This window comes from Macrotis lagotis, chromosome 4 (genome assembly GCF_037893015.1).
Source record: "Macrotis lagotis isolate mMagLag1 chromosome 4, bilby.v1.9.chrom.fasta, whole genome shotgun sequence".
Lineage (NCBI taxonomy): Eukaryota > Metazoa > Chordata > Mammalia > Peramelemorphia > Peramelidae > Macrotis > Macrotis lagotis.
In genome coordinates this window covers 278,963,936-279,108,114 of record NC_133661.1, presented here as the reverse complement: position 1 = coordinate 279,108,114, position 144,179 = coordinate 278,963,936, and the positions used below count along the sequence as shown (strand labels likewise).

Sequence of the window (144,179 nt, the reverse complement as noted above, 5' to 3'; positions counted from 1 at the left end):
ATCTCAAATGTAGAGAAATCAGTGAAGAGATGTGAAAAAGACTCACTGAAAAACTATACAGACAGATATCTTTGAGTTAAAACTCATTTTTAAATAATGCACACATATATTTATATTATGAATTTTGAATTGTAACAATTAGAACCTGTCAAAAAAATAATTTTAGAATCAATTTCTTGAAGGGGCGGCTAGGAGGTGCAATGGATAGGGAACCAACCCTGGAGTCAGGAGTACCTGAGTTCAAATCTGGCATCAGACACCTAGCTGTGTGGCCTTGGGCAAGGCACTTGAACACACTGCCTTGCAAGGAACTAAAAAAAATCAATTTCTTGAGAAACTTCATATGTAAAAATGGCCAATGACTAGTAAAAATTCTTTAATAAAATTGAATGCATTCTTGAGTTACCTTACACAGATCGAATCCAGTTATTCAACTGCAGAGATCTTAGCTTATTAGCAGAGGGTTCAATTAAAATGGAATCCGGATTTCCCCAATCCCAGAAATGGTCCTCAAGTTAACCATAAGTTAACTTTTGGATTTTCAGTTCCCCTTCTTCCCTTTTTATTTTTAAAGCCTTAAGGGAATGGGGGACTGGAATTCAGTAACCACATGTAGGCCCAGAGAAGAGCCAATTAACCCTGTCCCTTCCAACCACAAACCAGGGAGAAGGCATGAGGGTTCCCTACACTATGGGGCAAGACCATGTTTTGGGAAACTTCCCGAGTTGTGTAGACTACATTACAGCTGGGACACAGATCAAGTTTCTGGGTCCTAGGAGTTAAGAACTTTCCCTCCCCCCTCCCAACAGCCATCCAGAGAGGTGGGGGCTACAGAGAGGGAGAAAGAGATCAGAGAGACAGCGACAGAAGGAGAGAGAGAAGCAGAAACAGAGAGGACTGGAGAGAGAGGGAGAGAGACAGAGAGACAGAGAGGGAGGGAGGGAGAGGGAGAGAAACAGTTAAGTAGAGAGGACTGCCCCAATGAGAGAGGCAGTGAGTGCAGTTTAGGCAAAATTTTTATAGTCCTGCCCATTCTCTGGATACTGAGGGCAAAGGGAAATCCCTCCAGCCTTAAGTGATTGAAACCAGGTAAAAGGTTAGGAATGCAGAGACAATACAAATTTTACATTTTACAGTGGAATAATAGGAGTCGATTTACATACCAGGAGCAGATAATATTTTACATTTTTACAAAATTTAACAGTATAAAAGATTACAAAATTTGTTTCTAATTGCACATTTCCTATGTTCATAATTCTCTGCATCATCTGAGCTTAAAAAAAGAGCCAGGTAGCCACTAGGAGCTCTTAGAGAGCTCATTTATACTCTCTGTGCTGGGCCATGTGGAGATCATGATTGTTGTTGAACTACAATATGAATTACAAATACCTGTGTAGGAAATCTCTAGAAAAGATCTCCTGAATCTGAACAATTACTTTTGCAGTTCTGGATGAATGTGTTCTAATTGGCCAGTCAAACTTAAGTCCTACTAGGAAGTACTGATCAATTCTACATATTCTGTTGGAGAAAATTCAATGGGGTAGGATGAGTCTTAAAACTCTAGATGAAACATTTTCTTTGAGTTTTGGTTAGGATAGAGCATTTTATATATATTTAAGGTATATATATATATAACCCTGAATGTAGATCAGTGCTTCAGTTAACTGAGATATTTTCATTGTAAAAATTATTATAACTCTCTGTGACTGAGTATCTGTTCTCCAGTTTTTATGGCTAAGCAGAGGAAGGTTATTCTAGTGCATAATGTGCTCAAATCTCACCCCAGATAAATATGAACTGTATAGACTTTACCTGTCTTGGTTTCTTCATCTATAAAATTATGAGCCTCTAAGATCCCTCCCAACTCTAAATCTATGACCCCATTGATGCAGGGGGAAAGAAGAGATTTTTGAATATAAAAGAAAGAATTTGGGTGGAGATGTTTTTGACTATCACTGACTCTTGAGATGTAAATTGACTAGAAGTAGAGAATTATAATTGTAACAGAAACAATTGTAATCTTAAAATGCTGCTTGGAGTGGAGACCCCCCCACTCCCAATTCTTAATGTACCATTGATTCATTGTTTAATGTAAAATTTGTATCCTGATCTCCTTGGGCTTTACCCTCTACCTAATTCCAGATTCAGTATAGAGGAAGGGCATTCACTTTTTGCCCTCTGGATGAGTGGCAAGACATAAAAACCCGGGTTGGACCCTGCCTTAGGGCTGGCTCAGTCTTCTCTGACAATGGCTCAGCAGATCCCTTGGCTGTTCTTTTATCTCTCTCTCTTTCCCTCTCCCTGGCCATTTCTATATCTTGTAACCTTTTTAATAAATTTTTGTTTTATTTCCACCAATGCTTTCCTGAGTCTGAATAATGATTAGCAAATGATAATGATAAGCAAAATCGAATTCAAGTAGCCATCAGCTACACTATGATGATGAAATATTGTATAAACTCAGCCTCCTCTTCTAAGAACAGACCACCTTCATATTAGAGGTTCCAAGATCTTTCACAGAACTACTCAAGGCAAAATTACCTCTCAGTCTCCCACCAGGATGATCATCTCACAAATCTGTTAGTATCGTCCTTAGCAAGCATGAGCTGTTCATGTTAATTGTAGCTTATGAGAATCTGAAAGTCTGACCCAGTCACATCCAAGGAGCAGTCTAATGACCAGGGACTCCTGTGGTTTCTTACAGTTCCAGCTACGGTATTTATTTACCACATAATTTGATTATTCATTACACAAGCTACTGAAAAAGTTGTTTATAACATTTTACCATTAGTGGTCTGTCCTAACAGATTTTTGACGGATACTTATCAATTATCTATAAGAATGCACATGATGATCATACCACACAAGCTCTTATGATATTGATAACACTTGATAGGAAAATAATTTATTCAGTACAAGTCTACCCCAAAATGGAGTCAGTTATGCTAAGCTGGTAAACTTATTTCTACTGCCTTTTTTAAAGGTAATAATATTATTCTTTCATTTTTGTTTCAGGATAAGATTGATTTTCTAAGATAAATATGATAAAACATTATATTGTTATATTTTTTGCATTACTCAAATTTATCAGAGAAAATACAGAAGGGAAAAGATCTGGGGTTAGAAGAGTGGGGAAATGAGGGAAAAGGATAAGAGAAAAAAGAGGGAAAAGAGTTAGAGGAGAAGATATCACAACCACTATAATATTAACCAGGGCAATGTCTCCTAGTTGTGCCTTTCCAACAGAACAAAAGAAAATCAGTTCATTTTTTGTTAAATTCCAGAGCAGAGAGAGAGAAAACAAACAAACCATAAACCCAGCTTTTTCTAGACAATCAATTTTATGTTTTTGTTGTTGTGCTTTTTTGGGGGAGAGACAAAAGAATGAAAAGATAATTGAGACAGGTATGGAAAGCATCACCATAATCATTTAAGTCTTCCTTTTATGCCCATTAATTGGGAAATGGCTAAACAAGTTATGGTCCACGAATACTTTGGAATATTATTGTTCTATAAGAAATCATAAATGGTCGGTTTCCAGAGAAGCATGGAATGAGTTACAGGATCTGATGCTGAGCAAAGGAGGCAGAACCAATATACACATTAACAATAACATTGTGAGATGATCAATGTGAGGTATGTAGGGTGTTGGTCTTCACAGGGTGTGGAGGGGAGCCCTTAGGGAATCCATTACAAAGGGGGAATGGCCCAGCCAATCACAAAACTGGGAGAGTTTTCTTAATCCTATTCCAGGGATAGCCAACCCAAAACAGATCTCAAGTGGTCAAGAGTGACCTAGAGGTCTTGACATAATGCAACTGTTTGTGCAATTAGGTAATTGAATATTAACCCACACACCCCCTGTGAAGATTGAGGTCCATTAGCATATCATGCATTGTATGATGCGTGGGGGAGATCATATTAGGGGCATGTCATGGAATGGGTTGGACCTTTTAGATTGTAACTCAAATTCTGAGAGCCTATCAAAATCCAAGAGGGAAGGGAAAGACTTTCTGAAGCCCATAAATTACCTGACATTCCAAGACCAATTCATGCCTCATGCCCAGGTGAGGTACCTGTACCTTGTAAGGTGTATCTTGCAAGATTCATGAATAAAATGTACAATTTTCTCTCATTCTAGCAGGTTTTTCTTTTCATTCATTTATAACAATCAACCCTGATGAAAGCAGCTCTTCTCAGCAATTCAGAGGGCTAGGACAACTGTATTAGATATGCCATGGACAATGTTATTCCCATGCAGAGGAAGAAAATCAAAATGATACAGAAGGGGAAAACACCCCCCTTCAGAATCTGATGAACACCTTTTAAAAATGATCTCTTATGTATCTCTTTCCCTTAAGCCTAATTCCTCATGCTGAAAATGACTAATCTGTAAACATGTTTATAAAAAACTTGAATGTAAAATGCTAACCTGTCACTGAGGGGAGGGGGAGTGGCCTGAGAGCATGGGAGGAAATTTTGTAATTTAAAAAAAAAATATATATATATATATATATATATATATATGCAAATGAAAGAAAAATATTTTTAAAAAATTTTAAAAATGAATTAAACAAAAAAAGTCTTCCTATTATCTCTCATGGCACTTCCAAAGAGTATCAAATATCTGGGTCACCCCCCCTCCAATACATTATTTTATTTTTTTACCAAAGGAGATTTATGTTATGAGGTAAGAGCTCTGTGAAACTGAACATTGTTACCAATGAATAATTTTGAGAGAAATTAGTTGGTGGGAAAAATGAACCTGGAAGGAAAAGTGACCAAAAACTAGAAAGAAGTAGAGAGCAAAATGAAGGTCAATTCTTGGTAAGAGGTGGTGGTTACTGAATTAGTAAAACAACAACAACAGTTTTATCATTACAAATGTGTATTTGTTGGATGTTCAAAATTTGATATTACATGATTCAAAGTTCGAAATTACATGATAAGGACAATCTATTCTTTCCTTCCCTGGTGTCTTTAGCCAGGATTTCACCTTCTAATAGTGTAGGGTGAGAATAGAGCTTCAATCCCTTTCAAAGCATATTTTGAGTCACTTGTAGCTTAATTATATATATTTATTTATATGGTCCCTTTGCAGATGCACTGATTTAATGAATTTATTGGATTGAAACAGTTTTCTCAGTAGGTGGAATTGTTGTCAGGTTGGTGTCATCAATTTAAGACTGAGAGGCCTTAAAGGTGAAAGAATTCACCTGACCTGGAATTTTAAAACTGTTCAGGATTTTATACAAGTTTGCAAAGTCTACAGATTAAAAGCTTTTCCCCTCCTGGAGAAGCAGGAAACAGCTTGTAAATTGTTTAAAGGCAAAACTGAAGAACAAAGACCAGGTGATTGTCTGAGTGAGAGAAAGAAGAAAGTGTAAAGGAAAATCACCAGGAGACCTGGCTAAGAGGGACAGGACAGACAACCATAAGGGCTGGCTTAGTCTGGCCTCATGGCATAGGGCCCCATGGTTCTCCAGTGGGCTAGAGCAGGGACATGTTCCTAGAAAGAAAGAAAGAGGGAGAGAGAGAGAGAGACAGTCTTCCTTGCAAGCCCAAGGTAGGTTGAAGAGGAAGGAGGCTTCTTCTCTGGTCTACTCAATGCACTTCTGTAGTAGGTCAGAAAAGGGTGGCTCTTGGGGAGTGGTCCAGCACATGGCTCCAGGTATTTTTCAATAGGCAAGTTATATGCTGGTTTTTCCTCTCCCAAGGTGGGTGACCATTCAGTCCAACACATCATTTCCTGTTATGTCATCATAAGCTTGACCCATCAATGACCAAGATCTGGTAGATTAGAAATCAGAAGCTAGAGGAAGGGGAACAAGCTGAGGTCGCTCCCATCTTGGGGAATTCACATTGAACAATGAAGAAACTTTGAACAAGAGGGAGTGACAAGATAGATACAGACAATATTTATCCTCATGCAAAATTTGTTTCCAATCACAACATCCCCTATGTCCACAACTCCCTTCATCTGAATGTCCAGGAGGCTACATCCATGGCCCCTCTCAGGCTTCCTTTAGCAAGGCAGGGAGATATTTTCTTTGGGTTAAACTCTCTTCACAAAAAGGAATAATCCAAATGAAGATTTTTCTGTTTCATCCTGGGTTATAAGAAAGTTAAAAGAAAGAAGACTGCTCATAGCAGACTATTCATATAAATGCTATGGCTTATCTTGATGCATTAAGATTATTTCCCTTTCCCTTCAGATGGATTTTAGGCACCTTGTTGGTCTTCTACTTCCTAATTTTAATTTGCATAGTTTCTGAAAATATATTTAACATTTACCTTTTTGCTTATGAGAACAAAATGCTAATAATACTGTTGTATACTATACAAACCCCCAGTATACTTTCATTTAAAAAGGTGTGCTGTATGTACCTTGGAAAGAATTCTGGTTTTGGAGTCCACTGCACATATGGATACATACCCATCTTTGGATATTTTCTGGCCTAGAAAGGGAATTAAAATATATTAAAACAAAAATTAAGCTTTGTTACTTGTGGATATCAGTCTTTTCAAAATTTTCCCCATTCCTTTCCCATAAATAAATCTTCCCTTGTAATATCAAAGAAAAAGTAAATTAAAGTTTCATGGAACCTTTATGGATGGCATATGAACTCTTCTGCATCTATAGTCCCAATCTCTTTAGAGAAAGAAGGGAACTGTGTTTCGTTGACTGGACCAATGGTTATCACAAGCTATTATAACAATAACTCTTCTTTTAACCCTCCAAAATTATTTTTTAATCTAAAATGGTAAAATCAATTCACTTCAACAATAGAAAATTAGTGGGCCTGCCTTTCTATATGAATGTGTTCACCACTGACTTCTCCATCTTTTATTATTTACTGCCAATTTGTAGGATGTGAGGTAAAACCACAGAATTGTTTTCATCTGCATATGCCTTGTGGAGGATGTTGCATTTTTTGTCATTTAGCTTGCAAATCTTCTTATGAGAACTTATTTTCATATCCTTTTGAGAATGACTCATGACTTTATTTGCATTCCTTATAGATCTAGGATATCAGAATTTTTTAGTAGATATCTGATGTTGCCAATGTCATTGACTTGAGTCAAGAAACTTCCTTTCCAAAAGCAGATTTGTACCTTCCCTGCAATTTCTAGTTATAGAGAGTAGCCTGGGGCAGTAAGAAACAAGATGACTTTCAGCTGGGATCAACCACATGACTATTTTTTGTCAGAGGTGAAAGTTAAACCCAGTTCTTTCTGATTGACTTCCTATCCACTTTACCAGACTACCTCTCACCTGTGTGTAAGGGGACATTCTGTCGGCAACTCCTTTTGTTGAAAAGAGATTGTTAAGTTGATTCACTGAGAATGTGGAATGATGTGCCCATGCAGAACCAGCCTGCTGGTCTGTGTCACAGGCAAGACTTGAATCTAATTCTTTTTGGCTTCAAGGATAATTCTAGATCTACTATAGTTCTTTTATCTTTAATGTGAAAATGGTCTTTTGTATTTTATGATAACATCTTTCCCTTTTTTGGTTAAGAATTCTACCTAGAGAATATGGCAGAGTAAAGGCAGAGACTAGCCCAGGTTCTCTACCAAACCACTCCAAATACCTAATGACTCTAAATGACTCTAATAATGATTCTAAACAAAGTGTAGCATGGCAGAGCTCACAAAAAGTCCAGGTGAAACAATGTTCCAGCCCAAGATAATTTGGAAGTTCCTCTGGAAGAACAGGGTGAGAGAGGAATATAGAAGTCCACAGAGCCACTGGGGCCACACAGGAGTGAGCAGACCCCAGCCATTCAGGAACAGGAAGTTTGGTGACTGAGTTCGAGGTAGCAATGGTGGTCTTAGCCCAGGGAATGACATGGACAATTTAGATGGTCAGTTGGAAAACTCTGCCACATGCCAGAGGGAAAGGAGCACAGTTTAGTGCAGGTCCAGGTCTCGGGAGCCAGGGATTCAGCAGCAGCAGCTGCTTCTGGAACTCTAAGTCCACAATAAGGGGGTCAGAAGGGCATTGCAGTGGTCTCTGTTATTCCTGAGACAGGACTCTGTTGCTTTGCCTATACTCAGATCTGGGTTGCAGTCTTGGACCCTAGTCTCAGTCAGAGGACTGCTTCCACAACAGAGCTTACTGTCCTATTAGAGCAGGGACTATCTTCACGGTTCCAGGTCAGAGGTGTGTTTATGGTCACCCACAGATCAGAGTACAGACTAGGAGAGCAGTCACAATCTCTCATAAAATCCTGGAAGAATTGAAAACTTGCAGGGCCCTAGAAGTAGCTCTGAAAACAACTCCAAAAGCCCTCAAAAGCTTGGGATTTTGTGTCTTCTGAGCTGGAAGCAGAGCCTCATCTTAGAGAAGAATTAAATTCAAGTCATAGGTTAGAGAAATGAGCAAACAGCAGAAAGAAAAAAAAATCAACTTTAGACATTTTCTCTGGTCATACGGAAGATCAAAATACACTCTCAGAAGATAACAAAATCAAATTTTCTGCATCTAAAGTCTCCAAGAAAAATATGTATTGGACTCAGGCTATAGAAGAGCTCAAAAAGGAATCTGAAAATTATATAAGAGAGGTAGAAGGAAAAATTTGGAAGAGAAATGAGAGGGAGGCAAGAAAACTGAGTCAACAGCTTAGTAAAGAAGTTGCAAAAAAATGCTAAAGAAAATAACATCTTAAAACCAGTTAGGGGAAAATGAGGTCCAAAAAGACAATGACAAAAAGAATTCTGTAAAAAGCTGAATTGGCCAAATAGAAAAGGAGATAAAAAAAGGCTCACTGAAAAAAATAATTCTTTAAAAGGGAAAGGGAAGTTGATGACTTTGTGACAAATTACGAAACAATAAAACAAAACCAAAAGAATGAAAACTAGAAGAAAATGTGAAAAACCTCATTGGAAAAGCAACTGATCTGGAAAACAGACCCAGGAGAAATACTTTAAAAATTATTGGACTGTCTAAAAGCTATGACACTCCAAAATGAATCTAGATGTCATTTTTCAAGGGATTATTCAGAAAAAAGTGCCCTGATATCCTAGAAGCAGTGTAAAAGAGAAATTGAAAGTATCCACTGATCAATTCCTGATAGAGATCCCAAATGAAAACTGCCAGGAATATTATAGCCAAATTTCAGAGTAAAGGAGAATTATAGTATAGGAAGCCAGAAAGAAGCACTTCGATTATCCTGTAGCCAGTCATGATAACACAAGATTTATCAGCTTCTACATAAAAAAGGATTGTAGAACTTGGAATATGATATTCTCGAAGGCAAAAAAAAATTTGGATTACAACCATTAATCAACTATCCAGTGAAATTACACATTTTCTTTCAGGGGAAAAGATGGACATTCAATGAAATATGGTACTTTCAAACTTTCCTGATGAAACGACTAGAGCTGAACAGAAAATTTGATCTTCAAATACAAGACTCAAGGGTAGCATGCAAAGTGAAGAGGAAAGGCAAATCATAAGGGATTTGATGTTGAATTACTTATATTCCTGCATGGGAAGATGATACTGATAACTCATAGGAATTTTCTCATTTAAGAAAGCAGTTAGAAGGAGATTATATAGATAAGTCACAGGTAGAAGTTGAATTTGAAGGAATGATATATTGAAAAAGATGGAGTTAATGATATTTCACATAAAAGAGACAAGATAAAAGCTTCTGCAGTGGAATGGAAGAGATGGAATAATAATCACCCTAAATGGATATAAAAGTCTATCTTACTCTAGAGGAAGGAAGAAGAGGAAAGGAATGGGAGAAAGGGAGTAGGAGTATGGTAAATAGGAGACAGAAGGTAGGGAAGACTGTGAGAGGGAGTAATCAGATGTAAAAAACTTGAGGAAGTACAGAGTGAATGGAGAGAGAGAGAGAATAAAATAAATGAGGGAGTGGGGGATTGGGATGGAGGGAAATACAGTTTTCAGTTGCAACTATGGAACAAATATTGAAACAAGTTTCTCTGATAAAGACCTCATTTCTCAAACATGGAAAGCTGAGTCAAATTTATAAAAATGGAAGCTATTCATTAATTGATTAATGATCAAGAGATATGAATAAATTTCAAATCAAAATATCAGTGTTCTCTATTTAAATAATTTTTTTTAAAATGTCCTAGCTCACTATTGATAAGAGTGATGCAGGTTGTAGCAATTCTGGGGTATTACCTTATACCTATTGAATTGGCTTGTAGGATGGAAAGGGAAGACAGTTGTTGGAGGGAATGTAGGAAAGATGAGATATTAATGTTCTGTTGGAAGAGTTGTGAATGAGTTCAACAATTCTGTTGTACAATTTGGATCTATACCCAAGGAATTATAAAACGATGCCTACTCTTTGATCTAGCAATGTCACCACCAGGGCTATATTCCAGAAGAGATGAAAAACAAAAGTGAAAAGGACTTGTGTGAATAAGGATGTTTGTAGCAACTCTTTTATGGTGGTAGAGAAATAGAAAATGAGGAGATGCCCATCATGTGGGGAATGGCTTAACACATTGTGGTATGTGATTAAAATGAAATGCTATTTTCTTATAAGATGATGAACAGGATGCTCTCAGTAAAAAACTTGCATAGTCAGAGCAATGGGAAATGTACTGTGTACAAAGATACATCAGTGTTGTAGGATCAGTTGTGAATGGCTTACCTTTCCTAAGCAATACCCAATACCCAAGGGACAATAAAGGACTTAAGATGAAGTCAATCCATCCCAAGATCAGAGCTGATGGTGTCTGAAAACAAACTGAAGGATGCTTTTAAAAATTTTTTCTTGGGTTCTTCTGGGAGGGGTGGGGGGTTATGTTTACTTTTAAATCATGACTATTGTGATTTTTTTTTAATGACTAAACATTTTACCCTTTATCAAATAACTTGAGGTAGGAAGAAGGGAGAGCATCCAAATTCTAAAAGTGAATGTAGAAATTTAAAATAATTAAAATAAGAACCATACCTATAGCTTAGTTGTAATTGTTAATAGCACTTTTCTCATTTTCCTATATGAACCATTTATATTTAGGTCATACATCCTATTACAACTAGTTTGAGGTAAATGGTATAAAATGATAATATAAAGCTTTATTTCAAAAAAATTATTTTATAGCTAAGTGGCTTTTTTTTTTGGTCCATTAGGGCATATTTGAAAACTCAATTTATTTGAGAGTTTTTATTTCTTGGTTTACTGAACACTGGACTACTGTATTTAATTGCTCCTGGTTTCTCTTATTTTCTGAACTACTTTTAAAAACATAACAATACTGAATGCTGTTTCATAATGTAGAGATGTTAATTGTAGATCTCTTTTATCCTTGTTTCAGAAAAAAGAAGTTTCCTTAGATTCTGGGTCTTATGTTTCACCAAGTGAATTTTATTGTGTTTTTCTAGTTTTTCCCTTTGGTTCTTTGCTATAGAACATAGGTTGAAATTACTAGTTCCTCAATTATCTTCCTTAACTTTTTAAACCTTTATATTTGTATTTATGCATGTATGTAAAGTATGTTTGTCTGTATGCAATTGTTTTATAGATATCCAAGGAAGGTGTTGATAGTTTGGATCATAGGTATTTTATATGCTTTGCAATTATTTTGAATAAAATTCTCTCATTATTTCATTTTTTATTGCTGTATAGGAATGCTATTTTTTTTTTGGTTTCCATGCTAAACATTGATCAAAATTGAAAGTGTTGAGAGAAAAACCATATCCTAAAGAAAATATAAGAGATAACAAAATTAGGTAATAAGAGCTTTTTTAAAAAAAATTAAAGGAAATAGTCTTTAGTCTTTGTTTAAACTCCACAATTCTTTGGATACAGATGGTGTTCTCCATCACAGATAGCCTAACATTGTCTCTGATTGTTGCACTGATGAAATGAGCAAGTCCTTTAAGACTCATCAATCCCATGTTGCTATTACAGCATACAATGTCCATCTGGTTCTGCTCATCCCTCTCAGCATCAATTCATGCAAACCCTTCAAGGCTTCTCTGAATTTCCATTCCCCCCAGTTTCTGATAGAACAATAGTATTCCATAACATACAAATACAACAATTGATTCAGTCATTCCCCAATAGATGGACATTCACTCATTTTCAAATTCTTTGCCACCACTAACAGGGCTGCTATGAATATTTTTGTACAAGTGATGTTTTTACCCCTTTTCATAATCTCTTCAGGGTATAGACTCAGTACTGGTAATGCTGGATCAAAGATCCAGAAAGTTTGGATGAATCCAAAGCTCCACCAACAATGTATTAGTGTCCGAGATATCCCACATGCCTTCCAGCAGTGACCATTATCCTTTCTGGTCATATTCACCAGTCTGAGAGGTGTGAGGTGGTACCCCAGTGATGCTTTAATTTGCATTTCTCTAATAAGTAATGATTTGGAGCAATTTTTCATATGACTATGCATCACTTTGATATTCTCATCTATAAATTGCCTTTGCATATTCTTTGACCAATGGGGAATGGCTCTTTTAAAAAATTTGACTCAGTTCTTGGTATTTTTTAGAAATGAGTCTTTTGTCAGAAATATTATTTGTAAAAATTATTTCCCAATTTACTACCTTTCTTTTGATCTTGGTCATAGGGGTTTTGTCTGTATAAAACCTTTCAAATTTAATGTAATTGAAATCATCTAATTTTTAATGATGTTCCCCATGTCTTCCTTGTTCATAAACTATTCCTTGATCTTCAAGTTTGCTTATAATATTTTTTTTATGTCTAAATCCTGCATCCATTTGGGTCTTATTTTGGTATAGGGTTGAGGTGTTGATGCAATCCTTGTTTCTTCCATACTGGCTTCCAATTTTCCCAACAGTTTTTATTGAAGAGAGAGTTTTTTATCCCAACAGTTGAACTCTTTGGTTTTATCAAACAGCAGATTACTATAATCACTTCCTGCTATTGCACCTAGTGTATTCCACTGATCCACCACTCTATTTCTTAGCCAATACCAGATAGTTTTGATGACTGATGCTTTATAATTTTAGTTGTGGTAGTGCTAAGCCACCTTCTTTTGCACTTTTTTTCATTAAATCCCTGGAATTCCTTGACTATTTCTCCATATGAATTTTCCTACAATTTTTAAAAGCTTATTAAAGTAATTTTTTGGAATTTTGATAGGTGGGGCACTAAATAAGTTGTTTAATTTTGGTAGAATTGTCATTTTTATTATATTAGCTCAACTTCTCCATGAGCAGTTGATATTTGCCCAGTTATTTAAATCTTGTTTCATTTGTGTGAGAAGTGTTTTGTAGTTTTTTACATAGAGTTTCTGAGTCTGCTTTGGCAAGTAGACTCCCAACTATTTTATATTGTCTGAAGTTACCTTGAATGGTATTTCTCTTTCTAGCTCTTGCTGCTGCATCTTTCTAGTCATATATAGAAATGTTCAGAACTTAGGCATGCTTATTTTATATCCTGGAACTTTGCTAAAGTTGCTAGTTATTTCTGGTAGTTTTTAAGATGATTTCTTGTGATTCCCTAAGTATACCATCATGTCATCTGCAAATAGAGAGAGTTTTGCCTCTTCCTTCCCAATTCTAATTCCTTCAATTTCTTTTTCTTCTTTTATTACTGAAGCTAACATTTCTAATACAATATTGAATAGTAATGGTGATAATGGTAATCCTTGTTTCACCCCCAATCTTCCTGGGAATGTCTCTAGCCTATCCCCATTGCAAATAATGCTTGTTGATGGTTTCAGATAGATGCTGCTTATTATTCTAAGGAACAAACCATTTATTCCTATGCTCTCCAGTGTTTCTAGTAGGAATGGGTGCTGTATTTTGTCTAAAGTTTTTTCAGCATCTATTGATATAATCATGATTTCTGATAGTATCTAACAGTTTTCCAAATATTGAACCAACCCTGCATTCCTGGGATAAATCCTACTTGGTCATAATGTATTATCCTAGTGATACCTTGTTGTAGTTTTTTTGCTAATATTTTATTTAAGATTTTTGCAACTATATTCATCAGGGAGATAGGTCTATAATTTTCTTTCTCTGTTTTAACTCTTCCTGGTTTAGGTATCAGCACCATCTTGGTGTCATATTAAGAGTTAGGCAGAGGTCTGTCTTCACTTATTTTTTTCAAAGAGTTTATAAAGAATTGGACCTGATTGTTTCCTAAATGTTTGATAGAATTCACTTGAGAATCCATCTGGTCCTGGAGGTTTTTTCCTTAGGGAGTTCAATAATGGCTTGTAGAATTACTTTTTCTGAGATAGAGTAATTTAGGCATTTAATTTTCTCTTCATTTAACCTGGGCAACTTATATTTTTGTAAATACATTCATTTCACTAAGATTATCAAATTTATTGACATAGAGTTGACCAAAACAATTTTGAATTATTACTTTAATTTCCTCCTCATTAGTGGTGAGTTCACCTTTTTTCATTTATGATACTAGCAATTTGGTTTTCTTCTATCTTTTTTTAATCAAATTAACCAGAGGTTGGTGAGTTTTATTGCTTTTTTTTATAAAATTGCTTGATTTTATTTATTAGTTCAATAGTTTTCTTGTTTTTGATTTTATTGATTTCTCCTTCAATTTTTAGAATTTCTAATTTGGCATTTAATTGGGTTTTTTAAAGTTGTTTTTCTCTTTTTTAGCTATATGTTTAGTTCATTTATTTCCTATTTCTCTAATTTATTCATGTAAGCATTTAAAGATGTAATGTGTCCCCTGACAGCTGTCTTCTCTGCTTCCCATAAGCTTTGATATGTTGTTTCATTATTGTCCTTATCTGGGATGAAATAATTCTCTTTTTAATTTGTTGCTTGATCCACCCATTCTTCAAAAAGAGTTTATTTAGTATCCACTTAGTTTTAGATCTATTGTATTAGGATCTGAAATGGATGTATTCACTTTTTCTGCCTTTCTGAATTTTGTGTGAGTGGCATATACTGCAGTAAGAAAGTATATTCGTTTCTCTCCCCATTCACTTTCCTCAAAAGGTCTATCATGTCTGTGTTTTCTAACAATATATTTACATCCTTAAATTCCTCCTTGCTTACTTTATGGTTATATTTATCTAAATCTGAGAGTGGGAGGATGAGGTCTCCCACTATTAAAGTTTTTCCTTGTCTATGTCTTCCTTTTACTCATTCAACTTCTCTTATAATAATTTGGATGCTATACCACTTGGTGCATATCTATTTAGTATTGAAATTGTCTCATTGTCTATGGTACCTTTTAGGAGGTTAGAGTTTCCTCCCTTATCTCTTTTAATGAGATCTATTTTAGATCCTTATCTGAGATAAGGGTAGCTTCCACTGCTTTTTTCACTTCACCTGAATCAAAATATAGTTTGTGCCAACCTTTTACCTTTACTCTATATGTATCTCTTTGCTTCAGATAAATTTCTTGTAAGCAGAATATTGTAGGATTCTGTTTTTAATCCACTCTGCTATTTGCTTACATTTTATGGAAGAGTTCATCCCATTCACATTCAAAGTTATATTCTTTATTGCCCTCCATGCTATCTTCCCTCTGTTCATATTTACCCCTTTTTTCACTTTTATGTTCCCCAGTGTTTTGTTTCTGAATACCACCACCTTCAGTGTGTTTCCCTTCTCATATCCAACTCCCTCCCCTTTCTTTCCCCTTTCCCTTTGCCCCTGCTTCCTTCCCTTCCTTTCATTAGTTTCTCTCCCCCCCTCCCCTTTTAATACTTGAAAGGTAAGATAAGTTTCTTAACTGAGTCCGATGAGAGTAAGATTTAGGTGGTTCTCACCTCCTCCCTCCTTCCCTCTATTGCAAAATAGGTCGTTTGTGTGTGATTTACCCCATTGTAATGTGATTTACCCCATTCAATCTCCCCATCCCACTATCTTTTTACTGTTCCCCTCTCCCCCTTTCTAAGGAGATATTTTAAATCATTCTGTCAGAGTCATGCCAAAATATACTTTGGCTAAGTATATTCTCTCTAATAGAGTTACAAATCTCAAGAGTTATGAGAATCTTTCTCCCAGATGGGGATATAGTCAGTTTCATCTTACTGGATAGCTGTTTTTTTCTCTTTTCCCTTATTTTACCTTTTCATGTGTCTCTCCAGTCTTCTGTTTGAAGTCCAAATTTTCTATTTAGCTCTAGTCTTTTCATCAGGAAAAGGTGGAAGTATCCTATTTCATTAAATGTCCATCTTTTCCCCTGGAAGAGAAGGCTCAGTTATGCTGTATAGAGGATTCCTGGCTGCATTCCAAACTTCCATATATCACATTCCAGGACTTTTGATCCCTTAATGTTGATGCAGCCATATCCTGTGTAATCCTTATTGTGGCTCCTTGGTATCTAAATTGTTTCTTTCCGGCTGTTGGTTGGATTTTCTCTTTTATCTGATGGCTCTGGAATTTGGCCACAGTATTCCTTGAAGTTTTCAGTTTGAGATCCCATTCAGGAGGGGATTGATGTGTTCTTTCAGTTACCATTTTGCCCTCCGGTTCCATGATGTCAGGGCAATTTTCCATTGCTAAATCCTGTAATATTGAATCCAGGCTTTTTTTCTCTTCAGTCTTTTTTGGAAGTCCTTTGATACTTACGTTGTCTCTCCTGGATCTGTTCTCCAGGTCAGTGGTTTTGCTAATGAAGCATTTTACATTTCCTTCTATTTTTTCATTTTTTGGTTTTTGTGTAATATATTGTTGTCTCATTAAGTCATTAGTTTCCACAGATTCCATTTTTTTAAGAGAAGAATTTTCATTTACCTTTTTGCAATTCTTTTCCAATTGATCAATTCTATTTTTGAAGGAATTTTCCATATGCTCAATTGAGGTTTTGAGAGAATATTCTCTGCATTTGCCCACTAGGTTTTGAGATAATTATTTTCTTTTTTCATTTGTCCAACAGTATTTTCTAAGGATTTGTTTTCTTGTTGCAAAGTGTCAATTTTCTCTAGTTTATTTCCCAATTTTTACAATTGATTTTTAAAGTCCTTACTGATCTCTTCTAAGAAGTCTTTGTGCACTGGTGACCAATTCATATTCTCTTCAGAAGTTTGAGCTCTGAGTTAGTAGGGTCTTTGTTTTGAGGCAGCTTCCAATAGACCCCTCCCCTCCTTCACGGACTTTTCTTCATTTTCCTAGTATCTTGTGTTGGGGGAAGGGCTGGTTCACAGATTGAAAACCATCGAGGCTTTGCTCCCTGGGCTTAGTAACACCATGTGTGCTAGTAGGGGGTGCTAGAGGCTTTCTTTTTAGTTTCTTTGCACTTTATTTGCGACCCACTCCCTAGGCCTGTGCGGGGGTGGTGAGGAGAGCAGCAGGGTCTGAATTATCCTTGAACAAAGTGGTCTAGGCCCTTGGGCTATTAAGTTAATTTCATTATTCACTTAGTACTGAGACAGATCTGCTGCCCCTGACCCTGGTGGGCATTGGGGGGGGGTGGAAGTTATTATTGTGTTTGTTCTGGGAAAAGTCCCTTTGTCTCATAGGAATGGTGAGAGCAGTTCAGCTGGAAGCTGGAGCTCTCCTTCCTGCTCTCCTGTCTTCTCACAAAGACAAAGCTTCTGAGAATGTTCTGAGGTTAATCCCAGGACTCACCACATTGCCCCTGTACTGGCTTGCTCTCTGCCCCTGGCTTACCCACGTTCCTCTGAGACATTAGCTCTCCTTTGTTATTTCTGCATTTTGTGGATTTGAATTCTGTTGAGAGGCTTTATTTATATTAATTCTGAGGGAAAGCCACAAGACCTTAGCATAGCCTGACTTCTCTTTGGTTTTGGCCAGAAGTAGGAATACTATTCTTAAAAACTTGTTTTATATACTACTTCTTTAGTGAAACTACTAGTTCTCATTTGTTTCAATACTGATTATCTGGGGAGTTATTTGTAAGCCATCGTTATCTGCAAATTGGGTTATGTCCCTCTCTTACTACCTTGTCACAGATAGCATTTCTAGTAATATTTCCCACTCACAGTAGTTCCCCAAAAAATAGATACAGAGAAGAGATAAATAGTGCCTGCTAACCTAGGTACAACAGAGTAGCAAGAACCCTGATTCACTGAGACACTTTCATACAACCCAGGTTCCCCCCTGATGTCACCGGAACCTGCAATTAAATATATCATGTATTCTAGAGTGAAGTAGATGATCATAATGATCTTCTCCTTCACTTAGATCTTGCTTTAGTATAAATTTAGAAAGTCAGAGTTTATATACACAGTTTATATTCCTGGGGTCAAATACATATAAGGAGTAAGAGTAAGGACATAGAAATACTAAAATACCATAAATGAAGAAAAAAAATCTAAAACTAGGCAAAGAATGAAAATCCAAAGGGCATGGTAAGGAAGTGAATGAAGGACCTTGGTAGGAGGTATCAGTTTAAAACCAAAAACTGACTTTTTATAAGACAACTAACCCTAATACTTGTAAACAGGAGGGCTTTGGTTATATTGAGTTTATTTTCAGTATTAAAGCAGATTTAAGAACACTCCTAAGATCATTGTGGTTAAATGTTTCCAATGTAAATTCTTTTTATTTTTTCTTTTGGACTCTTCACTAAATGTCAGTAAATGCTGACAACTATTTTAGTAAATATTTGGACAGAGCCAGAAATGTGATTACTGGTAATGTGTCTAACAAATATAATTCATAATATTTATAGCTATTACTTTAGTATTGAGATTCTAGCATTGAATTCACAACAAAGCTATAAAAATACTACACTTCATAAACTTTACTTCACTAATATAATTTTCCAGAAAAAATCTACTCAGTAGTTCAAATGTCTTATAGAATGATTTTGATTAAAAATGTCATATTTGTTATATATTCACACTTGTAACAATGTTAATAATATGAATAGATTTCTTCTTATCTAATTCTATTTTCATCAGTCTGCCTACTGATAAATTTCCTGGACTCATCTGCCAAAAAAGAGACTAAGTCTTAGATCCCAGGTAGATTTTTTCTCATTGCAAAGTGTAATTTCTATTGATAATCTGGGCTTACCCTTGAAGTACTCCCTCCCCCAATGCATGTTTCTTCTTTGTAACTTATCATCACAACTTCCCTAATATCTCATAAGTATGTGTTAGAGGTGGGATTTGAGTCTGGGTCTTCTTGATTTCAAAGTTTCTATCAGTCATGCCATGGTACATCTTTCCAGGTATATCATTGATTGTAAATTAGTAAAATGGATGTTTGATTTACATTTTCCCATAAGAATTGGTTGATTGGAACTAATTATGCAGTATCAGATCACTCTATCTAGAAAATAGTTTATCAACCTAGGAGGTTGAACAAAGGATGCTTAGCCTCAGCCAACTTCAGGCAACATTATTTCAGTTCATGGCCAGTGAGTTTGTCCTACTGAGCAAATATGCATGGACTTAAGAAAATATGTGGATAATTTGTTCTCTTTTCAAACAGATCTATTCAAGCAATCTTGCTGAAGGTAATGAAGAAGTGAGACTACAGACAATTAGGAAAATGGACTTTTCCCAAGTCACTTCACAAGTCTATATTGGGGTGGAAAGTTAACTATTAGTCACAGGGTTCTGATAACATACTTGATTACTATGTTTTCTGTAGGGTCACAGAGCTGAAAGGGACCTCAGAGATCCTATGTATTTAGCAAACCGATATCTAATAGCCTCACTAATCCTCAATATACTGTGGGAACAAGAGATATTGCTATTTTATTTACATTGATGAGATATATGTTATTTAGCTCGAGTTTCCAAGCTGCCCTCCTCTCTTTCTCCTGGCAAGCTTCTCAATCACCAATTTCTGTGACTGACTAATAATCATTCTCTTAAGGATTTTTTTCCTTTTTTTTCATCTTGGATTATCTTCTTTCCTGTCTTAGAAGTCTTCTCACATAATGTGAAATGTTCCTTCAGTCCCTGTTTACTTTCTTCCTGAATGGAGGGATCCTAACACATAAAATTGAGGAATGCTAATTACAAGAGAAATATGGCAAATCTTCTTTAGGGGAGAATCTGTATAACCCCCGGAGAATCCATTTTAGCTGCATCTTATCTACAAATGCACTAAGATATTACTGATCTCTAGCAGGCTTTCACTGATATTAGCATAGTCTATTCCAGCAGACAGAAAACTAAGAAAAAAAATCTAAAGGTTAAAGTAAAACCCCCAATTTGTTTAGCAGTTGGCTATAATTAGTAACCTATCTTTTTAAGTCAAAACAATAGGCATTTAAGAATTTACTATATGAAACATTTACTGTATGAACGTTGAGTTAACAAGATGGGCCTGGATTCAAGTCCAGAAAACCTGAATTCAAATCCAACCTATGGTATTTATTGTGTGACCTAGGGAAAGACACATCTCTGTTTGTCCAAGAGGCAGATAGATGCCTTGATGCATGGAATTCTGGGCCTGGAATCAGGAAGACTTGAGGTCAAATTCAGTAGAATTTGAATCCAAATCCTCTGACTGTTGGAGAGAATCAAGAAGATTTCTGAGTGATAAAGCATGCCAACTACATCTTGACAAAAATCTTAAACCTAGAGGAACAGAATGATGGATTTTCAGGTAAGACCAATGTGTAATTTTGTTTTTCTTGATTATATATTTATTACAAAGGAAGGACTTTCACTTATTTATGTGTTTTTGTGGGTGGGAGGGAATAACCTGTGAATAGTGAAAGTGATTTAAAAAAAGATAAAAAGAATATGGAACTTTAAAAATTTGCTTCAAAGTCCTTTCCTTCACTCCTCCTTCAACTTTGAAAGGTGTAATGAACACAATGAATATCCAAAGATTACAAAGAGTCAGTGAAGAGACATATTATCAAACTTCTTGATACAGAGGTGGTAGTTTTAAAGGAGAAGAGTGCTTCAAAACCGAGCTCACTTTTAAGATTTTACAAGTTCAGAAGCAGAAATGCTAAAAAACTTAGAAAACCAATTTGGAAGTTAGTAATTTTATTTGTTTTTGTTGCTTTCTTTTACAAGGCAATGGGGTTAAGTGACTTGCCCAAGGCCACACAGCTAGGTAATTATTAAGTGTCTGAGACCAGATTTGAACTCAGGTACTCCTGACTCCAGGGCCGGTGCTTTATCCACTGTGCCACCTAGCCGCCCCCCTGTCTTGTTAAAATTAAAATTCTTTATTTGAAATTCATATAACTAAATAAGTATAAAAAGTTTAAATAACTAAACTTTCATATAATATTTTTAGTAAGTTTGTAGCATGCACACTTGATGTTATTAAAGCTTTAAATTGCACTAAGAGTTTTGGGACATTGGATATTTTTGTATATGGTCACTGAAAAAATTTGTTTTGATATATTACCTATATTTTTTTTGGTTGGTGCTTGTCCTTCGCTATCAAAGAAGAACAAAACCACATCACTATATTTGAGACAAATTACCCACCATGGCTGATTAGACCAATATGAGCTTGGAATGCTCTACCACAGGATGGGCATAAATAGTACATGTGAACATCTGGAATGGGTACTCTAAACTTAGATATGTCATGTTTTCATTGAGCTACTTCAATTCTCCCTTCCTCAGTGCAGAACCCAGCACACTGATGAGGGTACACCATGTGAGCTCTCTGTAAAATAGTTTATTGGAGCAGGTGTATGTTTGGTATTCTGACAATGTGTTCAGCCCATTGTAGCTGCACACTCAGGAGTAATGTTGGAATACTAGATAGCTTAGGTCAAGAAAGGACTGCAGTGTCTGGTATCTTCTGCCATGTGATCTTCAAAATCTTCCTAAGACAATTTAAATGGAAGCGATGCAGTTTCCTGACATGGTACTGGTAGACTATCCAGGTATATAGCAAAAAATGTCAGCACAATGGCTCAGTAGACCTTCAGTTGGTAATCTAATACCTCTTCTCTCTCACACGTTTTTTTCCCAGAGTATCCCAAATCCAAAGCTAGCTCTGGCAATGCATGTGTCAACTTAATTGTCAAAGTATACCTTCTTGTAAAGGACACTGTCCAGGTAAGTGAACTTGTCCACAGTACTCAAAACTTCTCCATTTGCTGTAATCAATAGTTTCACATATGGATGGTGTGGAACCTGTGTTTTCTTGGTGTTGATTTTACAACCAAATTAGCACAAGCAGTAGAGAATTGATTCATACTTTTTGTGTCCAAGTTTCAGAGGCTGCATTGAGTGCACAATCATCTGCAAACAGAAGAACATGCACCAAAGTCCCTTCAGTTTATCGTGGCTTGTAGCCTTTTCAAGTTGAAGAATTTGCCAACAGTGCCATAGCTGACCCTGATGCCCTGTTCATACTAGGAAAACACATCTGATAACAAGGTTTAAAAACATCATGCTTTAAGTATTCCCGTTGGTGACTGGGATATTTTGAGAGCATCATTCATTATTCAGACCCTGGGCATGCACACCATCCCGAAACTGATGTACAATAGTAATGACTTCTCTGGGCAAGCACATTTTGATAAAATTTTCCATAAGGCCTCATGACTGACATGACCTTGGCATCAAAGGCCTTGGTCAGATCTACAAACCTAAAAACAGACCTCTGTTTTGCTCCTGGCATTTTTCCTGGAGTTATCAGGCAGCAAACACCATATTGACTGTTCCTTTACCCTTTCTGAAGTTACACCGGCTCCCACCGAGGTGACCATCTTCCAGCTGAAGCATCATCCTATTGAGAAGGATTCTGCAAAGAATCTTACCAGCAGTGACTAAAGGAGAAATACTGCTGTGATTGTCACAAGATGATCTATTCCCTTTACCTTTATAGAGATGGACGATAGAGGCATCCTTTAATTCTTGGGGGGATTATCTTTTCATGCCATGTAACCTGGAAACTTTCAATTAGTTTCTGGATGAGCAATGGACCCCCACGTTGTATATCTCAGGACTTAATAGAATCACCACCAGGTGCTTTGCCACTTTAAAGGAGCCTAATGGCATTCAATAACCTCTTCTTCAATTGGAACTTCAGCTAGTGAGTGATTGACTTCAACTTGAGGTAAAATTGTCAATGACTTCTGCCTTAATAGATGACAGTCCATTAAGAACAATATGGAGGTTTTACGTCCATCTCTCTAAGATCATGGTCCTATTGTTAATCAGCACCCTATGTCTTTGGGCCATAAAAGTCTTCAGGGCACTTCGGTTTGTTACAGTCTATTGTGTGTGTAAATTGAATTTAAGTGAGGTAGAGTTCCATGAAGTCAGCCACCTCACTATCTCTTCCAAAGTCATCATGATTCAGCATAGCAAGACAGAATCAAGACAACTGGTGAAGACTCAAGATTCAGAGGATGACTTTGGCATCATCAATGGCTAACTAAACTCTAAGTACTCCACAGCACCTGCTTCAGCTGACTTCATGGCCATAGGAACAAATTGTTCTTCTCTGCCCATTCCACCATTCCATGCTTGTAGTAGACACTCCCATTTCTCACCCATGAGCTTGAGACTCTTTCAATTAACCTCAACCTGGTTTAGCCATCCTGTTGTAGCAGTGATGCAGCTGCTGTGAATGCTATAGTTTCTTGGAGCCCCAGGGGGCAGTTAAGTGGCTCAGGTGGACATCAAAGGTGGAAAGCAGCCCTGAAAAGGGCTTGGCAGTCCTCATATCAAGGTACTAATCTTCCTTGAACACACCCTACACCCCAACTTAACTGCCTATGTGTAATCTAGTGAGGGAGTAGAGAGAGTACTGGGTCTGGATTTAGAAACTCTTATGCATGAAAGTCTAAGATCTATCCAGTATACTTGGAGCCCTATTCAAGTCACTTAACCCTTTTGCTTCAGTTTCTTTATGTGTAACATGAACTGGAAAAGGAAATGGCAAACTATCCCAGAATTTTTGGCAAGAAAATTCCAAATGGAGTCACAAACAGTCAGACCTGACTGAATTGAACAGTTAGTTCAAACAATGGTGTGACTAGCCTTTCATAGACTTAAAGAAAAAATATCTATCTATCCATCTCTTTAGTATTTGAATGAATCTAAGCTTTGTGATTAGAGCCTTCACAAAGACAATCATCATTACCCTAAAAATTGCAAGAAAAATGAGCTATTGGATTTATTTAATTAAAATTTACAAACAAAAAAGTTTAAGTGCATTGTAATTTAAAATGAGTTAACAACTTTAAAAACATTTTATAAATTTTATGTCACCATTACAGATTTATTAACATTAAAATATAGATAACAGAAATAGCAGCAAAATAATTCTACCTAAATTTACTTAATGCTTAGGCTTAGATACAAGGATATTAAACACAAAACAAAGTACAAACTTTAAAGATAGATGATGAAAGGATTACAGTCAAATTAATGATTTCTAGAGTGTTTATATTAGCTAACAATTTGAGGAGTAGTGTTATAAAGAAATAATAGCTTTAATAAATGATTAGACAAATATACATATATGTTATTTATATATACTTCTATATACATAATACATACTAAATATTATGTAAACATAATATACATTTATGAAATGATCTATTTCTTCCTTTAAATTATGAACCTTTTCTTTAAAACCTCTGTATATTCCTGAGCTGCTCTGGAAGCTAGAGCCTCAAAATCTGAGGATTCTTCAAGAGAAAGTAATGGAGAAGGCATACCAGAACTAGATTCAAGTTCAGCTTTAGCTGGCGAAAAAAGAAAGAAGAAAATAAAAACGAATTTACATTATGTATAATATACACATACATATACATTACATATATATTTTTTTTTCTGTTGGGATTCATGATTCATCACATTAAGGAATTCTGGATGTGTAAATCATAAAAAAGGGCCATTATTACAAATTAAGTCTAAGAGTTCCCTGAATACTTTGAATTTTCATGAATTGCCTATGATCTCACATGAGGACTTGAACTCAAGTTTTCTGGAAGTCACATACAGTTGTTTTGAAACTAAAATCAAAATATATCCCCATAATTGACAAACCATCTACAAATATCAGTTTAAGTATCAGAATCATAAGCTATAATTTTGTCCAGTAGTCACCAGTACTGAAAGAACAAAATTTTCATATCATAAATTTAACAAAAAAAGTAAAGTAGATGCAGGTAAATGAAAGTCAGGTTCATACTTTCCTCAAATAGGTAAATAACACAATTAGTATAGCTGACTTCATTTTGAGTCCAAAGGCAATAATAAACACAATTAAATAGGAAGTAGATCTCAACATGTGCATAAGCAAACAGAACACCATGAACATAAATATAACTGCAGCTTACATAGCAACTTCTGCTGCAGAATACATAATAGAAGTAATATGTGAATAATTTAATGAGTTTGCTCTAAAATCAATATGTATATCTTATGTGTTATACCAATGACTGATATTTGTGGTAGGTATTCCAGCATATTAAAAATCAATTAGACAATCAAATTATAACATTTTATTTTTGAACAATTTAGACATACTTTCATTAAGTCCTTTGGTTACATTTTTGTGAAACTCCTGCTGCATCTGAAATAACATTAAAATAATATTTAGAACAATGAAGAAAGTGAGGAATAAGGAACCTGAGATAATACCCAGAATTCCAGAAAATCTTTTGAAAGAGTTGCACACAGAAATAAATTACCAATAAACTCGGAAACTAGCTTGGCTTGATTACTTAGTCATTCAATAAAAATATATTAATCTAATAATATAATACTATTATTAACATAATCAGAACTTTATCAAAATTGATTATATGCAAAGAAACTTGGATTTTGTTAGTGCAGTAGTCATGTCTCAGGTCTTGAATATATTTTTCTTCCATGTTTTTGCCATTTTTTTCAATAAAATATTTTTCTTTAGAAATAAAATGTTATATTCTATACTTTAAGATTATCAATATCAAATTTTAATACTGGATTAACCTACAGATAGTCTAATCACAAAAGAAGCATCAATTTAGAATGAGCAAACCAAAAAATAAAATTCCTGGAAATTGTTAAATAAAAAAATTCGGAATAAATGACAGAATTAAGACATCCTAAGGATAGACTGAAAGTATTAAATGAAAACATGTCATACATTTCATAACAATAGCAATATTTCTTAATCCAGAGGGAAATAAATTTCATTTGTTTTTCTAAAATTTTCTAAAGCCACACTTTGTGGTTATATGGAATATAGTAGAAAAAACTAAAAGAAATTCTACTTACTACTGTAATTTGTAAAGAAAGTGGTGACTGGTGCCAATCTTCAATTTTTATAACAACTTCACAAAAGTGGGAAGAGAAGATGAAATGGGAGAGCACTATTGTTTTCTTTTCAGAAGGCAGAAGAAATAGAATAGCAAACATTGCATGTAAATGTTCAAGTATGCAAAGAAAGTGTGAGGGGTAAAGCATCATCAAAACACACACACACATGTGTGTATATATATATATATATAGTTATATTTAATGGTCCTATTTAAATTTGCACCAAAGAAAAAATATATTTAAGTTCATGGAAACAACATTGGAAATTTCTTTTGTTCTGGTTGTAAACTTGGAGATAAGTGAGGAAGAGAGTTTGAATCTTTTTCTCAAGTTCATTTTCCTTTTAAAGGTTGTGAAGGTCTTAATTTTTTTCTTTTTAAAATTTTCATCTATTTGCATATGTAAATTTTTAAGTTAGAAAATTTCCTTCCACCTTCCCTTCCCACTCTCCTCCCCTTAGCAGCGAACAGCCAGGCCAGCATTGTACATACACATTTTAATTTGTACAAGTTAGTAGATTTTAGTACAAGGAATTAGGATCAAGGAAAAGAGATATATAAGATATAATTTTTAAAACTTGTTCATTAGATTCTGAAGGGTTGTTTTTGTGAGTGTGTGTGTGTGTGTGTGTGTTTTGTTTTGTTTTGTTTCTCTTCCTCTGGATGGGGATAATGTAGTCCATAGCTAGTCTAATACAGCTGTCCTAGCTCTCTGGACTGCTGAGAGGAGCTGCTTCCAACAAGGTTGTTCATTTCACTGTTTTGTTATTGATGTGTACATTATTCTCTTGGTTCTACTCCCTTTGCTCAGCATCAGATCCTCTAAATCATTCCATGCTTCTCTCAAGTCTGACCATTTATGATTTATTTTTTTTTATTTTTGCAAGGCAAATGGGGTTAAATGGCTTGCCCAAGGCCACACAGCTAGGTAATTATTAAATGTCTGAGGCCAGATTTGAACTCAGGTACTCCTGACTCCAGGACTGTTGCTCTACCCACTGTGCCACCTAGCTGTCCTTAAGGAGCATTGTAGTATAATATCAATAGATAGTGGAAAACTACTGAGAACTGTTAGTTATAAATAGTTCAGAAATGATCTTGCCTTACTCTATATTTTAGTTAACAAGGGTTACAGTGGTATGTTTGGAGTGCCAAAGGGACAGAGGGAAGTAGTGTACTCAATTCTTTGACTGAAGAGGCTTGCAAGGCTATAGTTGGAGTACTATAGAGATAAAAGGAAAGTGTGTGCTTAGAAGCACTGAATATTAAAAGATTATGTAGTGATTTTACTTTGCTTGATACTTTGGCTAAAATTGGAAGGAGTGTGCTTGGACAGGGGTGGCATAAATGGTTTAGGAAATGATTTGCATTAGCATGATGCCCTGACTCATGAGGATTTTATGTCCACTGGAAAAGAGGGGGTGGTATAAATCAATTGTAATTTTATATGATTTATGACTCTTGAGAAATATTTTTCAAATGGAACAGAAGAAGTTAAGCTGCTTGGTGAATATGAGGCAATGCTTCTTATCTGTTAATCAAGTAGTCAATTGGTCAGTCTTTGAGAATGGTACTTAAATAAGGACAGATTAAAGGAGTATATAGTTTTTTCTTTTACAGTTTTGCAAGGCAAATGGGGCTAAGTTGCTTGCCCAAGGCCACACAGCTAGGTACTTTATTAAGTGTCTGAGACCGGATTTGAGCCCAGGTACTCTTGACTCCAGGGTCGGTGCTTTATCCACTGTGCCACATCGCCGCCCCTAAAGGAGTATATTTTGACAAAGGTGTTATAGATACAACACAGAGTTAAAACAATGAAGATTTGAAATACCTTATTAGGAGAAGGAAGGGAATTAGGTGATAAATAAAACCAGGTGAAGAGGCCCAAAGACCTATTATAGTAGAGGGAAAGAAGAGAGGGTAGGAACACTGCGTAAATCCTACTCTCAATATAGTTGGCCTAGAGAGAGAAAAACAAAAACTTCCCAATGAATTTAAAAATCGAACCTACCCTACAGGGAAATACGGGGAAAGAAAGGGGAAGAAGGGATTGATAAAAGGGAAGGCAAAGGTAAAATTAAAAGTAAAGTAAGAGTTAAAATTTGAAAGAAAAGTTATAAGGTAAGAAGGAATAAGTGAAAAGGAAAGAGAAAAGTATAAATGGGCAAAGATAATTTGGAGGGGAAATATAGAATTAGTCATTTTAAATGTGAATGGGATGAATTCTCCATAAAATAGAAGTGGATCACAGAATGAAAAACCACAATCCTACAATATGTTGTTTACAAGAAACACCTTTCAAACAGAGAGAAACAAACATTTGTTAAAGGTAAAAGGCTGGAGCAAAATACATTATATTTCATGGGTAACAATCTGGATCTCAGACAAAGCCAAAGCAAAAATAGATCATATTAAAAAAACCACAGGCAATAAAGTTATATTATTATTATTATTATTATTATTATTATTATTATTATTAAACAAATAAGCACCAATTTGTATAGTATCAAAATTCTTAGAGGAGATGAATGAATTACAAAGAGATATATAGCAAAACTCTAATAGTGTGGAATCATCCTCCCTCTCTCAGAATTAGATAAATCTAAACACAATATAAACAAGAAAAGAGATAAGTTTAAAATCTAAGAAAATTTAGATAAATCCCTGGAGAAAACTGAATGGAGATAGAATAGAGTATATATTTTTCTCTGCATGGCACCATGGCACCAAACCAAAATTGATTATGTAACAGGGTATACAAACCTTAGAATCAAATGCAGAAAGGCATAAATAATAAATGCATGTTTTTCAGAGAAAAAGATACAATAAAAATTACATACAATATAAGGTCACAGAAAGAGAAATCAAAAATTAATTGGAAAACCAAATAGCCTAATTTTAAAGAATGAGTAGATCAAACAACAAATCATAGAAATAATTTACTGTTTCATCTAAGAAAATGACAACAGTGAGACAGCAGACCAATTTATGGGATATAGGCAAAGGAATTTTAGGGGAAAATTTATATCTCTCTAAATGCATGTATAAATAAAATAGAGACAGAAGAGATCAGTGAATTGAACATCCAACTACAAAAGCTAGAAAAAGAAGAAATGAATAATCCCTAATTAAGTACCAAATTAGAAATTTTGAAAAGCAAAGAAGAAAGTAATAAAATTGACTGCAAGAACACCACTGACCTAATAAATAAATAGATAGATAGATAGATAGATAGATAGATAGATAGATAAAATAAAACCAGGAGTTTTTTTATGAAAAAATAAATAGAAATTTTTTGGTTAACCTGATTAAAAAAAGAATACCACCAAATCATCAGTTTCAAAAATGAAAACAGTGAACTCATCAATGATGAGGAGGAAATTAGAGTTGTTAGAACTATTTTTCCCAACTGTATGCCAATAAATGATGGATGATTATTTACCAAAATATAAACTACCCATTCACATTTAAAATTAGTATTACTAATTCTGTATTTACCTTTATGCTATCTTTTCCCCTCTATATTTTTCTCTTTCTTTTTCTCTTATTTCTCCTCACCATATTATACCAAAAGTTTCAGTGAAACAAAGGAAATGTAGTGAAGGTGAACTTATTCTCAAAAGCAACAAGTAAACATAATGCTTGTATCTATTCAGGTAAAACAAAAGAGTCAACTGAAAGTCAATAAAGAGACTTTTACATGGAATACTTTCCTCAAAATTGCAAAACAATGCTTTTTAAAATGAACAATTTAAATAAATGCTTCATAGGAAAACATTTATCAACTAACATTCATATCATATCAATATCATATGAGTAGCACTCAGATGCTTACATGATACAGACCCATAAAGGTTAATCCTTTCATCTTTATTGTCTGATTGATTCCACCATATATATTTTAAGGGCATTTTGGAATTGTCTTTAAAAAAACTAAACATTTGCTGAACTTAATGTTGTCTACATTATAATTATTGTGTCAGGCTGTGAGTTTCTGATAAAAGATGTCAGAGTTGTATAGTACCTCAGAAGTCTATATACCGAGTTTAAGAATTCTTTATGCATTATAAACAAAGTTAGGAAATAATTGTTCAAATAACATAAGATTACTTTGCAAAAGATATCTCTGGGATACTCTAAAAAAGGAGGGTGTGTTTATATGTGTGTTGATTTATTTGTGTATTTGTTTTAAGCTATATGTGTGTTTGGTTGAAGAAATTCTGAAAAAGAAACAGAAAGAAAAATATTTTAAGTGTGAAGATGGCATTAGCAAGGGAAAATAAATTTGAGGAAAGAAAGCTTCTAAGTATAGGTTAATGAGAACATAGTATTCACTTTAAAAAATCCTTATATGAATGTCACTTTGTTAAGGTTATAGAAATTGTGTAAAATCTGGTATGACTATATCTGAGAAATTGACAGGCTGGTACATATAATAGTCATGGATCTAAGAAACATTTTTAAAACTTAAAAACTTAACTAACATTTTTAGTAATTATTAGGTAAAAGAGGACCATCTTCACAAAAATCAGATACATTCAAAAATTCATAAGCAGAAAATTAACTTAATATGAATATTATACATTATATCTTAACATGAAGGAAGAAAAAAACATTCTAAATGATTTACCTTTAAAAAAAATAACCCTCCATTCAGCTTTTTGAACATGCTGTCTTTTCAGTAGAACATCCTAAATTTTTCTCTGAAAATGACTCCTATTGAAAGTTACCTCACGATTAAGATTCTCAACATGAAATGGCTCTCGAATCAGACATGTAGTAAAACCAATTGAAGTATGTATTTTTTCATTCTTTGGTATTTCATAGTGGAGTTTGGCATTCTCTGAAGCTAGTCGTTCAATAGTTCTGTGGCTATTTCAAAGCACATAAATGGTGAATATTTTTCTTAAATTGTTGGTATTTTAATTAAAGTTAATTAAATTATTAATGCTATAATAAGTGTGCCTTTTCCCTGAGAAGGTATTTAGTTCTATAAACACATATCATAGGTAAATTTATTTAAGTTTCCCCATGTTAGTTACTTTTATTAAGGCCTTTTCCAAATAAATGATATAAAAATATTGAGTGAAGAGTATTCGGAATGTCCTGGGAAAATTAAAAAAAACCCACAAAAGATACTTATGTAGTTCCTTACCAGTCTAATCTTTAAGAAAGTCATTAAAAGTACTTGTGTTCTATAAATTTATATCAGAAATTACTAGAGATGTTTTAAGGATATCAAATTTGGGTGATAATCCCAAGCAGTGCTTTAACTTTCTTTCCCTTAGGACCTAGGCAATACCCAAATGCCTCATGGAATGCAGTCGACGATTCAGTTTTTGTTCTAAAAAAAATCCTGAGGCTCTAAAATGTATAACTAGATTATTATACCTACTTACCATTGTTACCAACATACACAGCAAAAAAGATGCCATGTTCTTTTTTCATTAAAAATAGCATCTTTTGGCTATCCAAGACTCTAATCTCAACCCTTATGTAATATTTCCTTTCCTCCCCCCCCCCCCCAATAGTTTCCTCAAGGAGCTTTGACCTGTATAGAAAACTGAAGGGCTGGGATTTGAGGGGCATAATTTGAATAACTAGGTAATGGTAATTACTGTAGGATGGCTCTGAGGCCTGCAGTCCCATTGTCACCTTTAGAAGATTATTTAAAATGGGTCATATATTGCTATAATCATGTTACCATTTACCTTTTAAGGACATGTAGACATTTTTCCATTGTCATTTGGTGAAATGATAATAATGTTATTCTAATTTTCCTTTTTTAATTTAAATATTTCATTCATTTGTTTTTCCAGCTACATGCAATAGTAGTTTTCAACCATTTTTGCAAGGTTTGGTAGTTTACATTTTTCTCTTTCACACCCTTGCCCACTCTGCTTGACAGAAAACAATATGATATAGACTCTAGATTTATAACCAGCTTAAAAACAAAGATCCATATTCAACATGTTGTGAAAGAAAAATCAAATCCAAACAGAAGAAAAAAATAGGATATAAGCTAAGTTTTACAAACTGAAGATAGTAAACTTTGGTCTTTATTTAAACTCCACTCTTCTTTCTCTGGATGTGGATGGTATTTTTCATCACACGTCTTTTAGAATTGTCTTTGATTATTGGACTGCTGAAATGAAAAATTCCATCAACGCAGATCATCACTTCATGTTTCTGTTGGTTTGTTTATAAAGTTCTTCTGGTTTTGCTCTGTCACTCAGTATCAATTCATACCAGTCTTTCCAGGTTTCTCCGAAGTTGCATCCTGCATGATTTCTTATAGAGCAGTAATGTTCCACTACATTCGTATAGCACAATTTGTTCATTCTCCAATCAATGGCCCCCTCATTTTCTAAATTTTTGCTACTACAGAGTTGCTATGAATGTTTTTAGACATGTAGAATGTTTACCTTTTTGCATGATCTCTTCAGGAAACAGACCCAATAGAGGCTTTGCTGGATCAAAGGGTATACAGAGTTTTATTGCACTTTGGTCATAATTCAAAATTGCTCTCTAGAAAGGTTGGATCAGTTTACAACTCCACCAACAAGGCATTAGGGTCCCAGTTTTCTCACAGCCCCTGCAATATTGATCTTTTTCCTTTTCATAAATATTGGCCAGCTTTAATTTTCATTTCTCTAATAAATAATGATTTAGAGCAATATTTCATATGACTGTGAGTACACAGGCTATTCTAACAGCCGTGACACAAATCATCTCCAAGTAAACTGCTACCTGGACAATCTCAGGAGCTGGCAAGCTGCCCTTAGAGATAAGGGTGTGCTGGTGTCCTTGGGAGCTGAAGTCCTTGGGAGATGGACATTCCACCCCACTGACCAAGGGCACTAGACAGAGCTGTGCCTTATCACCTCCTCCCTAACATAACCCCTATCCTGTAATGCAAGACGCTGCGTGTACACCCCACTTGTATCCCCCCAATTACCTCATTATTCTTTGTTCTACCCAGGAAGACCTAACAGTATATATGTAATAGCTAAGAAGTAATAAAATTGAGCTGGAGGCATAAGGCAGTAGTGGCTTGACTCCTTATTCTCAGCTCCCCTCTGGGAGGGAGGTCACCACTGTGGGACCCAAGAAAGCAAGCCACAACATATGACTATAGATAACTTTTTTTCCTTCAGTGAGAATTGCCTTTGGATATCCTTTTACCATTTATCAATTGGGGAATGAAGTATTTTCTCATAAATTTGACTCAGTTATCTATATATTTCAGAAATGAGTCCTTTGTCAGAAGTATTAGTTGTATTATTTCCCAACCTACTGCATTCCTTTCAATCTTGGTTGCACTGGTTTAATTTGTGAAAACTCTTCTGAATTTAATGCAATCAAATTTATCCAGTTTGTCTTTTATAATGTTCTCTATCTCTTCCTTGGTCATAAACTGCTACCCTTTCCAAAGATCTGGCACATAAACTATTCCTTGTTCTCCCCAATGGCTTAACATCTGTCACCTTTTATGTCTAAATCTTGTACTCATTTCAAGCTTATCTTGTTATAGGGTGTGAGATGTTGGTCTCTGACTAGTTTCTGTCATACTGTCTTTCAGTTTTCCTAGAAGTTTCTATCAGAGTGAGTTTTTATCCCAGAAGCTGGAATCTTTGGGTTTATCACACAGTTGACTACTAATCATTTACCATTATTTCATCTGCACCTAGTCTACTGCACTAACCCACCATTCAATTTCTTAGTCAGGACTAAAAAAATTTGATGACTGATGTTTTATAGTATAATATTAGATCTGGTATGGCTAGACCAAATTCCATTGCATTTTTCTTCATTAATTACCTTGATATATTTTTGATCTTTTGAGCCTCAATAGGAATTTAATTGCTAGGTTTTCTAGCTCACTAAAACAAGGTTTTGGAAATTTGATTAGAATGGCATTGAGTAAGTAAATTATTCTGGGCAGAATTGTCATTTTCATTATATTAGCTCAGTCGACCCAAGAGTAATTGCACAGTTATGTAGATCTGATTTTATTTGTGTGAAAAATGTTGGTTTCATATAGTTTCCTGAGTCTGCCTTGGCAGGTACACTCCCAAGTGTTACGTTAAATGGGATTTCTCTTTCTATCTCTTGCTGTCTTGTTAGTAATATATAGAAATAGTCAAGGTTTATTTGAGTTTATTTTATATTCTGCAACTCTTTTAAAGATTCTAATGGTTTCAAGTAGTTTTTAGATGATTTTCTAGGGTACTCTAAATATATCAATCATATCATCTGCAAAGAGTAAGAGTGTTGGACATTTGGGGCGGAGTCAAGATGGTGGTGTGAAGCCAGCATGCTCCCTGACCTTTTCCCTACACAGAGTTAAATGAAGCCTCTGCACAGACATTAAAGTTACAGATCCCACCAAAAGAGACAAGATTCAAAGAAGTTTTCAACTGGAGACTACATGGAGAATCTTCAGTGAAGGTTTTGTTTATTTGAAGGAATTGGGGAAGTAAAGCCCAGGTAGTCAGATGGGAGATTTTTAGTCACAGTACAGTCCAGGTTGCGACAGCTTGACAACAGCCTAGGTCCTCATAGCTAGGTAGCAAGCCAATAGGTAGGGTCCCAACCCCAAAGTCTGAACCCTGGGAACCTTAGGCAAAAGACAAGACTGGAGTGAGAACAAACCACTGCATAGGCAGAACCCAGTCATAAAGGGGAAAACAAACCTTTGCAAAGTTAAGGCCTGAACTATATGGGCAACATCTTGGCCGACAGCAAGGCCAAGGGGTCAGATCCTAGCCTCAGCATAATAAAGCTTGGGCTTATATTCCCTATACCCCAGGATTTCAGTTCAGACAATCAATATGAACAAAATAGCTAAAAGAGTGCTCACTTTAGAAAGCTATTATGCAAATAAAGATGATAACAATACCACCTTCAAATAAGACAGAAAAATTACCTATGGGGAAAGTCTCAAAAAAAAAAATCTATGAATTGAAGTCATACCTAAAAGCTCACAGAAAAGTTTAAAATAGTATTTAAAGAACAAAGAAGAGAGGTAGAAGTAAATGGGGGGGAATAAAGAAATGAGAGTCACATGAGAAAATTCTGAAAAAACTAACCAAAGAAATCAATTCCCCTAAAAGTAAAAATAACCAACTGGAAAAACAATGAATTCTTCAAAAATGGAATATACCTCATCAAAAACTCAAATCAAACAACTGAAAAGGAATGCAGTTCAGTAAAGAGTAAATAAACCAAATGGAAAAGGAGACAGAAAAGCAAATTGTAGGAAATTAGAGCTCTAAAAATTAGAATTGGAGAAATAGAAACCAATTAATCTAGGAGACTACCAGATTCAATCAAACAAAATAAAAAGGCTGAAAAAACTGAAGAAAATGTGAAGTACCATTTAGGAAAAACAAACGACTTGGAAAATAGAACCAGGAAAGGTAATTCATGATTTATTGGACTACTACAAAGCCTAGTTGAAAAAGAGAAATTGAAAAATATCTTACAGGAAATTATCAGGGAAATCTTTCCAAACTGCTAGAGCAAGAAGATGAAATAGCCATTGAAAGAATACATAGAACTCCTACCAAAAGAGACACCCCCACACACACACACCCTCCACCAAGATAAAAACTCCAAGGGCTATCAGAGTCAAATTATAGAATTCTCAAATAAAGGGGAAAATACTGCAAGCAGTTCAAAAGGAGCAATTTAAAGACAAAGGAAGCACAATCAGACTTATACAATATTTATGAGCTTCAACACTGAAGGAATGGGGGACTCAGAATATCATATTTAAGAGGGGGAAGACCCATGGATTACAGACAACAATTTACTACCCTGCAAAATTCAGCATATTTTGTCAGGGGAAAAGATGGATTTTCAACAAAATAGAGGATTGCCAAAATTTCCTGATTAAAAAAGCCAAAACTGAACAGAGAATACAAAACTCAAGAGATGCATAAAAGGGTAACCCTTTAGGGTTATTAGGGATAATTAGGGATTAGTTATTAATTATTAATATTTAGGGATAATTAAAGGGGTGAATATAATTGAAGAAACTGAGTTTTGAGGATATGGATATAGTTGGTTCTTGTCATTCCAATGCCATCACTAAGTTTGAGACAAATAGATGCTGAAATTTGTACTAGTAACTTATGTCTCAGTTCCCTTTGATGTATTTTAGAGCTTAGCACTTTCTCTGATGAAGGCATCTTATGCTAGGCTGTCCTAAGCCCTCTCCTGTACCTTACAATCAGTTGTAAAGTTCTCTTAGACCTTGATTTGGCTTTGCATGATGTTTTGGTTCATGAGGGTTGTGTGTCCATGGAGGCCCCATGAAATGGGCCAAAATATAAAGTGATTATAATATGATGTGATTCATGACTAGAGAAATGTATTTCTAAAGAGGCAGAAGATGGGAGGCCTATGTGGCAATTTAAGTGACTGTGAGGCAATGTCCCTTATCAATCTATCAAACAATCAATCAACCAAGCTATGATTGTACTTTGATAGTACTTTGAGCTCATCAAGCAATTAATCAATCTTTGATTGAAGGTACCTGGATTGATAGTACTTGACTGATAATGCTTCTATCAATAAATAACAGCAAATGAAGAGGTACAAAAATGTACTATAGTAGAGGGAAAGAAATGAGGATATGAACAGTGAGTAAAACCTGTTCAATAGATTTGGTCCAGAGAGGGAATAAGATATGATCCCACTTGAGTTGAAAAATTTATCCTACTGTAAAAGGAAGAGGGGGAGAGGGTGAAGGGAAAGAAAATGTAAGGGAAAGGTATAAATGAAAACAAACTGAAAGTTAATCTTCCAAATGGCAGAGTGGCTCACATCCCACCCCAGATACCCAGTCACGTGGTTCCAGGTAGTCCACCCAACCCCCACCCCCCAAACTTGAAAGAAGTAAAAAACAAAACCTGCATTGTATTTGACTACCCTCTCCCACAATCTACCCCCTTCTCTATCCTCCACATTCCCCCTCCTTCCCCAGCCCCTTTCTCCCATTCCTTTCTTTACCCTATTAAGTGTGTATGTTGTTTCCCTTCTGAGCCATTTCTGATGTGAATGAAGGTTCACTCATTTTCCCTCACAACCTCCCTTTCAATCTATTTCAAAATTTTTCCCTAACTCTTTTCCATAAATTATCTTAGCCCATTCTAACTCTCCTTTCCCTTTCTCCCAGTAAATTCCCTTTTTGCCCTTTGACTCCATCATTTACAGTATATTATACCTTCATATTCTGCTCCCTCCTGTGCCTTGTCTAAATAAGCTCCTTCTAATTGCTCTATTAAACGGGGAAGTTTATATGAGTATTATCAGTATCATTTCCACAGTAGGAGTACACACAGTTTTACATCATTAAATATCTCATAATTTGCCCTTCCCATCCACCCTCTCTGCTCCATCCAAGTCCTGCACTTGAAGATCAAACTTTCTGTTCAGCTCCAAACTTTTTAATATGAAGGTTTGAAAGTCCCCCTCTGTGATGAATGTCCATCTCTTTCCCTGGAAATGGATATTCAGTTTTGCTGAGTAGTTGTTTCGCTGTAACATTCCAAGTTCTTTTGTTTTCCAGAATATTATATTCCAAGCCCTACAATCCCTTAATGTGAATGCTGCGAAATCCTCTGTAATACTGATTGCAATTCAATGATATGTGAATTGTTTATTTCTGGCTGCTTGTAATATTTTCTCTTTGACTTGGGAGTTCTGGAATTTGGCTATAATATTCTTGGAAGCTATTCTTTTGCCTCTCTTCAGGAGGAGATTGATGGATTCTCTCTATTCTTTCTATTTTATCTTTTGCCTCTAGGATTATCAGGGGTAGAAATTCTGGTTTTTTAAAGGTTTTTGCAAGGCAAATGGGGTGAAGTGGCTTGCCTAAGGCCACACAGCTAGGTAATTATTAAGCATCTGAGGATTTGAACTCAGGTACTCCTGACGCCCAGGCCAGTGCACTGTGCCACCTAACTGCCCCTAGAAATTCTTTAAAAATGAAGTCAAGGCTCTTTTCCTGATGACTCTCAGGTAGCCCAATAAATTTCAAATTGTCTCTTCTGGACCTGTTCTCCAGGTCAGTTTTTCTTTCAGTGAGGTATTTCTTCTAGTCTTCAATTCTTTTGGTATTGTTTTATTGTTTCTTGATTCCTCACAAAGTCATCAGCTTCTTTTTAACCCCATTCTACATTTGAAGGAGTTGTTTTCTTCAGAGAGCTTTCTTATCTCCTTTTCCATGTGGCTGATTCTGCTATTTAAAGTATTCTTCTCCTCATTAACTTTGTGGACTGCTTTTTCCATTTGACCTAAATTGATTTTTAACATGTTTTTTTCTTTGACTTTTTTTTTTCTGTGTCTCCTTGACTAAGCTGCTGACTTGGTTTTCATGTTTTTCACTTCTTTTCCCAATTTTTCCTCTACCTCCCTTACTTGATTTTCAAAATATTTTTTTGAACTCTGCCATAGCCTGAGCCCACTTCCTACTTTTCTTGAAGGCTTTGGATATAGAAGTTGGACTATGTCATCTTCTTAGTGTGTGTTTTGATTTTTTCTGTTTACTCATTTCCCCAACCTTTTGAGGTTCCTCTTAACCTTCTGAATTGCTATTGGGACACTCCTGCAAAGACCTCCGTTCCTTCAATGTCTTATCAAAGACTCTGACTGTTCTCCTGGCCTGTGCTCTGGTCTGTGGATAACCACAAGCACTCCCCTTCCCTCTGCCTTCAAGCTGTGATGGGTCCCTGCTGTATAGTAATGGGACAGCTCAGTCTGCAACCAGGGTCTGAATATGGTCAAAGTGCAAGAGTCCTATTCTGGGCACAAAGGACAGACCTTGACAGTTTCCCCCCAAACCCTTATCTTCCATAGGCTTACCACTCTGGGAGCAACTGCCAGGTGGCTTCCTGCTGGGTGGCTCCATGGGCCTGCTTCCATTTCCTGGGATCTGGGCTGCACTGAGGGCCATGGTTTTGATGAGGCCTGGGCTCCGTGCTCCTGCTGGTAGTGGTTTTTCTGCTGATCTTCCAAGTCCTGCTTGGTGTTCCCTGAGATGGGATGTCTAGAAACTGCTTCTGCTGCCATGAGCTGCCCCGTCAACTCCCCGAGGACCCAAGCATCCAGCAGATAAGCCAGGAAGGCTGGAACTCCTTTGTTCCACTACCTTTGTGTGGTGATCCTGGCTGCACTGCTGTCCCATCCAATCCTAGGAAACAGAGCCGTCCTGGATCCTTCCAGGTTGCTTTGGGCTGCAGAATTGCCTCCCCAGGTCTTTTTGTGGTTTCTGTCTCTCAAAAGTTTAGTTAAGAGTCAAAATTTTAAGGTTTTTTGGGAATATTTGGGAAGCTCTTGGAAATTCCTCTCCTCATGCCACCATCTTGGATCTTCCTCTTTCCTAATATTTTATTTAACATTTTTGCTTCTGCCCTCTTTAGGCAAACTGGTCTATAGTTTTCTTTCTCTGTTTTGACTCTTCCTGGTCTAGGTATCAGTACCATATTGTTGTCAAAGACAGCATTTGGCACAATTCTTTCTTCACCTACTAAAAAGAATTTATATAGAATTGGAGTTAATTGTTCATTGAATGTTTGATAGAATTCACTTATGAATCCATCTGGTACTGGAGATTTTTTCTTAAGGAGTTCATTGATGGTTTTCCAATTTGTTTTTCAGAGACAGGGGTCCTTAAGTAACTTTATCTTTTTTTTTCCAACTTGGACAGTTTATATTTTTGTAAATATTCATCACTTAAATTGTCAATTTTTGGGCATAAATTGGACAAATTAGCTTTGAATTACTTTATATTATTCTCATTTTCAAAATATCTAACTGCATTTTGGAAGGACTGACCTGTAGCAGCTAGCAAAAATAAAATATTTAACATATATATGTGTGTGTATGTACATGACACATTTAAAAATAAGTATTCTTCATAGGTTCATAAATTGAGAACAGAAAGGGATCTCAGAAATCTCCTAATTAAACATCCTCATTTTAAAGGTAAGGAATTGGATGCTCAGTAGGTTAAGAGATTTGTCCAAGGTTATACAGTAGTACTATCAGAGGAGAAACTTGAAAACAGGTCCTCTTAGTCGACAAATCATAGTATCATCTTTCCACTCTACCATACTGCATCTTTTGTACATAGCTAACATTTTAAAAAATATTTGGTTTATCAATATTTGTAAAGCTATAATCTTGACAGTTAATCTCCATTTCCTAATGAAGTCATAGATTTGTCTATAAGAATTTGTGAAATTCAAAACGGAAAACGTAAAGGCAATCTGATAAGTTTAAGCATTATTTTCTCAATGCCTCTATTTGGGCTTACCTGTTCAATTTGTCTGATATGAGAAACTCTCTGAGTCTCTCTGCTGCTGCCTGATTTTCCTGAAGTGAGTTTTTCAATTCGGAGAGTTCCAGTTTCAGATCTCTAATTTGAAACTCCTGGTTTATCATAAAAGCACTGTGATTTTCTGTTAATTTGTCTAAGTTCTAGTAGTGTGTTGCTTGCCTCTAAATCAGAAGGAAAACAAAGAATGAAGTTAACCAAAAAATGCTCAACATCAAATTATAAGATGTTTATAAACAAGTTTTGTTAGGTTTCATTTTAATTTCAGCCAGTGATTTGGAGAATAATTCTGAATTTCTAAGAACAGATTCTTATTTTGAAAATACTAATTGAAATTAAAAACTATTCTGATTTAATTTTAATTCACTGGTTCTTATTCTACTGCTCGAATTAGATCATTAAAAAAATAATAGGTATAATAATATAAAAATTTTAACTCCAGAATCTTCCAGAATGTTTTATTACAATTAAAATATTTTACAATAAAAACTCAGTCTTAAATTTTTTGAATTATGCCAATTTAAAAGACTCAGTTGTATATATGGTTATTTTAACTTATGTCAAAATCTATTTTTTTATTATGATATCAAGCTTATACAGAATCTTAGAAAAGAACACAGAGTGAGAAAAAAATTTTTAAATGTATTTTGGACTTCTATCAGGGAAACAAAATCCTAAACCTTCATTTACATTGAAATACATTAAAAGCATAGTATTGATAAATAATATAACCTGTTGATTGGTTTTAGATTTTCTAAAATCTTCTGCCTTGTTTGTTCTTTAAGCTCATGTTTAAATTCTTCGAGTTGACCAGGTACTACCTTATACATTTCTATTTGTTGCTTCAGATTAATTACTTCTTCTTTCAATTCTCTTCTTCTCTTTTTCAATTTTTCATATTTCTCTTGTGCATTTTTAATAGAAATCAGCAGTTCTTGATGATTTAGACTTTTTGGTTCTAACTGTTTACATTTTGAAGCTACTGCTTTCAAAGGTAGGTCTTTAATCTGTATAAAATATAAGATTAGCAAATTACACAAATAGAACAAAGGTTTTTCAACTCCAATATTAACTTAAAACTACTAAGACAGAATTGTTTTTAAAACTTCTAATAAAATTCTAATAAATTCTAATAAATCATTATGCTTACTTCCTTTGGTGCAACTACAAAATGCATTTCCTAAAATGCTTTCCTTAGATTAATTTTACAAATCAGAATAAAGTCTGAAAAATACCATGAAATTAAATCACTATCTCAAATAGTCTGTACAACCCACATTTATTACTTGATTTCATAACGTCTGCCATATTCTCTAATTTTTTCAAGTGTCTTTTCTACCCAATTTTTAGAACAGTGAATAGATATATCAATAAAATACATAGTAAATGGATATCACAGATTTTTCTGATATCATGCTAGGTTTAAAGCAATAATAAAACTTTCTTAAAAGGGATATGGAAAGAAATGTGATTCCTGGGGGAGGAGCCAAAAATGGCTGCTTGAAGGCAGGAATTCCCAGAAACTCATTCACCCCAAAACTCCAAAAGCCATGAAATTATGAATCTAGCCAAATCTAGAGGGGGGAGAACCCACATAAAGACTGAGTGATACAATTTCCTGGTCAAAGAAAATTTAGAAGTTCTCTGGAACAGGTCTGTTCCACAAGAACAGGGGGGTTGGAAAATGAAGCAGTGCAGCCATAGCCCAGGCACAGCACAGCTTGGTGGTTGCCTGGGTCCATGACAGAGGGGGTAGTTTAATCATCAGGGACAGATGGAAGGGGTGGTGAGAGAACTCTGCCACACCACAGTGTAGAGTGGAGCTCTGGTCTCAGGGCAGCCCTGTGGTGAAAACAGGTTGCAGGACTTGTCAGAGCCACCCAGCACATTCAGAGCTCTTAGCCCAAAGACTGTAAGGGGTTGCAGAAAGCTACAGAGATTTCTCTGCTTTCCCTGAGGCAGGACTGGGCAGTTTGCCCACACTCAGATCCAGGTTGCAGTTTGAGCTCTCGCACTAACATAGCTGAGCAGGGATCATCCTCATGGCTCTAGGGCAGAGGCCAGGACCTGAACACAAGGAAAAAAGCAGTCAAAGTCTCTCATAAGACCTTGGAAGAATTAAGGTCACTGTGGGTTGTCCCAAACCTCCCCCCGCTCCAAAGCTATGGAAGTGTGGTAAATCAGTTGTAGGCTGAGAATATGAGCAAATAATGGAAAAAGAAGAATAAGACCATAGAAAATTACTTTGATCCCAGGGAGAATGAAAGTACATATTCAAATGATGACAAAAATTGAAAGTTCTGTATCCAGAACACCACCAAGAGGAGGTTTCTTACTTATTAGATTAGATAAGGTATCTTGCAAAAATAAATTTAACTGGTCTAGCAAAATTTTAAAGTAACATAAATTAAGAGAAGTCAGAGCAAAACTGTACAGGAAAACATAGGAATAATTCATTTACAAATAAGCTACATTTCAGTATGAAATGTTAATTCAAACACATGACTGTATATACTAAGAATAAAATCAAAAATTTTTCTGGTGGTAGTTTTACCATCCACTGTATATATGAGAAAATCACTGTCTGTAAAAAAGTATCTATCTTCAACAAAGGAAAACACTTGGAAAGTAACTGTTAGTTAAACAATGACAAAATATAGTGATAAATAACAAATATATACTATTATCATGCCAAGAATTAATTCTTGACCTAAATTTTAAAGGAAAGTAGTTGCTAATCTTTGGAATTTCATTAAAACTAAATCTAGTGTTTGATATTTCTGAAATTAATTCAAAGAAATTTGAATTAAAACTAGTCAGATTGAAAAACGTGTTTAGATATGAAGAGAGTAATATAATATCCCACAGTATCTCGATTCAAATGTCTGATTATAATTGTAACATTATTATTAGCATTTTTTTAAATTTAAGCATTTCAAATGGTTCATTTCACTGCAATATTAAATATAAACTTCTGCCTTTAAAATTTCAAGAACTGATTATCAGGCTGTTTTTATCATGTTATTATTTCCTCACTGTTTAACATCTGCTTGCCAAAAATTCAAATTCTAATTTATCTTCATCAAATTTCTTTTAATTTCACTTCAAAAAGTTAAATACTAATGAAATTCATTTAAATTTAATTTAAAGGCATACCTCTCCTTTTGCTTTTTCATGTCCATCTTTACACATTAACTCCTCTATAAAGGAGATGCATTCATTAAATGACTTCTGATAGCTCTTTTGTAACTCAAGTTGCTTTTCATTACGTTCATTAAGTTGATTGATGATATCATTAAACTCCAGCATGAAATCACTCTCTAATACTTTGCCTTGGTTTTGGATATTTTCTTTTTGTTTATCTTTAAATTTGTCTGCTAGTTCTACTTTGATTGCAGCAACTTCTTCCTTTAGCCTACAAATTTCATCTAGCAAATAATTCTTGTTTTCACAACTCTCAGCAACCTAAATACAACAAATGGGAAAAAATGCTAGTGAAAATAAAATTATGCATTATGATTTTTCCTCAGAAATCAAATATAAAACCCAAGGTACCAAGAATAATATTTGAAGAAAAAGTAAATCGAAGAGTTTCATCTAATTCAAATTTCTGTAAGACTCAGTTTCCCCTAAGCTAAGTGACACAGTGGCACAGTGGATAGAAACTTAAAGTAAGAGAAGACAGTGTAAAACTGCTAAAGAAAAAAGTTGGAATAATTAATTGAACTACTACAAATAAACTACATTTCAGTATGAAATGTTAATTCAAACACACGACTGTATATACTAAGAATAAATTCAAAATTTTTTTCTGTCAATATGTTGTCCAGTACAATAGGTAAAAAGAAAAAGTAAAATTGGTAAATTGAAGAGTTTCATTTATTTCATATTTCTTTTTTTTTGTTTTTTTTTGCAAGGCAAATGAGGTTATGTGGCTTGCCTAAGGCCACACAGCTAGGTAATTATTAAGTGTCTGAGACCAGATTTGAACCCAGGTACTCCTGACTCCAGGGCCGATGCTTTACCCACTATGCCACCTAGCTGCCCCTATTTCATATTTCTATAAGACACAGCTTCCCCTGGGCAACGAGATGGCACAGTGGATAGAGCACAGGCCCTGGAGTAAGGAGGATTTGTGTTCAAATCCCATCTCAGACACTTAATAATTAAATAGTTGTGTGATCTGCCCTGCAAAAAATCAAAAAATTAAAAAAAAGACTCAATTTCCCTAAAGATCTGGCCTTAAAATATACACCAATCAGAAGACTACTTAGGACATTCAGTCTTCAAAACAGATGGACATTTCTGTCTATTATTTAAAGTATCTTTTACAGACCCTGTCTGTCTTTCAGTATATTTTTCTTCCTTTTCTATATCCATTCTACCCTACACCTGCTTTTCATAGGGATATAATAAAAATAACAATACCAAATATTTATAGTCTTTTTAAAGTTTACCAGGTACTTTTCCTGCATTATTTTATTTCAGACTTGAGGGAAATCTACTCATGCTATTATCCTTATTTTACAGATGAAGACATAAGTGAGAAGTTGTTAAATAAAGTGTCTATTGTCAGAAGCAATATCTAATTTCAGGTCTCTTCAGACTTGGTCTTTTAAAATAGCTCATTTCTCCTTAGGTGTTGAAGATGTGCAGTTGTCCTACATTTAGCCACAGTGTCCTGGTAAAATTATCTTAGATGCAGACTAATAAAGTTACAGTTGTCTTAAAACTTGTTAGTATACATGTTGAGATCAGTCTGTTCTCTGATAGATCTGAAGCATTATCATATAGCGTCAGTTATTTAGACCTTTTAGTTGTTAAGTCCCACTTCTTATTTTAGGGATGGGAAACATGAGATCCAGAGTGCCAGTCAAGGAGATGGTAGCCTAACCCCAACCTAATTTCTTTAGTAGTAATTTTCTTTAAAAAAATTGTTCATTATTTCATTTTATTTTCACAATTACATTTATAAATAGTTTTCAACATTCGTCCCTTAGCTAGTTTTCCACATTTTCCTGTCATCCTCTCTTCCCTCCTTAGACCCTAAGGCAGCAAACAATCTGGTAAAATTTGTACATGTACAATCGTTTTAAAAATATTTCCATATTAGTCATGTTGTGACAGGACTTAGAACTGGGGGATGGGTCATGAGAAAGAAAGAAAAAGACAAAAAAGAAATTTAAAAACTTTAAAGACTAAGTCTGAAGAGACCTGAAATATGCTTTGCTCTGCATTCAGACTGCAAAGGTTTTTCTGTGCATGTGGATGACAGTTTCTATAAGAGGAATCTAAGGATTCTCCCTGCTCAATCAACTGCTGAGAAGAACTGAATCCAACATAGCTAATCATCTGATGTTGCTAATCTGTACAATGTTCTCTTGACTCTGCTCACTTGACTCAGCATCACTTTATGCAACTCTTTCCATGCTTCTCAAAGTTTGGTTACCCATGATTTCTTGTAGAACAATAGGACTCCATAAGGTTAACACATAATTTGTTCAACCTTTCCCTAACTTATAGGCATCCCCTCAATATCCAATTCTTTGCCACTAGAGAAGGCATGCTTTAAATATTTTTGAACATGTGGGACACTTTCCATTTTTTGTGAACTCTTTGGAATATGGAGGTAGTAGTGATCTTATAGGGATCAAGGGGTTTTTAGAGTTTTATTGTCCTATAGGCATAGTTCCAAATTGCTCTCCACAATGAGTGGATCAGTTCACAACTCCACCAACAGTACATTGTTGTCATCTTTGTCGATCAATAGATGTGAGGTTATACCTCAGAGTTGTTTTAATTTGCATTTCTCTAATCAATAATGATTTGGAGCATTTTTATAAGACTATGCATAACTTCAACTTTTTTCATCTGAAAATTGTCATTTCATATCCTTTGATCATTTTTAAATTGGAGAACTTGTAATATTAAATTGTAAATTTGATTCTATTTTCTATATTTTAGAAATGGGTCTTTTATCCCAAACACTAGTTGTGAAAAGCTGTCCCCCAGCTTTCTGAATTCCTTCCAGTCTTCGCTGCATTGTTTTATTTGTGCAAAAAGCTTTTCAATTCAATGTCATCAAAATCATCCATTTTGCAATTTGTAATATTCTCAATCTCTTGTTTGGTAATAAACTTCTTTCCTCCCCATAGATCAGAAAGAGTATTTCTTATTTTCTGGATATGCATGACATCAACCTTGTTGTCTAAATCCTGTATGCAATTCATTCTTCTTTTGGTATCTATATTATGATATTTGGTTCTCTGCCTAGCTTTTGCCTTAATGTTTTCCAGTTTTCCCGGTAGTTTTTTTGTAAAATAGTAAATGTTCATCCCAGAAGCTAGTGTCTTTGGCTTTATCAAAGAGAAAATTACTATGGTCATTTATTAGTAATTACATTGCCAGATTGTCCTTCATTCCCACTCCTATAGATAAAATGAAAGCTATCATCTGTAACATATTTGTGACTATTTATTAATAATACTTTATAAAACTTCCTAAATAATTCAGCTTCGGGAACATAGGGGTTAGAATCAAGAAGACCTGAATTTGAAATCATCACTGGGCTTTTAGTAGGATGTATAAGCCTGGATAAATCACATAATTCCCCGTAGCCTGTTTCCTCATTTGTAAAATAATATTCTGTGGTGCTTAGTCCACAAAATTGTCATCAAGATGCCATCAGATAATGTATATAAAGTTATGTGAAAACCTTAAAGTGTTACATCAATGTTAGCCACTGTTACTCTTTTTAAGTGTTAAATCAAATATCTCTGTATGAATAAGAATATATTCCTGAAGTCATAGTAGAGTACATGACTTTGGAGGTTCTGACAGAGTAAGGCAATGGTTCCACTGCTGTGGAAGAGTCAAAAAGGCAATGTGAACCTAGGAAATTCTGGGAATTTTTCCTGTTACTATTTTAAATGAAGCCTCTACACATAGAATGAAGCTTCAGATCCCCTAAAAAATGAACCAAGTTCTCAACTCACAATTTTAAGGAGGAACTGCGGTCTGCCTGGGAATATTGCCCAGAGTAGGTGAAAGATCTAGAAAACCAAAAGGAGACTCTTAGCTACCTTAGTGGAGCTTAGGTCAAGTTTCTGAAAGGCAGCATTACAGCAGGCCAGCAGTGAGAGTCCCAACACCAGCTCAGGAGACAAAGTTGGGACCCTGGGAATGCTGATTCAACAGAAGGAACTGAGTTGGGCTAACATAACCAGGAAACAAACTACTACATAGACAATGCCATAGGCAAGTGATAAACAAGGGATATGATCCCAACCCAAGCATAAATACACTCACTGTGCCCCAGGAAGAGAGCTCAACTATCAAAATGAGCAAAAAATCCCCCAAAGGGCCCTAACAATAGAAAGCAATTACTCTGCTAGGGAACAATAAAAATGTTATTTCAGAAGAGGACAGCAGTGACCAAAATGTATATATATGAAGACTCAAATGAGTTTATAAATTAGCCTCAAATCCATAAAATAACTCTTAGAAGAAGTCTAAAAGGATTTTAAAAATAAAAAGAAAGGAAAAATGGAGAAAAACAATGTGAGCCATGCAGAAGAAATTTTGAAAAAGTGACTTGAAAAGTAGAAATGTTCAACTGGACAAAAAGAAAAGGAAAACACAAAAGCTAACTGAATAAAATAAAACCCTGAAAAGCAGCATTGGATAAATGGCAACTAATGACTCTACGAGACACCAAGATTCCATCAAACAAAACCAGAAGCCAAAAAAAATAGAAAATGTAAAAAACAGGAAAAACAACTGACTTGGAAAAATAGATCCAGAAGAGTTATGAATTATTGGTCTACCTGAAAGCCCTCATCTAAAAAAAGCTTAGACAGTATCTTGTGAAAAATTATCATGGATAACTTCCCTAAAATCCTTGAATAAGAAGACAAAATAATTCTTAAAAGAATCCACTGATCAATCCTAGAAAGAGATCCCAGAATAAAAACTCTATGGAATGAATATTTTAGCTAAGTTTCAGAATTATCAGTTAAGGTAAAAAAATTCCAAGACACTGAAAAGAATTATTTTGAATACCAGGTAGCTACAGTCACAGTTTCACAGGACTTGGTAGTTGAAACCTTAAAAGAATCAGAGGGACTGGAATATGATATACTGGAAGGAAAAGAAGCTTGGATTACCACCAAGATTCAACAACACTAAAAAAAAACTCAGCATATTCTTTCTGGGATGAACTTTGAACAAAATATTAGATTTCAAAATTCTAATAAAAATTCCATAACTGAACAGATAATTTGGTCTTCAAATACAAGATTCAAAAGATGCATAAAAATGTAAATAGAAAGGGGAAAACATGTTAATCAATAACATTATGCTATGATTATATATCCCTGATTGGGAAGAAAATTCTTTTAACTGTTGAAAAATGTTTTTCTCTTAGGATAGTTAAAAGTATACTTAGATAATATGGGTAAATATTGAACATGGAAATGATGCTTTAGCTGAAACTTTTGCTCAATAGGATTGAATATAGTAGGAGAGAGTCTGCTTAGAGGGTATGATATAAATGGATCATGAAGTGATTTTGCTTTGCAACTAGTTCATGAGGAATGCATTTCTATAGAGGGTACTTGGAAAAGGGTGTGGTATAAATAAATTATAATTTGATGATGCTTATGGTTCTGGAGAATTGTATTTCTAAGGGGATAGTTGAGAGGAGTATAATTGTACAGAGGTTGTGAGTATGAAGTAATTATGAGATAATGATGCTTATAAATCAATCAATCATTCAACCCTTGAGAACTGTACTTCTATCAGGTCAGATGACAGGAGTATATCTTAAAGGAGGTTGAGCTTACAAGGTTTGAAACAATTAAGACATGACAAGAATTATACTGGGAGAAGGAGAGGCATTAGAGGATAAATAATAACACATGAGGCACAAGAAGAAAAGGTGTGAGCATAGAGCAACTGATTTGGCCCATTAACTTAAAAAATTTATCCTACAAGGAAGAGGAAAGAAAGGGGAAGAAGGGACCCATAAAAGGGAAGTCAAAAGTAAATGTAAAGGTAAAGTTAAAAAGAAAAGGGGAAAAAAGGATTATAGAAATAAGGGTTAATTGAGAGGCAGCAATCTAAATCAAATCATTAGTGAGGAGGGATAAGGAGAAAGGAAGGAAATAAAAAGGGGAAGCTAGCATGGAGGGAAATACATTGTTAAATAAATGGAAAAGGGATGAACTCTCCCAGAAAATGAGATGTGGACAGCAAAGTGAATTAAAAACCAGAATCTTACAATATATGCTGTTTACAAGAAACACATTAGAAGCAGGGGAGATTGGTTGGTCTTTGTCTTTTTATCGTAGAAGATCAAATTGACATCACTATGTTTGAGACAAATGACTTGTGTTTGACTGGCTAATCAGACCCATACAAGTTTGGAATGCTCCACCACAGGTTGGGCTCATATAATTCATGTGAACAATTGGAGTCCTTACTTTAAACATAAGTCCTATTTCATTTGAGTTGCTTCAAGTGTGCCTTCCTCAGACAAATCAGCACCCTCTCTGATGAAGAAACACCATGCTGGGTGTTCCTGTGCTAGTGTCTCCCATGCTGTACTATCAATTCTAAATTTCTTAAGAAAGACCCTCAGTGTCTCAGTTTCCTCAGACCCCTTTGTTAGTGCTTGCCCAATGTGAGTTCTCCATAAAGTAATCTTTGGCAAGAATACTTCTGTCATTCTAACAGTGTGTTCAGCCCATTGCAGTTGCACACTCCGTAGTACTGTTGGAATGGTAGCTCAAGAAAGGACTCTGTGTCTCGTATCTTCTGCTAGGTTATCTTCAGAATCTTCCTAAGAAAATTTAAGGGGAAGCAATTTGTTTTACTGAAATGGCACTAATAGACTGTCCAGGTTTCACAGGCATACAACAGTAAGATCAGCACAACAGTTCTGTAGACCTTCACTTTGACAGTTAGTCTAATAATTCTTCTTTCCCACACTTTCTTTTGGAACCACCCAAATCCTGAGCTAGCTCTGTCAATGCATGTCTCAACTTCATTGTCAATGAGGTACCTCCCTGGAAAGGACACTGTCAAAATAAATGACTTTGTCCTCAGGACTCAAAATTTCTCCATTTGCTGTAATTGATGATTCCACATATGATGGTGTGATGCTGGCTGATGGAGCTCCTGTATTTCCTTATTGTTAATTGTTAAGCCAAAATTATCACAATCAATCCATACTCACAATCCAATCTCAACTTCAGAGGCTGCACTAAGTGCACAGTCATCTGCAAACAGAGGATCATACACCGATACTCCCTCCACTTTGGTTTTGGATGGTAGCCTTTTCAAGTAGATGAATTTGCCATCATTGCAAAGCTGATCTTGAGGCCATGATCATTCTCAGTGAAGGCCTTTGATAATGTGGTTGAAAACATTTTACTAAAAGGAATGGAAGCATGGGAACATCCTTGTTTTACTTCACTGGTGACCGGGAAAGCGTGAGAGCATCGTCCACCATCCAGAACCCAGACGTGCACACATGAACTTGACATATAATACTGATGAACTTCTCTGGGCAACCAAATAAACCGTAATGTCTTGATGGAATCAAAGGCTTTGGTCAGATCTACAAATGTTGCTTACAGACCTATGTTATGCTCCTGGCATTTTTCTTGGAGTTACTGGGCAACAAAGAACCTATGCACTCTTTGAATTGTTCCTCGACCCTTTCTGAAGCCACACTGGTTCTCAGAGAGGTAACCATCTTCCAGGTGAATTATAAGCCTATTGTAAAGGACGCTAGTAAGAGTCTTACCAGCAATGACTAAAAGAGAAATAACCTTATAGAAGGACAATGGAGGCATCCTTGAATATTTGGGGAATAAACTTTTCATGCCATATAACCTGGAAAATTTCAGTCAACTTTTGAATGAGCAGTGGAACCCCCCACACCACCTTGTAGATCTCAGCTGGAATAGAATCAACAGCAGGTGCTTTGCCATGTGAAAGCAATCTAGTGTCATCCACAACCTCTTCTTCGATTGGAACTTAATCTAGGAACTGATTGACTTCAACTTGAGATAAATGGCCAATGACTTCTGCAATGTTTGATAATGCTGTTAAGAGTACTATGGAAGTGTTCAGCCCATCCCTCTAGAATCATGTCCCCATCACTACTCAATGTAGCTCAATCAGTACTGAGTATCTGAGAAACACCACAGGTCTTTGGCCCATAAATAGCCATCGGGGCATCATAAAAGCACTTTGGTTTATTACTATCTGGATAAAACTCAATTTCATCTGACTTCTTACTGAGCCAAGAGTCCTGCATCCCTAAGCTTTGTCTGTACTTTACTTTTTATGGAATTAAATGCTGCCTTCTTAGAAACAGACAAACTATCCTTCTAGTAAACCCTGTGGAGTTCTTGTTTTTCATTTAACAGCTTCTGTATTTCCCAATCACTTTCTTCAAATCGGTCTTGGTGTTTGTGAATGTTCTGAACCAGATGAGTAAATGTAGTGCTATACATCAGATCTCTGAAAGCTACCTACACCTTTTCTGATCGACTGTTGTCAAATCTGGTTGGCTCAGTTGTTCTCCATTTTACCAGCAAACTGTTCCTGGTCAGAGAGACACTCTAATCTCTCAACATTAATTCTTCTGGTAGTCACTGAAGCAGAGATAAACTCACAGGGAAAAAGGAAAAGGCTACAATAGAATATACTGTGATTCAACTGAAATTTAAAAAAAAAAGCAAGGAAAGCAATCCTGATCACAGACAAAGCAAAAGCAAAGTTAGATCTCATTAAAAGGGATAAGAAAGGAAATCTTCTTAAAAGGTGCTATAGGTAATGAAGTAGCAATATTTTTTTTGGCTTTTGCAAGGCAATGGGGTTAGTGACTGGCTGCAGGTCACAGAGCTAGGTAATTATTAAGTGTCTGAGGTTGGATTTGAATTCAGGTTCTTCTCACCCCAGGACTGGTGCTTTAACATCAGTATTAAACATATATGCACCAAGTGGTATAACAACCAAATTCTTAGAGGTGAAACTAAACAAATTACTGAAAGACAAATAGCAAAACTGCTAGTGGGGGAACCTCACCCTTCCTCTCTCAGAATTACATATATCTAGCCACAAAAAACAAAAATTAAAAAGGTGAATAGAATTTTAAAAAATTTAGATGTAATAGATCTCTGGAGAAAAATGAGTGGGGGTGTGTGATAGAAAGGAATATTTCTTTTTCTGTGCAGTTCATGGTATCTATAAAAAAAACTGTTTCTATAATAAGGCATTAAAAACCTTTCCATCTAATGCAGAATGGCAGAAATAGTAAAAGCATCCTTTTCAGATCTATCCAACAAATTTTAAAAGAATAATAAAAGTATTGTGCAGAACAAAGTATAAAAAGTTGATGTTGTACTCCCATCATAGCAAAACAGGACCATGAGTATTTGGTTCCATTCAGGACTGGAGGAGGAAAAAAAAGCTTAGTAGCCCTTCTAAAAACCAGGATGGTATGAACAATGAGCAGCAGAGTTAAAAGAATCTCTTCAGTCCCCAGACATCAAAGAATTACTAATGACTAACAATGTAATGTTTTTCTTCAAATGATTTTTGAAAATAAAAGGAAAAATCGAAATTGTGGCATTTGATGAACTTGTGATTTTCTCATACTGAGCAATGACAAATGTGAATGAATGAATTGTTGTAATGTATTGAGCCTTATTTTAGAAATCTAACTGAAATTATATATTTTTGTAAATGCTTTTATTTCTTCTCTTCCATGAAATAGGAGTAAGACAACAAGGTGAAAGAGATAAAATTATTATCATATGTTTTTCAATCCTTAGTCTCTTCCCTGGAAAGAAAATCAGATGAAATCACTTAAGTAAGGAAGCAAAGTGGTTTGTATCTGAGATGTTCCCTACTACCTGGTTGCATTGCTTTCTCCCCTTAGAGGTAGGTTGCTCCCTTGGAACAAAAAAGAGAAGAGGCATTAATTAGAACCAGGGCTTTTGTTCAGTATGAGTATATGTGTTTCTCAAGAGGGATCATTTCATTCAAAGTAAAGAAGCCATAAAGTCAATCAAGCCACTTGCATTGATTTTGGTCCACATTTGCATCACTGATTATCTCCTGCAGTCAAATGGAAGTGTCTGAGGATGACAATTTGATCAAAAAATGAAGAACAAAATTCCTGAAAATTTAAATATGCAATTAGTTTTGAAAATGACCAAAGTGAATACCGTTAAATCCTGCATCATTTTGGAAGCAGCTGCTTCCTTTTCCTTCCTAACATTATTCAGATTTCTCTCTTGCAAAGCTCTGGTATGCTTCTCCTGAGAAAGTTGTCTCTGAGCATCATTTCTTTCTTCTTCAACCTTGAAAAAAACAATTTCATAAAATTTTTAATCGTATTTTTCATCAAAAGTCAACAAAAACATTTCATCATTAAGTGAAAGGTAGCACTTGAAAGAAAAGGTAAATATTTAAAAGAATCTAAGAAAAATAGGCTATTGAAAATTAAAAACAACTAGGATAGAATTTTTAAATTCTAAAGGAACATTAAGAACTATTCAATTCAATACACATCCATTTAGTCTTTATTCACACTAAGCTTGTTGTCTTTCCTCCTGGGGAAGGCTACTATCTCCATTTATGAATGGTAACACTAAAGATGTACATTTTTCAACTTCTATCTGTTACTTTTAGATGGAAGCAGAACAAGCTTCATCTTTCTTCCACATGACTGTCCCCTTCAAAAAACATGAAAACAGTTATTGTGGCTCTCTCTCTTTTCCCAAGGATAAATATATTCTGAGCCTTTAACTGGTCATTATATTTCATGGATTCAAGGCTCTTCCTCCTGTTTGACATCCTATTTACTAGCCACTATAATTCTGTGATTGATTGATTATTCTTTGTAATTAAAGATGACCAAGCAAAGCAAATTACATTGATTAAAGGTGGGGCCGTGTTGTGCAGGATAGTGTGTGTGGAGTATTTCCTTCTGAATGCCTCTTCTGGATCCATCCTAATCCAATGACCTGCTAGATTACGAAACCAGACTTCAGGTGATGTCTGGACACATTGGGAGAACCTAGTCTGTTAGATATGGGTATTTCCCATGAAAACAAAGCACCATGGCATTACAGAAACGCTAGGCAAAGTCATCAGTATGGTGTTTTTATGAGTACAAATTTACGAAAGTGTGGTAATCCTAATCTGTTTCTCAATGGTGTAATCATCAGTATGGTGATTCTGTGGTTACTACAAATGAACAAAACAGTACAGGTGATAAGTACAGGTGGGGTCTGTTAAGGTCAGAGTAGAGAGTTATTTTTACTTCCTCCATTTTGGAAGCTATGCTTTTCTTAAAGTAATCCAAAATTAAAGCCCTGACTCAAATTAAGTTTAGGCTCAGAAGAACTCCTAAATCAGTTCAGATAAAATATTATCTAATCATATTTCCTCCAACTTTTACTTGTGAAATTAATTTTTTATCTAATTATAAAATTTTACTTTTGTTCTTATTAAAATTCATCTTATAAGTAGATCAGAATTCAGAGGGAACTGAGTTCAAATGTGGCCTCAGACATTTACTACCTGCATGACCTTGGGAAAGTCATTTAACCCTTATTGCCTTGCATCCAGGACTATCTCCTGTCATCCTGATTCATAGTTGGTCACTGAATCCAGATGACTCTGGAGAAGAAAGTGAGGCTGGTAACTTGACAGAACTACCCTTCACTCAAATTCAGTTCACCTGTTTGGCATGGCATCCCCTCCCTGATGTCAAGATCTTCTTTGAAAATAAAGGACAGGGGCGGCTAGGTTGCATAGTGGATAGATCACTGGTCCTGGAGTTAGGAGTACCTGGCCCTGGAGTCAGGAGTACCTGCGTTCAAATCCAGTCTCAGACACTTAATAATAATTACCTAGCCATGTGGACTTGGGCAAGCCACTTAACCCCATTTGCCTTGCAAAAACCTAAAAAAAAGAAAGAAAAGAAAGGACAAAAAAGCTTCCTACACGGAGGTGCCTGAGGTGTCAGGGGTCCTGTCCATACTATTCAAGACAGCTTTCTGGAGAGGAAACCACAATTTGAAGTGATTGATAGCAAAAACATGGGCTTTTTGTTAGAGACTTTGTTTTGTTTATTATTTTCACTACTTTGTTAATAGTGGGCATGAATTGGAAATGATTCCCAACAGGAAGATGGATCAAGCTCCATGGAGATAAAAAGGATTATATAGGATTCTTTATATATCATGTTTTTTGCCTACCTAACCTCAAATCCTCTATCACGATGCCCTAAAAGAACAAAGAAAGGGTCAAAGATGCAGCCCATCTCTGGCCTGTATTTCAAGTCAAAAGATAGGAAAACTAATGCCTGGTAGGCTTCCTTTAGTTGTTTCTTCATTGAACAAATACTTATCAATAAGGTCCTACTGGACTGGAAATTTAATAGAATCAACCTGGATTCTTCCTTTATTCCCCAGCTTAATCAATTCTGTATGAGTTTTTGCCGAATACAAGTTCATAATGTAGACATAACAAAAGTGGCTAAGGGAGAAGACCTCTTTTGACTGATCACCAGTTTGAGAAAGTCTTCATTCAGAAATTGTTTCACTTTATATATAGAAAATATATATTTAAAATTTTCCCATACATATTTTATATGTATGTAAATATTACATTATATAATCCCAATTTATATATATATAAATTTATATATAGAAAAATACAGTGGCAGAGTGCTTTGTCTTGTTAAAATTTATATTGTTTATTCAAAATTGACAAAACTAAATAATTTTAAAATTTAAATAACTAAACTTCCAAATTATGTTTTTCAAAAATTTATAACATTCATACTTCAAGTAATTAAAGCCTAAAATGTATCATGACTTTTGGAACACTCTATATTTTTGTATATATTCAGAGAGAAAATTTGTTTTCCTTGTCTATGCATATTTGTCATGAAGGATTACTCTTTTATTTTTTCAATGAGGTGAATAGGGATAAGGGGAGGAATAAAGGAAGGAGCTACAGATATAGAAATTTTGCATACACTATTTCATATATATATATATATATATATAATTTCAAGACTAAAATGTATTTGATTAAGTTTAAAAACAAAAATGTTTAAGTGCATTGTAGCCTAAAATAACAAATTTCAATTTAAAAAACAAATCTATAAATTTTACAGCACTGTTACAGATAAATTCAAATTCTGAGAGTAGAAATAGCATCAATATATCAAAACAATTTTACCTAAATTTGCTAAAGGCTTAGGCCAACATAAAATAATATTATATTGAAAACACAATACAACTTTTAAAGATAGATAGATAGCTAAAGTATTATAAACAATTTAATGGATTCTAGACCACCTACAACAAATAATTTGGGACCAGTTTTACAGAAATAATGAAACAAAGCTTTTAATAAAGAATTATACAAATATTTTTCACATACATATTACTACATATTAAAACTTATGACAAAACACATTTCACATTTATATATTTAATGGAAAGTCTAGTATTCATTTTATTTGATAGATGTACATTATTTCTTCCTTTAACTAAAGTACTTTTTCTTTAAAATGTCTATGTATTCCTGAGTTGCTCTGGAAACTGGACCCTGCTTCAGATTTGGTAAGCATGAGGATTCTTCAGTTGATCCTAATGGAGAAGCCCTACAAGATGTAGATTCAGTTCCAACATTAACTGGGGGAAAAGATGGAAAAAAACAATTATATATATATATATATTGTGTGTGTGTGTGTGTGTGTGTGTGTGATGTTTTTCCCCCTAGGTATTCAAAATTAATCATGTTAAATTGTGGGTGTGAGAATCATAACAATGGTTATAGGTCCACCTTAGTCTTTAAAGTTTCTTGGTCACTGAAGTTAAATGATTTGTCCATGGTTCCATATGCAATTTGTATCAAAAGGAGGACTTAAACTCAAGGTTTCCTGAAAGTCACATACCATGCAGGTTTGTTTTGAAGCTCAAATCAAAACCAATTCCACATTTCCCAAACCATCTACAAATATCAATTTAACTAGCGGTCTTAAATTACAATTTTGTCTAGTAATAAATAGTACCGAAGGAACAATATTTATATCAACAATTTAGTTATAAATTTAACAAAAAAATAAAAGAAGTAATGAACTAAAAGAAAGTGTTATTTACATTTTCTACAAATAGACAAATAAAATAATGAACAGAAGAAAAAATAGAAATCAACTTGAGTGTAAAGAAATTGACCAGTATGAACAAAATTATAATGGTAGTTTATGTACTTCTACTCCAGAGGGCAAATAGAAATATTATAAGAATAATTTGATGAGCTGCTCTAAAATCAACCAATATCTTAAGGATAATAATAATGGCTGACATCTGTGGGAGTTTTTCATGCATATAAAAAGTAATTATAACTTCAAACTAAGCATTTTATTTATAAATAGTTTGGATGTGCCTGCCTTGGCTATACTCTCTTCTAATTCCTGCTGCAACTGAAATAACATTGAAATAAAATTCAGAACAATAAAGTGAATGAGGAATAATGAACTTAAGATAATACACAGAACTCAAAAAAGGTTTTAAACTGTTGCAAACAAAGAAATGATTAATAAATTTAGATAGTAGCTTAGATCATTAGTCATTAAATAGATAATGTATTGGTCTAACAAAATAAGATTATTATCAGAATCATCAGCTTATCACAATTGACTATATGCAAAGAAACTTGAATTTTGTTAACCTGGTATTCATGTCTCAGATTTTGAATATAATTTTCTTTAAGCAAATTTAGTATAGGATCATCACTACATAGGGTCTTCTAAAGATCATTTCAAAATATAAAATATCCTTAGCACTTAAAGAGACCACTATAATGATTACAAAGCAATTATAAAAATAGATATGAAATAATTATTTCTTATGAATGCATTATTATACCTACATCTCAAAAGAATGCAGTAACAAATTTAGCCAGTACCAGTATATTATTATAGAACTATAAGGTAACTTTAGAGGTCAGGTCATTATAATCTTATTTTACAGAGGAGAACACAGAGGTCATGATAAAACATTCAATCTATAATTTATGAATGTCTACTGTGAATCTAGAGGAACCATGTTAGGAACTAGAGAATGTTAAAAAAAAAGCCAAACAACTTAAATGATTCCTATTTTCACAGTATCTAGTACATTGTGAGCTAAGTACTTAATAAATGCTTGTGTCTGAAAAGTTCATATTGTAATAGGAAAACAATAAATGCATCTATATTTATCTATCTATAGACAGGTCTCTAACTATCTATGAATTATGCATAATTTAAAGAGACTAAATATAGCAAAGTACAGTTATCTCTGCCCCAGTGCAGGGGTTAGGAGGGCAGCACCCCCATGATCTGAAAATTTCTTGTAAAATATTTTGCCTTCATACCAGAGAAAAAGTCTGAATTTTTTTTTCTTTCTTTTATGGAGTGCATAGATTATACCTTATTGCAAAATTTAGGTTAAGTAATAGGTTCTGTGTCATTGGCTGGCATCCATATATCTTCTATAACTTTTGAAATATTCCTCCCCCCCACATACACATTCCCATTTAATTTCTAATACTGACCTGCAAAATATCAAAACTGTGTTGGGAAGAGTTTGAAGGATAATTGTATTTAAAATCAAGATACTAATCCAGGGTTACACAGTAATCAGTGACAGAGACCTAATTTTGATCTGTTTTCAACATCAGGGAATGCCCTTAACTGGTTTGCTTAATTTTTCATATATGTTAGGAATATGCTTCCAGATACTTTCAAACCTGGAAGATTAATATTTTGTTATCTCCCAAACACATCTGTTCATCTAGACTGACCTACATCTTCAATGGCCATTTGAGCTGCCATGTTTCAGTTTTTAGGAAAGAAGGAACCAATATGTATTGTCCTATATAGAATCATCTCCTGGAATAGTTAAGTAGATGAATCTCACCAGGTCTTACATCAAAAAAATATAAATAGAAGGTGGGGAGACTGTTCCACATTTTATAAAAAATTACAGTTTACGTCATCCTGTTTCCAATCTTCAATATGCAATATGTGATCAAGTTAGGACAGATCACACTGAAGAGATGAAGGTATCAAGGTCAAAGTTGGTGTAATTTGTCACATGCTCCTTGGGTTCTGCTTAGCCTTGTGTGTATCCCTACTTCTGAACTCAAAGTCCTATACAGAGAGCTTCATAATGAGAGTTGGTATAAGAACTGGCTGAAGACATTTCTTTTAGGATTTTGTAAGGCAATGGGGTAAAGTGACTTGCCTAAGACCACAGAGCTAGGTAATTATTAAATGTCTGAGACCACATTTGAACTCAGGTCCTCATGAATCCAGGGCTGGTGCACTATCTACTGAGCCACCTAGCTGCCTCATAGAGTCGTGTCATTTTAAAGCAGAAACCAGGGGTGGCTAGGAGGCATAGTGGCTAAAGCACCAGCCCTGGAGTCAGGAGTACCTGGGTTCAAATCCGGGCTCAAACACTTAATAATTACCTAGCTGTGTGGCCTTGGGCAAGCCACTTAACCCCATTTGCCTTGCAAAAACATAAAAAAATAAAGAAGAAACCGAGGCAGATAGAGGGTGAGTGACTTCACCAGAGTCCCAGAGTCAGGGTGCCTATCCAAGGTGAGATTGAACTAGCACCAAGACCAGTATTGTTAGCCTCTCTGCTCTGAGACAGTTAGACACCCTTCCCACTACATCATACCTTTACCAGGTAAAAATCATCTGGATTTTTTACAAGGACCAGATTAAATGCTAACTTCTCCAAGCAACTACCCCTGATCTTTCAGACAAACTTGGCCCTCCATTTGAACTTTCCTTTCCTAATACCCTATCCTAATTTGTGTCATATTTTTACCTATTTCATCTTTTCTTGAAGACTTTGAAACTCTTCCCCAACATATACTTTGTAGGGTTTCACCATCTTTCTATCTTCCTCAGTTAATGAACAGTCCAAGGAAGATGTTGTAATGGATACTTTTTCAACATCCCCTTGGATAGATTAGAATCTGAGAGAGAGAGAGAGAGAGAGAGAGAGAGAGAGAGAGAGGGAGAGAGAGAGAGTGTTAAGGTTTTTGCAAGACAAATGGAGTTATGTGGCTTACCAAAGGCCACACAGCTAGGTTATTACTAAGTGCCTGAGGCCATATTTGAATTCAGGTACTCCTGACCCCAGAGCCAGTGTTCTATCCATTGCACCACCTAGGCATCCCTGAAGACATTTTTGATGTTCCCCACATGCAGTTTGTGAAAATTGTTGCAATATTGTGCTGTGGAAAACGGGTCTGCTAGAAATGCCCCAAATACCTATTGAATTTGTTGAATCTGATCACTTTACACAAACCTTCACAAAATGGAAGAATTAAATATCCCTTTGCTAAGCATTTTCAGCTACAAACTCTAGGATAGTGACCTTGGCCCTTCTGTGGACATGGAAATGGGAATAGCTTTATTTTGTGGTCAGAGAATGGTATAAGTCTGAGTTATAGTTAGTAGTGGTTGTAGTGGGTAGTAGAAGTGGTTGAGAGGGCCTTCATAACACCACAGGTAAGAGGAGGATATAGATCTGTCTAACATTGTGGGAAGTCAGGAAGACTTTCAAAGACAAGAACTGAGGGCTACAAGGGGTCAAAGGTAATTAAGATCTATAAGGGTCATTTGCTGCATGACAGTTCATGACAGTGACTGTGTTTCCAACCTGTTAACAGAGAAATATTTTTCTGAGCTCTCACTGTGACAAGGAGCTGACTCTGTGATATTGAAAGCTTGTGCCCATGGAATACACAATCTAGTAGTTTCTACCACAAGTGAAAAGTTTCATGTATTCTGGGGCAAAAAACTGCTCTTGGGCATCTGGCTTCAGCATACCTTTTCTGGCTTACTGTATATTATTTCTTTAAGTTCCAAGCAAATTAGACTATCTGTTGTTCCTTATAAAGATTTTCCATCTCCCGTCTCCAGCAATTTACAATGGCATTCTCCCATGCTGGAGAGAGAATGCCAACTTCCCTGGGTCTCTCAGAATCCCCAATTTCCTTTGAAGTTTCAATTCAAGTATATACAAGTTGTATATACAACCAAATTACTTTGTATGCATTTGTAATCATTTTGCTTTTTCCTTAGATTTATATAGGTTGCTGTGTTTGCTTTGTTTTTAACCCACAATGGAATGTAAGCTCTTTCAGAGTAGGGACTGTTTTATCCTTTTTTTCCTCTCCCTAGAGCAAGTACAATGCCTACTAAAGTGTAGGTGCTTAAGAAAATCTTGTTCAATTAATGAATGACAAACTGAGTTAAATACATAGGGATCCCTTGGTAAATACCTTGACCACTGACAGTGGTCTAACCCATGAAAGGTAACCCATGAAATAAAGAAAATATAGCATCCCTCCTCTAGAAAATGAACATGGTGGCAAGAGTCAAACATTGTTTTAGTTATTTTAGAAATATTAACTATTGACAATTTTAATATTAAATGAATGATAAAATGTCATGCGATTCTATGAAATCAATAACATCCATATTGATGCTGCTGAAATAAGCTAATAGATAAAACAAGGTAGTAGTTAGACTGAAGGATGACTCAGAAGGACAGATTACAATTGCTTTCACCATATACCAAAGTAATAAGAACCAGTGCTCTTCATGGTATTTGATTGTATCATTTTGCAATGTTTATTAAGTTTATTATGAGACCACAACCATGAAGGTAATTGTAATCTCCATGCCTCTATCTATTGAAGCGAATGAAGTCATGAAAAGTCAAAACTTATTTTGATGTTTAGTGCTTAAAAACAAGATGGGAACAGGTGAGGATTCCAGAAAGTATTCTGGAAAAGATAGACCACGTTTTCAAAAAAAATTTAGTTTATTGAGAATTTATGTTTGTCTGCTGTATGTCTCTCCTGAATATGTTCTTCCTGAAGAGTTAGTTGGTAAGTACCAAAGAAAAAAATGACAATAATTGAAATTGGTTATTAAAAGACAGAAATGGAAATAAGTATCAGAAAAAAAATCAGAAATGGAAAATGGCAAAGACATTAACATTTTTGTGGGAAATGGTGATAATCATGATCAAATGATAAAAAACAAGCAGCTCAAAGGGGTCAAAAGAGCCAAGAAACTACTTTAGCCACCATGCACTTTTAAGTTCCCTACTAAAGCTAGGAGGCAAGGAAGACAACCTGATGCAGAACATAAGTTCAATTGTAAAATGCTGAGGAAGACTCATACAACTATGAAAAGAAGAAACAAAACTATGAAAACTTTATTTATGAAATTCAGTTAAGGTTTCTGGAAAGGCAATAAGGCATCAGGGGGCTAAGATACTGGACATGGATTCCGAATGAACTGAATTCAAATCCTGAATGAAATACTTCCTATTTCTGTGGTCCTGGGTAAGTCAATGAACTTCTTTGTGCCTTGCTTTTCTCATCTGTAAAGTGGGGGTAAAGATATAACTGACTTGATGAACTGTAAGATCTCTTCTACATCTAAATGATTCCATTGAATTCATAAGTATTTACAAGTGAAATTGACTGAAGATACATTATAAAATGGAACTTATTTTCAATATTTATACATCAATGTATATTTTATTATTATTTGATCAAGTCACCATAACTGCATTTTAACACCTTAGATCCCAAGAAGAATATGTAGAAATGGCATTGAAGATGAATTTCTGAAACCAGACCAAATATGAAGTAATCTGCTTGTGATATAATTAAGAAAGCACTGAGGAGTCATTTCATAAGTTTTGGAATAAAGGAGAAGATAATAAAAGATTAGATAAAAATTCAGACAATATTTTAACATTCAAAAATATCCACTGGAAGGACAATGTTTACTATTGATACATATGCATACATTTTAAACTTGAGAAAATCTTTATAAGAATAAAATATAAATATAACTGGGCAGCTACTACATCAATGAAATCATAGCTCTATGTCTCTCTCATCAAATCTCTAATACTTCTAAAGACTTCAACTAGTATTGAAGATTTCCCTTTTTTAATGTCATCTATGAAATTTATCACTATTTTAAGGTCTCTTGTATTCAATCAAAATCTCTTCACATTATTGTTTTTTGTTGTTTCTTTCTGCTGCTGAGGTCTTTTAGGACAGAAGAAAGGCACGACCTGTTCCTGAAGGCTTTCTCCCATTCCTAGGATTCCAAGGCTTGCTCCATAGCATAAATTCCTGTTTGTGATGCTTTCCTGACTTTGCTGCATTAAGGAAATGAACTTTCACAAAGAATATGCTACAGCCAATTGACAAATTTACAAAAACAAATGAATAAAAAATTTAGATTATACAAAAATCCCATGAGTTGGTGATTCAAAATACCATTTCATTCAGTAGACCAAAGCTGGTCTTAAGGGGCATCTTCTTTCAATAAAGAGTCAGTCTGACAATACATATTTATTAAGTACATAGTCTGGGAACACAAAGAAAGAGAGACAGACAATTCTGTGCCCTGAAATAGTTCACATTCTAATGGTCTTTAATGCAAATGCAAAGATCAAGTTACTTTTTTTGATAAATCCTAAAAAACAAAACAAAACAAAAGAAGTTGTGATGATGTGCCTTAAATAATTATCTGCCTTCCAGCCCATCTTTCAACTCATCTTTCTAGTGGTACTGATTATTTATGAATCTTAGAAGAAATCATATAAAATTCAAGTTATGGGTGACTGAAAAGATAATAGTGGGTATCAGTAGGTACATCACATTTCCAATAAGGAATGATGAGTATAAACTTTATAAAATATATATACCTGAGGAGATACATATGCTCAGAATAGGTCATTGAACAAGAAAGAAGGAGAATTAATGGCATATCTGAAGGTGTCACTTAGTCCTCATAAAATAGAAAAAGACCTCAAAAAGACTTCCAGAATATGACATTACTCCTCATTAGAGGATCTAAGGCAGAACATGAGTAAGAAATATACAGAAAACCAGGTGGAAATAAATCCAAATAGATGGGGAGTTTACAGATTTACTGAAATTTCCTTTTTAAATATGTTAATTCAACTTAAAATAATTTTAATAGTATTTTTTTCTAAAAGGTATTATGTTTTTAATCAATATCTTTTTATTCTTAATTCTACTTTGTAATTCTCTGGAGACTCAGAAAAATCAAATAACACCAGAGGGTAGTAGTTAACCATAGAATTTCAAAATTACAGAATATTAGAATAGAACAGCATCTTGGCAGCCTTTTAGTTTAACTTATTCCTAATGCAATGTGGGGCAGATAGATGACTCAGTGATTAGAGTGCAGGTCCTGGAGTCAGAAGGTCCATCTTCCTTAATTTAAATCTGATCTTTATTAGCTATTTGATACTGGGCAAGTCACTTAACCCTGCTCACCTCAGTTTCCTCGGCAGTAGAGAAGGAAGTGAATCACTTCAATATCTTTGCTAAAAAAGCTCCAAATGCAATTATGAAGTCAGATATGACTGAAAAAATGATTCTGCCAGGGGCCAAGAAGCCCCATAAGATAAGATAAAAGGAGCAAAACAAATTCCAGACATACCAGGAGCCAAGAAGCCCCCTGTCAGATAAGATAAAAGGAGCAAACAAAATTCCAGGCATACCAAGGGCCAAGATAAAGAAAAGAGGCCTCACCCTCCATTAACCAGAACAAACAGACCACAGACTATCCCTTCTCTCAGGCCAAGGCATACCAACTCCACCCCTAAGCTAATCCCCTTGTTCCTTCTCTACATAAGCATGTACTTTCTCAAATAAACTCAGACCTTATCCACCATCCTTGGGTCTCACTCTCCTTATTCTCACCCATTCCTTTTCAGGCTGGGTCCTCCTCGACACCCCATTTTTCTGCCCTGCGGGTCGGGGCATGATTCAACAGTAAAATTACAATATATCCAATAAATAGTTATCAAACCTTTGATTGAAACAAGGGGAAACACATCATTCCCTAAACCACCCATTCCATTTATAAATGACTCTAATTGTTACAAAGATTTCATGACATCAAACCTATGTCTATTTGCTTAAAATTTCCATTGTTCCAGATTTTAGACTAACTAACAATTAGGATCGCTTTTGTGCATTATAGTCCTTCACATGTCTGGTAACAACTTTCAGGTGTCATGTGAGTCTTCTATTCATTAAGCTAAAAATACCTTATCCCCATTTGCCTTCCAAAAAAAAAATCTAAAAAAACCTAAAAATACTAAAAACTAAAAATACCTTCCTTAAAATTATAGTTATATGAATGACCTCCAGACTCAACTGATCTTCAAGTTGCTCTTCAAGTTAATATTCTAGCCTCACAGTTAACATCTCCAACATGACACATTGATTTTCAAAAATTTTTGCATGAATATTACTTTCATGATCTTTTTCCTTAGAAATTTTCAGTAATTCTTTTATTTTTTTTTTAGGATTTTTATAAGGCAAATAGGGTTAAGTGGCTTGCCCAAGGCCACACAGCTTTTAGTGTCTGAGGTTGGATTTGAACTCAGGTCCCCCTGACTCCAGGGCCTGTGCTCTATCCACTGTGCCACCCAGCTGCCCCACTTAACGCCAATGCCTTGCCAAAAGAAGACTACATTTTAAGTGTTAAGATGCTATTAGCAAGGGAAAATAAACCAGATGAGGGAAAGCTTCTCTTTAAGTATTGGTCGGATAGAAAAATAATATGCAATTTAAAGAATCCTTATATGAATGCCACTTGTCAAGGATACATAAATTGTGGAAAATCAGATATGATCATATCTGAGAAGTTAACAGACTGGTACATATATTAGACATGGAGTCAAAAATATTTTATTTTATTTATTTTTTTGGAAAGAAAATAGAGATTTATCAGAGGAAGTTACAGCATATTAAGAAAGTAATGGAAAAGTTAAAAAAGTGTTTAAAGACACCACATGGATTGCTGATTGAGTTGGCCAGGGACAAGAGATTGGAAAGTAAAAGAGAACAAAACCCCTCCCTGGATCTCCTGAAATTCTCTCCCAGAGTCCATGGGAATGACCAAGTCCCTCATTGTTTATTTTACCTTTTGAGGGTTCTCTTTTAGGTAGTCTTCCAGGGTCTGTGCTTCCTGGTTGCCCCACCAGAAAACAATGCAATCCAAGTAAGGCTGAAGGTCAGGCCCTCAGGTGTGGATGGACAAGGAAGATACTCTTTACAATGCAAACAAAGTTTGCCTCCAACTGATCTCACCAATCCCATACCCATGTTTCTCTGCAACAAAAGTATTTAGTAAGACATCATACAGGACAGGAAAGAACTCAGAATTTTCACCTACTATGTACTACACAGTGGTAAGGACACAGATAGTATTTACTGATATTATTTCATTCCTTCCTGTCAATAGTCCTGTGAGTGGGTGTTGTTATTATTCCTGTTTCAAAAATGGATGAAACTAAGGCAAACAGATATATATTTTTCATGATTTCCACCTTTCTCTTTAACTCAACTGTTTCTAGATAATTAATCACCCAGATATGTGACTAATTTTATTTGTTCAACAACGGCCAAGTTCCCACTAATTCCACCAGAGAAAAATAAGTCATATTAATGCAGGGGAAAGATGAAGAGAATTGTGAATGTAGAATTTGGGTGGAGACGTACATTGACTACCACCTACTCTTGAGATGTAAATTGGTTAGAAGTAGAGAATTATGATTGTAACAGGAACAATCTATAATTTTAAAGGCTGCTTGTGTGGATACCCCCCATTCTTGATGTATCACTGATTGTTTAATGTAAAATTTGGCTTCACTCTCTACCTAATTCCTGGTCCAGTATGTGAAAAGGGAGTTCACCTTTTGGGCTCTGGATGACAGGCAAGACATAAAAACCTGGATTGGACTCCAGCTCTGGGTGGCCAGTCTTCTCTGACCTGTAGCCCAGCCACTGCTGCTTGGCTGTTCTTTATCTCTATCTCTATCTCCCCCTCTCTCCCTCTCCCTTCCTATGTCTTGTAACTTATTTATTAAATTTTTGTTTTATTTCTACCCTTGTTTTACTGAATCTGAATGATTCCTCATAGGCAGAACCCAACTCAAGGAGCAGTGACTACAATGTTAAATGCAATGTTCTCCTGGTTCTGCTCACTTCACTTTATATTAGTTCATTTAATTCCTTCTAGGTTTAATCTGAAAGCATTATGATCATTATAATTTGTTCAACTATTTCCCAATTGATGGGCTTTCCCTCAATTTCCAATTATTTTTTCTTAGGCGCTTTTTTTTGTAAGGCAATGGGCCCAAGTGACTTGCCCAAGCCCACACAGCCAGGCAATTAATGTTAGTATATAAATAAGACACACTGAGAAACACATAATTTTCAAAGGGTCATAGATTGAGGTTTAAGGGAGATAAGAAGCTTGCTTGAGTTTATATATATACAGTAGTAAGCATCAGAGGTAAGATTTGAAAGCAGATTCTCTACAGTCAGACTATCGTCTTTCTAGTGTCCAACTGAATTCTTTTTTCCTTGGTTAATATTTTAAAAATATCTCATTTACCAATATTTATAAAAGTACAATCTCTACAGTTAACTACCATTTCTCAATGAAGTCATAGATATGTCCTTTAAGGATTTAAATTCAAAATGGAAAACTTAAAAGGTAAAGTGTTGAGTTTAAGTATTTTTGTCCTAATGTCTGTATTTGGGCTTACTTCTCCAATTTGTTTAACAACTATTTCTAATTTTTAATTCTTCAGAATAAAGTTGTTTGTGTCTCTCTAGTTCTGCTTTAGTAGAGTCTTGATGGGAGTTTTTTATTTTAGAGAGTTCAGATTCCAGATCTCTAATTCGATGCTCCATCTGATTTCTTATTGAAGTGTTTCTATTCTCTCTTAGTTGTTCCAAGATCTCTTGGGATGCTGCTTGTGTCTAAAGCAATGAAAAACAAAAAAATGGTGTTAAAAATTCACAATTCAGTCCTGAAAAGTATGTTTCTTAACATTTTCTGTAAGGTTCCATTTTAATTTTAATCATTGATTCAGAGGACAAGTCTGAATTTCTAAAAATAGATTCTACATCAAAAATACTATCAAAGTCAGATGATTTAAATTTCAACTAAAAAAACACACTTTCCATTGGATGCTAGTCACTGCTTCTTATCTCCGTGCTAATATAATTAGATTGTTACAAAAGCAAAAGGTATAGTTCTAAAAAAAATTTTTTAACTCAATCTTCCAAATTACCTTGTTACAATTAAAATATTTCTTGAATTAAAAAAACCTTCAATTTTATTTTAATTATTCCAATTACTCTGAGAAACTGAAATGATGGTATATATAGGTATTTTTACTCATGATTTAAAAGACTATAATTTTCTTTTTTTAAACCACAGAAAGGGTTGCAAAGGGAGAAATTGAAAAAAGATATTTTGAATTTTAAAAAGAAAAAAACTTCTAAGCTTTCATTTAGATTAGTAATATTTCAAGAAACATAGTAGTGATAAAAAAAAAACAACCTGTAGAACTAGGTTGACTTGCTTTAGTTTTTCTACAATCTTGCTTGTTCTTCAATCTCACGTTTATAATGTTCTATTTGACTATGTTCCAGGTTAGTAGTTTGTAAATGATGCTTAAGATTAACTATTTCTTCTTCTAGTTTTCTTTTATTTTTTTCCATCTTGTCACATTTCTTTTGCAACATTTTCATAGAAATTAACTGTCCTTGAAGACTTTGATTTGCTGATTCCAACTGTGAACATTTTGAAGTTGCTGCTTCTAAATGTTGTGTAAGGTCTTCAATCTGTTTGTATAAAATATCAAGTTAGTAAATTACACAAGTAAAAGAAAGGTCTTTCAATTTAAATAATTTAAAACTATTAAGATTAAATTAGTTTTAATTCAACTATAATAAAATATATCATTAACCTTACAATATAGCTACACAATGCATTTCCTAAAATGGTTATTTAGGGAAATTTACAAATCAAAAACAAAGCTAAACCTGAAAGAAGAGATTATGAAATTTTATTACTTACTCTCAGTCTGCATAATTCCCATATATCACTGGATTCTTTATTGACTTTTGTGTTCTCTAATTTTTTCAAGTGTCTTTCCCACCCAGAAATTTTAGCTTCCACCTCACTTCTAGACAGTGAGCAGATATATCAATAAAATTGATACTAGATATCAGCAAATTTTTCTTACGTCATGTTAGGTCTATAGCAAAACTAAAAAATTCCTTAAGAGGAATTTGGGAAAAAATGAGATTACTTTTTATCATTCTAGTGAGCACACTGATTCTATGGTGATAGACTTTACTGAGAAAACAAATGAATTTATACTAATTTGAACGGTGAGATGTTCAATTACAAAGCCAGAGAAAATAGTCTTTTTCATCTACAAAACTCTGGTGATAGTCCCTAAAGGAATATACAACACTTATCAAAGTTTCTATTGTGTAATGGCCCTCTTTCTGCTCCCCAACTGCTTCCTATCTGTTTTCTTTCAGCCCCAGGGGTTAGATGACAGACTGAAAAAAAGGGTTGAGTTAAAAAGTGTGATAATCTTGGGTTCCAAAGGGTAAATAACTCAATAAATGTTAAGTAGTAAATTCTTTTGAGTAAATATTGATGAGAAATGCAGACACAGACCTCAACTAGGAAACTTAATGACAGTAGGATGGAAGATTTTAAGCCACTTATCACTATACGAAAAGAAAATAGTACTACTAGTGGCTAACACTTAACACTTTTGGGTTTAAAAAGTGCTTCATTTGATTTTCACCTTATTTACACATATTTTTGAAACCTCTTTAACATTTTCCATTGATGCATCATGTTATAAAATATTAAGAGTTGGGAAAATGTTTCAATATCATCAAATACTATAATCTGAAAAAAGTAGTAACTTCAGATATTTATTAGTCAATCTAGTACATACTATTCTACCAGCAGGGGGAAAAAACTTTCTTTCCCTAAAATAGAAAAGCAAGGTATAGGGACATACAGCATTGGAATGGTGGACTGAAAAAACACTAGTGACCTCAGTCAAACCAATTCAAATTCTGTTTTTAGAGAGAATGTCCTAACCATTTAACTCTGGTTATATTATGAAATTTTGAAATAGTAACAGTGATTACCTTGCACTAAACCTACCACTGTAATTGTTTTTCATCATTTTAAACTCTCATAAAGAGTACTGCTCTTCAAATTATTTCCTGCTAATTAAGTCATTCATTTGGGAAGATTTTTTTTTCATTTTTAGGATTACAGAAGAAGTCAGAGGTCAGAACTTCTAAGAGGCCTTGCGAATTATTGATGTTAAAAGACTTTGCAGCATTTAGTTTTTTTTGAATCATTCTATTTTTGTTTGGAATCATTATAATTGTCAGAAAGTTTTTCTTTATATCAAATCTAAATTTGTGTCTTTGCAATTTTTTTATTCATGAGCAAAACAAGTCTAATATTTCTCCCACTTGACAATGGCTTCAAGTATTTGAAAAGCACTTTTAATACAATTTATTTAGAGATTTTCTGTGATATGAATTGTATAATGTTAATAGAGAAAAATATTTAATATAAGAATCTGGACCCCCAAAAATCAACTTCTCATGGATAGGCTGAGCTAATACAATAAAAATGACAATTCCACTAAAACTAAATTACCCATTTAGTGCCCTACCAATCAAAATTTCCCAAAATGAATGAGTTAGAAAAAGTTGTTAAGTAAATTCATACGGAGAAATTTAAAAGTCAAGAATTTCCAGGGATTCAATGGAAAAAAAGTGCAAACGAAGGTGGCTTAACCTTAACAGATCTAGAGTTATATTATAGAAGCATGTCATCAAAACTGTCTGGTACTGGCTAAGAAATAGAGTGGTGGATCAGTGGAATAGACTAGGTACAATAGCCGGAAATGATTTTAATATTCTGCTGTTTGATATGCACAAAGAGTCCAGGTACTGGGATAAAAACTGTTGGGAAAATTTGATGTTAGTATGGAAGAAACTTAGATTAGACCAACACCTCACACCCTATATCAAGATAATATCAAAATGGATACAGAATTTAGACATTAAAAACAATATTATAAGCAAACTAGAAGATCAAGGAGTAGTTTACATGTGTGATCTATGGAAAAGGAAGCAGTTTATGACCAAGAGAGAGACGGAGAACATCATTAAAAACAATCTAGATAATTTTAATCACATTAAATTAAAAAGCTTTTGCACAGAAAAAAACCACTGTGACCAAGATGAAAAGAGATGTAGTAAATTGGGAAGCAATTTTTACAGCTAGTATTTCTGACAAAGGACTCATTTCTCAAATATACAGATAATTGAGCCAAATTTTCAAAAAACACCCCATTCCCCAATTGACAAATGGTGTAAGCATATGAAAAGGAAATTTACAGATGAGGAAATCAAAGCAATCCTTAGTCATATGAAAAATTGTTCTAAATCATTACTTATTAGAGAAATGCAAATTAAAGCATCTCTGAGATATCACCTCACACTTCTCAGACTGGTCAATATGACTAGAAAGGACAATGATCAATGTTGGAAGGGATTTGGTAGAACTGTGAACTCATCCAACATTTCTGGAGAGAAATTTGGAATTATGTCCAAAGGGCAATAAAAATGTACATACCCTTTGGTCCAGCAATACCACTACTGGGTCTGTACAAAGAAGAGATTATGAAAAAGGCTAAAAATATCACTTGTACAAAAATTTTCATAAGCAGCCCTGTTTGTGGTGACAAAGAATTGGAAATTAAGTAAATGTCCTCCAATTGGGGGATGGCTTAACAAACTGTGGTAAATGTACATCATGGAACACTATTGTTCTATTATAAACCAGGAGGGATGGGAATTCAGGGAAGCCTGGAAAGATTCACATGAATTGATGCTGAGCAACATGAACAAAACCAACAAATCATCGTACATCCTAACAGCAACATGGGTGTGGATGACCAACCTTGATGGACCGGCTCATTCCATCAGTGCAACTATCAGAGATAAATTTGGGTTATCTATGATGGAGAATACCATCTGTAACCAGAGAAAGAGTCCTGGACTTTGAACAAAGACCCAAGACTATATTACCTTTACTTTAGGAGGAAAAAATCCTGTTATCTTACTATGTAATTCTGCTATCCCTTATACTTTATTTTTCTTCCTTAAGGATATGATTTCACTCCCATCACATTCGACTTAGATCAATGTATACCATGGAAACATTGTAAAGACTAACAGACTGCCTTCTGTGGGGGAGGGAGGAAGATTAGGGGGAAAATTGTAAAACTCAAAATATATAAAATCTTAAAGAAAAAAAAGAAAAAATCTGGAGCCTAGAATTTTGAGGGAGATATCAAGTTCCCAAGATTTCTACCGAGTCATTGAGAACTGAAAGAACTGTATGAATTTGCCCTACAAAGTGTTGCCTTCCAAACATGAGGACATTTTATCTTCCCATGGGCACCGGTGTTCAATGACCTGCCATATCTGCCACATCTATGTGAGAAGATACTGATGGTTTGGTTTCCACGGGCTGTATTAGAACAATATAGACCATAGAAACACAAACCTCTGGGTGTTTGAAGAGATCTATATGGAACACAATACAGGTAGGAAAGTGAAAAACAGATTGGAGAGGAAAAGGAACAGAATTACCCTGCCCATTCAAATGATTAGTTGAAATCTAAGTTCCTTTTGGTCCATGTCTAAACTGCCTTGGACTGACAGAATTCAAGGACTGGCCACTGGCTTTTTTTTATTAACACACATGCTTAATTAGCCTCAAACATATTAAATTCTCCACCCAATGAGTAGTATAAGGTTCATTATAATAAATTGCTATGTATATGAAAGCACAATCAGGGTAGGGGATCATAGCAAGGCCATATATATGAAGGAAGTGTAGAAAGAGTTTTTTCCTAAAGGAACCTGGCTCTGATGGGAGAGGTAGGGTTGAACTAAGAGTATATAAGCTTATTCTTGCTTCTGTAAAGTGGTGGATGCTCTGAGGAACTCTCTATCCACTTCTTGGAAGAACAATACTAAACATTTCCTTCTCTCTCTTTGGTTTAAGTTTTGTTTCTTGGGGGGGGGTTGACTGATCCTCATTTCTCACAGACTATAACCTTCTCAAAAGTAATATAAAGATAAGCCATTTTACATTGTCCAATATTAAGGATTACCTTATGGTTTAAACAATTAAGTCATCTATCCACTTCAGAATGTGTTTGATTTAGTACTCCCTGGTAAATATCATTTTTTTATATTGTTTTAATTTCTTTTTTGCTGTTTTCAACAGCTTTCTAAATCTGTGAGAAGGAACAGAATAATTAAGTCAAACTCCATAATTTAAATGTTATGCAATTGAAAAGCATTGTTTGTGCCCCATTTCTTCAAATTATATTCAGTCATTGAGAAGCAATAAAACTAAAAAGACTATGTGAGTTCAACAAATTTAAATCTAACAATATTCTGTGAAAATAAAAACCAAAGAAACACTAGCCTCACTAATAATTTCATCTCTTATATTAAAATATGTACAATCTCTGTCAGTTCTTCATTTATACCACTTCATTGTAGAGTATTCCCCCAAATGATTATGGTCATTCTGCAATACCTAAGATACTTTTCAGTAATAAAACCAGAAATAAATTTTTTTAAAAAAAGTTTTATGCCATTTTCTGCTTTTATTATTTTAAATGAAGATATGTGTAAATTAGCTGGTGAAGTAATTAAATGCTCTAGCCCACTAAACATAAATGATATCATTTAATGTGATTAAAATACAAAGTTTCATGAAAATTTTTTTTATGAATTGAGATCTAGGCAATCCTTAACTTGAAAAGTACATTGGATTTCAAAAGATACTTTTTAAAATGACTCATTGGAACAGGGAATGCATTTTCCCCTTCTCTTTCCCCCTACATTAGAACTAAATTTTTTAACAAGAATTTCAGTATAAGCCCACAATAACCTACTTAAATCATAATAAAGCTGAATTACTGTCCTGGAAAATATATATGATTATTTGAGATTCTCTTCTGCCACTGAGGTAGTGAACTCTAACCTGTCAGAGGATCAGATATCTCAAGGATGGTAGTCTATTGCTATATTCAATTCAATTCATCAAGTTGAATCTGATTACAATTCAATTAAAAAGCATTAAGTGCTTACCCCTAATGGCTGTGATAGAATGCAAAATTTAGATAAGCCATGGTCAGTGTTCTTATACAACTGGAATATAAGAGCATTAGGAGACAGACAGAAAGTGCTTTGTAAAGTTTGATGGTGAAGGTCATTCATTATCAACAATAGAGTTCACAATGGACTCCAGAGAAGATGAATATAGACAGCATAGGTGGACATTACAGGCACTGGATGGAGGCAGCAAAGTACAGGACATGTTTTGAAGGACAGAAAATAGTTCAGCTGAACTGGAGTCAAGGTCGTAAAAGAGGGAATAATAAAATTGAAGGATGGAAAGGCAGGATGCTGCCCCATTATGAACAATGTTAAATTTCAGGCCAAGAAACTATGTAGCCCCAGAGTTCTATCGTTAATGGAAGGAATCTTGCAGCTCCCATCAGGAGATATCTGGATTTTCATTATTCGAAGGCAGGCTCCGTATACATGTGATTGGACTGCTTCTACCCTAGTTCTTAAGGGGGGAAATAGATGAATTAGCACAGGTTCACTTTTGTATGTAATTCAATTTAATTTCTATAGCCTTGTTCACCATCCCTGAAACTTTGAGGACCCAAGTATCCCAAGCCCTGGCCACCATTAGAATGTAAGTACTCCTTAAGAGCAGACACTTGCCTTTTGGCAGTTTTATCCCCATCAATTTCCACAATACCTGGCTCCAAAATGCTTAGGAAATGGTTTTTCATTTATTCATTCATTCATTCATTCAGTCAGTCAGTCAGTCATTTATTCATCTCAAAACAAGCCAAAGCTAAGTAATTATTCCTCTCTCCCACTGAACAAAAGAAACAACTTTTAGCTTTCTATCTTATATATGAATCCATTACAGCAATTTATAGATTTTTCTTTTGTGCTTGCTCTACAATTAGTAGGAGCACTAAACCATTAACACTTACTTTTGTATACGATCTTCTAAGTCATCAGTAGACTGTTGTGACTGTATGTTCTGTTCCTGAGACTTTTCCAGCTATAAAAATTCCAAAGAAATATAAAATTACAATCTTGTACTTAAATCTGAAATAAGGATGCCTGTACTAAAATAAGTACAAAAAGTCACCAAAGTTTTCACTGGTCCATCAAATAGTCGCACCCACAAACAAAGCTATATATTTTTGTGTTCCAAACACCACTATATTCAATCCATTTTCATTTCATATGGCTACATGCACAATACATGAAATATGTGAAAGATTTATGATTTCAGTAACATAAGACACTTCATCAATGTAGATCATTGCTATGCATAACTATACATCCTAGAGAATTACCCTGAGCCAAAGAGTTTTAAGAAACTCTGCTAGGGTCTTGTAGCTAGTCACAGTGGGTGAATTGGACTAAATTTTTCCATAATCCAAGTCAATACACTATACCAAAGATGATAATGTTAAAAATGGTTAATGTGAAACTTGGCCATTATGTAAAATGAAACTTCTTGCTTTAGCTTTTTAAAGAAAAGCAGACTTTCCAAAAGCTACTATTCAGATATGGATTTTTAATCATTTATATTTATTCAATTATCTAAAATACAATTTTTAATGTACTTGTATGAAACTTCTGGAAATTTGCACTAAGTATTGGTTTATGTTGGGAAGAGGACTTAAGTACTATCTTCAAACACAGTCATCTCTCCCTTTTTTAAATGCTTATCTTACAGAAGCTTAGACTTTGTCATCTTCTGAGTGTTTATTTTGATCCTCCATGGGACCAGAGTAATCTTTTATGGTCAGATTCTTCTTTTTCTTCTGTTTTCTCACTTCCTCAGCTTATGACTGATTTACCACACTTCCAAGACTTTGCGGGAGGTTGGGGACCCCAACCCAAAAAAGAGACCTTAATTCCTCCAAGGTCTTATGAGAGGCTCTGACTGTTTTCCTGGTCTGTGCTTTGGACTGTGGATGACTACAAGCACATACCCTTCTGCCCTGGACGTGTGAGGAGGATCCCTGCTCCTCTAAGATAGTAGGGACCCTAGAATGCCACCTGGATCTGAGTGTGGGCAAACAGCAGGGAGAGCAGCAAGACTACTGCAATTTCTCCCCACCCCCTTATGGTCTGTGGGCTGAGCGCTCTGGAAGTGTTGGATGGCTTCACAGGTTCCCACCACAGGTTCCCACTGCAGGTCATCTCCAGGTGGCACTGTGAGACCCTGAGTGTTGAAAGCTATGAACTTTTGCCTAAATTCCTGTAAGACCCTGAATTTCAAAACCTGTGAACTTTTGCCTAAATTCCACTCCTAAGTTTCTGCCTGGTCAGCTCTCAGACCATGCAATGGGGGAACTTCCCTGAGGACATGCATCCAATAAGGACACGCCTCACCATCTCAAGACAACCAGCAGATGCTTGAAACTCCCCAAATGAACCATATAAAGGGCTCTCCTCACTTTACTCAGGGTTTCAGAATCCTAGCCCTGTCCTAGGATGGAACCCTAGCTTGAGCTAGTTTAATAAACCCTTGCTATTGAATCTCCATCGTGTGGAGTGTCTCTGTTTGGAGATTAGGAATTTTCTCTGACCCTAATAGCACCAGCCAGGGCTTTATACTCACTCTGGTGAGGAAGAGTTCTCTCACCCCCCCCCCACCTTCAAGCTGTACTCCTGGGCCAAGAGGTCTGGAAATTATCCCCTCTGCTATGGACCCAGGTGCCCTGTGGGCTGTTCCTGGAAGGCTAGAGTTGGTTTACTTTCACTCCACTGGGCTACCACTTTTTCCAACACCCCACCCCGACCAAGTCCTAGTGAAACAGACTTGATCTGTGGATTTTCTAAGTTGTCTTGGACTGGGAATTTGTATTGCTCAGTCTTTCTGGGGGTTCTGTCCCTCTAAATTTTGGCTAGTCATAATTTGATGACTTTTGGAGTTTTTTTGGAGTCAAGTTTTGACATTCTTGCTCTCATGCCATCTTGGCTCCACCCCGCTCTTCTGTGTTTATTTTTTATCGACTTTAGTAAAGCATTTAACATGGTTGACTAAAATGTAGCCTTGAACGTTCTTCACAGACAAGGTATCTCTTATTCAGATTTATAAGAGACTCCATGAGAAATGTGACTAGAGAACTGACTTTCTTCAAGTCTGGTAAATAGTGATATCTAGTTAGGTATCAAATAGTAAGAAATATATTCTCTGGGATCATTAACAGCATCATGGAAAATGTCTTGTTTAAGCTTAAAATAAAGATAAGATTCCCATTGATAGTAAATGCTCCTATTTATAGATAACCATGTACTTTATTTTTTCATCCAATACTAGAATATCTTTTTAGAAAAATTATTTACTACTACTACTACTACTACCACCACCACCACCACCATCACCACTGTCCCCACTTCTCCTACTACTATCTACTACTATTTTACTACCTTACTACTACTACTACTACTACTACTACTACTACTACTACTACTACTACTACTACCACCATTACTGCTACCGCTGCCACTGTTACTACTACAATTGTAATTTTACATTCTACTGGCAACATGGTGTGAGAAGGAAGTTTTATGGAAATGAAATATAAATAATCCTTGTATTCAAGTAATTACAATCTAGTTAGGGAACAAAGACACAGATACAGGAAACAATAGTTTGATAATAAATGTGAACAGTATAAGACAATATACAGTTAAATAATAAATCATATGATATCAGATCAAACATGTAATTCAGAAGATTTGAAATTAATACAGCTAAAAAATGAAAAAGGTTTATGGCAAAAAAATAATACTTTGGGGAAATGAAAAGGTTCTTTGAGGTGAAAGTGGAATTAGAGAAGCAAGGCAAGGAAGAATGGATAGATCTTGAATCCAAAGCACAGATAGGGAAGTACAAGGAACTAAACAAGAAGAATAGCATGACTGGGTAGTATGAGATCAGGATGAATAAATCACAGGGTAATAATGAGATAATCCATCCTATTTCACTTTCCATGTACAATTTATTGTTATTATAATTTTCCTTTTATTTAAGGAGTAATTTGGATAGATAATTTCTACTTCACAAAAGTGTTTTAGAAATTGTGAGGAATATGTGGGTGTTGGGGTTCCACAAGAATGTGAAGGGAGGAGTGGGAGGAGAGTATTTTATAAAAACTAGGGGTCTGCCTATATTGTTGCCTTATGGGCAGTTGACCTCAATCTGATCTAAAACAGATAAGATTGCCCCACTTGTTTTTAAGTTGAGCTATTCTTGACCTTCTTCTTTGGGCATGCTCAAGGAAATAGCTGTTCTTCCTCATTAGTATAATAAGCAGGGCAGGGGAAATGTTAGGACCCAATGTATGAAAATCAGATTGTGACCCCAAGCTATGATTGGCATGAGGTGGCAGGAACATAGCCTTTCATAGATCTTAGAAAACCTTGCAGTTTGGGATTTGGAGGTGTGTCATTTTGTTAAGATATCTTTATAAAAACCATTTTAATCACCCTGGACTAAGTATTCCTGAGTCATTTATAATAGAGATCAAGTGAGGTAATGCATGTAAAGGGTTTTTTGGCAATAAAGCTGATAGAAACGATTTAATCATTATTGTTACTTAGAAAACAACCTCATTCCTTCTTTTAGAACAACGATTATTCCAATTAGAAAGTACAAATGGTGGAAAATATTTTTCTTGTCCTAAGTCAGTTCAAATGACAGGCACAGTGTTCAGAAAATATATGATGATATTAGTTAAAAAAAGAAATGTTAAAACTGAAAATATTTAATTATTGACAATTAATAACAAATTAATGATTTTTACATACATACTTTACTTTTGAATTGATCAACTTCTTCCTGTAGTTGTTTTTTCTTTTCTTCTAAATCATTTTGATAATGTGATATAACCTCTAGAGAAGCATCTGTCATGGATTGCTTTTTTATGGAATCAGTAATTTCTTGCTGAAGTTTTCTCATTATACCCTAAGAGAATGTCCATATTTCTTTTAATGATTTCATAAATCACTGTTAAAGTATACATTCAAAATTAATTTATATAAATATTTTCATATGCAACATAAATTCATGAATTTATAGTTTTTATAGTCTATAGTTTCATAGATTTTTGAACTGTATGCCTCTGGGACATATATAATCCAACCACCTCATTTTTCAGGTTAGAAAACTAAGCTTAAAAGAGGCTAAATGAGTTACTCAAGGTAATAATAATAATAATAATAAGAAGAAGAAGAAGAAGAAGAAGAAGAAGAAGAAGAAGAAGAAGAAGAATTTGAACTTAGTTTCTGAGACTCCAGAGCTCTTTTAACTTTAGCACCTACCCCCCATTCAGCACAGACCAAATTCCATTGTTCTTCTTGCTCGGTGTTCTCCTTATAAAGCAATGCGTTCAGTTTGGTTTCATACCATCTTTTTGAGAATTATAATTCCTCCAGAACCATATAAGGGATAAAACATCCAATTTACAAAAGAGGCAAGAATATACAGCTTCCTACACTTGACAGAAATTTTAGGGATTGTTCCCTTCCATTTTATTAGAAAAGTTAAACACCTTATTTCTTTGTACCTGGCTTTATAAAGAAGACATCCATAAGAAAAAGTTGAGTTTTCCTTCCTCTCATACAGTCCCCTGGGAATGATCATTTACACTGATATACTTGTGAGGCTTGGTAAAAACTCTTGAAGAGATTGATGTGGTTGGTGGTGGGGGGGAAGGGTTTACTAGCTACTAGTCACATCTACTGTACTTGGCAAACCTTCAAAGCCATACCTTTTTCTTTTAGGATAAAAATTACACTCTTGGTGGCAGTCAATGGACAGAAAAAGAGGAATCTATAGAAAAGTATGGTAGTTTTCTCATTTATGTATACAGAGTATGGTGCAAAGTCACTGCTAAAGAGAAGTCATTTCATTCTCTGAACCTAGTTGGAATATCTACTAACACACACACATACACACACACACAGAGACAAATACATACTGGCATGTGTAAATATTCATACATATAAGTACATGCTATAAAAATTCTGTTCATTTTCCGTATATAGCAAAGAAAATTATAGCACATGTTCCTAGTAACAAATGAAGCTAAAAAAGCAAAAAAATTTGAATTTTTCTGTCTTATTAGATAAGATTAAGTATCCTATAAAAATAAATTTAACTACAGTCTAGTGAACTTTAAAAACACAAATTAAGAGAAGGCAATGTAAAATAGTTATAGGAAAAAAATTGGTATAATTAATTGAATTACTACCCACAACTAAATCTCAGTATGAAATGACTAGATTCAAACACATGATCATATGCACTAAAAATAAAATCTAGTTTTTAATATACAGTTGCTTCCCAGGAAATAGTTTGCAGTCTTGTCACCACCCATTGAATATATAATGAGAACTGTTATTAAGTTCACAAAAGTTATTTATCTTCAATAAAGAAAATAGTTTTTCCAGAAACTGCAATTTTACTTGACATTAAGTAAAAAGTGCTAGGTAAAACAATGAAAAAAAGGCAGATGAATAATAATTATTTAATGGGATGGCAAAAATCTTTTTATAAAATGTTACTATTACCACACAGAAAAAAATCAATATTTAATGCAGAACAATAGTCTATTGTCCTAAATTTTAAAGGAAAGCAGTTGCTAGTTTTTGGAATTTCACTGAAAATATAATTTAGTGTTTTAGATGTCTACATTAGTTCAAAATTGTTTGGCTCAAAACTAGTCACATTGATAAGCATGTTTAATTAGGTATGAAAAAGGTAACTGTGTTTGACAGTATCTCAATTCAGATGTCTAATGTGAATTATATTATTTCTAACATAACTTTTAGGTTATGTATTTCAAATAATTTATTCTATTGTAGTATTAAATTTAGTTTTAGTATAATTAAAATTCATCAGTATTTACTTATAAGTGATTGACTATCCACAATTATTAATTTAAAATGCTACCCTTAAAATTTCAAGGACTACACAACATTTTTAAACAAAGTAAGTCATCTTATCTAAATGATGGGTATCAGGCTGATTTTTATCATGCTATTTTTCCAAGTCTGAGCAAATCAGAATTTATATAACAAACGTTGACAACATCATTTGCCTGTTGAAAATATAAATTTCTAATTATCTTTGTAAAATTACAAATGCTTATCAAATGATATTAAAGTCCTACCTCTCTTTCTTCTTTTTCATTTTCATATTTACACATTAGCTCTCTTAAGTGATTACATTCATGGATTAACTCTTTTTTTAGGTTTTTTTTGCAAGGCAAATGGGGTTAAGTGGCCTGCCCAAGGCCACACAGACTGGATTTGAACCCAGGTACTCCTGACTCCAGGGCCGGTGCTTTATCCACTACGCCACCTAGCCACCCCGATTAACTCGGTATTTATCTTTTCTAGTATAAGAATTTTTTTAAATTATCAGCACGAACTTTTTTCAAGAGATCATTGAACTGTTCTTGAACATCACTTATTATCTTTCCTTTATTGATGCGGTGGTGTTGGACATCTTCAAGTTCTTGTTGAAGCAATATATTTTCACAGTGGATTTGGGCAGAACTTCTTGGATGGACTCTTGTTTAACAAGATTGTGATACAATTTTTCTTTTTCCATTTGAACTGCATTTTGAAATTCCTTTACTCTATTTTGGGTCTGCTTTAATTCACTCTGGGGGCTTTCTAAAACTAGTGCCTTTTCTCTGAGAGAATTTTGTACAAAGGATAGTTGATTTTCTCAACTGTTCATCTTAATTTTAGCTTTACAAAGTTCTTGAGAAATGACACCATTGTTATCTCTTAGACTAGATAACTCACAATTTAATCTGTCCAGTAAATGATGTGACTGTGCTCGTTCTTCCTGGAAGAATTTTTCGAGATCTAGTTTCGATGTTTCACTCTGTTCGTGATCACGAATAGCAGAAGTCAGATGGGAATGGTATGATTTGACTTTTGTCTCTAGTTTATCTCTATTTTTGCTTTTCAGTCTCCAGTTAAGATGTCAACATTGCTATTTCAGATGTTAAAACATTTATTTTTTCACTGTACTGGAATATTGTTTTTTTTAATGCTTCTTCATTCAGTTTTAAATCCTTTGTAAGATCATCATTCTCTGCTTTTAAAAATTCTTTTTCTTTTGTACATAGATTGTCTTTTTCCTGATTCTTAAATTTTATTCCTTCTAGTTCCAGTTTGAGGGAGGTAACTTCTTCCTGTAGGGTATGAATTTTATCCAGCATAGCTAGTTGTTTTCCATGGCTATCAGAAATCTAAATACAATAAACAGAAAAAAAAATTGCTACTCAAAATAAAATTGTGCATTCTAGTTTTTCCTTAGTAATTAAAAATAAACCAAGGTGTCGAGAAGCAAAGTATATTCAAAGAAAAAGTAAATTGAAGGACTGTCATTTAGTTCATCTTTCTGTCAGATTTAATTTTCCCAAAGAAGAGACTTTAAAAATGCTCCATCAATCAGAAGACTACATAAGATACACAGTCTACAAAAGAGATGGGCATTTCACTATATGATACAAAGTACAGTATATTTTGCACATTGTGTCTGCCTTTCAGCATATTTTGTTGCCTTTGCTGTATCCATTCTATGCCAAACTGGTTTTTTATAGTTACCATAAAAATAACAATATCAAATATTTATAGAGGTCTTTTTAAAGTTTGCAAAATTCTTTTCCTATATTCTTTCATTTAGGTTTTGCAACACCCTTATGAGAAAAATACTTATATTATCCTCATTTTGCAGAAGAGGACATTGGTCAGGAGAAGGAAATAACCTGTTCATTGTCACACACCTAGTAAGTGTTGGAAACAGTATCTGAATTCAGTCCTCCTCAGATTCCAGATCTATATTCTTTTACAATAGATCATTTCCTCTTAGGTGTTGAAGAATTGCAGTTGTTCAACAATTAGAGTCACTGTCCTGGTACAATTATTTTAGCTACAGACTAATAAAGTTATAATAGTCTCTCAATCTGTTTTCTGATAACTCTGTAACATTGCTATAGACCCCCTCTTAGTTGTTATCAAGTCCATAACTCTCATTTTGGGGATGAGAAAAGTGAGACCCAGAGTGACATCTATAGATGGTAACCTAACTCAATCCATCAAATTGTAAAATAATAATAAAAGAATTATTGAGGACAAAGTATAAAAAGTCATTGCTGCACTTCCATCATAGCAAAGCTGTTCCAGGAACATTTGGTCCCATTCAGGGCTGGTGGAGAAAAAACTATATCACAAAGCTTAAAAGCCCAATTCTATGAGATCCCTTCAATAAATCTACTCAAAATAAAATTGTGCATTCTGATATTTCCTTAGTAATTAAAAATAAACTCCAAGTTGTCAAGAAGCAAAGTATATTCAAAGAAACAGTAGCTGAGATAAATGAAGCACTTTTATCCCCAGGCACCAAAGTTTTACTGAGGGCCAAAAATCCTAATGATTTTCTTAAAATCACTGTTGGAAAAAAAAGAAAGAAAATGAAAAAAATCCTGTATTTGGCAGTTGATGACCTTGTGTTTTTATCATGTTGACCAATGATGAATGTGAATGAATGAATCTTTGTATTGTTCATAATCTTATTTTAAAAATTGAAGTGAAATTTATTCTTGTTGCAATTATTTTATTTCTTCTCTTTCATAAAATAGAAATAAGACAACAAGGTGATACAGAACAATCTATTACCAAATTTTGAAATCCTTAGTTTCTGCCCTGGAAAGACAAAAAAGATGAAATCCCTTAAGAAAAAATGGTTTGTACCTGAGGTGTCACCTTCTAGCTGGCTACATTGCTTTCACTCCTTAAGGGTTAGTGAAACTGATAAGGCAGAGACTCTACTGAGAACCCGGGCCTCTTTTCAGTAGTTCACTTGGGTCTCTGGAATCATTCAATCCAATCCAAAGAAAAGAACTGACAAAAGCAAAACAACCAACTTGCATTGATTTTGTTCACAGGCATGTCATTGTTTGTCTCTTACAGTCAGATCAAATGAGGATGACAAATATGTCCAAAAATGAAGAACACAAATTCCAACTTTTAGATTTGAAAACCACCAAAGTGAATACCTCCAAACTCTGAGTCATTTCGGAAGGAACTGTTTTTCTTTCCTTTTGCTTCCAAACATGATTATTCAAAATTCTGTCTTGCAAAGTTCTGGTACTCAGTTCCTTAGAATCAACTAAAAAATCACTTGAAACTATTAATACCTTTACAAGATGGCAGGATATGAGGTAAAAACCACATCAATCATCACCATTTCTATTTATTGCCAACAAAGTCCAGCAGCAAGAGATCAAAAAACAAATTCTATTCAAAATAAGTTATGTGACCCCACCCCCACCCCCCCCAAGTGACCAAGCCCCAATTCTTATGATCAGACCATCAAGAGTCAGGTTTTGCTATACCTTGGTGTTACAATCTGCATTGTTGGAGCACAATGGTGCCTCACTGATGTGGGAGAGAAAGCCACATTCAAAAGGCCAAGGATACCCACATCCAGACCATCACCAAAAATTCTGTTTCATATCAAATTACGCCATAGGGTGAAATGGTTCTGGCAAAAGAAGTGAAAAGGATGTCTTTGCATGAGAATCCGCTCACTATAATAAATGTCATATGCAAGTCATCCTATCATATATATGATGTAATAGTCCTCTTCAATTATGAAGGACTACTACTACTCATACTACAACTATTTAAAATAACGATAGGGGAAGCTAGGTAGCATGGTGGACAGAACACCAGCCCTAAAGTCAGGAGGACCTGAGTTCAAATTTGACCTCACACAATAATTACCTAGCTATGTGATGTTCAGTAAGTCACTTAACCCAATTGCCTTGCCAAAATAAAAAATAAATAAATATAAAAAATATAAAATATTTGTTTTTCTCTGGCAAAAAACATTTTGTATAGATCAACTATGATCTACTAAATACTCAAGTAATACAGTGATAAAAGATAATCCTAAAAGGCTTGCTATGGAAAGCCTTGCTATGGAGCCTGCATGCAGATTAAAGCAAATTATTTTTCACATTTTAAAATTTGTTATTTTTTCTTTTTCTTGGTTTTTCCCTTTTGCTCTGATTCTTTTTTAAAGTTTTTACAAGGCAATGTGGTTAAGTGGCTTGCACAAGGTCACACATCTAGGTAATTATTAAATGTTTGAGGTCAGATTTGAACTCAGGTATTCCTGACTCCAGGGCCGGTTCTCTATCCACTGAGCCACCTAGAGGCCCCCTGCTCTGATTCTTCTTTTACAACATGACTAATATGGAAATATGTGTAATATAATTCTGCATAAGGGGTGGCTAGAGTTCAAATCCTGTCTCAGACACATAATAATTAGCTAGCTTTGTGGCCTTGGGCAAGCCACTTAACCCCATTTGCCTTGCAAAAACCTAAATTACATACATATATACAGATTACCTACTATATTAGGGAGGGAGATGAAGTGGTGAAAGGGAGAAAATTTTATAAAAATGAATGGTGAAAACTATCTTTACAGCTAATTAGAAAAATAAATAAATAAATAATTGGGCGAGGTGGGTAGCAATATCTTCTTTTCCCTTTTCCCTACCAAATTTATCTCTTCTTCCTAATCTTTTTATTTCTATTAAGAAGACCAGATTCTTCCAGTTACATGAATTCTAAACATCTACTTTCTCCTAATATCCATTTCTTCATGAAGTCATAAGTGACTCTATCTCAAAAAATGGGATATGTCTTTTTTCTATTTCCATAAAGTTACAACTTTAATTCAGATTATGCTTTCCTTTGACCAAGGCTATTGCAATGGTCTCATAGATAGCTTCCTCTCTCTCCCTAGAATCCTCAAATTCAACCAGTATAATCTTAAAGAACAGCTTAGATCAAGTTATTCTCTTTCTCAAAAACCCTCAATTCCTTCCCATTTACTTATTTGATAAATTCAATTTGAAATTCAGGCCCTTTTTGCTCAATTTTCAACTGATCCCTTTGATTTATGTTCCCCTCCTACTTGACAAATATCAGTCAAACAAAATAATCCACCATTTGTTAAACATAATATCTGCTTTTACTATTTTTCCCCTGTCTTGAATGATTTCTGAATGCTTTACACTTAGCAGCAGTTTAGTAAAATTTATTAAATTGAATTTTCTGATTGCTGGAATTATATCTATTCTCAAATGCCCAGATCAAATATTATAACTTAAAGTCTCAGAGCTGGAAAGAATTTCAAAAGCAACTGTGTCTAAAGCATACCTAAACAGAATCTTTTTTTTAAATATTCACAACAGTGATATGAAGTTTCCACTTGTAAACCTTCTGTGTTAGGAAACTGAGCATTTTCATTATTAGGCAGTTCTAATAAGTTTTCTTTTTATCAAGTTGAAACATCTTACTTTGTATCCTATCCCTCTTGTTCCTAGTTTGGCCCTGTGGTTCTAAGTACAACAAATCTAGTCCCTATTTCATGTGATATATCCTTATTCAACTTCAAATCATTGAAATCAGTATTCGTTCAACACTCTGTACATCTAACCCCACACATTTTTATCAGTTCCATGCTAAACTTTTCCAGTTTTTTCAACCAGTCCTTATATGGAATGGTTAGTAGACTTCCAGTGTCCTAGCATTCTGGAAATGTTCTAACATCACTTTCTGACTAAATGTAATGTTCAGGACTGACAAAATTCTTCAGATGTGGTCTGACCAGCCAGAATGTTGTGGTACCATCACGTTCCTCACTCTGGACACTATGCTTCTAATTAATAATAATAATGATGATGATAAGAGTTAAACATTAAAATATAGTATTTAAAGGTTTGCATAAGTTTTGCAAAGATTACCTCATTTTAACCTCACCAAATAGGTAAGAACTATTATTATTCTCCTCTTACAGATGAAGAAATTGAGACAGGTTAAGTGACTTGTCCACAGTCACATAGCTATTAAATCCCTGAGGCTGGATTTGGACTGAGATCTCCCTATCCAAAGGTCTATTTACTGTGACATCTAACTAACATTTAATATAAGCTAAGCTAGAATAAAGTTTATTGTCTGCCAATTCATATATTGAAGTATATTAAATATATGTACTGTCTACTATCTACTAAAAATATTCTGATAATTTTCATATGAATTGGTGCAGGATCATTTCCCTCCATCACCTTCCCTGTACTTTTACATTTGATTTTTTAAATCCAAGTTTTACATTTAAATTTATTACCATTAAATCTTTTTCTTTTTAGAATCAATATATTTCCTAGACTTTCAAGATTGTTTTGGATCCTGATTCTCTTGTCCTATATGTTTTCTATTTCTCTTGGTTTGGAACAGTTTTGGAATCTTGTATTAAAGGTTGAACAGTGGATAGTGTTGTAGAGTTAGTATAAATATGAACTCAGTCACTTAATAGCTGTGTAACCCTGGGCAAGTCACTATTGCCTCAGTTTCTTCAGCTATAAAATGAGCTGGACAAAAAGATGGCAAATCACTGTAGCATCTCTGCCAAGAAAACACCAAATGAGATCACGAAGAGTTGGACAAGACTGAAAAATTACTGAATGACAACAAACTACATCAGTGTCACTCTCATGTCCAGGTATCTCCTGACATGAAAACAAAGTGACAGTTTTGGGGATACTACTTAGAAAATCTCTCTGACTCTCTCCAACTCCAAAAAAGCTAGAGAACTTTGATGTCTCATTTGTCTTGAAATCTCTGGTTTGTGCTGCAAGGAAACACTGAAGATGTCAGAAACTGGATCATTTTTCTTACCAAAGTAAGTCTTCAACATTTTGGCATGTACTTTGCCTTAAAAAAATTTAAATGCATAAAATGTTTTATTTACTCCACAAAAGAACTTTTGTAGACATAGAAGACAGACAAGAAAACCCTCAGGAAAAAAGAAAACAGATTTCTATCCAAGCCCATAAAAAAATCACAATTCTCACTTCTCAGAGAGACCTCTACAGCCCTTCAGACTTATACTCTATATGCCTTTGGTAAATTTTGGGGGGAAACTGAATATCCCAAAGACTAAAGTAAAATTTAATTGATACAATAATTTTATCAAGTAGCAGTAAATAAAATAAACCCACATAAATCATCAGCTTTCCTTTTTATACAAAACCCTGTAAGAACAGACAGTAAAAGATAGCCTATGTAAAATAACATGAGACAATATACCTTGAAGTTAAGAGTCAACCTTTCCCCTTAAACCTGAAAAGTCCACCTGAGTCATTGTAGTGGTCCAGGTTTATCCCTGAAAATTGTGATTCTGGGCTTCATTGTCCCTCGTTTGTGGCCCCTCCTCTGCTTCTCTGTTCCATGGTTTCATACTTGGTTGATCTTTCTCCCCACTGAGGCTCTCCATCCTTCCATTGCTGGTTCATCAGCCCTATCTAACATTAGCTGCTTTTCTCCAGGACTCTGTGCAGATAATAGTTTCCTTCAACACAGACCCTTGCTATCTAGGATCCATGATTGGCTGGTCTTACTTCCATCTTTTTTAACATGTCAATTCCTCTATGTCTGCATATGCTGTCCATGATCTACATGGTCTCTCTTATGTTAGAAGCAGTCATTTTTCTTGTACAGGTATCCCTGAAATCTTCTGCACCTGAGGAGAAAGTCAATTTCCAGAAGTTTCCAAGACTTCTGCCTAGTCCTGTGTTTGTTTCCAACTTCTCTGACCTACCCCAAAGCACAAAATATTCACATATTTCTCCTGAGGAACCACCTTTTCCCACAACATTTCCCAGAAGGGAAATATACTACTTCCCTGTAAAAAAAAGTTCCCCACAAATATATTTCAATACAAAAGAAGAGTAAGACAATTAAGAAGCATAGGAGGGGGGAGAGGCTTTGTGAGTCTTAAGCTGGACATCTTAGAATGTTAATGAACATTGGGAGAGAATGGGATAGAAGGTCCCCAGGAAATGGCAATATCCCACCCAATCCAATTCAATTTAATTTGATAAACATTTATTAACTGTCTACAAGGGTAGCTAGGTGATGCAGTGGATAGAGTGCTGACTATGTTTGGAATTAGGAAGACTCACGTTCATGAGTTCAAATCGAGTCTCTGACACTTACTAGCTGTGTGAACCTAGGCAAGTCACTCAACTTTGTTGGCCTGTAAAATGAGCTGGAGAAAGAACTGACAAATCACTCCAGTATTTTTGCCAAGAAAATTCCAAATGAGGTCATGAAAAGTCAAACACAATCAAAACAATTGAACAATAAACAAAAAAGTGTCTGCTATGTGTTAAAAGCTGGGGATAAAATGTGTGAATAAAACTGATAAAAAGATAGTCCCTGCTCTCAAGGAGCCTACAGTCTACAATGGGGAAGCCACACGCAAAAAGCAGGCTGGAAAGTGGAGTTGGAGGGACACCAATGGATGGCTGGCATGAGGGCATCTTGTTCTGTAGAGCTGGAACTAGGTAGGAACAGCAGATGCAGATAGATTGAGCTGGAAGTACAGTTTGGTACCCCTGGAAAGGAGGTAAGTCCATCTTCCTGTCCTCCTATCCGAAACCAGTGCAGAGAGGAGGCTGATTGAGTTAGCAATGTGGTGAGGATATTAGAAGTGATCAGCTTATCCTGGGAGGAACGAAATGTTCCTTCAATAGTGGCCTGACATTGGGCAAGGTCCTAACTTTCAAGCAATGCTGGTATCTCCTGAGCTCCTGAATAGACCAAAAAGTCATACTGGCTTTTCTCCCTATACAAATAGTTTTCAAGTTCATAATGGAATCTTGAAATAATTTTAGGGAGCTGATTATGGACATCCTCTCCCCAGATAAATCTCACTTCAGACACAACTGACATTAAAATACAAGGCTCTAGAACAGAAGAGTGGGGCATGGTTGGGGGGTAAGTTATACACTGACGGTCTGGCATAAACTTGATCCAGAAGTTCAGAAGTGATGTGATCTTTAAAAATCTCCATTTAAATGTCTTATTTATGAAGACAGGGGGGGAAATGAGAAATTGGCTTGCCCACTGAGAACTTAATACTTGAAAGATAGATTGACATGGGCCTTTGTGAGGTTCCTAATTTAATAAACACTACTAGGCTTAGTTATCAAACAGAACTCAGAACTCAGTCAATTTGAAGTCCTCAAAAACTGGGAGGAACCCTTTTGTGGGAATTGATTTTCTTATTTGATAATAGACATTCAAATGGTACTGGCTTCCACTTAATGTGAAATAGTAAGGACCCTCTCTTCTATTAGAAAAGATTCATCATTATGATTTTAATAGCTGTATCCCCAGCAAAAAGTCATTTTCTTCTCTCCCTTACATCTTCATTAATTAAGACTTTCATTGTTTAAAAAAAATAGAGGAAATGACAAGCTCAACTACTAATTCTGGACCAGATTATATAAAGGAAGAATTGATTGCTGAAGTAGAAATGATAGAAATCACCTTTAAAGGGGAAATCTAAATATAGTTTTGGGGAGGGTTTGTTTAGTTAAGACAGATGATTAACAAGATCTATTGGCCTAAAAGTCTTCAGATGACATTAGGCTCAATTGGAAAAGCATACTCTCAAAAATGAAAATTTTATAATGTGAGGAAGAAAAGGAGAAGTTGTCTAAAGAGATTAATGTGGCTGCACAGGAAACTCATTAACAAACTTGGATTAAAAAAATACAACAAAGATGAATGCAAGAGAAAGTAAAGAAAAATGAACAAAGGAGTAGATAGATGCCATTTAAGAGGAGGGTTAAGAATATGAATAATAATAATGAATTTTAAAGAAAACAAAATATTTTTCAAAACTCTTTTGAGGGGTAGCTACGTGATGCAGTAGACAGAATACTGGGCCTGGAGTCAGGAGGACCTGAGTTCAAATATGGCCTCAAACATTTAATAATTATCTAGCTGCGTGACCTTGGGCAAGTCCATTAAAACCATTGCCTTCCAAAAAAACCTAAACAAACAAACCATAAAACCTCTTTTGGTTAGAGCCAGATATGTTAGCTCTTGCTTGTAATCCCTAGAATGGTGGGGGTTGATGCTTGACTATCACAGGGCAGAAGAGTTCTGAGGGGCAGTAAGGATAAAGCCAATGGATGTTCACTCCAAATCAACACAAATATAGTGAGCTCCTGGAAGTGTGGAGTTAGTAGGCTGCCTAAGATGGAGTAATGAGGTCTAGGGTGGAAACAGAGATCAAAAGAGTAGGATTGAGTCCATGGGTGACTGCTGTACTTCCAACCAGGGCAAGACTTTGAGATCCAGGCTCAAAAATGAAACAAAACAAAACAAACCTATATTAGGAACATAAGGAATATCAAAGAAAATATACTCACAGTAAGTGAGATAAGTGATAATTGATGAAGAAAATTAAGACTACTTAATTTTTATTTTAGTTCAGTTTTCTCTTCCAGAGAGAACAACCTTTTAATTGGGAAAGATTAAACAAAAGTTATGCATATTATATTGAAACCCAAGAGAGCACTTAGATACCCTCAATAAGTGCATATCAAAAAATCAGAATGAATTACAACCTAGGATATTCAAAGATTTGCAATGTGATTACTTAGCTTTTGCCACTCATATATGAAAATTTGTAGTAAATGGAAGACATCTAAGGACTGGAAGAAGCAACTGTGATTTGTGTTTTCAAAGGGAACAGAAACTGAATTCTTTAAATTTTAGGTCAGTGTCTCCAAAACAGGTTAGGGTAGAATAATTTTGTTTTCTTTTATGACAGAATTACTATAGTCTGGTAGAGAGCAGAAGAATCAAATTTAAACCATTCTAAGCATTTACTAGGCAGCAGGTGGTACAATAGATAGAGCTAGACTTTGAGACAGGAAGACTCCTCATTGTGAGTTCAAATCCACACTCAGACACTTACTAACCATGAGATGGTGAGTAAGGAGGGCTTGATACCAAGGAAGTCAGTCCAACCTGTTTGCCTCAGTTTTCTCATTTATAAAATGAGCATAGAGGAAATGGCAAACCATTGCAGTATCTTTGTGAAGAAAACCCCAAATGGGATCACAAAGACCTGGCCAGGACTTAACTCATCAACAACAAAGTACTTACCTCTAGAGTTTTGTTTCAGCTTTGGACAACACATTTTAGGAAGGATATTAACAAACTGAAGCACTTCCAGAAGAAAACGATCATGATGTTGAAGGGGTCAGAAACCATGCTGTATGTTCATCAGTTGAAATTGGGGATAGCTAGTTTTAAGAGGAAAAACATGTCGGGAGGACATAAAAGTTGGGCTATCATGGGAGAGGAGTAATCAAATTTATTTAGCTTGACTTTAGTGTAAAAAGGAATGATAAGTAGAAATGTATAATGTAGGTTTTGGCTCAAAACACACAGACACACACACACACACACAAATACACAAAATCCAATTAATATTATTTCAGAAGGTAAGTTCTTATACCTGAACTCTTAAAGTGGAATCTGGACAAGCATTTGTTGGGGATGGGAATCTGGCTAAGAAATGAATTGGACTATGCTTCTCTGAGATTCATTTTGATTCTGAGAGTCTCTGCTTTCCCATGTTTCTAAGTACATCATTTCTTTTTCTACTCCCCAGTTTATTGATAGAAAAATGTTGAATAATCACTGAGTGCTGATAGACATTCTCAACTTTGGTGTTACAGGCACAAATTTAATTAATCAATTCTCTCTCACCACGTATGTTCTGAATTAGCAAAAAATGAAAACTCAGAGATGCTGTAGACTCATTGAATGGATCAGAAGAACCTTAGGGATCCTGCTAAGTCTGAAAAGACATCTTATCCTGAGACATCTTTATTTGCTTGCTAAAAATGAATTTGTACTCCCTGGGAGATTGATGTCATATGTTCCTGATGATCTTTTGAGCAAACCATACACAGGGTGCTTATGTAGCTTTGACATCTTTTCCCTTGAAATTCAAGCATTTTTATCTCATTAGTTTTGAGTGAATGAAACCAAACATGAGTTTCATGTTCTGATTACAAGTCAGAGTAGAAAGAGTACTGAGTTTGGAATAGATAGGAACACAATTCCTGATTGTAGGGGATTTGTGAGCACTAAATAAATAGATTACAATATATGAATAAATGTATATATATACATATATATACATATATATGTGTATATATATATATAATATATATATATACATATATATATATATAATATTTTCATGAAGTGAATGCTAGAAGTAGAGGCTTTGGGTCCAGCCCAACCCTGTGGAATTTACAAAAGTGCTTCAAGTTGGGTTTTTGTTTTTTAGGTTTTTTGTAATTCAAACAGGTTTAAGTGGCTTGCCCAAGGCCACACAGCTAGGTAATTATTAAGTGTCTGAGACTGGATTTGAACCCAGGTATACCTGACTCCAGGGCTGGTGCTTAATCCACTACACCACCAAGCTGCCCCTTCAAGTTGTTTTCTAAGTATTCTAAATTTATTTAAGTCAAAAAATTGATTTGCAATTTGGGTATATTTATACTTTATCAAAGTGATTCTTAACCTCTCTTTGCTTCAGTTTCATTAACTATAAAATGAAGATAGATAATAACAGAATCTACCTCTCAGATTTATTGTGATGGTTAAATAGACTGATATTGGTTAAGCATTTTGCAAATCTTAAAGTTCTATCAGTCAGTATAATTGACCACAACAATAATAAAATTAACAGAAATCATATTGTGTGTGATAAAATCACACTGAACAAAATCTTCAGGGACTGGTATGAGCAAAATAAAGTTTTTATTTGCTTTTCTTGAGAGAAGTCTCCAAGTCTCACAAAGGTAGTTAAGATCAAGGAGCTATCCCAAATTGACAGTCAAGCAAGATTATATGGCCTAGCGGGATCCTCTCCTCTTCCCTATTCTCTCTCTCTGTCAACTTATTGGTGAGTCTTCAGAGTTACATTCTGCTTGTGAAAACCTACCTCAACAACAATGAAAAGAATGAAAGGTTTTCATAAAATTTTACCTCACCATCCTGATGGCGAGAATAACCTTCGGGATTATAATTATTTTATTGAAGTAATGTAACTTGTCTTGGAACACAAGGTCTAGGAACAGTGTACTATCCTCCCAGTTAGTAGAAATATCCTTATGAGAAAAGAAGTAGCATTATAAGTCTTATTTGGAATGCAGGGTCTTTCTTCTAAGAATAATTTTTTAATATATTTTTTTGTTTTTTAGATTTTGTATTTTGTATTTTGCAATGGGATTAAGTAACTTGCCCAAGGTCACACAGCTAGGTAATTATTAAGTATCTGAGGCCAGATTTGAACTCAGGTCCTCCTGACTCTAGGGCTGAATGCTCTATCCACTGCACCACTTAGTTTCCCCCCCCTTTTAATATTTCTTAACCTTGAGAGGACTTCAATAGGAATATTAATCCTAAGAAGGTTTAATTGGGAATATTCTACTCAATATGATTATCTCAATAGATGCTGAAAAAGCCTTTGACAAAATGCAGCACCCATTCCTATTAAAATTACTAGATAGCATAGAAAATATTAAAGATTCATATAAATGCTGTTTGTTGTTATTGTCATATGATTATTTTAATAATAAATTAACAATATTTTTGTTGGAATTGCTATCATTATTATCTCCTCCTAGGGTCATTTCTTGGAAAAGCCAACTCCATTTTCTTTCTCAGTCCTTTGGTTGAGGCAACTCTAAAGAAGAGAAGAAAAGCTGACTTCAGCACTTGGGTATTTGTGAACAGGATAGAAGAATAAAAGCTTTGTGGGAAGAATTTATTGTTAAGAGAACTATTTTATCTCCAGGAAATCTGGGAAAAGCTTGATTTTTCCAGATTCTTTCCAGCCTTCACAACCTTCTTACAAATTATTATTTTTGTAATTTTATGTGTCACATTAAAGAAGTCCTATTTTTATAGGAAAATAAAATTAATTCATGTTAACCCACTGAAGAAATATTTCTGATAAGAACACATTTTAAGCATTTTGCTGCTCTTAAAATGGTGTATGTGTTTACTGTCTTTAATTCCATCCATGAGCTAAGGGAGAGAGCATTTTGAGTCTCCTTTTTCATTGGAGAAAACTAAAATTCAGACATATGAAATGACTTGTTAGAGGTAATATGGCTACTGGTAGCTTGTTAGGAGGTATAGTAAAGTGTACTTTGAGTATGGAAGATCTGTGTTTGAATCCTTTCTTTTTTTGTGTTGTGTGATCCTGGAGAAGTCACTTCAACCTCTTTCAACTTCAATTTCCTCTTCTGTAAGGTTATTGTACAGATCAAATAAAATTATATATGCATACACACATGTGTGTATTATATACATATACATAGACATAATTGGAACCATAGTTGCAAGTTGTTATTGAATCTTGTTCATTTTGTTATTCCTGTTAATTCAAACTGTGATTCTTCTATGTCTAATATGCATTTCTGTGCAGGAATAGACTACCTATCCCATGTGTAATTCATAATGTAAACTGAGTAAAAGTGTTTCTCTTTCTTTTGATGGAGAAACCCTAGACATACATGTCTTAACATTTAATATAATTAAGAAGAGTAATCAGAATTCACAGGATTATAGATAATTGCAAGGACGAATGTTTATCTAAACTACTTTTTTTAAAACCCAAAAAGAAAACTGAGATCCAAAAAGGTTAAGTGACTTGTCTTAGTTTACACAAAGAGTAAGTGGCAGAGGCTAGGATTCAAATCAATATCTTGTAACTCTAAGTTCAGCAGGATTTAGCCTTAGACAACAGAACTAGGAATTAGGTAAAGTGAAGCAAAGGCTTTGCTCTAAGGAAAAGCTTCCTAATGATGAGAGCTCTTCCGAAGCAAGGCAGACTGTCCTTTGAGTGTGTAATTTCTATCTCCTTGGGGCTCTATAAGCAGAAAGGGTGGATGGCCATTTGTCAGTGTTGGATATTTGGGGTTGGAGAGGACCAGGATTGGACTAGATGGTTTTTGGGAAAATATAAAGGGTTTTTCAAAAATGATCATATTTCGAATCATCCCTACTCCTCTCAGTACTTTAATAGAGACTGATTGCTGACATTATTAGCTCCTTATAGGGCTACGTAAGTTACTTAGTACTTAATATTTTCTTTATAACAACAGCAAAGGACGTTCATATCATACTTTAAAGATGGAAAATAACTTTGCATATATTTGATGCTCACAATTTTGTGAGATTAGTGCTATAGGGATTATCCTATTGATAGAGCAGCTAGGTGGCTCAATAGATAGAACTTCAGACCTGAAGTCAGGAAGAGCCGAGTTCAAATTTGGTCTCAGATAATTAATATTTGTGTGACCTTGGGAAAGCCACTTAACCCATTTGTCTCAGTTTCCTCATCTGTAAATGATCTGGAAAAGGAAATGGCAAACCACTCCAGTATTTTTGCCAAGTAAACCCAAAAAAGGGTCATGAAGGGTCAGACACAAATGAAAAAATGACTCAAAAACAATGAGGTACACAGGATCAATTGAACTACCCAGGGTTATTCTGCTACTAAATAATTTGAAACCAGGTCTTCCTGATAGTACTTTATATACCCTATGCCATTTTCTCTCTTGTGTTTGTCCTATATGTCTTCAGTGACAAAGAATCTCTTGGTTTCCCCCCTTACTATTGTAAGTATTTTATTTGTGTTTAGGAGATCAAATCTTTAAGAACATAGAATAAATTTTCTATTCAGAAGCTAGCTTATTTTGACTCATTTATAGTCAGGACTAGAATAGGGTTGGATTAGGTCAAGACTATTCTCTTACTATCTAACCATCATGAAGAAGAGGGGAAAATATCATCATGCTTTTTTTTCCTTACTGAGGAAATATTTTCCCCAGGTTTGGCACCCATATATTTAACAAATTGCTCTCTGTTGATGATGTAGATGATAGAGCATGACTTATAGGCCCCTGTCAAGATCAGACTAAGCTCAAAATTAAGTCAAATAAGTAAATTTAAGAAAGGAGCACAGCTAGTGTTCCACTGCCTCACCAGTAATGTAGCTTCTGGGCTTTCCTGACTGAAGGCATATCTGGGGGTTCTAAATAAAACCTATTACTTTCACAAATTGCCAACATCACTCAAAAATGGAGCATTAAAAATTTAATGCTAAAAAGAAAGCCTTTTTGTCTGCTTTCATCAAAGAAAGGATGTTATAGATGGATTAAAATCAAAATCAATGTCCCTCTCCCACACATGTCCACACACACACACTTTTACATTAAATTCACAATGCACCCCACAATCCTGCTAGAACACAAAATTCCTCTGCTGAGTTCAGCTTGAACAGTTTGAGAAAGGGGTAAAAGTGGGGAAATGCCTCCAGGAAACAACTTTTACTGGGAGAGGATGGATCTCACAGAATGTTCATAGAAATTGTATTTTTCCCTTACTTGCATGATGATCCAATAGGAGTGATTGAAATGACCAAAGTGCAACTTTAAGGGAGAAACCAGGTATTAGTTGGTGGTGACAATGAAGGTCACAGGTTGCATTTGGAGAAATGTTTCCACACACACAAGGCAACAAAGCATTTAACACTTTCTCAGCAGTGAATTCTATAACTCAGTTCAAATTTTGCCAGAAATGAGCCTAATAAAAATAAAAAGACTTTCAAGACTCCTGAATGTTGTCCAAAACCTCCAATAGAAAACCTTCAAAATTGTAAATGTGTTAACCAAAGGAAGTCTCACATTCATTTTTCCAATAAGATTAATCCATCAAATACACTCAATTCCTATACAAGGTTAGGGGAAATGCCTAGACATTCCAGGACAGTTCGTGAAAGACTGGGGATATTCTGCTTCCTAGTAAGTAGGATGAAATGACCCTCACTTCCTTTCCCTTCCCTCCTCCCCTTCAGATCATGCCAGGACACCCCTTGACTTCTTGTCCTCCATGCTGACTCAATATGGTATGAAAAGTCGCTGTGAGGAAAGGGTACTTGCTTTTTATATTTGAAGGTCAGATTCTCTGAATTGAACCTAAGCAAACAATAACAGAATGTAAAAGAACTAGGATGAGAAAAAGTCACCAGCCTCTGTTATAGCAGAGCAGTGCCTTAGGAAAAAAGATCATAGATTTAGAGCTAGAAGAACCTCAGAGATCATTTAGTCCAGCATCATCAGTTTACTGATGAGGAAATAACCTTAGAGAGCTTGCAACTTGCCCAAGTGTCACATAGGAGTAAATGTAGCCAAGTGATACAGTCAAAAGTGACTATAAAGAAATATAGAGAACTTGGAGGGAAAACCAAAGACCCTGGATGCATTGGTGTGTCACTATTGCACTTTGAGAATAGGGGCTTTAAAGGAAAGGGTTGGTTTGAGAAGTAGATAGTTAAAGATATATCTGAGTAGAATTTAGTCCTCTAGACCATGATATAAAGATTTGACTCTTCCTTGGCAAGGGATAGATTGCACCTAATGAGGACTGGCAAAGATATACATTAATAATCTGAGAGATATTTCAAATTGAAAAGTGAGATAAAGTGAGATGGGAGGGGAATGCCAGAAACCACAGAGAGGAGTAGTTACAATACAAGGAGAAGAAAAGATGTAGAAAAACCCAGTACGTCACAGAAAAGAAGAAAAGAATCAGGAATAAATGTCTCCATACAAAAACACAAGTATCTGAATTTCTTGACATTTTCCCCCAAAAAATAGCTCTCAAAGGTTCCAAGAGAAGTAATTAAGATAATGAACTAAAATTCAAATAAAGAGTTTAGAAGCTATAAAGGCTGAAATTTAGAGAATAGGTACAATTTTGATAAAGAAATAGTAATAGCTAGCATTTGTATAACACATTAATGTTGGCAAAACAGTTTATATGTTAATTCATTTGATCCTTAAAACAGCCTGTGGGGTTGATGCCATTATTATCTATATTTTACAGATGAAAAAACTGAGGTTGAGAAGTTAGATGACTTACCCAGGTTCATGGAGTTAAGAAAAGCAAGGCAGAATTCAAACTAGGGCACTCCTGCCCCTCAAGTTCAAACTCCAAATCTGGGTGACTAACAGGGTATATTCTAAGTAAGAGATGTGTCAAACACCTTATCAGGTGTTTGGGCCCACAACACTCCCAAGTGGGGCTGGACTAGATTAAATGTAATGGGAAATATTTAATAAAATAAAATACAACAATACATCAATAATACTACATTTCAAAACTAAGTAGGGATCCTTAGTTTAGTGGCACTATTTCTATTTGAGTTTGGCAATACTGGTCTAAAGAGACTAATTTGGATGCTCCAGGAACTCATCCACCAAGTTAGATTTTAGGAAGATAAGAAAATAGAAGTGCAAGTAGTAGAGGATGAATACAAATGATTCTCATTGATAGGAATTTTTCATTGGAAAATACATTAAAGAGAAATTGCTATCTCTGGCTTATCTCTCTTGGCTAGACTTCTTTCCTTCCTCACCTCTGCTTTGTGGTTTCCCTGGTTTTATTCATGTCCTAGCTAAAAATTCATCTTCTGTGAAAAGTCTTTCCCAGGCTTCATCATGCTTTATCTTGTTTCCTACATAGTTGCTTTAATGTTTTCTACACCCCCCCCCAATATATTGTTAGTTTTTTTGTAAGCAGGGATTGCTTTTGACTTTCTTTGAATCCCTAGCACCACTTACTCTCTTGCTCCCTATAGGTGCAAATTAGCAGTATAACTTCAATACTGAAATCAGTGAGTCAGAGAGATGGAAAAAAGCTTCACATTTGGATTGGTTCAAAGAAAATGGGGGGGGGGCTAGACTCATAGGCTCAAAATTCATAGATTTAAAACTGGAACTTAGATGACCTTGTAGGTCATCAAGTTCAATTTACTTTAAACAGACAGAGAAAATGAAGTTGAAAGGTGAAGTGACTTGCAAAAGGCTACAGAAATAGATGAATGAATATTAAACCATATCTACCAACTTTAAATACATTGTTCTTTCCTTTCTGCACCATGTTGCCTCTTTTGAATTAAGAGTTTGACCAAACAATGAATAAACATTTCATAAATATTTGCTATGTGTCAAGTCCTGTACTGGGTAGAACTTGTATGTTTTACCATCACAGACTCTGTGTATCACATACATACACATACAAATCTACACAAATACACATATCTATAAATACATAATACAAATTCCAAATTGCTACCATCCTTTGATCATTTTCTTGAATAAGTGAAATTGTAATTTCATCTCTTTACAGTGCTTAAAGGAAAATTAATTTTGAAAAGTTTCCATGTACTTTTTGATTTCTGCTCAGAGTACAGGCCAGTAGTCTTTTTTTTTGAGCATGGTTAAATTTATATCAAGTATCTCTTCCCACTCTGTTAGACCTCTCATGACAATGCTTTCCATGAATTTTTTTTGTCTTGTCATTTTCCTAAAATTTTATCTTAATTATAAAAGGGAATCCTTAATTGCTTCAAGACATTTTTTATCAAAGGAACTTAAATATCTGATATTTAGTTTTATACTCAGAGTATCTCAATCCATGAGAAATAGGGTTGTAACTAAGGTGCATTGCAGGGCAGCTAGGTGGTGTAGTAGAGAGAGCACTGGCCTTGAATTCAGGACAGGAGTGGAATCCAACCTCAGATACGTTATACTAACCAGCTGTGTGACCTTGGGCAAGTCACTAAAGCCCCACTGTTTCACATCTAGGGCCCTCTTCAGTCATCCTGATTCATATCTCGCCCCTGGACCCAGATGGCCTGGAGGAGAAAGTGAGACTGGTGACTTAGCACAGCATCCCCTAAAACTCAAATTCAATTCACATGTTTATAATGGCATCACCTCCCTGGTGTAATGGTCCTCTAGAAAGAAGGTCAAACATTACCTGTTTATCACATTTGCTGGTGACTAGAAGTTGAAAGATTATGGAATAGATCATGATGCTAATGAGGCCACAGGTTTTCATATTCTACAGAACTGCCCAACTTCTATTCCTCATTTTCTCTCAAGATCTCTTAGAATTCCAATTTTCCTCCAGAGCCCAGCTCAGAGATAAGGTCTTTTGTGATCCACCACCACCCTGCCCCCCACCTTCATTGCATGCTTCCCTTGAAAATGATTTTATATACCTTAGCTATTTTGTATGTCTCTACAATTTATCTAGATAAATATATTGTATATTCTTGATAGCATATGCTCTCAAGGGCATATAATAAGACTTGGCAAAGTGCCTTTCACATGATCGATATTTAATACATGTGCACTCAATTGAAGGAAAAATACTCTTCACACCAGAAAGGATACAATAATTGATTAACAGGGGTTATGTAAACCCAGTCATTCTCACAGTACCTGGCTACCTCCTCCAAGAAGACTTTCTTAATTCCACACCAGCTGGTGTTTTCCCATTAGCAAAAATTGCCTTGAAAATATTTTGTATACATTTTTGTGTAGATATGCATGCTATTTCCTCAGCAGGATGTAAATACCTTGAAGTCTAGCAACCTTGGCATTTAGTAGCATGCCTTACACTAATCAGGGCTTACAAAATACTTCTGGCTTGGTGAATTAATTGGAGTCAAGTGAGAGGTTGGTTAAACCCTCTGAATTTAGGTCACCTGGTAAAGATGGATATGTTGAGCCACTGGCAGTGAAATTTGAATTATGGAGAAATATAAGCAAAATTCAGAAAGAGCAACAAGGCAGATTTTTCAAATCGCAATCCTATGAGCTTGACATCAATTCTTGCCAAATTTTAGAATGCATTAGTAAAGGAATAGTTTGTGATCCCTTAAGATTCTAGTGTTCTGGACTAATTTCATTAAGAGAGAATCAAGCAGGGTGGCTAGGTGGTAGGGGTGGCTAGGTGGTGCAGTGAATAGAGCACCAGCCTTGGAGTCAGGAGTACCTGGGTTCAAATCCAACCTCAGACACTTAATAATTACCTAGCTGTGTGGCCTTGGAGAAGCCACTTAACCCCACTGCCTTGAAAAATCTAAAAAACAAAAATGAATCAAGCCAGTCCAATATGATTTTCTTTTCCCCATTCTTGATTTTGACTAGTATATATCAGGCAAATCTACAGGTGTAATAAATCTGGGTCTCAGAAAGGTAGTGACTAAAGATGTAAAAATATTGCATGAGAAACTTGAAGAGATGTATAGTATGAGTAAAATTAAGTGAGGTTGGCACTGGCCCTGGAGTCAGGAGGGCCTCAGTTCAAATCCAGCCTTAGACAGTTAAATACTTGAGCAAGTCACTTAACACCATTGCCTTGCAACCCCCCTCCCCCAAATAGCTATACTTTAATGAATTTGTGATCCTGGTGTGAACTGCCTTCATTGGTACAGATCTCAATTGATTCACACCTTTTTTCAAATCTTGCTTCCATCCTTCCATGAATATTCCATTGATGATTAACCCAGTGCATAGGCAGGCTTTTTTCCTGATCTTTAATATTCCATGTATCAAATGAGAGATTGTGTTTTTCAAACAAACACTATCTGGGTCTTGGTAAGTACTTCAGAAATGCTCCCATGAGAAAAATCTTTCTTCTGTGAAAACAAGTTTTCCCTGACCTCCATGAGTTTTTTGAGACATCTATGATTTCATCTGTGTCAGCAACTCCTGGCAAGGAATTTCCAGTAACACTGGAGATCAGCCACTCTTAATTGCCAAGGGACACTGAGAAGTGACAGGACTTGTCCAGAGTCCACAATAACAGTCAGAGGTATAATTTGAATCTGTCTTTACACAGAGTAGATAATAATTATTGAATTGAATGAATGTTTTGACAATTTATTGACTTTAACTCTCAAAAGTGAACAATCTTCAGTTCCATGAGGCTTAATCTACTTGGTTCACCATGGATTCAGAATTCTGAGAATAGTCTTTTCACTATGAGGAACAGATACAAAAGAGATGACTAATATTATGGTTAGAGATCAGTAGCCTCAGCATCAGGAAGACAGATTCAAATTATACATTATGAAAAGAAGCTTTTATTTATAACTTAATAGTATACTAATCCACAAATTGGAATACAAATTAGAATATAGATGGTGAGAAAAAAATAGAAGTTATGAACGTTCTAAGGAGCAATGGATTACCTTTGATTAGGGATATCAAGACTTTGGAGCTCATGTTGTCCAATGTTGTATAAAACATGAATCCTATCTCCACAGTACCTAAAATAGTGCATTTGCCTTCAGATTTCCAGTAATGTGTAATCATAGCCATATTCTCAGGAAGCAGTCCTCTTCTAGAGCTCTCCAATGGCTGGGTGATTTTCTTTATCTGAAACCCAAATTTGCCACCTTGCAATGTCTACCCATTTTTTCTAGATTTACCTCTGGGTCCTCAGCAGAATGTGTCAGTGTAGTTGGGAAAATGCCAACTCTCAGGTCAGTGAACTTGGGTTCACATCCTGCCTTAAATCTTCTACTTGTTGGGACTACTTGGACAAGTACAAGACTTTCCTGGGTGTGTTGCTTCATCTTTTAAAATGGAACAGACAGCTGGATGACAGTGATTAAAACACTGGGCCTCTGAGTCAGAGAGACTGGAGTTCAAATCTGGGCTCAAATCTAGCTTTGTTACCCTGGGCTTAACTTCTGTTTGTCTCAGTTTCCCCATCTGTAAAATGGAGGCAATAGCACTTCCCTCCCAGGGTTATCCTGAGGCTCAAATTAGATACTTGTAAAGCACTGAATGAAGGTCAGGCACATAATAAAAAACTTTCTCAGCCGTTGTTCTTAAAAATGACAATGACTTCGGAGAGCTCATCTAACACTTGATTCAATGATCTCTTAAATTTAATCCCTTTTGATATGATGATCCTGAAAATAGTTGAAGATATATGGAGGTCTTATCACTTATAACAAGATTGTTTATCTGATTTTTTTAAAGGATTATAGAATAGAAATAGTAAACAAGGGAAATGGAGACCTTTATAGAGCACTGTGGATTAAATTGTCTGAGAGAGACCATTTAGTGCAGCAGCGCACCTCTCAACCTCTATGACATAAGAGGCACTTTGAATAGGCCATTGTGTTGCTATGTTAATACTCTAAGAAAATAGTTACAGGGATGGCCATTGAATAACAAGACAATATTTGTATATTTAGCATAAGAAAACAAGATCATATATAAAAATTTTGTACAAAGCATTTTGCCACAAGGGCATAGATTAAGAACATTTACCAACTAGGTTTTGGGAAGTTTGAGTTGGGACCCTAAATAACTCATTACAAGACCATATCCCTCATTAGGTTATGAGCTCTTCTGGGGAATACTCCAGAGACTTAGACTGACAAAATTTCTAAAAAGGTCCTCCTTGGAGCAGTTGGAAGATAGCATTCCAAAACATTTAATCAACTAGAAAATTCCAAGACTGGTAGACATACCATGCTAGAAGACTCTTCGGGAGAGTTATTGAATTCTTAAATCCTTAAAATTCCAGTAGGGCTCAAGTCACTCTAGTGTTTCGGCTTAAGGATAAAGCTAGGTAGCCAAAGTCGCTATTGTCATCGTCATCGTCAGAATGCTCAACTGGGTCATTTTATTACTGGGTTATTCTTTCTTTCTAGCCCCAAAGTCCTTTGCTAACTTTAATTCCTTCCATCATTATCTTTTAGCTTTTAGAGAAATAAACACACTTAGACACAAAGATTTCTGTTTTAACCTGAATTATTTCTTTGACTTGTATATTTGAATTGAACTCGGTGGGACATTTAATTTAAACCACAAGACATCTCAATCTGGATTTTCCCATTACAGTAGAAAAACCCCTCCTCCAAACCAAAACCAGAACCCCACATCAGCCTTATACAAGGTTGGAAGAAAGTGGTAATCTAAATATTTATATATGGGGCAAAGAATAAGCCACAAAATTATTTACAAAAAAATACATGTGCTTCTCAGCATATATATATTTTACACCAGTTCACAAAAATATTAAAACATAAAAATAAGAGATTATATACATTAAAGTTAAAACTACTCAGAAGTGTGATTCAAAACTTTCTAGGACACTTTTTTATCATGCTGGTCATGGTTGAAAAATCAAGTTTTCTACTACATAACATAAACTATAAAACAACTTTACCTCATTCTTTGACCATAAAAATACCAACCAGCTATTGGAGGAGAGGGGAGTTCTTCCCCCCCCCCCCCCGCCCACTTTATGCACTGACATCTTCATGCACACAGTTAAAATTTATCATACCTGACACTCTTGTAGCATTCAGGACTGAAAAAAATCACATGCCTCTATCCTTTCTAAAATAACTTTCAAACTTTCTTTTACTTTTGTTATCATTTCCTTACATATGTTTCTGAGAGAAAGCTTTGCCAACATACTTATGAGATGAGCAACAGATGGGGTGGAGATACAGAAGGAAGCAGAGGGTGGATCTACTTGTTCCTCCTGTAACCAAAGAACAACAAATTTTAAGCAGAATGAACTATACCAAATTTCCACCCAAAAGATGAAAAGTCTTGCTCTTTCTTCCCCACTCTTTCAAGTCATACAAGTGTTTCCTCTTCAAAGAAGCACATTTTCTATTTTCTGTGTATTTTCAACCTGACCCAGACTTTTTTTCACAAAATACCTTGCTTTATCAGAAATATGGAGGGATATGGGGAGAGCTGCATGGAGCATTCTCAGGACAATTTCAGGGAACTTGCATGTTTTCAAAGGAAACCAAACACAAGATGAAATTAGGCTCAGATGAGAGGAACTAAAAACAAATTGGCACCTTTGAGACTGAAAAATTTTGCCGTCTATTAGGCCACAAATCTAGCCAAAATGATAAAATGCTAGAGATTTAGGTATTAAAATAATAAAAGATGATGGATTTAATCATAAGGCAGCTCCATTTTTTTGTCGATGATGATGCCCCATGTCAAAATTAAAAATGTTAACTTCAATGCCATTTCTAGGTTTGTGAAGTCACTCCTACGGTGACTTATGCTGAGGTAACTTGGCTCACAGTGATTTGCCATCCAATTTCTACCCCATAGTATTAGTAAGAAAGAGACCATGCAAAATTCTTCTTCAAATAACTGAATATATAATTAAGGCTGTGTCTGCATTAGAGAAAACAACTGGAGATTCTGTCCAGATTTCATAGTTTTCACAAATTAATGATCCTTTGAGTCGTTATCTTTATCAAGTTCTTTAGCTGTGGGCTTCTAGTTAGGAATTTCTCCAGAGAAAAACTTTAGCAGTTTGTCTTTCCCAGCTTTATGATTCAAAGATGGAAAATATGCACATACAAACAAAAATTGACTGAACAGGCTTTTCTTCAATCATCTTCTCCAGGGCAAACAATTACTATTAATCATGCAGACCTACTTGGTGATAGTCCCCACACCCCACCCTTTCCCTTCCCTCCAATCTTCCTAGTTATAGATGAAATATCAATTTGGTATTGCCAATGGTCAAATGAATTGCTCTATTGATCTGATGATGGTCAAGGGATAGCCAAGGTTAAGAAATGCTTGTGATGTAAACTAAAATCTAGCTGACTTCTAAATGGTGTCAAAAGCTTCAAATCATGTGGGAGTATACCACTAGTTACTTGTTATTAGAATATACTTTGAGAGTAGGGATTGTTTCATTCTTTGAATGATTATCCCAGTACCTTTTGGTGCCTTGGACATTGCTGGTGCTTAATAAATGTTGATAAATATGAAGGTAATGATTTTTTCTATACTAGTTGGATCTGGGCATTTTGTAAAACTACATGAACTTTCACAGGCCAATTACAAGCAAAAAGTGTCAGCTGTTTCCCAATTTCTACTGTAGACACATCCCTAAATGAGTATTTGGAGTACTGCTGTTGAAGTAATTATGACCAAAGCTGAGAGATCAAAAAAGAAAACTTGGAATGGTTACCAAAAAAGAAAAATATATATATATATTCTTTTCTGACATGATAGTTAAATCTCTTGTTTCTCTTTTTATTTAATCATTGAAATAATATGACATTCTGGTTCAAAGATGAAATTATGTGAGCCCTAGAATTTGTGGTTTCACAGCAATGATAGCAGCATGATTTTAGCCTCGTGAACACTTGTGTTTTTTTTCACTGAATGAAGCTCACTCTGAGTTTAAAGAAAAGTCAGAGAAATTCTCATCCACTAAATTGAGAGATGCTCCAACTGTCTTCACCAAATTGAGCATTTTTAAGATATCAATGCCTAAAACTCAGGCATTAGTAAGTCTTGTATAATGAAATGTCAAGCTATATTCTCTTAGAAATAGACAACTACACCACTAATATTGGTATAGCTGTGAAGAACATAGAAAAAGAAAAGAAAACTCTCTGGCTGGAAAGAGCTGTCATTCCTATTGTGGTAAGGAATTCATGTGAGTTATAATTAAAAACAAAGACTTGGGTATTAAATATACATAAGAGAGTTACAAAGTGATGTACCTGAAATGCTGGTGAGGGTGTGACAATTACAATAAAACAGTGATCACATTAAATACACAGTGAATGAAGAACATGTCTTTACTCAGTACTCACATGGTAACTGCACAGAGTTCCACTGGAAGATGATATGGTACAGTGTACTAAGTAGCTATCAGAGCAGCTTACATGTTCTCATAAATAACTGGTATGTACAATAAGAATTTCCAGGTAACCTGAACTCTGGTTTAGAAATAAACTATTAACACAAAGTAAATTTGTAAATTAGGGCATGTTCTCCGTTTATCCAGCCAAACCATGCTGCTGTATTTTCCATGACAGTGGTTTGAACTGTTTAAACTAGAAACTATAATTTACCGAGATCTTTTATAAAAACTTAATGGTAGTAAGCACATTTAAAAAAACTAATAGCTTCTGATGCTAAGTCACAACAACAAAGTTTTTTTTTCTTTCATTTAGAAGCTTCTTTGTTACTCTAATGAAAAATCCTTTTTGTATTTACACAAGGTTGAGAATTGAGAAAAAAGATAAGAGAGCTTTCATGGGATTCTGAGAACAATAATAATAACAATAAATTTTTAAAATGTTATCAGGCTGAAGGAACAAATAATTTTTCTTAAATGCTTAAATTCTTAATAACTGTTTCCTAATTAATGTATTAATAATTTTCTGACTTTAATTTAGTATACCTGACTCTTAGAAGAGAGGGGTGATTAGATGAGAATGAGCTGATATTCTTGGAATGTCACTACATATTTATTGGGGGTAAGTTAAATAGGAACTCAAAGTAGAAATAAAATTCTACCATACTATGTATACCAAGTACCAAGAAAAAAAATGAGACAAGGTTAATTTTACTTAGATGAGAATGAGCTTATATTCTTGGAATGTCAACTCCATATTTATTGGGGGTAAGTTTAAGTAGGAACCCAAAGTAGAAGTAAAATTCTACCATACGATGTATACCAAGTACCAAGAAAAAAAATGAGACAAGGTTAATTTTACTTAAAAACAGCAGCAGCAACCAATCTCATTCCAAATTTCCTTTCTCTGGTGAATTTGGTCTATGACAAATTGAAGCTTTCCACAATCACTTGGATCTCCTTTAAATGAAACACAGAACAGAGTTTGTGGATGGAGGATGTGGTGATAGGGAGGAGAAAAGATGATAGTTTGTTTCTCTTTCTTATTGGATATTTTGGTGTTTTTTTTAATTTTTTGTATATTTTTAAATGTTTTTGGTCATTGAAAAAATAAAACAATCCACTATCCAGCAGAGGCTGTTTTAACTCTATTGTTCCCAGGGCTCATTCTGCATGGATCTGTGTTTCAGGAATCTGCAAGGACAGCTCTGTGGAAAGGAAAGCCCCCTGACCAAGAGCTGTGGCATATGTCCTATTTTGTGGATGGGGAAAAAACCAGGAGGTATGAATGTACCTATTCCTCCTCCTCCTCCTCCTCCAAAACCTCCCTGCTGGTGCTGTGGCATGGGGTGATAATCATCCAGATTCTCATACTGAGATAATACAGTCATATTGCTTTGGCATTTGCCATGCATTTGGTACTGGTACAGGAGATTGGGGTCCCTCTCCATTCTTTGTGTACGATAGAGTTTCAGACTGTGACTCCATTCTGGCTTAGGTGGGGGAACTGACTGTGTGGGATGCTCATCTTCCTTATAGCAGTCTCTTGAGAGTTTCTCAGGGGCGGGGGGTTGCCACAAACACGACCGCTCCAGCTCTTCCGAGGGCCTCACTTCTTTGTGGTTCAGTCTCAAAGTGTCTTGGCCTACTGTAATATATTTTCCTCCAGCAGGATGATAGCTATTTGGTTCAGAAGTGTCTAGGATGCCTTTGTCCCCATATTCTAACTGGCCAGTTCCTGGGAGATAAGGAGGCCCATTTTTTGATTCGCATAACTGCCTATGGCTTACTTCCTGGTGCCCCCTATGCTCACAGGGATTGAAGCTCATGTCATGAATTTTCCTGTTCCTGAGGCTGCTTTGCTTCAGAGGGAGAGATGGCTTCTCTGACTGCCCATTGCCATAGCCACCATGGTAATGAGCTCTGTCTATCTCTGGCTCAGGATGCTTTTTATAGAAGCAGTCATCTCCCTCTGGGGTAACTGCCATGGTGGGATATCTTCCTTCCTTCCCTTCTGCCACTGAAAGTAGTCCAGTTTTCCCAGGATCTGATTTGCTCTGTAGATGGATGACATAAATCCCACCCGTATCATCCCGCACAGCTGGGGTCATGTTGTCATACTGGGACATCACTGGCCCTTTAACCTTTTGCCGTGCTCGGCTTTCCCTTCGAATGGACTGCATGTGGTATTTTTCCATGTCTTCCAGGTCCCATGAAGTATACATATGCTTCACATCAGCTGCTGATATCACACTGGTAAGATTATGTTCATTCCCGAAAGGTAGCCCACTATGTTTCCCTGGGGATGAGGGGGCAAACCGGGGTACTGGTACAAATTCTTTCCCTGAATCCTGGGATTGTAGAAATTGAAAGCACAGTTGGGTGGGCGATGCAGCGGCCTCGACTGCACCGTGCTATAAGCATCCACATCATAGAAGGCCCCGTCCGAGCTGTAATAGGGACCAGAAGAACTGGAGTAAAGACTGTACCGGTAGTGAACTTGGCCATTCTCAAAATAAGGCTGTAGCTGAGTTACATGGTAATCTGAACGGGCCTGGGAGGACTGATATGACTTATACTGGTAAAGGGGTCTTGGTTCATAGGATGGCTCATCATCTGGGGGTACTTCTGTCTGGGAAATGGGGACAGAGCAGATCATAGAAGATGGAGGGGCATGGAGGGACTGTGCTCTACGGATGGTGGGGTATGGAGGAATATCTTCAGGATAACAAGCACTCGGAAGAGATGGGCTGACAGAGGCCACATATTCAACCTGGCTGCATGGCTTGGTATGGTACCCAGATGAATTCTTGCCAGGGTGTATATATGTATTATAGCAGGGACCCATGAAACTTGGTGTCTCTGATCTGGAACCATAGACTTTGTGCTGCTCAGGTTTAACGTGGTATGGAGGAATACTCTGTGGATGGTACTGACAGGCAGAAGCCAAGCCAAGATGCAAGCCATTTTCTGCCCCAAAAGAATCAGGTGTGATATCAGGCCTCATATAAGAAGGATAAGTTATTTTCTGAGAGGTATGCTTGGGCTGAGGGGCAGGTGGAGGTGGAGGCAAAGCCTCATCCATGGAAGCTGATGAAGCAACGATGAAGGAATGATAATTTGAAGTACTGGCTGCATCTGTATTAATAGAGTATATGGCTGTAGCAATCTTACTATCCATCGTCCTTGGTGGGACTGGCAGGGTGAAGCCTTGGGAGGTGTGCACAGGAAAAGACTCAGAACGCAGATGCAGAGGGGGAGCCCTTGTACCCTCCCAGAGCTTTTCAGGAAAGACTGGGGGTACAGCAGAAGCATAGGGGGCACATCGAGTGGCTGTACTATTATCACAGGGAAAGATGGAAGATGATTCTGCTCCTCTGGGCTCAGGTGGCTTCTCTGGAGCTGAAGCTACTCCACGAACCTAATGACAGAGAACAGATATGATGTTATCTACTTTTGTTTTCTTTACACCTTTTTGGGGGACAAAGCTATAGACTCAATCACAATTGCATGTTTACCTTAACTCCGTAGGTAGTGGCCCTAGATAACAGAAGTAGACTTTTCTGCAGTTGAGAAAAAGGAAGGTCTCCTGCTGCTATTTTAAGAGTGCTGTTATTTTCCTACTTATAGAATGACTTTAACCTTGTTGATTTCCCACTAAAAGTATGTGTGTTTATTTACATATATACATTTTCCCACACTATTACTAATCAATGTATAGTATATTTATCTATCTTAGTTGTCTTGAACACTAAGAATTTTCTGTCAGATATAATATAGTCAAAATATCAAGAAAAAATTGCAAATGGTGACCAACAGCTCTATATGCTGGAACAGTTCACAGGAAGGAAAAGCAAGTAGTTTCTAGAGTGAAATCTAAATCAAAGGCAGAGCTCTCCTCTACTCTAAGAGTTACTTTTGGCATCAGAAGGGATAACCATGGGGGCACTATAGTAAGCCAGTGATGGAAATTCTCGAAATGGCACTTCCTCTGTGAATGAGAAATCTAGGTCTTTCTTGATCAATTCAAAGGACCACAGGATAATTAGCCTCAGAAGGAAGAAAATGTAAAGAGTATCTGATCCAATCCTCTCATTTTGCTGAAAAGGAAACTGAAGCCCAGAGAAGTAAAGGGACTTATCCAAGGACATAGAAGTAGCAGGCAGCTAAAGGAGAACCTGATCCCATCACTCTTCCAACTGTCCCAGATGATTATAAGAAATCTATTACACTTACAATAAAAAAAATCTATATTTTAACTTTATTATCCCTATATGGTATTCATTCTTTCAAGATAATGCTTGACTGGGATCAAAGTTGCTAGTTAAAGTTTTAAAAAATGTATCTAGTAATGTTAATTCCATGAGATTTTTTTTTTACATTTCTCTAGAGGTTGATAGCTAGATTATAAAATGTCATATTTACATACAAGAAATCTGTTATCCTATTTTTTTGGTAGTTATAATTGAGCCACAGAGGTTAAATGACTTGCCCAAAGTCACAGTCAATCAGTGGTGGACATGAAGAAAGAACTTGTAAACCCTGATACCTAAAGTCCAGTTTGACTCAATGGACCATGCTTCCTTTGAATTACTATTCAGTGAAGGACCTGAACAGCCTAGGAAGACAAGGGAGAAGACAACAATCAACCTACAATGATTTGGTATTAATGCTGTCTTTCTCCATTCCCAAAGCAAAACCACTCAATGCAGGAATTACCAAACAGATTCTAATCTGAAATATAAAATACTTTCAGAAGCATTCCATATGCAGCCATATCTGAGTGGGATGGCTCATCACATCTGTTAACAATAAACATACCTTCGGAAAAGGTACATTCCACATCATTTTCCTTCCCCCTCTTACCTTGTGGGAATTATTTAGTCCTATACTGGCTGCTGCTGGTACCTGTCCCACCACTAGTTGCTGCTCTGCTGGTCTCTGAGAAGAATGGGATAGAGGAGGACGGTTAGGTCTGTGGGTGCGCTGAAGGGTGGTGACAAGGTAGGCAGAAGGAACAGGTTGGCCAACCATATCCAAACTAGTTTCCCTGGTATTTACTTCACTCGACACTGAAGTAGTTGGCATGTAAGCTGTTGGAGCAGGAGTGGTTTTGTCTACAGGGGACCCAGGAAGAGGGTGGACTTTGTCCATAGGCAAAATGAAAGGTGGAGTTATCTTTTCTTCAGGTTCTGAGGAAAGCTGTGATTTATCTACAGATGTATCCAGAGGGGAAAGAAGTTGATCTTGACTGGAACAATGAATATGAGGTTCCTCTTGGTTCCCAAAGGAAACAGTTCGAATATTAGTCTTCCCTGTATTCTCATGAAAAACAAAATGACTATCAGTCTTGTCTGAATCTACAAATGTTGGCATGGGAATTTTGGCCTTTTCTGGTCATATGATCCTGATTTACCTGTGAATCAATTGCGTGGTATGGCTGCTCACGAAATTCAACTGGAATTGCCTCATAGTGGTCCTCAGCCACTGCTACACCCAGTTTAAGCTGGTCATAATTTCCAGAAGGTGTGTTTTGGAAGTGAAGTTGTTCTGATGACATACTAGAAAGGAAACAGGTTTTATCTAAAGGAAAACTAATTAAAAATTGGACTGTTTATCTTCAGGTGTTGCCACTGTAGTGTCTCCATCATTTGGACAACCACCATGAGACCTCCCTGGTCTCTTCAATGACTGAGTTGAAGCTTGCTGTGCAGATTCTGCCAATGCTAAGGCCAACATACGGGCGGCATTTTTTTGGAGGCAGTGGTGGTGGGATAAGAGAGACTGAACTGACAGGAATGAGATCCTGAGGGGAGTCATGGGCAATTGCTCCTAGTAGGAAATTGGGAAGAAAAAAATTAGAGTGAAAAAGTAGTCTCTGTTATCCTGAATAGATAGCAAAATATTACCCCTCTGACCAATTAAAAAAAAAGGTGCTTTCCACATCTCACAATGGCCATCCTTGATCTTCTGTCCCACATGAAAAAGCTGTAGAAAGTACAGCTGGTTCAGAAAGAAAACTAAAACAACTTGTCCAGAGGTTTCAATTTCCTCGGGGGTGTCTACAGAGAAGGCAGGTACTCTCCCCTGATTTGAAAAAGAATAATCAGAAAACAAAGTCCCTTGAAGGTCAAGTCCCTGCAAGTACTGACAAACGTTACTAAAAAGTCTTATACATAAATCAAAAGAGACAAAGTTGTGCAAAAATCATCCAGTTTCCCAATCACAGATCTTTAGTGATATACTGAATTTTTAAAAACCTTATCATGGAAAGGATAAATGACATTAATTTTAGGGTCTATTTTCCTCATCTATAGCAAAAAATACCCTTAGGGTTTTGGACCATACAATCTCTGAAATCTTCAACTTCTAGATCTGTGATTAGAAATTGATTTGTTTTATGTAGAAGCTTAATCATTTAATAGATAGCACCATCTCCATACAGTGAAACTTAATACACATACAGCTTTATAGCAAGTTTTAATCAGATATTGTTAATCAAGTGTAAAATACTTGAGTTGTATAAGTGCAAACCCAAGAACAAAGACAAAAGACTGGCAAAACACTGAACCATGAAACAATTTCATCAGGACAGGCAACAATAGATCAGAGACAAAGACTAATTAGACAAAGGCTAAATGTTTATCAATAGACTGTCTCAAAGGATATGACTGATATTTGAAAGTACAGAAATACTACTGTATTTTGAAAATTAAATATATTATAGATTATCTAGTGCTTTCATTCTAACCATCAACTGCATGAAGAGAAATGAGAGATTCTTCACTTTTAGCTGAGTGAAGGGTTCCTTCTGCCCAGATCCCTAAAGAATCAAAACCAAAACATATATGTATTATTCACAATCTACATATTTGCTGGAACAGGAACACCATTTTTATATACATAATTTTAAGTTAATGAATATCAATATGTCCATCTAGTCCTTTATCACATATTTAATTCAGTACCTTGTCTAATCCTGTCTTACAATGTTTTTACACTTATACACTTTATCTATATGAAATCTTAAGGAGAGGGTTGAGGAAGGGAGTGTTGAATGACAGATGATGAATACAATGAAGAATACAGTGCTGCTGTGTTAGACCCAAGGTCATGATTTGCTGACATCAATATAAGGAAGGGAACTCATCTTGTAACATTTGAATTGGTTGATAAAAAAAAATCCTCTGGGAGATGCCATGTCTCCTTGTAATCAGGCCAGTCTTGGCTCTGAAGAGTACTGAGCTTGAGTTTAAAAAAATTTTTTTTCACGTGAGCTCAAATGGAGGATACCTTTCAGAGCCATTGCTTTGATCTCTGAAGTCTCACTCTCATTATGCTGAAATTTCTGTTTAGAAACAGATGATGAATTTCCTAAATTGAAAAAAGGAATGCCAACTGCCCACAGGAGATTTCTTTATTTTGTTTGGGGGTCTTTTCCTAAGACAATGAAGAGAAGAAATCAATGCTAAGATACTCAAAGACGAGTTATTATGAGAAAATGAGAAACATGGGAAGAGCCAAGAAATTTGGAAAATGTTAAACTGAAATAGTTTTAAATATTCATTAGTCTACTTTGAAGTTAACATTCACCAAGCAAATCAGATATCTGAACAGTAATGAAGAACTCCAGGACAACACTAAAACTTTATAAAATTTAAAAATTATAAAATAAAAAATTTAAATCGACAAGGACTAATTTACCTGGCAGATCTATGGAAAGAGGAGCAGTGATTAAGGAAAAGATGGAGAACATCACCAAAAACAAACTAAATGATTTCGATTACATTAAATTGAAAGCTTTTGCACAGATAAAATCATTGTAACCAAGATCAAAAGAAATGTAGTAAATTGGGGAACACAATCTTTACAACTAATGATTCTGACAAAGGACTCATTTCTAAAATATACAGGGAACTGAGTCATATTTTTAAAACAAAAAGCCATTCCCCAATTGACAAATGGTTATGCAAAGGATATGCAAAGGCAATTTACAGATGAGGAGATCAAAGTAATCCATAGCTATATAAAAATTGCTCTAAATCATTAATTATTAGAGAAATGCAAATTAAAGCTTCACTGAGGTACCACCTTACACCTCTCAAACTGGCCAACATGACCAGAAAGGATAATGATAATTGTTGGAAGGGATGTGGGAAATCTGGGACACTATTACACTGTTGGTGGAGCTGTGAACTCATCCAACCATTCTGGAGAGAAATTTGGAACTACACCCAAAGGGCAACAAAAATGAGCATACCCTTTGACCCAGGAATACCACTACTGGGTCTATACCCTGAAGAGATGAGGAAAAAGGGCAAAAACATCACTTGTACAAAAATGTTCATGGCAGCCCTGTCTGTGGTGGCAAAGAATTGGAAATCAAGTAAATGTCCTTCAACTGGGGAATGGCTTAGCAAACTGTGGTATATGTATGTCATGGAACACTACTGTTCTATTAGAAACCAGGAGGGATGGGAATTCAGGGAAGTCTGGAGGGACTTACGTTGAACTGATGCTGAGTGAGATGAACAGAACTAGAAAAACACTATACATCCTAACAGCAACATGGGGGTGATGTTTAACCTTGATAGACTTGCTCATTCCATCAGTGCAACAATCAGGGACAATTTTGGGTTGTCTGCAATGGAGAATACCATCTGTATCCAGATAAAGAGCCATGGAGTTTGAACAAAAGTTCAAGGACTATTCCCTTTAATTTAGAAGAGAAAACCAGATATCTTATTGTCTGATCTTGTTATCTCTAAGACTTTTTGTTTCTTCATAAACGAGATGATTTCTCTGTCATCACACTCAATTTGGATCAATGTACAACATGGAAACAAAGTAAAGACTGACAGATTGCTTTCTGTGGCGGAGGTGGGGGAAAGGAAGAAAGATTGGGGGAAAAAATTGTAAAACTCAAACAAAATTTTAAAAAATAGATTGAGATGGGATCTTAGCATTATAAGTTCAATTCACTCATTTTATAGATGAGGAAATTGGTTGAGAGAAGTAAAGAGACTTCGTCATGATCTATTTCCTTCTCAATGTTGAAATCTGACAAAATCTAAAAAACGGAATAGTAAATTACATGGGTAAGAGAAAAATTTTAAGTTCCTAACACTATGATTTTTTTAAACAAACCACTAAGGTTTTTATGTGAGGGAAACTTCAGTGTATACAGGAAGAGAGATAAATATATATACATAGGACAAGACAAACAACAAGTGGTAAAGAACAATGTGGTTATCAAACAAAATTACCAATCAAAGGTACTTATGTATACATACAACTACATGCATATACACTTAAACATATATGTATATATATGTATGTATAATAAAATAGACATATGCAGCTGAAAAATCAAAAGTGATGAGTTAACCAAACCTTTAATGTCTTTTTTTTTTCTTATGGGTGAGGCAATGGGATTAAGTGATTTGCCCAAGATCTCACAGCTAGTAAATATCAAGTGTCTGAGGCTGGATTTGAACTCAGGTCCTCCTGACAGGTCTAGTGCTCTACCCACTGCATCACACCTAGTTGCCCTTGAAATGGCTTCTAAAATGGAAGGGTATTCAAAGAATGACATTCTATTTTTCCTAAAGATAAAAAAATAAAGAACCTCAATCCAGGCTGAAGATCACTAGTTTTCTTGGATGCCATACCACACTGAGGATTCATTATGAGTTGCTGGACCCTTCCTTGATTACAGGATTAAAAGCTGAACCTAAATAAAATCAGTTACTTCACCTTTCAAGAGGGAACTCAATTATAGTGTGGAATTTTCCTTGAAGTGCAGCAGGCCCTTCTCCCCCTTCCATATATTTGTTGTTGGACACAGTTGGAGAGCTAACCTGAGCTTGTGTTCTTGCCTGGGCTTCCTCCAAAGTCATTAGTTTGGTGGATGAAGAGGATACTGTCAAGGACTTGGGCCTTGAAAGAGAACCTGCAAGTTGAAAGGGAAAATGAGACTTGTTAAAATAGAAAAGGAGGATGTGTCCTGCTTTAAAAAATGTTCAGAATACCAACTCCAGTCAACAAACATTTAAGCCCCAACAGTAGACTGAATTGTGTTAGGTCCTGGATGATCCCAAGCAGAAAACACCTAAGGCCTTGGTCTCAAGGAGAGTATACTCTGGTTGAAGAGTAGAATGACTCATATACACAAATAATTAAAATTCTTGTTTGAAAAAACAATTAGTGCTAATCAAGGGAAAGATAATCATTTCTAGTTGAAAGGGGGGAAAGGGGAAGGTGTGAATGAATAAAAGTAAAAGCATTTATTTTACTATATGTAGAACACTAAGCACTGGAGTAAGACCACACTGAGGTAGTTATCAGAAGAGCTTCTTAAAAGAGACTAAGGAAATCTATTTGGAGGGACTTGGGGGTGGAGTCAAAATGGCAGCAAAAAGATAGGAAGCTCCAGGAGCTTTTCCTTAAACAATTTTGAATGAAGACTCTAAACAGATCCTAAAGCAACAGAACCCACCAAAAAACCCCAGTGAAACAAACAGCTTTTCAGCCAGATATCTTGGAGGAATTTCAGGAAAAGGTTTATTTCATGGGTCAAAGGGAAGTGAGTGTAGCTCAATGGATGTGGGAGAACTGGGAAGGCAGCAAGAGGCTTTTAGCCAGAGCACTACTAAGGTCTTGGCACAGTTCCTCCCACAATAAAGGTCCCAACTCCAGCTCAGAGAGCAAAGTTTCAAGTCCTGGGAAACTGATCCTTTATTGGGCTGCCCTCCTGGGGATCTCAGAAAAGGAAAGAAGTGACAAAGTGCCTACATCTGAAGCCTCTAAAGGGCTAATGAATTGGTCTAGATTGCAGAAAGATCTCATGAAAGAGGAGCTCAAAAAGCATTTTAAAAATCAAAAAAGAGGGGCAACTAGGTGGCATAGTGGATAAAGCCCAGGCCTTGGAGTCAGGAGTACCTGGCTTCAAATCCGGTCTCGGACACTTAAAAATTACCTAGCTGTGTGGCCTTGGGAAAGCCACTTAACCCCGTTTGCCTTACAAAAAAAGCCTAAAAAATCAAAAAAGAAAGGAAGAAAAAAATGGAGAAAAGAAATGAGTCATGCAAAAAAAATTATGAAAAATTAACTAAAGAAAACAATAATTTTACAAATAAAATTGACCAGCTAGAAAATAAAGTCCACCAACCAGAAAAGGACACAAAAAAGCTAACTGAAGAAAATAAAATCTTAAAAACTAAAATTGGACAAATTAAAATGAGTAACTCTGAGAGACAATAAGATTCCATCAAACAAAACCAAAAGGCTGAAAATAAAAGAATATGTAAAATACCTCTTAGGAAAAATGACTGACCAGGAAAATAGAACTAGGAGGGATCATTTACAAATTATTGGAGTACCCGAAAGTATCAGAAAAAAAGAGCTTGGGCAATAACAAGCAGAAAATTATCATGGAAAACTGCCCCAATATCCTAGAATAGGAAGATAAAAATAGAACTGGAAAGAAACCACTGATCACCCTCCCCCTGAAAGAGATTCCAAAATAAAAACCCCAAAGGAATATTTAGCCAAATTTCAGAATTCTCAGTTAAAGGAGAAAATACTGCAAGGAGTCAAAAAAGAAGGAATTTAGACACCAGGGTATCACAGTCAAGATTGCACGGAATTTATCAGTTTTAACATTAAAGGACTGGAGGGCCTGGAATATGATATTCCATACAGCAAAGGAGCACAGATTCAATCAAGAATCCTGTAAAATTCAGCATATTCTTTCAGGAGAAAGATGAACTTTAAAAAAATAGAGAACTTAATAACTCATCTGATAAACAGACCAAAACTGAACAGGAAATTTGATCTTCAAATATAACACTTAAGAGAGGTGAGAAAAGTTAAACACAAGGGGACAAAATGTTAGATAACTCCTGAGAACCATATTTCTCTTAGAACAATTGAAAGGAACATATTTAGACAGGGTATGAGTATAAATTGACTGTGATGTGATTAGCTTTGAGAATTGTATTCCTATTGGGTCAGTGGAAGAGAAGGTACCTGGAAAGGAAGTGTAGGTATAATAACTGACAGGGAAGTGATCAAACTCTTAGCTCTAGTGTGTTGCATTTATATTGGGACAATTAGAGGGAATGCTCTAGAAAACAGGGTATGAGTTTAAACTGTGATGTAAAGGATGCCTTTGGCTCTTGAGAATTGGACTTCTATCAGGACAGTTGAAAGGAATATATTTTGCCCGAGGGTACTGATACAAAAAAGATGTAAAAAAGAGGATTATAAGAGAGAGAGAAGACATTAGAGAACAAATAATAATACATGATGAGGTACAAAGGACTTATTATAGAAAAGGGAAAGAAGCCCTGAGTAAATCTTATTTCTCAACAGATTTGGCTCAAAGACAGTATAACATTCTCAAATAGATTTGGAAATTTATCTTATCCTACAGGGAAGTGGGCACAAGGCAAAAGAAAGGAGAAGGTAAGACTGATAAATGGGAAGGATTAAGTAAAAATAAGATAAAGTAAAAAGGGAAGTAAAGGTTAAGTAAGAAAGTGGAGGATTAAGTAAAGGTTGAGTAAAAAAGGGAAGTAAAAAAGGTTAAGTAAAAAAGGGAAGCATTAAATAAAAATAAAGATAAAGTAAAAGTTAAAAAAGTAAAAGGGGAAAGGAAGAAGAAAAAGGAAAAGAATAGGTAGAAGAGAGGACAGATTGAGAGATGTACCAATTAGAAGCAAAACCTTAGTGAGGAGGGGTAAGGGGAAAAAAGAGAGAAAAAAGTATGAAGAGAGAAGATTGGAAGGCAGGAAATACAGAATTAGTAATCTTAACTGTGAATGTGAATGGAATGAACTCTCACATAAAAAAGCAGCAGATAGCAGAGTAAATTAAAAACAAGAATCCTATAATGTATTGTTTATATGAAACATAGTTGAAGCAGAGAGATACACATAGGGTAAAGGTAAAAGACTGGAGCAAAATATATTATGCTTCAGCACAAGTTAAAAAAAAATAGGGGCAGCAATCCTGATTTCACTCAAAGCAAAAATAGATCTAATTAAAAGGGATGAGGAAGACACCATAAAGCTAAGGCTAGCTAATAGAAATATTTGTGAAATTTTGAGAAACACTACCATCATTTAAGTGGGAAATGGCTAAACAGGTTACAGTATATGAATAGTATAGAGTCCTATTGTTCTATAAGAAATCATGAGCATGGGGCGGCTAGGTGGCGTAGTGGATAAAGTACTGGCCTTGGAGTCAGAAGTACCTGGGTTCAAACCTGGTCTCAGACACTTAATAATTACCTAGCTGTGTGGCCTTGGGCAAGCCACTTAACCCCATTTGCCTTGCAAAAACCTAAAAAAAAAGAAACCATGAGCACAAAGATTTACTTGAACTGATAATGAGTGAAGTGAACTGAACCAGGAGAACACTGTACATATTAACAGCAGCATTGTGAGATGATCAGCTATGAGGGAAGCAATTTCTCTCAGTAGTTTAGTGATCAAAGACAATCCTGAGAGACCTGTTAAGGAAAATGACATCCACATCCAGAGAACAAGCTATGGATTCTGAATGCAGAGCAAAGCATACTAGATTCACTTTCTAAAACTTCTTTTGTTTTTTCTTTCCTTTGGTTTCCCCCTTTTGTTCTATTTCTTCTTTCACAACATGACTAATAGGGAAATATGTTAAAACTACTGTACATGTACAACCAATATCAAATTGTTTGCTGTCACAGGGAGGAGGGAGGGAAGATAGGTTGGTAAAAAAATGTGGAATTCAAAAACTTGCAAAAGAATCATCGTTGAAAACTATCTTTTGCATGTAATTGGAAAAAATAAATTAAAAAGAGAAAACAAAGACTATAATAAACAGAAATGAGACTGAGTTTGAATAGTCTGTTACAAGACTAGAGGATGCTGTGTTCAAAATTACTGATATGGGACGCAGAAAAACAAGATATAGGCACAGCAATTAGTTCAATTGAACTATGTGAAAATACTGTGAAGTAAGACTGAAAATGTGAAAGGATGAGGCAAGAAAAACAGCTAGGATACTCCATAGGAATGTCCATTGAGACTAATGAGAGTCTCAGTAATCAATGGGATAATGGGAGTGGAAAGAGGGCTAAAGATGAAAGATTTTTTCAGGGAAGATGAGATAAAATCAACTTCTGGTAGCTTTGGAAACATGTAAATATCACTGCAAAAACTATTTTTTGATATAATTGTATAAAAAAGCTACATTACTAAAAAAAGGGTACATAAATGCTGCCAAGTTATCCTTTCATGTGGTGTTTTCTTTATTCATAGTAAATGGCCTTGGTGTAATGATTCTTCTGTAAAAGATTTAGAAAATTGTCTAACATCACCTCTTTTTCTTCACATAGCAAGGAAAATTGATTTCCCCTTTTTATGCTTTTAGGAGAAGTCACTTTTATAGAGAAAAGTGTGAATCAATACAAGCTTAGTCATACCTGCCCCATGCTGAATGACTGCACTAATTTTGCAACTGAAGAGAACATTCACATGATTAAGAATAAATTCCACCACCATTGACTGAATTCTCACTTCCACGAAGGCAGTCCCACTGAAGCAAGCAGATTCTATCTATTTTGATCTGTGGAAAAAAAAGTTGCTTTTAGAAACTCACTAAGGTAAGCAGACACTGGTATATGAATCATCAAATTATTTAATTCTAAAATTGAAGGATATATATATATATATATGTGATTCTGAGACATGACATCTACATCTCATTAAACAAATAAAGCAACTGAAACAGAGAGGGGAAGTGCCGTGACTTGACTTGCCCACTGTCACAATGCTGTAACCTATTCTGAATCCTCTAAATCAAACTTATAGTATCTATGCCTATAAAGTGTTAAGTGGGTTTTGTGCTAAGACCTGGAATGGAATGCAGTAGTAAGTTATAATTCTCTATGTGTTTCAATAACAAAATATTTGATGAAATTTGTATGATAAAGATAGTACTAAAATGATCTTATATTTCTGACAAGTTTATTGAAGGCAAGAAGTACAAATTACCTTAGAAGATTTGGAGCTCAAACAATTTCAAGGTTCTTGGCATGTATATTTGTGATGGAACAATAATCAGCTAGAAAGGACAAGTGTTTCAGTAAGAACTCCAATGTTCTGGAAAATGAAATAAACACACCAACATCTGTTAGCAGACTGAAAATATCCATCAATTAGCATTCCATTCAACAAGCAGCAGAATCCCATTAATTGAAATGTATTTCTTCAATTGTAAAGAAGGAAGTAAAGAACATACAAAAATGGGGCAGCTAGGTGGCGTACTAGATAAAGCACTGGCCTTGGAGTCAGGAGTACCTGGGTTCAAATCTGGTCTCAGACACTTAATAATTACTTAGCTGTGTGGCCTTGGGCAAGCCACTTAACCCCATTTGCCTTGCCAAAAACCTAAAAAAAAAGAACATAAAAAATGAAAACTTTGCAATCAAATTAATTATAAGTCTTAAATAACTGGAAGAAAGGAGTTATAGATACTGAATATAATTACTGCAACTACTAAAAACTACAGTCAACAATAAAAGAACTTGGAAAATTTGATCAAAATATGCTCAACATTTAGATAACCAGCCATGGTGATCTTTGACTATATATGTACCTGATTTAATTACAACCAGTCACAAAATACCCGGGAAAAACAGTAGCAGTTAGGTGTCCCTGTGGTTGCCTCAGTGAGATTTTCCTCACCTTCCTCTCTGGTCAGCAATTACCTAGGACTATGCTTTTATCATTGTTTAGTCTTTTTTTCTATCAACTCTTCATGACCTCATTTGGGTATTTTCGGTTGTTTTGGTCTGTTTTTTGCAATGATACTAGAGTCATTTGCCATTTCCTTCTCCAGCTCATTTTAAAGATGAAGAAATTAAGGCAAACAGAGGTAAGTGACTTGCCCAGGGATGCACAGCTAGTCTCTGAGGCTGGATTTGAACTCAGGAAAAGTAGTCCTTCTGACTCCAAACCTTGACACACACTCTCTCTCTCCATCATCACCTAACTGCTCCCTTCTGCCTTTTTTCTGCCCTCACTTTGGCCCTTGGGGTCCAACGTGGCAGATATGGCAGTGACAAAGGGAAAAAGGAAGGGTTAAACTTTTTCCTAAATCTCTAAGCTCATTTTTTCCCTCTTCACTAGTTTCTGCCCAGTGTGTGGCAATAAATGAATGCTTTCCCCCTCTTCCCATGCTTCAGCTCCTATCCTGTCATCTTGGTCAGAGTCCCTAGTCTTGATCCTTTCTCTTTTCTTCAGGTCCACATGTTATTTTTTGTGCCTTAAGCTTCACCTCAGATTCCTCATCTCTCATGACTCCTTTTGGAGATGATATTCCTGGGCTAAGAAAGTGTTTCAGTTTTCTAAAGGTTGAGAAGTACTTTTTCAAATTGCAGGGGAAGTTGGAGAAGTAAGGAGAAGAGGACAATATTCTGGTTTCCTCAGGTGGAAAAAGGAATACATTCTCTCATATAAGGCAGTCAGATTCTTTGATATTAGGATTCCCACAATTTACATAATACATGAAGGAGAGTGGGCTAGCATGCTGGACTTAGGGTTAGCAAGAACTGGGTTCAAATTCCAAATAAGATGGGGAGGCTAGGTGGTGCAGTGGATAGAGCACTGGACCTGGAGTCAGGAGTACCTGAGTTCAAATTTGACCTCAAACACTTAGTAATTACCTAGCTGTGTGGCCTTGGGCAAGCCACTTTAACCCCACTCTCTTGCAAAAACTAAAAAAAAATCCAAATAAGACAGTTGTGTTGGCCATTTCATCAAGCAGCAGTAATTGAGCTCTTGGTTTTTAGAGGGATCTAAATTATAGACTTTTTCTCATGTTAAAGGTAGCAAGATGGGGGCACAGAAGTAGTAGAGTTATTATTCTGAAATTGAGAGGTGACAGGAAGTACTGTTCCCTGTATCTCAATCTTCAAAGGAGTCAGTGTAGATTTCACAAGAATCTGCAAACTGAACTAATAAAAATGATAATTTTGTCCCTCTTGATCAATAACAGTAATAATTCTATATGCTTTTCATATTCTATATTATCTGATTTTTCACAAAAGTCAGTTAAGTTGGTACTATTATTCATGTTTTTCAAATAAAAAACCCATGGTTAAGGGTATTTAAATCAAGATCTTAAACCAACTTAAATTTTGCTGAGTAAGTAAAGGCTCTTAGTTAGAGGATTAGATGGACTGCAGGATAAGAGACCCAAACAATCAATGAATCTAACCCCTCTCATTTTCATTTTGAGGTAACTGAGGGCCAGAGTTCACATGAGGTAACTTGTTAAAGGTAAAATAGGTGATATAAAGAAAGCTGGCATCTGAGCTCAGGTCTTTCCTGAATTCAAATCCTGAATCCTTTCTATTGAGCTATCCTGCCTCCATAGGATTGGGAGACTTAATTCTGCAGAACAAAGGGATTTTTTTTTCTGTGACAAAACCACTATCTTGCAAGACTCCATAAATTCACTGGGTGTGGTGGTATATGCCTAATCTGAGTTACCAGGAGGCAGAAACTATCTGATCTCTAGTGCTCAGGAATTCTGAGCTATAGTGGTCTATATCAACTGGGTGTTTGAACTAAGTTTTGTATCAGGATGGTGATCCCTCGGGAATGAGGAGGTCACCAAGTTCCCTAAGGAGGGATGAATTGGACTAGGATGGGTTCAAATTATTTTCTTTGGATAATTGAAAGAGTGGTTGTAGTAGAGAATTAAAAACCTTAGGAGTAGGAACAGACCAGTTTGACTTGAATAAAGACTGCATGAAGAAGTGACAGAGATAGGGACTAAACCTGTAATTCCATTGGTATTAAGAACTTCTGGGAAGAAAACTCCCTTTTATGAATGCAGGTTAACACCATTTTTTCCATATACTTAATGTTGGTTTCTGATAAAACAGTACATCAATAACTGTGCTTATTTACCTTCTCAAAGTATCCTTGCAGACCAAATCAGAAAATATATATGTTAAAAGACTTTGAACAACTACAGAATAGTATACAAACACAAGACCTTAGTACTGTATATGAATCTGATAACTTCAAATTCTTACCTATCTATATCAAGAAGCATTTATTCTGTTCTGCACACTGAGTAAGAAGCCTCTCTGCTTTGAGGAGTTTATATTCTGAGCAAGATAACAAGCACAAAAATAGGTACAGAGTTAAGGAATTATTTGTTGAGTAAGATGCTATCTTACTGCTTCTATATGTTGTAAGGCTCTCTTTCTACTCCCAAGCAAGAAGGAAGTTGGGGCTGCTACGTGGCACAATGGATAGAGAGCACCGGCCCTGGAGTCAGGAGTACCTGAGTTCAAATCCGACCTCAGACACTTAATAATTACCTAGCTGTGTAGCCTTGGGCAAGCTACTTAAGCCCATTTGCCTTTAAAAAAAAACTAAAAAAAAAGAAAAAAGGAAGTTTAATACAGCTGAGTTTAAAATGTAATCACAGGGAGCAGGCTTATATGTAAGACTGTGGGAAACTAAGGCTATATATCCTCCAGGAATTGTCTGTTGCAAGTGTCCACCAATTTCCTTTCTGATGTCATCTTTCCTAGAGAGAAAGCTAAATGAGTAGCATTAGTTGAAGGTCAGAAAGTGTGGAAGCTTTGTGTCTATCAGAGGTAGGGTCATTGGGTTAATACACACACAAACACACAGACACACACACACACACACGACTTTCTTGCCTCTCTGTTTTATCATTTGTCTCAGGGATGGTGTGATGTGTTGTTAAATAGAGCCTCTTTTCTGCTGAGAAACTTAGTGTTGATTCTTTCTAAACATATATAAATAAAGAGCCAAATCTTTCAACTACTTCTTCCTTTTGTGTGGTCTGTTTCTTGTGTCAGAGAATGCAGAAAACTTGGTGGCAGGAACAATCAGGAGAAATTGGAGGGAATCAGACTAAACACTGCCACATTTTAATTATTTAACATAAAAAGTCACTTAAACACTCTCTGTAAAATGAGGGGACAGTCTTGATGACCCACAAAGTCTTTCCAGTTCTAAATCTGTTCCCATGAAGCTGCTTCAGAAGGAAAGATTATCAGCATCTCAGAAGACTGGGAAAAGCCAACTAAAAAAGGTGGACTTCAATATGGATTTGTGAAGGAAACAGTAGTTGGAAAAAGAACATTCAAGGAATAGGACTTAAACTTCTAAAAAGGGCATGTAGATGAGAATATATGTATGAGGGATAGCAAGCTGCTGTTGGACCATTAAACCCATGGCAAGAAGAACTGTCTAAAAAGACTAGAACACAGATTATACAGAGGAGTTTGTTTAACCCTAGAAGGAAGGAAATAAACATTTATATAGTCTCCCATAATGCTAGATATTGTGTTATGAATAGATCCTAGAGGTAATGAGAATCACTGGAATTTAATGAATAAGTAATGCAATGAACAGAAGTATGTACTGGGAAAATACTATGGCAACTATGTGGAAGAGAGAGTAAAGAAAGACCCAAGACATGAAGATTAATTAAAAGACTATCAGTGAGACCCTGATGGAAACTATGTAGAGGTGGACAAAAAGAGACCTGTGTGACATATTACATGGCAAAAGAAACTAAAAGATTTGGCAACTGATTTGATATATGAGTGAGTGAGAGTGAAGAACTGAAGATGATAGTGATGTGAACCTGGTTGACTGGAAGGATGATGGGTGCCCTCGATAGTAATAATGAAGTCTGGACAGTGAGGTGCCACAGTGAATAGACCACTAGCCTTAGAGTCAGAGCAGGAGTTCAAATTCAGTCTCAGATACTTGCCACTTACTAGCTGTGTGACCGTGGGCAAGTCATTTAATTCTGCTTGCCTCACACCCAGGGCCATCTTCAGTTGTCCTGATCCATATCTGGCCACTGGCCCCAGATGACTATGGAGGAAAATATGAAGCTGATGACCTAGCACAGTACCTTCTCACTCAAACCAATTCCTGGCATCACTTCCCTGTGTCATAGTCTTCAAAAATGAAGCATAAGCATTATTAATGAAGGCTAGAAGGAAAAGAAATAATTTTATTTTGGAGGTAAGCAGTTGGTGATATTCGACTGGAAGCTGGAGAAAAAAAGATTGATTATAGAGTTCTGGGAATCAGTTATATAGAGATGGAAATTAAATCCATAAGAGCTAATAAGGTCACTAAGAGAGTACAGAGAAAATAGAGGAGGGGTCACTCACAGTCAATGGACATGATATGGTTGAAGATTCAGTAAAGAAGACTAAGAAAGAATGGTCAGATATGGGGGAAGAGGATGATGTCAGAAGGATGTGAGATAAGAAAATGGGAGAAGAAGTTCCTGATGAATAACCCTGACTTTTTTGCTGAAATATGAGATACAGCACCTGAGAGAATAAGGAGAGACATAGGAGATTTGAGGACAAAAGAGAAAGTCTAGAACAACTGCTGGAGTAAATGGAAGAGTAAATCACTTTATATCCAAGGAAGTAAATTGAATAATTACATAAATATTATCTAGAAAATGAACAATATTTATGTAAATTTAAAATGATAAAACATTTAAAAGGAGACATTTCAAAAAAATCAAATGCTGAGGTCAAACAACAAAAAAAAATCAATTTAATAATAAAAAAGCTTATTTATAATCAAGTCCAGAAAAAATTACTTTTGGACAATTTTTTTAAAAGTGAGCTAGTCAAAAAAGTTAATTTTAGATATCACTAGGCCTATTATTTGGTATTTTAAACTATTACTTGGTATTTTAAACACAAGGCAAGACCTGTAATGTGGAGGGGGGAGTTGTTGGATGAAATCATGAATTTTTATTAGCCGTTCTTCATCTGTTGCTGCGGAAACTGCATCCTGTAACACAAAGACAGAGAGATAAATACATCACTGAATTTTGCTGAAAGGAATTATTAATTGAAGCTCTTCAGACCCAGTTCAATTTTCAGATTGGGTTTCTTTACCCTCATAATAATGAATTGGAAACATACAACATGTTAATAAAAAGATTTATACTTATATGATCACTGAAACTGATAAAAATACAATAATAAAAGCTAGATGAAAAATTCTGTGGGACATTAGGTTAGATATCCAAAAACAGAGACTAAAAAAACAAAAAACAAAAAACAAAACCTGCTGAAACAGCAAGGATTGTGAATGGCAATGAACATTTAGTGGAAAAATAAGGAAAACCTTCAGCTAAGCCTCAAGTTTGGCTCTAAAATCATTACTTGCATTTGGCCAAACCAATTAGTTTGTCTTCTGTCTTTCAAACAACCTATAATAAAGTTTCCAACTTAAAAAGACTTACTTCCAAATCAGCAAGGACTTACTGAGAATTTCTCATACAGCTGGTAAGTGAGAAGAGTTTGGGAGTTCTCGAAAATACAGCTTACAAAGGGAACCAACAGAATGTATATCTTGAACATAAGGTTCTTTCATCAGGTCGGGAATATGTTCACATGAAACAAACCTCTTAAAAGAAATCTGACTCAAAAAAACCCAGAAAGAAAAGCCAAGAGAAAGAACATCTACTTCCGTATTTGTCTCCAGCAGGAGCTGTGGCTGAATTTGGGTGGGTGAATCTGGGCCCAGAGGGAGGATCAGCCCCGATCAACCAGACTAGCAGCTGAATTGGAACTGGGACTCTGAAGGCCAGAGAGCCGGACCTGCTGGATCAGAGGTGGGGCTGGACCTAGGGGGTATGAGTCTGTGGGGGAGTAGAGGCGCTGGTGCTAGAGCTGTCCCCCTGGAGATCCCGAACAGGGCTGGGGGGAGAATTCTGGAGCAGGGGGGCGGCAGACACCATCCCTGGGTTCCTCTGGTCTGAGTCCCATTACAACTCAGACTTCTCCCCCTAACAAACAAATGCAAACAAAAGAGAAATCCTGAAACTGAAAGAGTTTAATAAAAACTGAAAAAAAATAAAATAATAAGTAAGAATAAGCTCTGTTTGAAAAAGCAATAAATTTGGGCAGCTAGGTGGCACAGTGGATAAAGCATCAGCCCTGGAGTCAGGAGTACCTGGGTTCAAATCCAGTCTCAGACACTCAATAATTACCTAGCTTTGTGGCCTTGGGCAAGCCACTTAACCCCATTTGCCTTGCAAAAAAAGCCCTTAAAAAAGCAGTAATTTATATAAGCCATTACTAAACTGATTTAAACAGAAAATTACTAGGAACAAAAATGAAAAGTGTAAATTCAAAACCAATGATGATGAAGCAAATTATTGGCCAAATTATAAGTCATTAAAACTGAAAATCTAAATGCAATGATTATTTATAAAAATATGAAATGTCCAGATTAATAGAATGAGAATAGAGGATTAAAAAATACTGAATCTTAGAAAAAGAAATTGTACTAGTCATAAAAGAACTCACAAAGCAGGAACAGCAAATAAAAGCCAGGACTAGATGGTATTTACAATCAAATTCTACCAAATATTTAAAGAACAATTTGAATATTATAAAAGCTGTTAAAAAAATAAGGAAAAGAAAGTATCCTACTAAATTCCTTCCACTATACATATATAAACTCGATACCTAAACAAGAAAGAGTTCAAAAAGGGGAAAACATCAAAGTAAAAACCATAGGTCAAATCATAGGTCACCATCCCCAACAAATCTTAATGTAAAAATGTTAAATAAAATATTAGCAAATAGAATACAGTAACATGTCATAAAGATTATGTACTATAATCAGTCTAGATTCATGGCAAGATTGTATAGTTATATCAACAGAAGTAAAACTATGAGCATAATTGACCATACTATTAACAAGCAACAAAATCTATATGATTGCTTTACTAGATGCAGAAAAAGTTTGATAAGTTATAATGCATATTACCATTTAAAACACTAGAAAGATAAGAATAAATAAATTTCTTTAATTTAAACATTATGCATGGGTTTTGCTTTTCTTTCTCAATAGGAATCAAGGGAATATGGGGTGAGGGGTGAGGGTGCAAGAAGATGGGAGAGAACAAAGTCAGCCCTCCAAGAAAATGAAATTTAATTTAAAAAATGAAGTTCTTTGCAAAACTGTCTGACATTTTAAAAGAACAGAGTCTCTTTCATATAATCACAAAACATGCATAGCTATGTCAAAGGGTATCTGAATAAAAAGAAAAAATTTATTCCTTTCAAGTGATAATAAGGATGAAGTAAATTCATTTTATAACACAATTTTTCACCATAAACTACTACTTCTAGTAGGTATCTTAAAAAATGGACAGAAAAATAAAACAATGCAAAGTCCTCAAATTCACACTCTGATCCAGTAAATAAAATAAATCCATCCACAAGAAAGTTAAAACTATAGATATTAAATTTATAAAATATTTTCCAGTTCAAAAAACACTACCATACAAATGAAACAGAAATAAAGGTCTTATTGTTAATCACTTGGGAACCCTTCAGAAGAAATTATGATTTTTCTTTGAAAAATCCATAATTTTTCTAAATATAAGTGGATAAGAAATCCCTATATGATATAATTGGTTTTACAATTGAATAAGAACAGTAGTGAAGCTGGTTTATGCTAGTACATTGAAATGAAATGTTTGAACCTGAGTATCTCCTTCTGCATTAGTTAAGGATGAATAAAGAATATTCTAGTTATCAAAATGATAGTTATTTCAATATCATTTTAAATATATATTTAAAACTAGAACTTATAATGCAATTGTTATAAAGACAAATTATTAATCTCAATATTTCAAAACAAATTGTAACATTTGTTATAAAATGCATCTCAAGTAGAGAAACTATACTGAAAAATAAGATTACATATTACCATATCATTATTTTATGAAAATAAAATAATAAAAGATCTTATCAATTCTATATTTTGGTCCAAATGTCTATTGAACATGATAAAATGGACTCTTGTTAAGGGACTTTTGCAAGCATGACAGTTCCTAAATAATAAAAGGTCCTGAATGTTTCCCAGTGTTTGAATACACGAAAGGTAAACTTCATATTTAATATCTAGGAGAGTCTCAAGAACAAACACAAAAAGTTTACATGATAGTATTAATCTTACTGAAATCCTTGAGAACATTTTATAGATGAGAAAAGATAAAAACTAGTTTGTCAGGGTAAATCAGAAGCAGAAAGGAGATTAAGACTTTATTCTTACTTTGTTCCCAAATAATACTTAAAACCTATTGGCCATCTTAATCTAAATTCCAATTTTTAATCTAAGTTTCAGGACTTCAGTAACCCCCCCCCAAAATAATCTACATTTGATAAGATGCTAAAAAGGTAAAAGATAATTACTACTACAACATACAAACAGAAGGTTTCACAGTAAAAGTTAAGTTTCATTAAGAGAGATCATGGAGAACAAGCTTTTCCTGGGCTCAGCTGGGAATTTCTATGAAAAAATGCAGAAGCTAGGTTTGCACTAAGCAATTTCAAATTTTCATGCAATTAGAGAAAGAAAACAAAAACAAAGAAGGTAAAGGAAAGAAAATGAAATTCAAAGTTAATTTTCAGAACCTAATGAAAATGGTCATCGCTAGTTAGTATAACCCTATAAAGTATCAATATATTGATTACTTTAAGGAAGAACAATGGGAAAAAGTGAGTTATATTCCTATATGGTTGATTTTCATCAATAAATATTCTGATTGCCATTTGCTGTGTACTGATATATCTTTTTTGTGTGCATTCAATGGGTTTCTGTCTTGTATTTAAGGAAATACAGAAGTTAATTCTTGATATGAATTGAGAATAGGAATTGTAATAGAAATATTAATGAATAATCCAAAAATAATTTCTCTTATATTTTTTCCTGCTACTCTACAAGATTTATAATCCTAATTTATTGTCTTAAAGACATGCTTGAGGTCCAGAGAAGTTACTGACCTTGTTAATGGTCAGTATCAAATATTATAACTTTACTCAAATCATCCTAACTACCAATCTAGAGCTACATGTACTATGCCAAGCTGTATCTTTATTTTTGATAACCATGTACTATATATACACATACTTTGGTGGTACATGAATAGAGTAGAGACTACATAACTTTAACAGATCCTAGAATTGAAAGGAAGCTTTTTGGAGTAATCTATTCCTTTTCCCATTTCATCCCCACTCATATAAGCCCACAATGTTCCAATGAGACTGGAGATCCTCCAAGCAGCCTTTTGCTCTGAGAGTTATATATATATAAATATATTTCACTCTGGGATTATAATGAAGTTGTGCTAAAGCTGGTTTAATTTCCAAGGTTGACCACAAAGGACTAATAGTCATTCATTCAATACATTCTAATTTATGTTAGAATGGGGGGGTGGAAATCAGGTTTAGAACAGTTCTTGACTTCTAAAAAAAAACCCAATAGTACATACCCTTTAAAATTCAGTAAATGAAAATTGGCAGAGAAATCAGTTCAGTGATTTTAACAGTAACAATAATGATGTTTCTTCATGCAGTTATAGAAAAGAAGGGTATAGATTTACATATAAAAATTGAAGCTTGGCCATGTTTGTTATAATGGAAATGCTGTTGGGAGTTGGAGTCAGATCTAAGTTCTATCTTGTTTCCTACCCAGAAGGACTTCTGGTAAATCACTTAAATTTCTCTGAGTTTCAATTCCTTTTCAATGGAAAAAGGAAGCTGGATAGTCCTATTAAGGCCCTATTACAAATAAAAATATATGATTCTATGATGAAATCCTTTGATTTTCTTAAAAAAAACTTCAAAATCTGAAATTATTTTAAACTTTTTATATTAAGTGACATGTTTATAATAATACAAAATAATTAATAATAAAGGACTGGTCCCTGTTTTATGACAAAGAAAAAAAGATACCATCAGAGTGAAAGTGCTATGAAAAACAAAGGAGATAGTTAATTTTTTATTACATGGAGTTTAAGTGGGGTTTCTTTTCTTTAATGGAAGTTTTTAATGAAAAAACCTTCCTCCAGCATGGAACTTAATAGAAACCAGAGCTGTCATCTTTTTCATGCCCACTCTTCTGAGAGGGAGAGAGAGGAAGAAAAGAGAAGAGGGAAAGGAAAGTGGAGAAAGAAGAAGAGAATCATGAGGAAGAAAAGGAAGAAAGAGATAAAGAAAAAAAGGGGGGAAGAAATGGATTCCAGAGACTGGGAAGATACAATTCAAAAAAAGATATGGTTAAATAAGAATCTACTGGGACAAAGGATAAACTTCATGATGGTTTATTCAAAATACTATTTGGTTTCCTAACTAATTTAAGAAATACATGGCAATGCTAGTTAGAGATTCCATTAGTAATTATTTAATTAACAGATACATATTTTTTAAAAAGGCACTTATGGGGTGGCTAGGTGGTGCAATGGATAGAGCACTAGCCCTGGAGTCCGACCTCAGATACTTAATAATTACCTAGCTGTGTGGCCTTGGGCAAGCTACTTAACCCTATTACCTTGCAAAAACTTTTAAAAAAAGCTACGTCCAAGGAAAAACTTTAATGGAGAACTTTTCTTTTGTTTTTCAAAGTATAAAAGACTGTAAACTGTGAATTGATATTATTATTAATTAAAATAGCACCATCCACTAATATAATGATTTGATATCATATTACTGATATCAACACTGTTTTTCTTTCCATGACAGCAAACCACTGAACATTTTGGTAATGCCATGCAAAAGAGAATTTTGCATAGTTGGATAGCTACATAATATTATGGGGACCCTAAAATTTTTCAACAGTTCCAAACTTTAGGTGCTTCTTTTAGTTTTAGAATCTCACTGACAGATGGCAATGTTAATAATAAAAAGAATCTACATTTTGTTTCTAAGGAAGGTGAAGACAATTTACAAGCTGTGTGAAGCAAGTCTAAAGTCTGAGAAATGATGCAAATTCTTTTTGAAATATATTAAGATTATACTGTTCCTTGTGCCTATTCAAAATAGTATCTCAAGAAAGGGCAAAAAACAGAGAAAGAAAAGGACAGGTTAATTTCACTAATAAATATTGATACAAAAAACTGCAATGACATACTACAAAAAAGTACAGCAATATATACACACAAAGATGAAATGTCACTATGACCAGATAAGATTCCCACCAAGAATGTAGGACTGGTTAAATATTAAGAAAACTATCAGTATAAATGTGACTACATTAATAACAAATACAAGATAAACCCTATGATTACATCAATTGATGCAGAAGAGGCTTTTGACAAAATACAATGAGCATTGTAAGGGGAAGCTCTGGACCGGGGCCACCCATGAAGGTCATATGACCTGGGCCGTGAGACCCCTGGAAGTCTGAACCTGCCTTGTAAGGTATCTTATAGGGTACTGGGACGGCTTCGCTAACAGGATGTGGCTCCGCCCATGGGTTGGAACTTGGGAGGAGCATGTACCCCGGGAAGAAAGGGTTACTGGATAAAAGAGCGCTGTGCAAAAGTTCGGGGGGCCATTTTCTGCTGTTCATGAATAAAGATGCTGCTGTTGTAAACCAGGCTCGTGTGTGGCTGTGAACTTCCTTCCCATCCCCCAGGGCGGAAGCCGGAGTGCACCCGAAGACCTCAGAGAGAGGTAAGCCCGCGGCTAGGCTCATTCTCAAGGCAGTAGCAGGTGCTTGGGTGCACGTTTCAAAGGTGCACGTTTCACATGGCGCCCGCACAGGGACCCGAAAGCACTGCATGCTGAGGAGAATCTGAGTCGTAGCCGACCTTAGCTAGCTGGTCTAGTTAAGAGGAGCCACACACAGTCTTGAATATATATTCAAGATGGGGGAAGAATATTAGTCTTCCAGTGGTGGAGCCTGAAGAAAAGGGAGTTTTAGCTTGCAAACTGTACAAATTATGTAAAAAGAATGGGTTAAAACCCCACCTAAGGCAATGCAAGGAATTTGTGGAAAAGTTATTTGTTATTTCCCCGTGGGTGGAACATTCGGGAATTGATGGCAAAGGTTGGAGGGTAGTAGGACAGCAAATGAGCTCATATCACCAGGCTGAACCTGAATTTGTTACCCCCATGGACTTTAAATTCTATAAGGTCATTAGCACATTGTTAGAAGAACCAGAAGAAATAAAGGTGAAAGTGCCGTGCTCATGCCAGGTAGGACCTTCCTTGTGTGGGTCAGAAAGAGATGATCAATCTGAGTGTAGTTATGAAGAGGTAGAAGAGAAAGAGACTCAGTTATACCCCTGGAAGGAGTTGCAGCGGACTCAGGACAGTGAGAGAACTCCCAGAGAAGAGATAGCCTGTTTTGATAGATCTAAAGCAGTTTTCAGGGAGGATATGGCCCGTAGTGGGGGCTCGAGACTGTATGGGGAACAGTTGTGTTCCCGTGGGAAAAACCTGGGGGAGGAAGTGGGATCATGGCGCAGGGAGTACAAAGAGGCGGAGACCCAATTAAAGAATGTAAACTTAGGGTCGGAGAAAGAGGCAGAGACCCAATTAAAGAATGTAAACTCAGGGTCGGAGAAAGAGGCGGAGACCCAATTAAAGAATGTAAACTTAGGGTCGGGAGCGCCATCTAGTGAGCGAAAATATTATTGCTCCAGTGAGAACTTCTACTTCTTTACAGATAAGGGATGCGCCTCTCCCTACTTCTAATTCCCTTTTTCATCCAACTCCCCTTGGTTCAGGCACCTCTTCGAAAGGGAGAACTTATCTGACATTTTCCGCGAAACCAGTTAAGACAGAACCTAAGAGTACTCAGAAACTAACGTTTTCTATGAAGCCAACTATGACAGAACCTGAGAGTGTTTTGAAAAAGAGCATTAGAGTAGCAGTTGAAGAGGGAGAGAGGCCAGATTTGGAAGAGTGGGGCTTTCCGCCAGTTTTATGTCCCTTGGAGATTAGCTATGACCCCCAAGGGAATGAAATAGCTGAACACAAACCACTACCATTCCTACTGATTAAAGAGATAAAGAGAGCTGTTAATGAGTATGGTCCTGCTTCTCCTTATGTTAGGCAGTTAATTACTAATGCTACCATGACTACTCCTTGGACTCCAAATGATTGGAAGGAAATTATGTCTGCAGTCTTATCCCCTGGACAGTATGTTACATATGTAGTACTTGTTCGTAGGGAGTGTGAAAAATATCTGAAGGGAATGCACGTCCCTGGGCAGGAACAGCGCAATTTTGATCTGGCCATGGGTGAAGGTCCTTTTTCTAACCCTGACCAGCAAATAAATTATGACAAACCTCTTAGGGATGCTGTTACATATATATGGTCACAGGCCTTGTCTCGCCTGGATCCTCCGGGGAAAATGAGGGAAAAGTTTTCAAATTTGAAACAAAGGCCAAACGAGAACCCTGCAGATTTCTTAAGCAGGGTCATTGAAACAGTAAAAAGAACCATGGGCACAGGACCGGGGGCTGAAATGCTTACTACTCAATTGGTTAGAGAGGGATTAAGGCCCGCATATCAGCAACTTATTGGGAATTTAGGAAAGGATGCGACTATAGATCAAATATTGGATAAATTGATAGATGCCCCCATCAATGATCCTGTACAAGCTATGCAAGGTGCTATTGCTGAATTGGCCAACACGGCTAACACTTCACAAAGTGCCATTGCTGAATTGGCTAACACAGTGAAGAGTGTTATGGTAGTTACTCAAAAAAGATGTTTTCAATGTGGCCAACTTGGGCATTTCAAAGGACAATGCAAAGTGAAAAGGCCTATTAGATGTTTTTACTGTGGCAAGTTGGGACATATTGCAAAAGATTGCCGAGCAAAGAAGGGGACCCTTCAGGGAAACGGGGGGGAGGGGCCTCCCTTTTCACAAGAGAGGCCCCGAACAACAAACACAATAGAGGACCAGGGCACGAGGCACAGGGCACAAGGTACTGGGAACCAGGACTCTCAAACCCGATTGCAAGACACTAGTAACACAGTGAAACAAATAAAGCAAGACTCAATGACCTTTATATACCCTAGTAGTCACACAACCCTTCTCACGGAACCATACTCTAATAAGGAAATAGAAATAGAGGGACAACCTTATGATAGATTGGTAACTGGTTTGGAAACTAACCACCTCCTAAATGTCCCTTCTCAAGTTATTCTGGCTAATAAGAAGACTATTCTTGTTTCAAACTTACATAATATCCCAATTCCGATTGACCCAGGGAAACCTATAGCCAAGGGGACAAGATTACAAGGCGGGCATGAAGTAAATATCAATTGGTGTACAAAGATAGAGTTGGCAAGACCTATGTTAGAAGTAATGGTACAGGGAAAAAAGGTCGTGGGAATGATAGATACAGGGGCAGATAATTCTTGTATCAATATAGATCAATGGGGTGATTGGCCGACTCTAGCAGATTCAATAACAATTCTGGGGGTGGGAGGCAGCCAAGGTGCCCTGCGATCTGCAAGATATCTACAGTGGTTTTGTCTAGGACATTCAGGACTTTTTAAACCGTTGCAAATTACAGGATTGTCCTATGCACTATGGGGAAGAGACCTCATTTCAGCACTAAATTTGCATGTGACCACCCCTGAACATTTAAACTTGTTGGGGTCATTGAACAAGTGAGCTGTCCCCCTATCCAATGGAAAACAGAAACCCCTGTGTGGGTTGATCAATGGCCCTTAACGCCTGAAAAGCTCACTGCTTTAAAAGATATAGTAGCAGAATTACTTCAGTCTAAGAGAATAGAACCCTCTTTAAGTCCTTATAATTCACCTTTATTTGTTATAAAAAAGAAAACAGGCAAATGGAGGATGCTCATTGATCTTAGAAAAGTCAATGAAGCTATGGTACTTATGGGTCCTTTACAACCAGGACTGCCCAGCCCCACAGCCATACCGAAGGATTCTCACCTGGCTGTGATTGATATAAAAGATTGTTTTTATAGCATACCTGTCCATCCTTCAGATAGAGATAAATTTGCTTTTTCAGTCCCTTCTAGAAATCTCCAAGAACCCTTTGAAAGATACCAATTTTGTGTCCTTCCCCAGGGGATGGCTAATAGCCCCACCTTGTGCCAACAATATGTCCATAATATTTTAAAACCTATAAGAGATTCAGAGCCACAGGTTAAAATCATACATTATATGGATGATGTACTTATAGCTGCTCCCCAACGCCAACAAACATTGCAAATATTACAAAGGGTTACTGATGCTCTACAGCTCTTCGGACTACAGGTGGCGCCAGAAAAAATTCAACTTACACAACCGTACAATTACCTAGGGCATATATTAGAGGGAAACATTGTCACCCGTGTTTCTCCAAAAATAAATTTAAAGGGACTGAAAACCTTAAATGATTTTCAAAAATTAATAGGAGCTATACAATGGATGCGCTCAGTAATTCCTATTCCAGATTCCCAGATGCATCCTCTTTATGATATCTTGAGAGGGGACTCATCACTGAATTCCCCTAGGAGTTTGACTCCTTTGGCCAAAAAACAGATGGATAGTATTTTAGAAAAAATTACATCGGTTGTGGTTCTACAGGATCCAAAAGAGCCCATATATGCCACCATTGTAATGAATGATACCCCGATTGGCTGTCTATATCAAATGCATGGGGTGTTGGAGTGGCTCTATCCTGAGAAACAAAAACGCATTTTACCAAATAAATGGAAAATGCTAGCCAACTTTTTCCTCTCTATTGCAGAATGTTCCTTACTCTTGTATGGTCGATATCCTGTTCTAAATCTTGCTGCTTCGGAGCTTTCTTTACGCTCGTTTTCAGAAGAAATCCCCGAGTGGGCTTCTCTACTCTGCCTTTGTTTTGTTGTTTCGCTTCCTTTACCACCTCCCCTTCGGGGATGGACTTTACTTCCACTGTCACGTCCCCCATCTGTTATAGCTCTGTCCCCTGTGGAAGGCCCTAACGTTTTTACTGATGCTACAAAAAAGAACCGGGCAGCTGTCTATGTTCCTTCCAGAAAAATCTTAAAAGTTTTCCCAACTGAATATTCTTCTGCTCAGAAAAATGAACTTCAAGCTATAATCTTTGCTCTACAACTATTACAATATGAACCCTTTAATCTTATCACGGATAGCCTCTACTGTGCTATTTCTCTTCACAATCTTCCTAAAGCTCAGCTCAATCTTCGCTCTTCTGCTATTTCCCCTCTGCTCTACAAAGTTCAGACCTTACTATTGCAAAGGACCTCTCCTGTCTATGTTCTTCATGTCCGTTCACATGTGTCCTCCTCTGGTCCTATTTTTTGCAGGAAATGACGTCGTTGACAAAGCTTTACTTTGCCCGTTGCAGAAGGAAGCCTCTATGGCACATTCTAAATACCACTTATCTGCCAGATCATTAAGACATCTCTTTGGCCTTTCTCGAGAGCAGGCCAGAGCTATAGTAAAAAGATGCTCTGCCTGTGTCCCTTTTTTTCCCAGACCTAAGGAAATGGCTGTTAACCCCAGGGGTGCCTACCCTAATGCACTCTGGCAAATGGATGTAACCCACTATACTAGATATTTGATACATGTATGTGTGGACACATACTCCAAATTCATTATGGCCACTGTCCAACCTAAGGAGACAGTGAGGTCAGTTATTATCCATCTTCTTACTTGTTTTTCCTCTTTCGGGGTTCCCGAATCTATAAAAACTGATAATGGTCCAGCCTATAAATCACATGCCTTTACACAGTTTTGCTCTGAATTTTCTATAAGACATATCACTGGTATTCCCTATAATCCTACTGGCCAAGCCATAGTAGAACGTGCCAACAGGTCTATAAAGACCCTTCTTGAAAAACAAAAAGGGGGAATTTCCCCGGGCATAAAGAATTCTCTGCAGGCACGCCTGGCACAAGCCCTCTATACCCATAATTTTTTATCCATTTCTGAGGAGGGTTTGGTTCCTGCCATGGTCTTTTTTACTCATCCACAGTCTCAGGGCACAGATATGGCAAAAATCTCACACACCCCTACTATATGCATACCAGGCACAAAAGTGTACTGGAAAGATCATGAGGGTGTTTGGCATGGCCCTGGAATAGTACGATTCAGAGGACAGGGTTTTCTATCCATACAGCCCGAAGATGGACCAGATGGAGAAGAAGTCTGGGTGCCAATCAAATGGGTCCGAGAAGTCACAACGGCGCAGAAAGACAAAGAGAGGACAGAGAGGACTGAAACGAGCAAGACTGAGACGAGAAAGGAGGCTACAGGTGTGCAGCAAAAGGACTGAAATGACATTGGGTTTGACGATGCTGTTCGCCAACTTAGGCGCAACAATTGGAATGATGGTTACTGATCAAAAGTATTGGGCTTTCATCCCCTCTCCACCATGGCTGAAAGCTCTATCTTGGACTGACCCTATGCCTTTTGTCCTTTCTTAAGATAACCCTGGAACGATTCAAAGGAGACCTTTTTCCTTTGTCACCTTTTACCCCCCCTGTTGTTAACGAAAAGGGGGAATTGTAAGGGGAAGCTCTGGACCGGGGCCACCCATGAAGGTCATATGACCTGGGCCGTGAGACCCCTGGAAGTCTGAACCTGCCTTGTAAGGTATCTTATAGGGTACTGGGACGGCTTCGCTAACAGGATGTGGCTCCGCCCATGGGTTGGAACTTGGGAGGAGCATGTACCCCGGGAAGAAAGGGTTACTGGATAAAAGAGCGCTGTGCAAAAGTTCGGGGGGCCATTTTCTGCTGTTCATGAATAAAGATGCTGCTGTTGTAAACCAGGCTCGTGTGTGGCTGTGAACTTCCTTCCCATCCCCCAGGGCGGAAGCCGGAGTGCACCCGAAGACCTCGGAGAGAGGTAAGCCCGCGGCTAGGCTCATTCTCAAGGCAGTAGCAGGTGCTTGGGTGCATGTTTCAAATGTGCACGTTTCAGAGCATTCCTATTAAAATGCTAGAAAACATAGGAATCAATGGATTTATTCTTAAATGGATAATTATTGGATTTATTATTAAATTATTGGATTTATTATTAAAATGATAAGCAGTATCTAATTAAACCAAGAACAAGCATTACCTGAATTGGGATAGACTGGAAGCCTCCCCGATTACAGAGGTGAAGAAATGTTGTCTATTATTACCATTGCTATTCTGTACAGTACTAGAAATGCTAGCAAAAAGGACAAGAAATTAAAAGAATGAAAATAAGTCAAAAGGGAAATAAAACTATCACTATTTGAAACTGATATGATGGTATATGAAGAGAACCATAGAGAATCAACTAAAGTCAAAATAATTAACAACTTGAGCAAAAAATATGTAGGATGTAAGATAAACCAATGTAAAGTATCAATACTTCTACTACCAACAAAACACAGCAGGAAGAGATAGAAACAGAAATTCCATTTAAAATAACTGAAAATAGTACAAAACATTTGTGAGTCTACCTGCCAAAAAACACACAGGATTTATGCAAGCATAATTACAAGACAGTCCCCCAAAATAAAGCCAAATCTAAACAAGTGGAAATATATTCATTGCTTCAGGATAGACCCATCTAATATTAATTAAAATGATAATGTTACCTAAGTTAATTTATTATCAGTAGGAGTATTAGCATTAGTATTATCTGTAAAACTACCAAAAAACTATTTTATAGAGCTAGGAAAAACAGACAATCTATCTCGAAGAACAAAAGGTCAAGAATATCAAGGGAATCAAAGGAAAAAAGTGAAGGATGGTGGTCCAATAGTACCAGATTTCAAAATATGTCAAAAGCGTTAATCATCAAAATAATCTGGCACTATATAAGAAATACAGTGGTAGATCTCTGGAATAGCATGGCTATAATATACAGAAGTAAATGACCACAAATAATCTAATATTTGATAAACCCAAAGATCTTGGTTTGGTGGCAAGAATTCACTATTCACTAAATATTACTGGGAAAACTGGAACACAGTCTGGCAGAAACTAGAACAACATCCTCTACCATATCCCAACAGAAGATTAAAATCAGTATGTGATCTAGCTATAAAAGGTATCACCATAAGCAAATTAGCAGGACATAGGAATAAGTGCCTGTCAGACATACTAATAAGGGAATTAAATTAATTAAATTAAAGCTGAATTAAATAAAAGCTGAAAGTATCATGAGGTAAAAGGGATTTTAATCACCTTAAAATGGATTTAATTTTATATCAATTTTACATAAACAAAACAAATGCAGATAAAATTAGAAGGAAAACAGGTAATTGAAAAATCACTCTTTTATATATATATAAATCTCAATTTAAAAAGCAAGTTTCTCCTACAAGGGTCTCATTTTTCAAATAAATATGGAAATGAGCCAAATATGAAAATAGGAACCATTCCCCAATTGATAAAGAGTCAGAGTATATGAACAGGCAGTTTTCAGGATGGGAAATCAAATATATACAATCAAATTTAAAAAAAATGCTTTGAATCACTAATGATTAGACAAATGCAAATCAAAACTTTTAAGATAACAAACATTTTATGCCTATGAGACTGGCTAATGTGACAGAAAAAGAAAATGACAAATGATAAACAGTTTTGGAAAAATTGGGAAAATAATGTACTGTTGCTAAAGTTGAAAACTGGTCCAATCATTCTGGAGAGCAATTTGGATTTCTACTGAATGGGTGATAAAATCGGATATACCGTTTGGCCCAGGAATACCATTACTATGTCAGTATGTCGTAGAGTTCAAAGAAAATAAACCCACATTATAAAAATATTTATAACAGCTCTGTAAAGAATTAGAAGTTGAAGGATACTGAACAAATTGTGATATATGACTGTGATAGAATGTTACTGAGATATAAGAAATGATAACATAGATGGTTTCAGGAAACCTTCAAAAAATGCCTTTGTGAATTAAGCAGAACCAGGAGAACAACATATTTAATTACTCTGAATAATACAATGATCCGCAATAACTTCTGAGGATTCATGATGAAAACTACTATACATTCAGAGGACTGAAGAACTCAAGAGTAGACTGAATCACATTTTTTTTAGCTTCTATATTCTTAGGGGGAATTTTGGCAATATGTACATATTAGTCTTTGCAAAGTTTGTTTTTCACCTACTTTACATGTTTAATAGGTATCACATAATTCTTGGTTTCTCAA

The 144,179-nt window shown here is 35.6% G+C and overlaps 1 protein-coding gene, 1 long non-coding RNA gene and 1 pseudogene across 2 annotated transcripts; 1 reads left to right on the top strand and 2 right to left on the bottom strand.

Annotated features, from left to right (window-relative positions):
* The first annotated feature begins 20,293 nt into the window (after positions 1–20,293).
* Positions 20,294–22,479, top strand: LOC141520433 (uncharacterized). The gene is made up of 3 exons (XR_012477623.1): positions 20,294–20,494; positions 21,836–21,921; positions 22,078–22,479. It is a non-coding gene; the product is annotated as an uncharacterized LOC141520433 (long non-coding RNA).
* A 44,081-nt stretch (positions 22,480–66,560) lies between these two features.
* On the bottom strand, positions 66,561–104,077 carry LOC141522931 (ankyrin repeat domain-containing protein 26-like; annotated as a pseudogene).
* Positions 104,078–108,867: 4,790 nt separating this feature from the next.
* LOC141522930 (rho GTPase-activating protein 32-like) lies at positions 108,868–135,830 on the bottom strand. Its single transcript, XM_074236287.1, is given in 10 exon segments — positions 108,868–109,434; positions 109,437–110,437; positions 110,440–111,583; positions 113,029–113,560; positions 113,562–113,766; positions 113,769–113,916; positions 113,918–113,994; positions 118,023–118,114; positions 128,953–129,035; positions 135,369–135,830. Coding segments are annotated over 10 exon segments (3,852 nt in total). The 3' UTR covers positions 108,868–109,326.
* Positions 135,831–144,179: the final 8,349 nt, after the last annotated feature.